Genomic DNA, 144,179 nt, shown 5'->3' with positions numbered 1-144,179 from the left:
TATTTTTTATTTTTTTATATGACTTCTTTCTGTGTCACAAGACAAACAGGAATGAGAGTTAACTTCACTGTATTACAGCATTTGTCACAGAGAAGTAATCCATCAGTAAAATTGTAGGTCCCTTCAAGGTAACATTTTTACTGGTCAGCTGAGTACAAATTTCTGTTAATAAAACTTTTTAAATGTTAAAAGGATACATTCCCCAGTGGTGCACAGGAGTCTTGATTTTGCAACCCTAAGGTCTTTTGTGAGCAATGTATAAAGTTTTCTTATACCTTTAATACTTTATCATATTCACCTGGATCTTCAAATAGTACCATAATGGCTATCTTGTCTTTACCACTTTCCAAAATTCACTCTCTATATTCTTAGGTTTGTTTTCTGTTTTACTGATTCAATTTTCTAGAATGTTAAATCAGCTTATTGCTATCTAAAACAGTTTTACTGTGTTTGTCTCCTTGTGCTATCTTCTTTCTGACCCTTTTTAATAGAGACATTCAAGGAGCTTTATTTCATTGATCACAAAAAAGCAGTTATTTTCTATAATTTTTTATTGGTAAACTATATCAGGAGAGGGCTTCCCTGGTAGCTCAGCTGGTAAAGAATCCACCTGCAAAGCAGGAGACCCTGGTTTGATTCCTGGTTCAGGAAAATGCCCTGGAGAAAGTAACTGGCTACCCACTTCAGTATTCTGGCCTGGAGAATTCCACGGACTATACAGTCCATGGGGTTGCAGAGTCAAGACATGACTGAGCAACTATCACTATCACCAGGAGAAGAATTTTCTGTTAAGTCCACAGGACTGCTGTTCCTCCACTGTAGCTTGTATTCATAAGCCTCAGGTTGATTTTTATGCTTATTCATCCTATAATGAATTATCAATCAAAGTCCACTGGAAAACCTTCCAATCCACCACCTCAAGTATTCTCAGCCTCTCTGGATACTCAAAAATCCCTGGTAGACAGAAAAGAACCCAAACAAAACTAAGCTTCTGGTATGATTCAAAAACTGTATCAATATTAGAAAAGATACAGGTAGACTTGTAATTAAAGCGAAAACAATAGAAAGTAACAAAAAATAAATTAAAAAATAATTTCAACAAGATAGAACTTTCTCAGGTTACCAGTCCATGAGTTATAATAGTTTTGGATTGGTGTGGCTCCCTGTCTTTTTGATAAGCCATCCTCATGATTTGCACTCTGCAGCGTATGATGACTAGTAGTTCCCTCCATCATATTATTCTAGCCAATGGGAAGCAGAGAAAGGGAAAACAGATCCCTTAGGGCTGGTTCTAGAGTTGCACCAATCTTTTCTACTTTACAATGCATCTTAGAATTCAATCACATGGCCACAGCTAACTACAAGGGAAGATGGGAAATACAGGCTAGCTGAGCAGCCATGGGACCAGTTAAAATTCAGGGATTCTTATTATTAAAGAAAGAACTGGGGCTTCCCTGGAGGTTCAGTGGTAAGGAATCCGCCTGCCAATGCAGGAAACAAGGGTTCGATCCCTGGTTCGGCAAGATCCCACATGTTGTGGAGCAATTAAGCCTGAGTGTCACAACTATTGAGCCTGTGCTCTAGAGCTCATGAGCTGCAATTACTGAGCTTGGAAGCTGCAACCACTGAAGCTTGCATGCCCTAGAGCTCGTGCTCCGCAACAAGAGAAGTCACTGCAATGAGAAGCCCACGCAACACAAGTAAAGTAGCCACCACTCACCACAACTAGAGAAAAGTCTGTGCAACAACGAAGGCCCAGCAGAGCCAAAAGTAAATAAACAAAATTACAAAGAAAAAAACAATATATCAATAATACAGTGATCTTAAAAAAAAAAAAAGAGTTTAGTAATAGCTACTGGAAAACAACCAGCAGTTTCTGCTACATGGAGCAATGGGATCAAGAGAAAGAAAGTATATCCCCCAGAAACAAGGTACTTTGCCTGACAGTCTAAAGTAAACAGTTCAGTTCAGTCGCTCAGTCGTGTCCGACTCTTTGTGACCCCATGAATCGCAGCACGCCAGGCCTCCCTGTCCATCACCAACTGCCAGAGTTCACTCAAACTCACATCCATTGAGTCGGTGATGCCATCCAGCCATCTCATCTTCTGTCGTCCCCTTTTCCTCCTGCCCCCAATCCCTCCCAGCATCAGTCTTTTCCAATGACTCAACTCTTCGCATGAGGTGGCCAAAGTACTGGAGTTTCAGCTTTAGCATCATTCCCTCCAAAGAACACCCAAGACTGATCTCCTTTAGAATGGACTGGTTGGATCTCCTTGCAGTACACAGGGACAAATTAAACATCTAACCTTTGTACCAGGCAAGCTATTAAAGCTACAACCAATGGTATTTTGTAGTACAACATTAAAATCATAATGGCTTAAGATAGCAATTTTAATAGAGGGGAAAAGTGCAACATACCAAAAGCAGCCAGGAAGCTAATACTGGAGAGATAGTCTGACTTTCTAGCCTGACCTAGACTCAGGATATTTTTGTTTTCTGTTTTCTATTGTAAATTAACAGAAGAATTTTTTAAAATGGGATATTGAGAGGAACTGCCCCAAATTTCAAATCTTTCTGCCATCTTTCTGGAAAAGGATTTAAGTTATTTTGGCATACCACCCACCTCTACTAGAGAATTCAGAATTAAGTGTCTTAGAATAGTATTTCCCAAGCTATTTGTTTTCATAAATTAGATTTCTCTAAAACCATTTAATTTAAAACAACAAGTTTTAAAAAGGGCTGGTAAGTCAAAAGCTTCAATAATCAACATATATTATTATTCAGGACTTCCCAGGTGGTGCAGTGGTAAAGAATCCATCTGCCAAGAAGGAGACATGGATTCAATCCCTGGGTTGGGAAGATCCCCTGCAAGAGGAAATGGCAACCCACTCCAGTATTCTTGCCTGAGAAATCTCATGGTCAGAGGAGCCTGGTGGGCTACAGCGCACAGAGTCTGTAGAGTCGGACATGACTGAAGCGACTTAGCACACACTGGGCTTTTACTAAGTTTCAGGCACTAAACACTTTACATATGACATCCAGAACCTTCCCTAATATTTGAGAGACCCAAGGCAAAACTATAAGCAGAGGTCAACAGTGTCGCAAAGAGTCAGATATGAAACTATTTAGGACTAAACAACAAACAATTATTATTATTTAAAATGGATAAGTCCAAAGCATTGAATTTTTTAATTAGGTCCCCTGGAAAACTGTTTAAGCCATCACATTGTATTTTTTAAATCTAATGCTGAAAATGAAATGCATCATTAGCTTCCACACCTTCCTCAGTCATCTAACCTTTCTCACATTTCAAAGAATCCAAATTTTTGTCTAGGGTTACTATATATTCTTATCAGAAATCTTGCATTGATGATAACTTTGAAGGGAACTTTGGTCAAGAGATACTTCATAAAAATACTATTAATAATGTAGTCAGTATCTAAAGCAATTTATGTTCCCACAATGTAAACCAGGTACCAACTCATGATGAATTATCCTCTAGAAACAAACCAAATCATGGTTAATTTCCCAGACCAGCCCATAAAAGCCTATTTTATCCATGTTTAGACCCTTGGAGAGGGGGTGAACCTGTACAAGTCAACAGTGATAATTACCATTTGGAAAATAGTTCCATCATTGAATATGTGAACAGACCTTGCTTCTCCTGAAATACAGGCAGATTTGCAGCAGCAGCATCTAAGCTAAGGAGCTATGGCTCTGATAGAAGATGCATCTTAACTTAGCCACAATAACATTTAGTCATTCACACACTAATCCTTTCAGGCCTCTATCCTATGGTGTATGTTTCTTCACCCCTCTACCTGGAATGACTCCCCTCCATAAACCCTAACATTCTTAATGATCATGTTTTCAATGTAAATTCAACAGTAATTTCCTCAGGAAGTCACCACTTCCTTTCTAGTGCTCTCCTCAAACTCAGAAGATTTATAATAGAACTTTTACCACTTTCTGTTGTTTTAATTCACCCCTTCCTTCCACACACTAGCCAAAGAGCAAGTCCAGAGCTTGCTTATTGCATCTCATCTTTCCAACACTCTCCCTGACCAGCAGTGCTTAACAGAAACACGTAGTACAACGACCAAAGGCTTTTCAAGTCCAACAGATCTAGATTTAAGTGACTGTGTCACTTACTAAACAGAGAATCTTGAGTTAATTACCCAAACACTCCAAGCATCAGTTTCCCTTTTTGTGAAACAAAAAAACTACCTACCTCAAAGAACAGCTAGCCGTGTTACCTAAGCAAAATTAGTTGTTCTCTAATGCTTCAGAGAAAGTAGCATCTATATTAAAAATTCTGAATTAGGTAAAAACACTGTGTCTGAGGGCTTCCAAGCCATGAAAAGCAAGAATTTGAAAATGAATACAAATACTCCTTACTTTAAAAATACAACTTGGCCATCTTAAACTAAATGTTTTCCTTTAGGAAACAGTGCTAATGCAAATTTAAAGATGATAATTTGATAATGTTTAAAATACTATAATTGCAGCATTAAATATGCTAGACAAATAACAATCTCTAAAACACATTCTGCAAATGACCTGCTAGGGAGAATGGCGTCTCAGACTTAGAATCACCCTTTTTTCCTACAAGGTTAAGAAAAAAGGAGTACTTACATTCCCAAAATATGTATCACTGAAATCTCATACTAAAATTCTACTGTGTATTTTATACATTACCTCATTTGATTCTTAACAATTCCTAGTAAACATGAGACTTACGGCACATGCCCTTGCAGGGGGGCTGTACTTATTTTACATATAAAGAAAGCTAAGCTTGGAAAAATTATACAACTTGACCTAAGTCACATAACTCATTAAGTAGTAGAGCCAAGTCTAGACTCCAGGGCCAAGGACTACTAGTTTTTCCAGGAGCTATGGACACATACAGATATCTGGTTTACAGGAATAATTTGAAGTCTAGGTCTAGAGACATGGGAAACATGAGGGCAAAGATGAAAAGCCTAAAGAAGTACAGAGATCTCAAAGAATGTGGCAAATTATAAAGTTTACAGGATAGATCTGTGTTTCTTAACATGTTACCAACGTAAGACCTGAACCAGAGTTTCTTAAAGTGGGGCCTGGAGTCTTTTTAAACACATTTCTCAGCTGACGCTTAATGCACATTCACATCTCAGATTCACTGGTATTAACAATATCCAGAATAACTTAAGAGGGGAAGGTCAAAGTGATTCATTTTTCTCTTTCAAAGTCATCTAAACTATTCTCCCAAGAAAAAGAAATGCAAACAGCAAAATGGCTGTCTGAGGAGGCCTTACAAATAGCTGTGAAAAGAAGAGAAGCGAAAAGCAAAGGAGAAAAGGAAAGATATACCCATTTGAATGCAGAGTTCCAAAGAACAGCAAGGAGAGATAAGAAAGCCTTCCTCTGCGATCAATGCAAAGAAATAGAGGAAAACAATAGAATAGGAAAGACTAGAGATCTCTCAAGAAAATCAGAGATACCAAAGGAACATTTCATGCAAAGATGGGCTCAATAAAGGACCAAAATTGTATGGACCTAACAGAAGCAGAAGATATTAAGAAGAGGTGGCAAGAATACACAGAGGAACTGTACAAAAAAGATCTCCATGACCCAGATAATCACGATGGTTTGATCACTCACCTAGAGCCAGACATCCTGGAATGTGAAGTCAAGGGGCCCTTAGGAAGCATCACTATGAACAAAGCTAGTGGAGGTGATGGAATTCCAGTTGAGCTATTTCAAATCCTGAAAGATGATGCTGTGAAAGTGCTGCACTCAGTATGCCAGCAAATTTGGAAAACTCAGCAGTGGCCACAGGACTGCAAAAGGTCAGTTTTCATTCCAATCCCAAAAAAAGGCAATGCTCAAACTACCGCACAACTGCACACATCTCACATGCTAGTAAAGTAATGCTCAAAATTCTCCAAGCCACGCTTCAGCAATACGTGAACCATGAACTTCCAGATGTTCAAGCTGGTTTTAGAAAAGGCAGAGGAACCAGAGATCAAATTGCCAACATCCGCTGGATCATGGAAAAAGCACAAGAGTTCCAGAAAAACATCTATTTCTGCTTTCTTGACTATGCCAAAGCCTTTGACTATGTGGATCACAACAAACTGTGGAAAATTCTGAAAGAGATGGGAATACCAGACCACCTGACCTGCCTCTTGAGAAATCTGTATGTAGGTCAGGAAGCAACAGTTAGAACTGGACATGGAACAACTGACTGGTTCCAAATAGGAGAAGGAGTACGTCAAGGCTGTATATTGTCACCCTGCTTATTTAACTTATATGCAGAGTACATCATGAGAAACGCTGGACTGGAAGAAGCACAAGCTGGGATCAAGATTTCTGGAAGAAATATCAATAACCTCAGATATGCACATGACATCACCTTTATGGCAGAAAGTGAAGAGGAACTAAAAAGGCTCTTGATGAAAGTGAAAGAGGAGAGTGAAAAAGTTGGCTTAAAGCTCAACATTCAGAAAACAAAGATCATGGCATCTGGTCCCATCACGTCATGGCAAATAGATGGGGAAACAGTGGACACAGTGGCTGACTTTATTTTTCTGGGCTCCAAAATCACTGCAGATGGTGATTGCAGCTATGAAATTAAAAGACGCTTACTCCTTGGAAGGAAAGGTATGACCAACCTAGACAGCATATTAAAAAGCAGAGACATTTTGTCAACAAAGGTTCATCTAGTCGAGGCTATGATTTTTCCAGCAGTCATGTATGGATGTGAGAGTTGGACTATAAAGAAAGCTGAGGGCCGAAGAATTGATGCTTTTGAACTGAGTTGTCGGAGAAGATTCTTGAGAGTCCCTTGGACAGGAAGGAGATCCAACCAGTCCATTCTAAAGGAAATCAGTCCGGTGTGTTCACTGGAAGGACTGATGTCGAAGCTGACACTCCAATACTTTGGCCATGCGAAGAGCTGACTCATTGGAAAAGACCCTGATGCTGAGAAAGATTGAGGGCAGGAGAAGGGGACGACAGAGGATGAGATGGTTGGATGGCATCACCGACTCAATGGACATGGGTTTGGGTGGACTCCAGGAGTTGGTAATGGACAGGGAGGCCTAGCGTGCTGCGGTTCATGGGGCCGCAAAGAGTCGGACACGACTGAGCGACTGAACTGAATCGAGACTATTCTCTGGTATTTTCCTTACATTACTTTTAAGAAAAACGAAGGAATTCTGTTTTAAGTGGTATTCAAAAAGTGGCTTTAAGTTGATAACACTATTTCTATACAACACTTCACTGTGAAATCCTAATTTATAAAAGTCTTGATAATTTACTAACTGAATACTTTACAGCCTGTAAGTACATATAAACAATGTACAAGGTCAAATTTATGAACAAATTGATAATCTAAATATGATTATACTGCCACCTAGTGCTCAACTTTTAAAGTGACATAATCACACAGGATTGTGGGTGGGGACCGACAAACAGTGCAGTTGGAGTCAACAGTTTCATGGTAGAAATGACAAAGCTTTGCTTTAAAAATTGGCCCTATTTGAGAGATCACTACCAATATCTTAAGGGTCACTGACAAAACAGCCAATGACAAATAATACTTCAAATATCTAAAATAATCTTATAATTCAAATGTCTACTGTTACATGTTGTTAAGTAGTTTTACAAACAGCTAAAAAGAAATTGGAAACAATCTAAATTATAAGAGAGACTAAATACTACACAACCATTTAAATACTGCGGAAAAATTAAACAAGACATCAAATTGTATTTTCCAAAAATAGCAGCAATAATATCTCCCATCCATATTCTTCCATAATATGACATTGTTACCCTCACCTTGGGGCTTCCATGGTGGCTCAGCTGGTGAAGAATCCGCCTGCAATGCGGGAATCCTAGGTTCGATCCCTGGGTTGGGAAGATCCCACGGAGAAGAGAATGGCTGGCTACCCACTCCAGTATTCTGACTTGGAGAATTCCATGGCTTGTATAGTCCACGGGCTCACGAAGAGTCAGACATGACTGAGTGACTTTCAGGTACTACCCTCACACTGGTGAAGGTGAAGTCAAGGTGAAGTCGCTCAGTCATGTCCGACTCTTTGCGACCGCGTGGACTGTAACCTACTAGGCTTCTCCGTCCATGGGATTCTCCAGGCAAGAATACTCGAGTGGATTGCCATTTCCTTCTCCAGGGGATTTTCCTGACCCAGGGATTGAACCCGGGCCTCCCGCATTGGAGGCAGACGCTTTAACCTCTGAGCCACCGGGGGAAGCCTCACACTGAGGTGGAGCTGTTTCTTCTCCTCTTCCAGTCTAGGTGGGTCCTAGGACTGCTGTGACTGACAGAATACAGAAATGACCTTGTTTCAAGGCACAGCCCTTAACTATTTAAGCCCAGCTTCCACTCTCCCTCAGAACATTTGCTCTTGGGATATCTTTCTTAGAAACCAACCACCATGTATGAGCTATTCTAATACAACTATGGAAAGGCTTTAGACGATGACACTTCAACATAGGGAGGTCAAAGAGCAGAAAGGTACCAAAATGCAGTTGAGAAGCCATTATGGAAGTGGACCCTCCAGGTCCAGTTAGGGCTAAAAGAGTAGCCTAAGTGAGTCCTTCCCAAATTAATGACGTATAAAATTTTGAGCAAAATTAAATGGCTGTTACAAGCCACTAAATTTTAAAGTGGTCCATCATGTAACTGAAACAGAAACTGGTTCCAGAAAGTATGATATTGCTTTAATAAAGTCCTAAAATATGTGGCACTGGTTTTAAGACTGAGTGATGGGCCTCAAGTAGCCTACAAAGGATGGCTTGAAAGACAGTGAGAAGTGTCATTAGAGACTATAAAAGAGGTATATCACACAAAACATATTTTTTGTAGTATGAATTATTTCACTTAAAAAAAATAGTAGTAATGGGTACTCTTACTTGATGATTCAGTAGAGAGGGGTACAATACGGCTCCAAAAATGACAGTTAAGCAGTATCTGGTCTTGAGTTTAACATTAAAGGGAATTAGTGACAATGGGATGCCCTAAGTTTCAAGAACACATTAATATTAAGTACAGAGTTGTCCAGAAACAATTCTAAAAGAGCTTGTTTCTAAAGTTGTCTGGTGACTATTTAAACAAAAAGCTATTCAAAGTGCTTGTTCAAGAAATGTTATAACCTAAAAACTTTCAGGCAGTGTAAAATTTCATGGCAAATATAATCAAACTATGTACACCAAAATTATTTATTAGAAGACATATGATGACACTATCTAAATATAAATCACTATGAACATCAGTATCTCAAATGATAAAGTTACAAATTTTATGCCCTGAGTGGACTACAGAATATTTGCCCAGCTTTATTTCTTCCCTATCTCCAGAGTATTAGAGATAAAGTTTGAACTGAGCTGACAAAAGAAGAGCATATGCCTTTAAATCAAAATGATGATGGAAATCTTATTATTAATATATGACAATGATATATGTTTCTGTATATATGTACATATGTGTATGTATTTTTAAAATTTAGACTCATGGAAAGTCATGATCAATTAAACTATTTTCAACATAATTTGACTGACAGTAACATCAGCAAAATGGAACTTTCTGTTTGCAGACTCTTTTGTGCTTGCCTCCCCTTGTCTGGTCATGATATAGATTCTTCACTTGCAGGGCATCATATTATACATTTAACCACAATACCTGTGAATGAGGCTACTGTGTATGTTAAAACAAAAGTTTGTTATATTTTATGTCAGAAAACCCAGCATCACAAACAGATATTTCTATATATAGAAAAGTTCAATCAGACTATTCTTGTAAATTTTCAGGCCTTAAAATCTAGCCTAAGGACTTCCCTGGTGGTCCAGTGGTTGAGAATCCACCTTGCAGTGCAGGGGACATGGTTTTGATCCCTGCTCGGGGAATAGAGATCCTACAGGTATGTCATGTGGCAACTAAGTGAAGTGAAGTGAAGAAGTGAAGTCGCTCAGTCATGTCTGACTCTTTGCAACCCCATGGACTGCAGCCTGCCAGGCTCCTCTGTCCATGGGATTTTCTAGGCAAGAATACTGGATTGGGTTGCCATTTCCTTCTCCAGGGGATCTTCCCAACCCAGGGATCGAACCTGGGTCTCCTGCACTGCAGGCAGACTCTTTACCATCTGAACCACCAGGAAAGCCACAACTAGAGTGTGCCACAACTAGAGAGTCTGTGCACCACAATGAAAGATCCTGTGTGATGCAACTAAGACCAGACGCAGCCAAATAAACTGAAGAAAAAAAAATTTTAGTTTACATCGTTAGAATGAAAAATACCATTTTTGATGCTGTTCAATAATAATATAAAGCAAAATTAAAAGGAAATTAACTATCTTTGGTTAGAGATAGGAAAAAAAAAAAAAAAAAGTAAAATTTAGGATTCCAAGCACTAAAAAGAATATAAGACTTGAGAATTATATCTTCCTTCTCTAGTAACTTAATTTTATCCAACTATCTTGCTAGTTACAGCAGAAGTGAAGCTGATGGAAAGACTGGAAATATAATACAGTATTTTTCCACTATTTATTTTTAAATGGTGACAGAAGTTAAGAGAATCAAGAAATTGAAATTCTAATTAATCTTCTGTCTCTGTCTCACTCTTACATATTATCAGTTCCATCTTACTACTTGGTAAGAATTCGAATGTTCTCATTTAACTTGGGCGTCAGCAAACATTTTCTGTAAAGGGCCATAGAAAACATTTTATAAAGGCTTTGGTCCGGAGGCCAAACTGAGGTTATTTTTTGTATATATATATATGTAATTAAACAAAAAGAGAAAAATCCACTAGTTTTTAATTTATTAATAACCAAATATAATTTGTTATAATACAATTTCTACTACTGGGAATAACAGAATTCTCTTTTGAAGGATAACATATCACTTAATCAGAGTTCAAAGTTAGTGTTCCCTACCATTAAAAAAAATTTTTTTTAATCAATTAAAAATGGTCATCTGTCAGTGTTATAATAATAAAATTTTATGTATCTTACTTTTAAAAATGTCTTCCCTCATGCAGACAAGTACAATCAAATACTGACATTAATCTACAAGCATTTCTAATAGAGCATTTTCACTGTTTAGAAGGCATTTATAGAATCTTATTACATTTTTCTGGTATTTGCCTTTTAACATGTCACTATATTGTAGATTAAAAAATCACTTCCAATTAAAGATTAGGTAGAATCTCCTTAATTACAGTTAAGCAGCTTTAAAATATGAAAATGTCCTTTGCACTTGTATCCTGGTCTGAAAAATACTGATTTAAGTTTGAGTTTGGAAAATATATCCACTGTAGATTTCAGTGGGAATTAAAATCTTAGTTTTTGTTTTAACTTTTGTTAACAATTAAAGTATATAAGATGTATTAAAGCAATTTGACATTACTTATGTTTTAAATAATGCTAATTGTCAAACTGGCTGTACTACAGTGTAACCAATCAATCACCGCTTTGCCTTTGCAGTTCTAGATTGGATTTATTAATAAACACTAGCAACTCTGCAGGAAAACCTACTTTCTGAAGCCATTTGTGTTCAATAGTAGTGGTTGACAGCAGTACTGGCTCAGAAAAACTTCAACCTTGCCCCAGAGCTTTAAAAAAAGTCACAAGAAAACTTTGCCATTATTAAGTTACCAAATGACTGTGTAGTTGGGCAAGTCAAGATACTCAGCTTCTATTTCTGACAAAAATTTATAGAACTGATGACAGTTAAGTCCATGAGAGTGAATGAAATTCACCACTGACATTATATATGGATCAAGATGAATTCAAACCTTTTCAACAACATAGCAAATGAATAATACAATGGATAACTATACACTTGAAAAATCTTCCATTTTCACAATCTTTCTAAGTTTGTCCAACTAAGTCTTCTGCACTACACATTATTTTTAACACATCCTAGCAAATTCCACTTCAGGTTGTACTGAATCAGTATTTTGGCAATTTAATTTAGAAGTAGTTTCTCCTGTAGTTGTTCCATGCAGCTGATTCACAGTCTATGAAACTCTGCACTGACTCTGTGAATAAACAAATCAGCAATATCAGTAACACCTGTCTAGTCATCAAGAGTCTAGAAAAAATACTTGAAATAAATTATCTTGTTTTTAATTTACTACTGATGTCACTCCCAACATCCTCAACTCTTCAAGCAATTGTTTCTGCTGAGAGGCTAGCGGTCTTAACTAAGTTTATATTCTCTGGACACATTTCTTTAGCTACTACAAACAGACACAAATAACTCATCATTGATAAATGATCTTTCCTGTTTGGCCCGTAAATGAGCCATTCAGAAACTTAACTGCAGCCTTATTTTTATTCTTTTACTTTTGTGAAGAAATTCGGCTGTGATGAGATATTCTACTTGCTATTTTCTAAATTTTATGACCACTGTTTTCCTGAGTTAGCAGTATTGTGATGAATGCTTAGCCTGAAAACGTCAATTGTCTTCTTCTGGTTTATCTATAGTATGGACCACATGATAAGGACAATGCTTCACCATTTCATCCAGTAACAAACAACTTATGCTCCACTATGCCTTAAAAACATGACATTCAGAGTTCATCTTTTTCTCTCTCATTTTGACTTGATGGGTATGCAATGGTAACAAAATAAATAAATAAAAAGTTGCAGTATGGAGGTATGCCTGGCACTCAAAATGCTGCAGATTTATAACTGGGATTTGTAGTGCACTGAGCAGCAGTATGATGTGATGAGAAGAACATATAAGGTTTTTTTTTTAATTTATTTATTTTAATGGGAGGCTAATTACTTTACAATATTGTAGTGGTTTTCGCCATACACATGTTCCTTTTACAACCACTAAATTCTGCTGTTGCAACATGAAAGCAGCCACAGACAATGTATAAACAAATGAGTGTGACTATATTCCAATAAAATTTTATTTATAAGTTTGACTTTGATAATATTTTCACGTCCCCAAATATTATTTTGATTTTTTAACCATTAAAAAAATGTATAAGTCATTCTCAGCACACAGGCCATATAAAAATAGGTGACAGGTCATAATGGAACTATGGCAGTGGAACTAGACTGCTGGACCACTTAATCCTCAGTTTCTCCCATCTCTAAATGAAGATATACCTCATAGGTGTCACTAAGGAAAAACTGAGTGAATATGTAAGTCATTCAGAACAGTGCCTAGCATATAAGCTTATTAACTGTTAATACTGCTTACTGAGTAGGATATAATTGCAAATGGGTTTCAATTCCTACTAACAACTCTGTATGATTTAAAACTCCCACTGGAGGTCTGAGGCAAGCAGCCTACTTGGAAGAATATTACACGTGCTCCAAACAAGACACTTCCACAGTGTAACACTACCCATGTTTCTGTTACACTGCCCACAATCCTACTAGCAGTTTCATTCTTGAGTATTTCAAACCTTGAAGTATTATACCTTTTCTCAGGTGCTGGAGACAACCCCCCAATAAGAAAAATTTCTGAACAGACTATCTCTATCCCAAAGTTATACTACAGATCTAGATTAGTGAGCAAGGCTCAGACGGTAAAGCGTCTGCCTACAACGCTGGAAACGCAGGTTCAATCCCTGGGTCGGGAAGATCTCCTGGAGAAGGAAATGGTAACCGACTCCAGTATTCCTGCCTGGAAAATCCCATGGACCAAGAAGCCTGGTAGGCTACAAGCCATGGGGTCGCAAAGAGTTGGACACGACTGAGCGACTTCACTTTCACTTTCAGGAATAAAGTGAAATTTTAAGAAGCAGTATTCTGGGCAATAACAATTTCACACTAGAAATTCATAAATAAATCAGTCTGTATGAGCAAATGAAATTTAAACAAATCTTTTTTTGATAACTAAAAGGCCTTGCATGAGACTCAATACCTCTAAAAGACATTCCTTTATTACCCCAAAATAATTCATGCTTATCTAATTTCATTGCTGTGAAACAAATCATGTTTAAATATAAGAAAATCACAAAAGATAGATTACATTTATTCATTATTTCCATATGCACAAGTGTGCATCAAATATTTAAGCCAAAAAACTCAGGAAACAAAGGACTAAAGGCCTTTCCTTCTGGATTAATTACCTCAATTTTAGATGTTCCATCCTACCCCACATTATGAAATATATGTGTTTCTACAGACAGTAAAATATGGTGTCTCTGATTTTACTCTCACTTATTTCCTTTCTTCTAAATCTATTTGCTTTACAAAAAATATGTATTACCTGTAAGAGGAAAAAGTAAAAACGTATTCATTAAAAGAATGTTTGGAAAATATACAAAAGCAAAGTACCCAAAATAGTGTTTTCAGTTAAAATCATAGTAACTGCTTACCTACAACCAGGCCACATTCAGGACAGATCATATCACCAGCTCTGTAGTCCTCCACTAGGATCGCATCTGGATGGTTTGGACATGTGACTCTTGGAAGAGCATCCAAACTACACACACACACAAAAAAAAATTTAAATATTCTTCTAACCAATATGCAACAAAGTACTAATCTTTCGGAGGGGGAAAGAGGTGGATTCCAAACACTTTCCCAATAAATTTACAGTACATTTACACTTATAATACATTTAAGCTCCAATTTCAAAGTAAACATCCTAGTTATGTTACTTTAAATCCTACTCAGTAATTAACAGATACTACTGGAACTGCCTTTTGTTAAGAATAGTTCCTGGTTTGCAGAATGGAAGGCTCTAAAAATGTAAACAGAAAACAAGCTTTTTTTTTTAAACATGTAGACTACTAAAATGTTTATAAATCTTGATTGGTATGGAAATGGCTACCTACCATCGTAACACGCAACATGTACATATAACCATCTGGTCTGCGACCCTTGACACTTACTTCTCTGGTGAGAGAATAAATTTCAAGTCTGTGTTTTTCTAGTCACTGGATACCTTAGTAATAAACTTGAATGTACACTGAACCTAAAAAGTATACAAACCAAGGTGGTAGATGTGGCTCTGCTGAACTTAGGATAATTTCATTTAGTCCAGAACTGAGTTTGTTAGCACTCAAGAAATGATTTCAAAAGCTACTTTTAAATCTATTTGTGATATTAATAATTTGCTCAATTATTTTATTTTGAAAATAAGGCAGTATGGGGAAGACACATCAGCCTTAACTGACCTGACAGAATCAGTTCTAAAAACTATCAAAGATATTTAACATAGATTTAATAATTATTTCTATGGCTGTGGTGTCTTACAATCACAAATGTCTGGTATCATTGAAAATAAGCCCTTCACTTAAAGTAATACAGAACAAGCTTCACAAACATATATATAAAAGACATCAACTATTCTTGGAAGTATATAAACAGGTATTTGCGGTTTTGGATAAAGTTTCTCAAACTAGCAAACACAGTTCAGAATGGTAACTTTCAACACAGGTGATATCCACTGAAAAACTGATAATATAATCCATATTCCCAAATGTACACATTCAGGTTAACTGGAACACATCTTGAATCTTCTCACTGGGAAAACAGGGAATAGAGGTTTAGTTTATATTCACGTTTATTAAACTCTTGAGAGTCCCTTGGGCTGCAAATCAAACCAGTCAATCCTAAAGGAAATAAATCCTGAATGATGCAGCAGCTAAAGCTAAGTAAAGCTCCAATACTCTGGCCAGCTGATGTAAACACATAACTCACTGGGAAAGACTCTGATGCTGGGAAAGACTGAAGGCAGGAGCAGAAGGGGGTGACAGAGGGTGAGATGCTTGGATGGCATCACTGACTCAATAGACCTAAGTCTGAGCAAACTGGGATATAGTGAAGCACAGAGAGGCCTGGTGTGCTGCATTCCATGGGGTTCCAAACAGTTACTGAACAACAACATGCTTATTCCATAAACTTCTACTAGGAAAATATTTTAATAAATTATAATAAATAAAACATTAAGAAATTAGTATAAACTATTTTTTAAAAACTGTGTCAAAATAAAGGACAGTGTTAGAAAAGTTAACAGTAATTACAAATGTGTACAATGGGCAGCCATGTGGCACACAGCATTCAAAGGACTGATATATTTTGTACTATTAAAAAGCAGAATATTGTGTGCATGTATATGTATATAAAAATGATACAGGAACAACTCAAAGATATGCTGAGTGAAAGAGTAACATAGGGATTTCAGAGAAAACTGAAGAAAGAACTACAGTTATATGCAATAACATGAGTAAATCTCCAAATACTGACCAAAAGACACCAGACACAGAGGAATACATACGCATTTATATATAAAGTTTAAGTCAAGCAAAAAAAAATCTATAATGTTAAGAATAAGGATGTAGTTTTCTTTGAGAAAGAGTACTGACTGAGGGCATAAAGGAGGTTTCCAGAGTGCTGCTGCTACTAGTGGTATTTGTTCGAGAGACTTGGGTGACAGCTACGTGTACATGCTCACTTTGTAACTGAACTGCACACTTAAAATCTGTGTGCTAAAAACTTCACAAAAAAAGGTAAAAAGCAAGATGGCATTCATTTTTTATATTAGACTACTTTTTGGAAGGAAGAGAGATTAGGATTATATGAATATGTTTGTTAAACCACAGAATCACTAGGAAAACACCAAGAAACTGGTTACAATGACTGCTTTGGAGAAGAATTAGATGGCTAGGAGTGAGGGAAAAAAGAAACTGCTTTTCACTTTTCTTCTTGCTTTTTATGATTTGCATGTGTTACCTATTCAAAATAAAATAAAATTGTGCTCAAGCAGTTAACTTTTAATTAAATAACCCATAAGGGTAATACAAAAGAGGAACCACAAGAGTAGGGTAGTGGGGGAAAAGAAAAGAAAGGGAAGAAAAGAAAAGAAAGGGAAAGAAACGAGAGGGAAGGAATGGAGTAAACCACCACCACTGACATTAAAACAACTTAGGCTGCCTAAGAAGCCACGTAATTCCAAACTTCATTTTATAGCTATCCTTTACTATGTGTCTAGTACTGTACATCTATTATTAATCTTCATTAGCAACCCTTCAAATTAAGCATTGCTGCTACTGCTGCTAAGTTGCTTCAGTCATGTCCAACTCTGTGCGACCCCATAGACGGCAGCCCATGAGGCTCCCCCATCCCTGGGATTCTCCAGGCAAGAACAATGGAGTGGGTTTCCATTTCCTTCTCCAAAGCATGAAACCGAAAAGTGAAAGTGAAGTTAACTCAGTTGTGTCCGACCCTCAGCAACCCCATGGACTGCAGCCTTCCAGGCTGCTCCTTCCATGAGATTTTCCAGGCGAGAGTACTGGAGTGGGGTGCCATCGCCTTCTCCACAAATTAAGCATTACCTCTATTTTAAAGAGTATGCTCAGAGAATGATTTTCCTGAAGTCACAGAACTAATGAGTGGTAGAGTTTAGATCTGAACTCACAACATTTGTGTTCTTCTCTGTGAAAACACCAAGCAGTTTCATAGTCCAGTAACTGTCCCTCTTCCTCAGGGGGAAAAAAGCTATCACAGAAATACTAACATCCACCTTTGTTCTCACGGGTAAAAAAAAAACTCAACGAGATGGACAACTGCAATAAGCCCAGGGAAAATTTATTTCAAAGAACTATCTCACATTTTTTCTTTTAATGAAGAGAATAAAGCACACAAAGGAAATATATTTTTTTTCCATAAAGAATCTATCAAGTGAATTTACTATATGTAACTACTACAATATGTTATAATAAAGCCCCAATATGACCATATTCACAGCAGATCTGCCGTAGGAGAATGTTATATATAGGTGTTCTTGGGAAGCTAGTTCTCCATTTACCTACAAGGAACCCTAACCTGACAGAGCCACACCCAAATAAATGATTGAGCATCTCATCACAGAATTACAATCAGTAAACAAGTATCACTGGCCATAAGAGTTGTTTCCAAATAGTTTAGCTAAGGCTGCCTCCTGCCCCATCTTTTTAAAATACAGTAACATAAAGTAGTAAGCCTTGGTACTCACCAGAAAGGGCCTGGACTACTCAAAGATTATCATTTTGTGATGATGGCTTTCATCAGGAACTCAATTCCAAAGACGAGAACAAGTTCAGAAAAATTATGCCAGAGTTACCTTGCCTTCCAGAAGCTACAGAACTTAATCTGATATGTTTAATACATTATGAGTTACCAAGTGTGACAACAGGAAACAGCTATCTGAGATTCTATACTCTGTTCTAATACTAACCTTGGAAAAGTCAACACGGGCATGACTCAGTTTACACTAAGGCAAAAATCCTAATATCTACCTCAGGGTCATGAGACATAATTAGGGTCTGCAAGCATTTTTCATGTCACAGGATTAAAGGCTGTCTCTAATGGTACTATATGCATTTGCAGTAGATATCAATCAGTACATCACATTTTTAAAATATATTAGTGACTTCTGTGCTGCGGCTGCTGTTAAGTCACTTCAATCGTGTCCGAAACTCTGCGACCCCATAGGTGGCAGCCCACCAGGCTCCCCCGTCCCTGGGCTTCTCCAGGAAAGAACACTGGAGTGGGTTGCCTTCTGACTGACTCCCCAGTATGTTAATTTTCTGCAGGCAAAATTTTCTTCAGGAGTATGCAGATGACATCTCTAAAGAAATCTCCTAAGGAGACTTATCAACTCTTCAGAAATGCCTTAGCTTCCACTTCAAAAGGCCTCGGGGATGGCCATCAGTTTCCATCAGGTTTACCAACGCTGACGTCCCTAACTTTTTGTCAGATGGATAAAGGCCAAAAACTAACCCTTTCCCGCTCTCTAGAAGAGGATTCACGGACCCTCGGCTGGCAGACCAACAGATAAAAAAACAAGCGTAGAAAATTTAAGAAAAAAGGACAGTTGGATCATACGCAAAAGACCCGAGGCCAGGGGCTGGGGACACCGGAGGCCCCCACACGATAGTGCCTGGGTGAGAAAACGACCAAGGACGCTGGAGGAGAAACGCCGGCGACTCGTTACCCCCTGCGACACCCCTGACAGCCCCGCGTCTGGAAGTGCCTTTGTCCCGGGCGGCCAGCCGGTCCGGCTGCCTCTCCCCGCACTTCCGAGGCGTTCTGCTCGACGAAGCAGCGGGAGCGGCCGCCCTGCTAGCCCCGGCACTCGCCACCCCCCCTTCAGCTGGCTGGGCTCTACATGACGTACTAACCGGCTGGTAGACGCCATCTTCCCGGCCACTGCGGCTCCAGCTACAAACAACGACACACGAAACCGCAAACAGGAAGAGACAGTGGCGACGAAACGCAGCGAGACGGGCTTTTATAGGCGAATCGCCCACGCAGTCGTAATAGGGCGTGGCTACGGGTCCGGAGAAGGGCCAAGAACAGTGAGCTCGGGTACGCCCCGTGCTTTGCGTTTTCTTACTTTCCTATTCACTTTCGGTCGTTTTCTATGTGGCTGGGCAGATATAGGAAATCATCTGGGAAAATTCCCAAGGGCACTCTGCAAACGTGCTGCACCAGAGATACCCTCAACTTGACTGGAGTTACAACACAAAATACTGGGCTTCGTGGAGGGGGCAAAGCCCGCATCAGTTCAGTTTAGTTCAGTCGTTCAGTCGTGTACGACTCTTTGCGACCCCATGAACCGCAGCACGCCAGGCCTCCCTGTCCATCACCAATTCCGGGAATCCACCCAAACCCATGTCCATCGAGTCGGTGATGCCATCCAACCATCTCATCCTCTGTCATCCCTTTCTCCTCCTGCCCTTAATCTTTCCAAGCATAACGGTCTTTTCTGAGTCAGCTCCTTGCATCAGGTGGCCAAAGTATTGGAGTGTCAGCTTCAACATCAGTCCCAGCAATGAACACCCAAGACTGATTTCCTTTAGGATGGACTGGTTGGATCTCCTTGCAGTCCAAGGGACTCTCAAGAGTCTTCTCCAACAACACAGTTCAAAGGCATCAATTCTTCGGCGCTCAGCCTTCTTTAGAGTCCAACTTTCACATCCATACATGACCACAGGAAAAACCATAGCCTTGACTAGACAGACCTTTGTTGACAAGGTAATGTCTCTGCTTTTTAATATGTTGTCTAGGTTGGTCATAACTTTCCTTCCAAGGAGCAAGTGTCTTTTAATTTCTTGGCTGCAATCACCATCTGCAGTGATTTTGGAGCCCAGAAAAATAGTCAACCATTGTGTCCACTGTTACCCATCTATTTGCCATGAAATGATGGGACAGATGCCATGATCTTAGTTTTCTGAATGTTGAGCTTTAGGCTAACTTTTTCACTCTCCCCTTTCACTTGCATCAAGAGGCTCTTTAGTTCTTCCTCACTTTCTGCCATAAGGGTGGTGTCATGTGCATATCTGAGGTTATTGATATTTCTCCTGGCAATCTTGATTCCAGCTTGTGCTTCCCCCAGCCCAGCATTTCTCATGATGTTCTCTGTATAGAAGGTAAATAAGCAGGGTGACGATATACAGCCTTGACGGGCTCCTTTTCCTGTTTGGAACCAGTCTATTGTTCCATGTCCAGTTCTAACTGTTGCTTCTTGACCTGCATACAGGTTTCTCAAGAGGCAGGTCAGGTAGTCTGGTATTCCCATCTCTCAGAATTTTCCACAGTTTGTGATCCACACAGTCAAAGGCTTTGGCATAGTCAATAAAGCAGAAACATGTTTTTCTGGAACTCTTGCTTTTTCGATGATCAAGTAGATGTGGGCAAAGCCCGCATGCCTGAAGGCTAAACACCCCTCCCCCGGCCTGGAGTCAGCTGCTCCAGTTTGACCACAATTCTTACTTGCCAAAGGGGCGATTCCACCAAGGTGTTCAGAAAAAAGAGAAATTCACTTAGGTCAGCCCCAACAAGTGTCAATTCAGGCTCTATCATCAGCTAGCAAGCTTCTTAGGTACGTCCTTTGCACTTTGGGGTAAGCAGCAATAGTATATCTGCCTTGCGTACCCTTTCAGAATTGGCAGGAGATGAAACAAAACCATGTGAGATCACTGTCCCAGTGAGGCAGGGAGATGTGGGTACTACCTTGACTGTTGTTTTCATGATCTTTGCAAATGTGGCATAGCTGAAATATAGAGAACTTAGCAAAACTGATTAAATACTGCAAAAGGTCTCTAGGTTTATTAATTAGCCAAACTAATATCAGAATAGTAATAAAAATAACAGCAACACTATCACTACTTTGGTGAAAACAAATCACCCTTGACCCTGGGGGAACTGGAAGAAAAAAAGGTGCTCCCGGCTTCTAGGGGGAGGAGAACTTAGAATATAGTGGCTGCTTTGTTCTTTGAGCATGGGACTTAAATGCCACTGAGCCCTCATTGTTTCCTTGAAAGGTGGGACAAACTCGTTTCCTTAGAAAGAACAAGAGGCCGAAGTTTAGGCACTGAAATCCAGATGGCGTTGGGAGAGCATTTTGTGTGTGTATGTGTGTGTGGGTCTTCTGTGCCCTAATACTGTAATTTAAAAACTTGATTGTGCTTTTGTGGAGATTTCTCCCTCAATATCTGGAAAAGTTTCAAAAGGCCAATTTATTTGAGCTGTGCCAAGTAAAACCCCGGAAAGAGATTGGGGGTGCTGCACCCTAATCCACAAGAAGTTTTCATAGTGGAGCACTTTGGCTTGGGAGAAGAAAAGAGAAAGGAGAAGGAAGGGAACTGGGCACCCCTTGAGAATCAAGATAAGGGCCTAATTGTTTATGGTAGGCATTCAGTAATGTTTGTGGAAGGAAGAAACCATCAAAGAAATTGAAACCTCAGAGGAAGGAAGCTGGGCAATTGGTAAATTACTCCTGCCCCATCTGGAGAATCTCTGTCATAATCTAGCTAAGATTTCTTTTATATTAAAACACAAACAGCTAAGGTAGGCCATTCCTCTTTTTGTTGTTACAACAGCATTGGCATTTTGTAAAGCATTTTCATCAACATTATTCCACTTGATCTTTGTACCTGATCCTAAATTGGACCCCACACAGAGAGTTGGGGTTTTGTCACCTAGGAATCAGCATTCACCAACACTGCTGGTTGGTTAACATCATCACTTTATTTAACAACATTTACTTGATTAATTAATTTAAAATGTTTATTCAAATCAATTATTTAAGCTAACTTTTTTTAAGCTAACATTTTTTAAAACAACTTTATTTTAAAAGTTTATATCACTACTGTGAAATCACAACTTAATAGGTTATATCTCTTCTTATTTACATACCTAATAAATTCTTTTAAGTTTGTGACCCGCTTAGATATATATTTTTTAATTTATTGAGGTATGATTCCACACCATAGAATTTACCTGTTAAGAAATCAGTGATTTTTAGTAATTTTATTGAGTTGTGCAACCATCCCCACAATCGAATTTTAGCACATTTCCATCAGACCAATAAGATCACTCATGACCATGTACAGTTAATGCCCACTCCATTTCTAAGACTAAGAATCACTCATCTAAGTTCTGTCTCTGTTGTTGCTGTTCAGTGGCTAAGTTGTGTCCAACTCTTTGCAAGCCCATGCATTGCAGCATGCCAGACTTCCCTGTCCTTCACTGTCTCCCTGAGTTTGCTCGAACTCATGTCCGTTGAGTCAATGATGCCATCCATCTCTTCTTCTGTCACCCCTTTTCCTCTTGCCCTCAGTCTTTCCTAGCATCAGCATCTCTTCCAATGAGTCGGGTCTTCGCATCAAGTGGCCAAAGTATTAGAGCTTCAGCTTCAGCAGCAGTCCTTTCAGTGAACATTCAAGACTCATTTCCTTTAGGATTGATTGGTTGGATCTCCTTGCAGTCTAAGGGACTCTCAAGAATCTTCTCCAAACACCACAGTTCAAAAGCATTAATTCTTTGGCGCTCAGCTTTCTTTATGGTCTGACACTATAGATTCGCCTTTTCTGTACTTTTCATGTAACTGGAATCATAGTAAATGTGGTCTTTTATGTCCAGCTTCTTCCTCTTGGTTTAATGTTATGGAGGTTCATTAGATATATCTTATGGCCTCACTTTTGGAAGCATTGATATGGAAGTATCTGTTATAAAAGTGTCTATATGATAATATTGCAGAAGGTGACAAATTCCTAACTTAAGCAAGATTTGACAAATATTTGACTGGAAATTATGGAATATTTGAAATATGTCATGTGACATATTCTGCTAGACTAGGAATAACTGAGGATTCACTGAAATGAATGACTGGCTCTGACTAGGATTCTTTTGGAAATGAGATAAAATGCCTGGAACATTAGACAAATCTTGCTTGCCTGGTGGCTGAGTGGCCATATGTATTACTTCTAGAAATGTGAGGAGTTCGTATTTTAATTTTTAAAATGTTTTATTATGTATGAAGATTTTCAAACACACTAAAAATTAGAGAAAATACTATAATCCTCATATACCTATCATCCTGATTAAACAGTTATCATGGTTATCATGAATTTGCCACATTTGTCTTGTGTATCCTTTTCTTCCATGTTTTCTCCTTTTGCTAGAGTATTTTAAAAAATAAATCCCATATATCATCTTGGTGCATACATTACTCTACATTTCTAAAAAACATGGACTTTTAAACCTTTTTATATAGCTACATGGCTGTTGTTGTTGTTCAGTCACTAAGTCATGTCCGACTCTCTGCGACCCCATGGTTTCATGGGGTTCTCATGGTAAGAATACTGGAATGATCTGCCATTGCCTCCTCCAATGGGCCGCATTTTGTCAGAACTCTCCATTATGACCCGTCCCTCTTGGGTGGCCCTGCATGGTGTGGCTCATAGCTACACTGAGTTATGCAAGCCCCTTTGCCACAACAAGGCTCTGATCCATGAAGGGGATAGAGCATAATAACACTTCAAAATACTTTTGCTCACTAAGTTTCCAGGTGGTAATGGTCCTGGGCCTGCTTCTTGCTGGTTTGGCTACACTGGGCAGAAAGGTAAAGCCCTGCTGAAGGTGGCAGGGGGCCACAGAGGGAAAGGGAAGGCCCCACTTGGAACTGCAAGACCTAGGTAAGTTCTTGAAAGTAACCCTGAGATTCTTCTGCATTGGGCCATCTGTCAGGTACCTCACATTCATCCTCTTATCTAGTTCTTAGTTACCTTGTCAGGCAAGAATTATTAGTCTCCTTTTAAAATCTTAGGTTGTATAGATACATTGCCCAGGGTTATACAAATAAGTTAGTGCTGATGATAGAATTAAAAGCCAGGAATGACTGACACCAAAATTGTCCTACTTCTTGGCAGCCCTACTATGTAACTGTTACTGCAGGACTATATTTTTAAGCCCAAATCACTGTGGCCCAGGAAATACAGGTTACATCTGTAGAAGCATTCATTATCCTTTTGATTCTTTAATAAAGGCATTAAGTTTTATTTAAATTCAGGTAGAAGTAGTAATAAACATTAATAATCATGATATTAATAGTATTAGTAAGCACTCATATAGCACTACCTATGTGCCAGGTACTATTTTAAGGCTTTGCATATATTAAATATTAACTTATTTAATCTTTCCAGCAGCTTTATAAGTTGGATACTATTATTGTCCCCACTTTATGCATGGATAAATTAAGGCACAGAATGGTTACGTAACTAATCTGAAGTCACACAGCTAGTGAATAGAAGAGCTCGGATTTGGAGCCTAGCAATTTGGCTTCAGAGTCCTATTAGAAACTCAATATACAGAAATTCAGCTTACAGACTTTAAGATCAGGAAATGAGTTTAACAAGCAGTGTACCTGTAGCTATTGTGTGGGCTTGATTTTGTGGGGGCAGCTGTACTCCAAAATATTCTAGCCAGCTGTCTGCCTAGGGACCCTTGTGTTGGTCAGTTCATTACTACCTAAACTGAAACGTGCTTGGCTCATGTGCATAGTCCCTGCCTGGCTCATATCCCATTGCTAAATGTACTTGCATATGTGATCCTGAATTTAACCTTTCCATTTGTTTGTTGGTTTATTTGAAAGCTTTGATTCTCCTGTACTGGCAGCTTGTTGTCCATTTGAGAATAAATCTATTTTTCCACTGAGAAAAGACAGCAGCTTCTTCAAGTGTTAGAAAGGAGAATATAGAATTAAAACATTAATAATCTATAAGTAGAAAATATTAATTGGCATTATCTCCCTACAGAATCAAGGAAGAAGAGTGCAGAAATTAACTCACTTTTTAATTCAGTGTTCAGTGGGCAGTAGTTTCTTTTAACCTTTGAAATTACTCTGCAAACAAAACAGAACAAAACAAAATAGCTCTAAAAGGTTCAAACTAGTAGCTTGTGACTTTTAATATCAATATTTTTTTCCAAAAAGATGTCATTTGACAATAAGTATATGACTTCAAAAGTTATGCTACACTATTTAATGTCATTTTATTATGTCTTGAAGTCAATATTTTTTCCAAAAATAACAACATTTTATAATTTTAAAAAATGGGGATATTGAATGGTATATGAGACTGTAATTTTCTAAAAATGTTTCTTAAGTCATTTATTTAATGTAAATAAGATTTGGCTTTAAAGTCCTACAGTGGTTTTTGTGTAATGAACTGTTGGGAGAAAATGAGAACATGAAATACATTCATGTGATCCATTACTTGATACTTTTTAAAGACAGAATTTTAACATTACTGTTTCCATGAAAATCACGTTAAAAACCTTATTGTATAAAATGCCTATTTTCAAACAATCTCATTATTTGTGTATTAAATTAAGTTTATTAATTATAAAGTATAACTACGTGATGATAATAAAAAGTTGTTCTCATTACTGTTTCTCCTAATGGCCACGCATTGCTCACAGTATTATAAATTGATACAACTCCTTTAGAAAGCAATTCAGTGATACTCCAAAATGATTTAGATGTAAAAGCCTCTTGAGCCAGGAATCTCACTTCTGAGATCTGGAGTAAGGAAATAATGTAAAATATGAGATACTATATTCATGAAGATGTCCATTGCAATATTATTCATAATTTTAGTGAGATAAATTATAAAAATTGGAAAATTGCAATTTTTGTTGTAACGTTATAAAACAGAAGCAACATTTACCTTTGAAACAGGAAAATAATATACAGACAGTCCCTAAAATCTCAGTGCAATTTAGGCAGCAAAACCAAGGCATGTGCCGAGACCTTTTTCTAAGCAACGCTTTACCAGGGTTGATTCTGTTACTACGGGTGCTTGAAAATAAATGGTGGTGAGCTCACTGAGTGGTGAAGTATCCTAATTTATTGTTTGGACCTTTGTGACTAATCTTTCACATAGAGAAGACATCCAATAACTGTGGTTTAAGTGAGCTATTGGTTGACTGAATGAAAGAATTGGTTTTAAAATATCTTTATTCTGACTATTCTTCACAATAATTAAACCAAATTAGTGAAGTTTTACAAAGAGTTTTCCCATTATGGCTAGCTTTTCCTTCCCGCCTCGCCCCCATCCCACCCCCAGTACTTTCTCCTGTCTATAGAATTGTATATTACCTGTTCATTCTCACTATTTTCTGATCTTTCCTACTACCTAAGATTTTGCTCTTTTGCATTAACGAGATGAAAGGACCTACCCCACACTTATGAAATAAAGCATTTTCACCCCATGTCTTGCCACTGAGTGAGTGAGTGAAAGTCGCTCAGTCATGTCTGACTCTCTGTGACCCTGTAGACTATACAGTCCATAGAATTCTCCAGGCCAGAATACTGGAGTGGGTAGCCTTTCCCTTCTCCAAGGAATGTTCCGATCCCAGGGATGGAACCCAGATCTCCCGCATTGCAGATGGATTCTTTACCAGCTGAGCTATCAGGGAAGCTAATCTTAGCCAAAACAGGTAGTCTCTATTCAGTTTCTCATATTCAGACATCAAAAGAGTCCATATTATCACTACTAGTATCATTATTACCTGAGTATTAACAGTATGCCCACTATTTTCCCTTTATTTTATTTATTTGTTTTTTTTTTTTTGGCTGCTCTGCACAGCCTGTGGGATTTTAGTCCCCCGATCAGGGGTCCAATCCACATCCCCTGCACTAGGAGTGAGGAGCCTTAACTACCGAACCACTAGGGAAGTCCCAACAAGGTCCCCACTCTTAATGAGTATTTTAAATGACAGTATGGTAAGTAATTTCCATATATAGCTTAATAGAAGTGGTGTTCGATACACTATCAGTTATTTAAAATACTTTTGTTGGGATGGGTTCTTTCAAGTTAAAAAAAAAATGAAAGTTAACATGGTTGTAGTTTTTTCTACTAAAAGCGCAAAACTGACAAAGGGTTAGCAATCTTTTACTGTTTTAATGACTTTACGGCATTTATATCCAGATGCAGTATAAAAAGCTGCATAGGAAGCCCCTGTCAATTAATTGAATTCATCTGTTCCCACCCAGTATTTCGACACAGGCTAATTTTGTAGAATTCTCATCAAAATGCTCACTCCGAATATGTCTTTGGACTATCATCTTTACTTTTTCAGTTAGGTTAAATTCTGACTGTAGTCTGACGCTATTGTCTACTCTGCTTTGTGGGTGAGGGATTGGTTATGTCTTTCTGAGTTCTTTTCTGTTATGTGGAAGTTAATGTTAAAAAAAAAATTCCCTTCAAACCCGAGGTCGGTAGTTTGATTTTACAATAGAGATCCTAAGAATTTCCCACTAAACTAAATGGTCGCAACTAACTAAACTTGCTTGAGTCTTTCGAATTTTCATAAAATTGTTCCAGAGTAAAATGATACAAGCTACATTTTGAGTTAATGAGAATTTAGTTACAACTTGCTTTCAGATAGCTACATACTCTGTGATAGATTTATTTCTTTTGCTCAAAAGTATTTGGATCTATTAATATGGCAATATACTTTTCCACTTGATTGATTATGAAATAGAGAGAGAGAGATATGTAACTTAAGATTATTTGTTGAGCACTGTAGACAGCTATTCCTATTTCCTGAACAAAACGCTGTGCATGGGGATGTGACATCACACTGGCAGTCATTCAGTTCCTCTGACTTCCCAAGCTGCTTTAACCTCAGCATCTGGGCCAAAAGATGTCACTCTTTACAGCTCAAGTCATACTGCCATGTTGAAATTGCATAAGCAATGGGCTGACAGTCTTGAAATTATGTATTTTTTCAGATATTTCATTTGAGGAAATGAAAACTAAATTCTGAGCATAAGAAAGATTTTATTACTATTTTGATATGGTCTGATAACTAATTTGCATAATTCCAATTCATGTAAAAAGCATACATATCCTGCCTGGGTATAATCATCTATTAATATATTTTTATTTTCTTTGCACAAACAGGTCATACTCAATAGTGTCTTCATTTTTTTCAAGTAATGGAGATGAACTGCATTCTTACTAGATATCATAACCTAACGATTTTGCCAATAATGGAGGAATTAGTTATTTCCAGTTTTGTGATATTATAGGTAATGCTGTCATGAACATCCTTGTTCATAATTGTGAGTGACAGTTTACATGTTCAAAATGTAAATACCTAACAATAGAATCAGGGTATCAAAGAACATGCTTTACAATATTTTGATAGATATTGTGGAATTGCCCTCCAGAGATGATGCACCATTTCAAGGGTCCATTTCCCCATGTTCAGAAGAAGATGAGATAGCATTATCAGCATCATTTCAGACTGAGAACCAAGCCCTGATTTATTTCAGTTCAGTTAAGTTGCTCAGTCATGTCCGACTCTTTGCAACCCAATGGACTGCAGCATGCCAGGCTTCCCTGTCCAACACCAACTCCCGGAGCTTACTCAAACTCATGTCCATCGAGTCCGTGATGCCATCCAACCATCTCATCCTCTGTCAACCGCTTCTCTTCCTGCCTTCAATCTTTCCTATCATCAAGGTCTTTTCAAATGAGTCAGTTCTTCACATCTGGTGGCCAAAGTACTAGAGGTTCAGCTTTAGCATCAGTCCTTCCAATGAGTATTCAGGACTGATTTCCTTTAGGATGGACTGGTTGGATCTACTTGCAGTCCAAGGGATTCTCAAGAATCTTCTCCAACACCACCGTTCAAAAGCATCAAGGCTTCAGTGCTCAGTTTTCTTCACAGTCCAACTCTCACATACATAAATGACCACTGGAAAAACCATAGCTTTGAGTAGACGGACCTTTGTTGGCAAAGTACTGTCTCTGCTTTTTAATATGCTGTCTAGATTGGTCATAACTTTTCTTCCAAGGAGCAAGCATCTTTTAATTTCATGGCTGCAGTCACCATCTGCAGTGATTTTGGAGCACTCCAAAATAAAGTCTGTTACTATTTCCACTGTTTCCCCATCTATTTGCCATGGAGTGATGGGGCTGGATGCCATGATCTTAATTTTCTGAATGTTGAGTTTTAAGCCAACTTTTCATTCTCCTGTTTCACTTTCATCAAGAGGCTCTTTAGTTCTCTGCTTTCTGCCATAAGGGTGGTGTCAACTGCATATCTGAGGTTATTGATAGTTCTCCCGGAAATCTTAATTCCAGTTTGTGCTTCAATCAACCTGGCATTTCTTATGATGTATTCTGCATATAAGTTAAATAAGCAGGGTAAAAATATACAGCCTTGATGTACTCCTTTTCCAATTTAAAACCAGTTGGTTGTTCTATGTCCAGTGTAACTGTTGCTTCTTGACCTGCATACAGATTTCTCAGGAGGCAGGTCAGGTGGTCTGGTCTTCCCATCTCTCTCAGAATTTTCCACAGTTTGATGTGATCCACACAGTGAAAGGTTTTGGCATAGTCAGTAAAGCAGAAATAAATGTTTTTCTGGAACTCTCTTGCTTTTAAGTGATCCATCAGATGTTGGCAATTTGATCTCTGGATCCTCTGCCTTTTCTAAATCCAGCTTGAACATCTGGAAGTTCATGATTAACATACTGTTGAAGCCTGGCTTGGAGAATTTTGAGCATTATTTTGCTAGCATTACACAGTGGAATTGTGCGGTGGTTTGAACATTCTCTGGCATTGCCTTTCTTTGGGATTGGAATGAAAACTGACCTTTTCCAGTCTTGTGACCATTGCTGAGTTTTCCAAATTTGCTGGCAAAATGAGTGCAGCACTTTCACAGCATCCTCTTTTAGGATTTGAAATAGCTCAACTGGAATTCCATCATCTCCACTAGCTTTGTTCCCAGTGATGCTTCCTAAGGCCCACTTGACTTCACATTCCAGGATGTCTGGCTCTAGGTGAGTGACCACACCATCGTGGTTATCTGGGTCATGATGATCTTTTTTGTATAGTTTTGTGTATTCTTGCCACCTCTTCTTAATATCTTCTGATTCTATTAGGTACATATCATTTCTGTCCTTTATTGTGCTTATCTTTGCATGAAGTGTTCCCTTGGTAGCTCTAATTTGCTCGAAGAGATCTCCAGTCCTTAGCATTCTATTGTTTTCCTCTATTTCTTTGCACTGATCACTAAAGAAGGCTTTCTTATCTCTCCTTGCTCCTCTTTGGAACTCTGCATTCAAATGGGTATATGTTTCCTTTTCTCCTTTGCTTTTAGCGTCTTTTCTCAGCTCTTTGTAAGGCCTCCTCAGACAACCATTTTCCCTTTTTGCGTTTCTTTTTTGTGGGGATGGTCTTGATCACTGTTCCTGTACAATGTCACAAACCTGGGTCTATAGTTCTTCAGGCACTCTGTCCATCAGATCTAATCCCTTGAATCTATTTCTGACTTCCACTGTATAATCACAAGGGACTTGATTTAGGTCAGACCTGCACGGTCTAGTGGTTTTTTGATTTAGGTCAGACCTGCACGGTCTAGTGGTTTTCCCTACATTCTTCAATTTAAATCTGAATTTGGCAATAAGGAGTTCATGATCTGAGCCACTGTCAGCTTCCAGTCTTGTTTTTGCTGACTAATTAGAGCCTCTCCATCTTTTGCTGCAAAGAACATAATCAATGTGATTTCAGTATTGACCATCTGGTGATGTCCATGTAGTCTTCTCTTGTGTTGTTGGAATAGGGTGTTTGCTATGACCAGTGAATTCTCTTGTCAAAACTCTGTTAGCCTTTGACCTACTTTGTTTTGTTCTGCAAGGCCAAATTTACCTGTTATTCCAAGTATCTCTTGACTCCCTACTTTTGCATTCCAGTCCCCTATAATGAAAAGGACATTCTTTTGGGGTGTTAGTTCTAGAAGGTCTTGTAGGTCTTCATAGAACTGTTCAACTTCAGCTTCTTCAGCATTACTGGTCGGGGCATAGACTTGGATTACTGTGATATTGAATGGTTTGCCTTGGAAACAAATAGATTATTCTGTTGTTTTTGAGATTGCATCCAAGTACTGCATTTCAAATTGTTTTGTTGACTATGATGGCTACTCCATTTCTTCTAAGGGATTCTTGCCTACAGTAGTAGATATAATGGTCATCTGAGTTAAATTCACCCATTCCAGTCCATTTTAGTTTACTGATTCCTAAAATGTTGATGTTCGCTCTTGCCATCTCCTGTTTGACTACTTCCAATTTGCCTTGATTCATAGACATTCCAGTTCCTGTGCATTATTGCTCTTTACAGCATCGGACTTTACTTCTATTACCAGTCGCATCTACAACTGGGTGTTGTTTTTGCTTTGGCTCCATCTCTTCATTCTTTCTGGAGTTATTTCTCCACTGATCTCCAGTAGCATATTGGGCACCTACCAACCTGGGTAGATTATCTTTCAGTGTCCTATCTTTTTGCCTTTTCATACTGTTCATGGGGTTCTCAAGGCAAGAATACTGAAGTGGGTTGCCATTTCTTTCTCTAGTGGACCACATTTTGTCAGAACCCTGCACCATGACATGTCCATCTTGGGTGACCCTACGCAGCATGTCTCATGAAGGCTGTGGTCAATGTGATCAGATTGGTTAGTTTTCTGTGATGGTGGTTTTCATTCTGTCTGCCTTCTGATAGAGAAGGCTGAGGCTTATGGAAACTTCCTGATGGGAGAGACTGACTGAGGGGGAAACTGGGTCTTGTTCTGATTTCTCACCTGACCTGCCTCTTGAGAAATCTGTATGCAGATCAGGAAGCAACAGTTAGAACTGGACATGGAACAACAGACTGGTTCCAAATAGGAAAAGGAGTACGTCAAGGCTGTATATTGTCATCCTGCTTATTTAACTTATATGCAGTGTACATCATGAGAAACATTGGGCTGGATGAAGTGCAAGCTGGAATCAAGATTGCCAGAGAAATATCAATAACCTCAGATATGCAGATGACACTGCCCTTATGGCAGAAAGTGAAGAGGAACTAAGGAGCTTCTTGATGAAACTGAAAAAAGAAAGTGAAAAAGTTGACTTAAAGCTCAACATCCAGAAAACTAAGATCATGGCATCTGGTCCCATCACTTCATGGCAAATAGATGAGGAAACAGTGGAAACAGTGGCTGACTTTATTTTTGGGGGGCTCCAAAATCACTGCAGATGGTGATTGCAGCCATGAAATTAAAAGACGCTTACTCCTTGGAAGGAAAGTTATGATCAACCTAGACAGCATATTAAAAAGCAGAGACATTACTTTGCCAACAAAGTCCATCTAGTCAAGGCTATGGTTTTTCCAGTAGTCATATATGGATGTGAGAGTTGGACTGTAAAGAAAGCTGAGAGCGGAAAAATTTATGCTTTTGAACTGTGGTGTTGGAGGAGATTCTTGAGAGTCCCTTGGACTGCAAGGAGATCCAACCAGTCCATCCTGAAGGAGGTCAGTGCTGGGTGTTCATTGGAGGGACTGATGTTGAAGCTGAAACTCCAATACTTTGACCACCTGATGTGAAGAGCTGACTCATTGAAAAGACCCTGATGCTGGGAAAGATTGAGGGCAGGAGGAGAATGGAACGACAGAGGATGAGATGGTTGGATGGCATCATCAACTCAATGGACAAGAGTTTGGTAAACTCCAGGATTTATGATGGACAAGGAGGCCTGGTATGCTGCAGTCCATGGAGTGGCAAAGAGTAGGACAGGACTGAGCAACTGAACTGAACTGAACTGAAATGATGGCCATGCTCAGTAAATCTTTAACTGGGCTGTGTTCCCTCCCTGTGTTTGACCTGAGGCCAAACTATGATGGAGTTAATGAAGATAATGGCGACCTCCTTCAAAAGGTCCCATACATACACCGCTTCACTCAGGCCCCCCAACTCTGCAGCAGACCATCACCAGCCCAGGCCTCCACCTGAGACTCCTGGACACTCATGGGCAAGCCTGAGTCAATCTCTTGTGGGGTCACTGCTCTTTTCTCCTGAGTCCTGGTGCACACAAGGTTTTGTTCGTGCTCTCCAAGAGTCTGTTTCCCCAGTCCTGTGTAAGTTCTGGTGGCCCTATGGTGGGGTTAATGGCCACCTCCTCCAAGAGGGCTTATGCCATACCCAAGTCTACTGCACCCAGAGCCCCTGCCCCTGCAGCAGGCCACTGCTGACCTGTACCTCTGCAGGAGACACTCACACACAGTTCTGTCTCAGTCTCTGTGGGGTCTCTGGGTCTCTGTGGCTCAAAACAAGGTTTGTTTGAGCCCTCCGAGAATCTCTGGTGGATATGGGGTTTTATTTCTAAGCCCTGATTAGAAATATTTATTTGCCAGGCCAAAGGAAGATAGATGTAATTCCAAACTTGCATACGTGTGTGTGTACACAAATTTGTGTGAAAGTGTACAGGTGTGTGCATGTACATGTGTGTGCATATGCAGGTGTACATATGTACTCACTGACATAAAGATGCTTGCAGAACACTACTCTATTCAATTTAATTGTCTTGGAGCCAGGAACCAAGTGTAACCTTGAGTCCTGTATTCTGAGACTGGGCTTCCAGAGGTCAGATAGAGAGTCCCACATAATTGATTAGCTGAGGCCTTCAGCACAGCTGATTCAGAAGCCTGGCTAATCATATCTGTAGTTTTAGGAACAATCTTTGGCACTTTAGAAAACTATTATTAAATAAAAGACAAGGGCCAAAGTAAGAACCAAGGTTAAAAACAAATCAATATTAAAAAAAAAAAAAGTTGTATTCTGAGAGCCAATTTCAATTGCAGATACTCATTTATTCAGTGCTACTTTTTGCTGGAGTCTGCTTTAGGTGCTGCGGATACAGCCTTGAACAAAAAATTAAAGATTCTTGGCCTCATGGAATGTAAATTAGGAGGGGATAAAAATGATAAATAGATTGAGAGAAACATTTTAAGTTCAAAAGTAGTAAATGCTAAGGAGAAAAATAAGGCAGGGAAAAGGGATGAGAAGAGCCATGATTTATGATCTTAAATGGGGATCAGATAAATTCTCCTGAGATGACATTTGAGTAAAGATTGGAAGAAGCCAAGTGGACACTGGGCAAAAAGTATGCAGGCAGAGGGAATCTTGGGTCCAGAGGACCCAAGTAGGAGTAGGCCCTGTGCTCAGGGATGAGCCAGGAGTGCACGGAAGGGAAGGTGGAGCGGTAGGAGGTGAGGTTAGAGAAGAGCAGGGTCTGGTCTTACAGGGCTCCAAGGCCGGAGTGAGGATCTTGGCTTTTATTCTGAGTGAGACCGCGTGGCGCTGAAGGGCTTCCATCAGCACAGTGTCATGTGCAGACTTTCCTTCAGGAATGTTCACTTCCCAGGATAGAGCAGGCAGACCGGGAGTTCAGCAGGGAGTTTCAAAGACAAAAAAAGACTTCAGAAAACGGAATGGTTTTCATGAGTTTAGTACTCTTCCATATGTATATATATTGGTCAGCAGAATGCTTCAAGAATAATTATAAAAGTAGTGTTATAAGTCATTGGGGGAAATTCCCTGGCAGTCAAGTGGTTAGGACTTGCTGCTTTCACTGCCAAGGGTATGGGTTCAATCCCTGGTCAGGAAACTAAGATCCCACATGTCACGCAGCACAGCCGAAAAAAGAAAAAACAGAAGTCGTCTCAGTAATTTACATAGAAAATGAGGTTATGTTGTTAGAAGTTATAGATCTAAGTTTTAAGCTAATATATGATGTTTATACTTCCAAAGGATAATGAGAGGGGTAGATTTTAAAAGGATAACCACTCTCATTGACAAAAGGACAAAATTATTAATCTTTTTTACTATGAGATTTTGCTACAAATGACAAGTTTTACATATTATAAGAAAAAGATGCTGTATTAAATATAAAAGAAAGTAGCAGCTGTAAAATATGATTAAGTTAATATTGATTAGAAAATCCAATTATTTCTACAATTTATGCTGATCTATTCCAAGATAGCTGTTTGTCAGCAGGTGGAAGTTCCTATTTAATTGGCATGATTGAGTAATTAGATGTATTCTCAGAGCAGCAATAAAATGAAATTCTCATGTCTCAGGGACGTGGTTGAGGTTTTTGTTTTGTTTTACCCAGGTTTATCCAAGTGAAACAAGACTTGTTTTATTTGGGAACAATTTTTGATTTAAAATATTTGTTAATTGTGTGGTTATGTAATTGCTTTTTATAATAATAATGATAGGGAAAATTGTATGAATTTGACAAATATTTGTGATGATATATCTTTCTCTCATACAAAATCCTTCAGGCCCTTACTATCTCCTTCCTGTAAGACCCTTCTGATTGTTCTCTCTCACTACCTCCAGGCCTTTTCATCAGGTCAATTTATATTCTAGAAGAAAAATTTCATCTGTGTATCATATATTCTATATCATGTAGTAATTTTCATTCATTCAGGTGGTAAAATTCATTCATCTCTAAATAACAAAAAAAAAATGCTATTCTGGTGGATAAAAAATAGGGGTTCATTTGTCTCATGCATTACAAATTCTGGGGATATAGTAACTCTGAATTGCTTTCAGGGTCTGTCTCTTCTGTTTCTGCTCTATAGTTCTTATTATGTAGGCCTTCACTATGATGCCATTTGCTGTCTGAATGCAAGATGGCTGTTGTACCTCCAGACCTTATTTCTAGAAAGTTAGGAAGAAGGTAGAAGGATGAAGAGGACAAGAAACTCAGGATAACTTTGCCTCTTTTTCCACAAAGAGACGCTCTTTCCAGGCATTTTTGACTAGTTCCAGGGAAGCTGAAGAATTGGATACTTTGGCTTTTAGCGTCAGTAGTAGACAGTCAAAGGATAAAGTAGATTATTATCGGCTTTTGGATAGGCAAACTTATCTTCCAGAAAGAATCCTTAAAAATTCATTATTGGTTACTGTGTGAAGTCCATATCTCTTACTATTAAACAATATAATGTCACAAAATGAGTTCTTACATAACTGGGAATTTGTTGACTTCTTAGGGCTTCCCAGGTGGCTCAGACGGTGAAGAATCCACCATCAATGCAGGAGACCTGGGTTTGACCCCTGGGTTGGGACAATCCAGGGAGGAGAGAATGGCTACCCACTCCAGTATTCTGGCCTGGAGAATTCCATGGCAAGAGGAGCCTGGAGGGCTACAGTCCCAGGGTCCCAAAGAGTCAGACATGACTGAGTGACTAACACAAGTACACAAATACAAGTACACAATAGATGGCCTATATTAACCATGCCTGAACGTTAGGAAATGACATGTTCTAAAAGGCAGAGAACAAAGGGCTCACTTAGAAACTGACATGAGTTCAGTAAGACAGGACATTTGAGTAGGAAAAGATGAGAAAGATGAGACTGGGGGAGGAAAAGGGAAATACAGGGCACTGTAAGCCCTGATGAGGAGAGTCTGAGTAACTGAGGAGAAATGAACTCCAGGGGTGATTCTCTTCCCTGACTAAGTAATGAATACATTCTTTCTTCAGTCAAGAAGAGTTTGCATCAGAGAATGATCTTCTAAAACCCCCAGACGCCAACAAAACAAAATATCGCAAAGCAACAGCAACAAAAGACTAATTATGTTAAGAGCAACGGGGAGTGACAAGTTTTAAGTCACTTAAGACATTTTCACATCCGTTTCCTCCCTTTTTCATTCTGTCCCTCCTTTCAATGGGACATTGAATGTAGTTCATGTAGAGTTGACCTTGGATTGGCCTAAGTTATTGAGCATGTCCATTCCCACGGCCTCAGCAAGTAGCTCAGGAATGAGTCAATCAGACACAATAAATCATTTGCTGAGTTTCCAAGAAAGTGTCCCCTTTTGCTGGATATTTTAGCGTCACCATGTGATACTCATAAACTGCTGCAGCCATGTATCTATCCAAGAGGTATCAGCTGGAGATAAAGCTGACACAGAGAAGACAGAACTACAAGATGAAGAGCTTGGTTACATAACACAGTCTGAGTCTTGGATCAATTCAGTTCAGTTCAGTTGCTCAGTTGTGTCCGACTCTTTGCAACCCTATGGAATGCAGCACGACAGGCCTCCCTGTCCATCAACAACACCCAGAGTTTACTCAAACTCACGTTCATGAGTCGGTAATGCCATCCAACCATCTCATCCTCTGTTGTCCCCTTCTCTTCCTGCCCTCAATCTTTCCCAGCATCAGCGTCTTTTCTAATGAGTCAGCTCTTCTCATCAGGTGGCAAAGGACTGGAGTTTCAACTTCAACATCAGTGCTTCCAATGAACACTATGAACTGATTTCCTTTAGGATGGACTGGTTGGGTCTTCTTCCTGTCCAAGGGACTCTCAAGAGTCTTCTCCAACACTACAGTTCAAAAACATCAATTCTTCGGTGTTCGGCTTTCTTTATATTCCAACTCTCACATCCATACATGACCACTGGAAAAATGATAGCCTCGACTAGACGGACCTTTGTTGGCAAAGTATTGTCTCTGCTTTTTAATATGCTGTCTAGATTGGTCACAACTTTCCTTCCAAGGAGTAAGCGTCTTTTAATTTCATGGCTGCAGTCACCATCTCCAGGATTTTGGAGCCCAGAAAAATAAAGTCAGTACTGTTTCCACTGTTCCCACATCTATTTGCCATGAAGTGATGGGACCAGATGCCATGATCTTAGTTTTCTGAATGTTGAGCTTTAAGCCAACTTTTTCATTCTCCTCTTTCACTTTCATCAAAAGGCTCTTTAGTTCTTCCCTTTCTGCCATAAGAGTGGTGTCATCTGCATATCTGAGGTTATTGATATTTCTCCCAGCAATCTTGATTCCAGCTTCTGTTTCTTCCAGTCCAGCATTTCTCATGATGTACTCTGCATAGAAGTTAAATAATCAGGGTGACAATATACAGCCTCGACGTACTCCTTTTCCGATTTGGAACCAGTCTGTTGTTCCTCCAGTTCTAACTGTTGCTTCCTGACCTGCACACAGGTTTCTCAAGAGGCAGGTCAGGTGGTATGGTATTCCCATCTCTTTCAAAATTTTCCAGTTTATTGCAATATACACAGTCAAAGGCTTTGGCAGAGTCAATAAAGCAGAAATAGATGTTTTTCTGGAACTGTCTTGCTTTTTCGATGATCTAGCAGATGTTGGCAATTTGAGTCCTGGTTCCTCTGCCTTTTCTATATCCAGCTTGAACATCTGGAAGTTCATGTTTCATGTATTGTTTAAGCCTGGCTTGGAGAATTTTGAGCATTACTTTGCTAGCATGTGAGATGAGTGCAATTGTGTGGTAGTTTGAAGATTCTCTGGCATTGCCTTTCTTTGGGATTGAAAGGAAAACTGAACTTTTGCAGTCCTGTGGCCACTGCTGAGTTTTCCAAATTTGCTGGCATATTGAGTGCATCACTTTCACAGCATCCTTTTTTAGGATTGGAAATAGCTCAACTGGAATTCCATGACCTCCACTAGGTTTGTTCATAGTGATGTTTCCTAAGGCCCACTTGACTCCACATTCCAGGATGTATGGCTCTAGGTGAGTGACCACGTCACCGTGGTTATCTGGATTGTGAAGACCTTTTTTGTACAGTTTTTCTGTGTATTCTTGCCAAGGTCATACCTTTCCTTAATATCATCTGATTCTGTTAGGTCTATACCATTTCTGTCCTTCACTGAGCCCATCTTTGCATGAAACATTCCCTTGGTAGCTCTAATTTTCTTGAAGAGATCTATAGTCTTTCCCATTCTATTGTTTTCCTCTATTTCTTCACAGTGATTAGTGAGGAAGGCTTTATCATCTCTCCTTGCTATTCTTTGGAATTCTGCATTCAAATAGGTATATCTTTCCTTTTCTCCTTTGTTTTTGCTTCTCTTCTTTTCACAGCTATTTGTAAGGCCTCCTCAGACAGTCATTTTGCTTCTTTGCGTTTTGTTTTCTTGGGGATTTCAAATACCTCAATTGGAATTCCATCACCTCCACTAGCTTTGTTCATAGTTATGCTTCCTAAGGCCCCCTTGACTTCACATTCCAGAATGTCTGGCTCTAGGCGAGTGATCACACCATCGTGATTATCTGGGTCATGGAGATCTTTTTTGTACAGTTCTTGCCACCTCTTCTTATATCTTGTGGTTCTGTTAGGTCCCTACCATTTTTGTCCTTTATTGAGCCCATCTTTGTATGAAATGTTCCTTTGGTATCTCTAATTATCTTCAAGAGATCTCCAGTCTTTCCCATTCTGTTGTTTTCCTCTGTTTTTGCATTGATTGCTGATGAAAGCTTTCTTATCTGTCCTTGCTATTCTTTGAACTCTATATTCAAATGGGTATGTCTTTCCTTTTCTCCTTTGCTTTTTGCTTCCCTTCTTTTCACAGCTATTTGTAAGGGCTCCTTAGACAGTCATTTTGCTTTTTAAAATTTCTTTTTCTTGGGGATGGTCTTGACTCCTGTCTCCTGTACAATGTCACAAACCTCCATCCATAATTCATCAGGCACTCTATCAGATCTAGTCCCTTAAATCTATTTCTCACTTCCACAGTATAATCATATGGGATTTGATTTACATTATACCTGAATGGTCTATTGGTTGTCTCCACTTTCTTCAATTTCAGTCTGAATTTGGCAATAAGGAGTTCATGATCTGAAAGTGCTGCACTCAATATGCCAGAAAATTTGGAAAACTCAGCAGTTTTCCATAGAACTGGAAAAGGTCTGTTTTCATTCCAATCCCAAAGAAAGACAATGCCAAAGAATGCTCAAACTACCGCACAATTGCACCCATCTCACACGCTAGCAAAGTAATGCTCAAAATTCTCCAAGCTAGGCTTCAGCAATATGTGAACGTGAACTTCCAGATGTTCAATCTGGTTTTAGACTAGGCAGAGGAACCAGAGATTAAATTGCCAACATCTGCTGGATCATCGAAAAAGGAAGAGTTCCAGAAAAACATCTATTTCTGCTTTATTGACTATGCCAAAGCCTTTGACTGTGTGGACTGCAATAAACTGTGGAAAATTCTTAAAGAGATGGGAATACCAGACCACCTGACCTGCCTCTTGAGAAATCTGTATGCAGGTCAGGAAGCAACAGTTAGAACTGGACATGGAACAACAGACTGGATCCAAATAGGAAAAGGAGTCCATCAAGGCTGCATATTGTCACCCTGCTTATTTAACTTATATGCAGAGTACATCATGAGAAATGCTGGGCTGGAGGAAGCACAAGCTGGGATCAAGATTTCTGGGAAAAATATCAATAACCTCAGAAATGCAGATGACACCACCCTTATGGCAGAAAGGGAAGAGGAACTAAAAAGCCTCTTAATGAAGGTGAAAGAGGAGCGTGCAAAAGTTGGCTTAAAGCTCAACATTCAGAAAACTAAGATCATGGCATCTGGTCCCATCACTTCATGGGAAATAGATGGGGAAATAATGGATACAGCGGCTGACTTTATTTTTCTGGGCTCCAAAATCCTGGAGATGGTGACTGCAGCCATGAAATTAAAAGACACTTGCTCCTTGGAAGGAAAGTTATGACCAACCTAGATAGCATATTAAAAAGCAGAGACATTACTTTGCCGACTAAGGTCCGTCTAGTCAAGCCTATGGTTTTTCCAGTGGTCATGTATGGATGTGAGATTTGGACCGTGAAGAAAGCTGAGCGCCAAAGAATTGATGCTTTTGAACTGTGGTGTTGGAGAAGACTCTTGAGAGTCCCATGGGCTGCAAGGAAGTCCACCCAGTCCATCGTAAAGAGATCAGTCCTGGGTACTCATTGGAAGGACTGATGTTAAAGCTGAAACTCCAATACTTTGGCCACCTCATGTGAAGAGTTGACTCACTGGAAAAGACCTTGATGCTGGGAGGGATTGGGGGCAGGAGGAGAAGGGGACGACTGAGGATGAGATGGTTGGATGGCATCACTGACTCGATGGACATGAGTTTGAGTGAACTCTGAGAGTTGGTGATGGACGGGGAGGCCTGGTGTGCTGCAATTCATGGGGGTCACAAATAGTCAGACACGACTGAGCAACTGAACTAAAGTGAATCGAACTAAACTATGGTAAAGGTAATGAAGACAATAGTGACCTCCCTCAAAAGATCCCATGCATGTACTGCTACGGTTCGTGCCCCCAACCCTGAAGCTGGCCACCACTCACCCACACCTTTGTCGGAGACACCCACACACCCACAGGCACATCTTCTGTGGGGTCACTGTTCCTTTCTCTTGGGTCCTGGTGTAAAAGGTTCTCTTGTGCCCTCCAAGAGTCTATTTCCCAGTCCTATGTAAGTTCTGGCAAGTCTATAGTGGGGTTAATGGTGACTTCCTCCACGGACTTATGCCATACCCACACCCAGAGCCCTTGTCCCTGAGGCAGACCACTGCTGACCCATACCTCCACAGGAGACACTCAAACACAGTCTCAGATCAAGATTTAACAAAACTAGACTACCCCTAAAATGCTCAGTTGAGACAGACAATTCTTTTTCATTTGATTTAAACCCATATGGGTTAGGCTATCTGTCACTTGCAACAGGAATATTCTTAACTGATATATGTAACATGATCACATTTACATTTTATAAAGCTTGTTTGGGCTACAGGGATACATTGTAAGCAAGAAGGCAGGGAGAACTGTTAAGAGTTGAATAGTAATCTGGTTGAGAAATGGTATGGGTGGTGGGGGCAGGGATAGGGGCAATTGGAGCAGAGAAAAGTGATGGATTTAAGGGATTCTTGCCTGGAGAATCCCATGGACGACGGAGCTTGGTGGGCTACAGTCCACGGGTAGCAAAGAGTCGGACATGACTGAGCGACTTCACTTTAATTTCGGGTACTAGTTAGAGGATTTGGATGTGGAGAGAAAAGTTAAAAATGACTTATGTCAATAGGCTTTCTGACTTGAGTTAGTGGATTGGGGGCATCATTCACTGAGGTTTGCCAAACAATACTAGATATTGCTTATCCAATCCAGATTGGATAAAGTTTGCCTATAAAATGTCTGTGTGAGATGACAAATGGGGTACTGAATATATGGGTCTGAAATTCAACAGAGAGGACTAGGCTGTTACAGATTTAAGAGTCACTAGTGTATTCAGAGTAAATGAACTTGTTTAGTGAGAAAGACGGAATATCAATATCTAAGAAAAGGTGAAGGAGATGAAGAAGGAACAGAGAAAAGGTAATTCATGAATTTGCAGCATCACAGGAGCCAAAAAAAACGGGTTTAGGAAGGCCAGAGTGGCAAATGCTGTTTTGTTCAAGTCTCTGCGACCTCATGGACTGTAGCCCACCAGGCTCCTCTGTCTATGGAATTTTCCAGGCAAGAGTACCATAATGGGTTGCCATTTCTACTCCAGGGGATCTTCTAGACCCAGGAATGGAACTCACATCTTTTGTATCTCCTGTATTGACAGGCGGATTCTTTACCACTACTGCAACGTGGGAAGTAAGAGGTAAAGTTGGATGGAACTGGGAAGGTTCCTTTAAATCTAAGAACATGGAGGTCATTAGCAAATTTTGAAAAATAATGGGTACAATCTAGATCATAGCAGGTTGAGCGTAAGTGAGGAGTGTGTGTTTGTGTGTGTTGTATGTGAGAGAGTAGAATCATCAAACGAGAAGAACTTTTTCTAGTTATTCCACTTTGCAGTCACATTTTTCAAAAGTCCAGAGCTAAGGCATCAGCCCCCTTTAGTTTCTAACACTGACCTATTTGGTGCTCTTATCCAGTCTCATGTCTTTGTGGTGGTTACCAATTTGGAGTAATTAGAAACCATGCTCTAATAAACATTATTTTACACATTAAAAAAAAAAAAGTATGGATGAGATGGTATCAAACCATTATCCTTCCTCTAGTCCTTGAGGTCCTATGCTACTACTCTGCCCTAATACCTACTACTCTGTCCCTTGGTTACTTGGTACTCATCAAACATAAGACACCTTCCTGTTGTAGACCCTTTGCACTGGCTATTCCTTGTTCCTAGAGTGTTCCTCCCTACCATCTTCACAAGGCTCTCTCCCTCTCCTCTTCTAAGTCTGTTCCTATGGCACCTCCATAAAACTCACCTGGCCACACTATTTAAAATTCCAATTTGCTTCCCTGATATTCTCATTCCCCTCTACCCTGCCTTACTTCTTTTCTTCACACAGATAACACGTATAAGTTTAACATACAATGAATTTCATTATGTTTATGACAAAGATAAAACATTAAAAGCAACAAGAAAAAAATGACAAATAAGATACAAGGGAACTTCTATCAGGTTATCAGCTGATTTCTCAAAAGAAACTCTACAAGCCAGAAAAGAATGGCATGATATGTTTAAGTGATGAAAGAGAAGAACCTATAACCAAGAATACTCTACCCAACAAGACTCTCATTCAGATTTGATGGAGAAATCAAAAGTTTTCCAGACAAGCAAAAGTTAAAAGAATTCAACACCACCTAACCAGCTTTACAACAAATTCTAAAGGAACTCTAGGCAGGAAACAAGACAAGGAAAAGACCTATAGAAAATAAACCTAAAACAATTAATAAAATGGTAATAGGATCAAACACATCAATAATTACCTTAAAAGTAAATGGATTAAATGCACCAAGCAAAAGACACTGATGAAAGCATGTGCCATATATGTACTTCCACTTACCACATCACTGTTTGATCCCCCAAACTGTATGTAATTATTTTATAGTTAGGCTAATCATGTTCCCATTATGGCTTGCAATTGTCATTATCTTTTACTGTTTGTCTGGCTATTGATTGTGAAAACTGATAAACATCTTTTATTATTGTAATTATGTAACTATTATTCACTTAATACCACTGTATCATGATTGGTCACAGAAAAATAATAGAGCTCTACATCACCAACACTGTCATTTAATAGAAAAACCTGTAATCACTTTTAAAAATCCAGATGCTTATCAGAATTATCTTGGGAATTTTTGAAAAATACAAATGCCCAGATATTGGTTTTTTTCTCCAAAGCTCCAGATATGCTTCTAGTGAGCAGTCATGTTTAAAAACAACTGGACCCTATGATAATCTTTTACTTTTATCTAGTTTGTTTCACTTTTCCATTTTATATTCAGTGTTCCCATTTCATTTAGTTTATGTTTCCCAATTCCTCCATCTCTCTTTTTTGTTGTTGCTCTTCCTCAAGCCTTTATCAAGGATAGTAGAAAAACTTTTGTATACATATATATATAATATGTATAATATATATATTAGATGAAAGTAAAGTGAAAGTGAAATCGCTCAGTCGTGTCCGACTCTGTGACCCCATGGACTGTAGCCCACCAGGTTCCTCCGTCCATGGGATTCTCCAGGCAAGAATACTGGAGTGGGTTGCCATTTCCTTCTCCAGGGGAATCTTCCCGACCCAAGGATCAAATCCAGGTCTCCCTCATTGCAGGCAGACGCTTTAACCTCTGAGCCACCAGGGAAGCCCAGTTAATTTTTGCCTAATAAAAAATTTATGGCATTAAATAAATAAATCTAAGTTGGATAAGGAAGGGAGTGAAGATATAAAGAGGCTGAGAGGAATTAAAAGGTTCCACGAACTACAGCAGTGATTGTCAAACTTTAGTGGTGTAAGAATCACGTGGAAAGGGGCAGATTCTGAATTATTCAGTAGGTCAGAGTGAAGACCAAAATTCATTTTCAACAAAGATCCTAGTTGATTCTGATGTAAGAGGGCCATGGACCAATTTCTGAGTAGTAGTGGATTTGAAATGATAGTTTAAAGTGCTATTTTGAAAGAAGCTGAGAGAAAGAGAGAGGGAAATAGTGGGGGAGTGGTGATATTTACTGCAGGAATAGGTGGTTACAGTGTGAGATGACTAATTTATTATCTCAAAGATGGAACAGCCTGGAATGATGAAAGGTTTAAAGTATGCCCAAGGGAGTGGGTGGCTGAAGTGGAGAGTGAAGTGGAAATAAATATCACCAGAGGGGAGTGCCAAAAGTCTAGGTAATAATCTATGTGGACCCTAAAGCTGCCCCAGATGATGGCAGTACTTGTAAGCGACAGGATAAACTATGAACAAAGTTCAAAACCACTAGTAAATGAGGGGAGGGAACTACAGGTGGGTAGAGACCAAGCAAAAATACGAAGTTGAAGGACCTGTAATTGGCCAAGAGTTTTTATGCAATGGCAGAAAAGTGAAACTGGCCAATAGTAGGTGAGCCCTTATTGTCTGGCAGGCTTTACACACATCAGTCCATTTCACTCTCACAAGGAACAACTCACAAACTTCATATAAAGTGAAAGTGAAAGTGAAGTCGCTCAGTTGTGTCTGACTCTTTGTGTCCCCGTGAACTGTAGCCTACCAGGCTCCTCCATCCACAGGATTTTCCAGGCAAGGGTACTGGAGTGGGTTGTCATTTCCTTCTCCAGGGGATCTTTCCGACCCAGAGATTGAACCCAGGTCTCCCATATTGTAGGCAGACACTTTACCATCTGAGCCACCAGAGAAGTCATATAAATAAAGTAGGTGCTATTTTTATTCCACTGTTATGAGGAAACAGAAGCTGTTTTAATACAGTTCAGCCAAAAAAAAAAAAAAAGATCCCCAGAATATTGTTAGGGGTGAGGTTACCAATGGAAATATTCCTTTAAATTTTATTTGTATTGAAAGATTTTTTTTTTTCCAATATCCAGCAAGTGGCAGCACCAAGTAATTGTATATTAGGTCATTTAATAGAAACAACACACTCTGCATGTATCAAGAGTTCTGTCTACTCCATGCCTTGATGATTTCTTCAGCAGCATCCAGTGTACTGTCTTTCTGTAAATCAATGAAATAGTCATCATTACAAATCAAAATAAATTCAAGATGAAGTAAAAATTTAAATACAGAAAGTACACCAAAGTCAGTCCATCTGTAAGAGTCATGTGGTGGTTTGGGAACTGAGTGATCCTCAACCCCTGATAACTTGAGCCAGGCGTTAGCTGGTCCTTGGCCTCTGCAGCTAAGACAAAGTCCAGGAACATGGCATGGGGGTGGGGGATACCTTGAGTGGTGTCACTGGAAGCTCTACCCCATTTTAAACCACTTAACCTCAGTAGGAACACAGAAACTGGGAAATGGTATCTACAGCATCATCCTTTGCCTTGGTGGCCAAATATACAAGTCACAAGCTCTTTAAGGAGCCTAGCAGCAAATCAAACAGGCCAAATATTTATAATGCTATTATCCCATTGCTGTCAGGCTAGAAAAGTGAATGAGCCTCACAAGAATTCAATGTTAGGGGAGCTATAGAAGTGTCAACAGCAATCATTACATTATACTGTTTTGTGATGCTGGCTGCCAGTTCAGAGCACTTTATTACTACTATCCTGATACCAAAAGAACTCGGCAAATTAACTAATATGGGGCCAAGGAACATTACCAAGAAAATGATCAACAATCTGTATATACAGCTCAGTCTGGAAACAGCTTAACCTAATCCCAGCCAAAACCATGTCTGTCAGTGTGGATGCCCTCACTGCCAAAGACTCAGACTTATAAATGACATTGATGCAGGAGAGCCTGACGGATGTACTGATGAGATCCATATTTACTGTTTAGTTCGTTTGGGTAGGAAGAGCGCAAAATCACAGACTTCTTTCAAAGAGCCTTGTAGACAACAAAAGGAAACCCCTCCCTTAGCTCCTAACAAAGAGGATACCAGGAGGAATGAGACTATAATAATAAATTTATATACAATTACAGAAAAAAGTCAAAGAATACAGAAGAGTTTACACTGAAAAATAATCATCTGTTTCTTCCCTTCTCGTGCCTTCCTACTACTCCCATCATCCTCTAAATCAACTTCCTATGGCAATTTTGATTTTAGTTCTAGTGATTACCATCAAAATCTAAATAATGTATGCTCCTAGATTTTTAATTTATCAGCTTCAGACAATGTTTACCATTCTCTGCTCTGAATGAGGAAAAACTGGTTCTTTTGCCACTACTCTGCTCCCTCCTATTGAAGTCTCACAGTTATAAGCTCCTAACACCACAGTTAGAAGGCCAACTGTAAAGATATAATTTATTTTTTGAATAGGTAATATGTACATATGGTATAAAATTAAACTGATGAACAAACTTCCTCTTGCTTTCTCTACTCTCTTCCTTTCTCTTCCATCTCTACAGAATGACTTACTCCAAAGCCATCAGGAGGGAAACAGATCATGTATGGGGGTGGGAGAGCCTCAGCAGCCTGGGGCAGGATGCTACAGCCAGAGTGAAGTAAGACCTTCCAACATGGGTGGCATGAGGTGGTGGTGATGGCAGTAGTGGCACTGACCAGGATCAGGGTGTCCGAATTGAGGGGGTAAGTAAGCAAGGTATCTGTATGGCAGGGTGCTTGCAGGCAGCATGGAGCCTGGAGGGGATGAGGCAGGCATCTGCCACTGCAGACGGGTATGGAGTGTCAGAGCCTGCAAGGGAAGACGAGCGCTTCTATGCAGTGGGTGACAGTGGTGGCTTTGTGTGTGGTGCTGGAAACTCAGAGGAGGGTATCTCTGCAGGAAGGTGATGGAAGCAGGTCAGCACATGGTGCTGAAGCTCAGGTGAGGTGAGGATGGTGACCATACAGGGAACAGGGGCAGCAGACTGGTAAAAATGTCAAAGCCTGAGTAGGGTGAAGGGTGTCTGTCAGGGTGGTGGGTGGAGGGGCAGTAGCACTAACAAGAGATGGCCACATGCAGAGGTACTGATGAAAGAAGTGGGTAAATGATGAGCAAAGTGTTTTTACTGTCAATACTGTCAAAGAAGGTTGTGACTCACATGTACTGGGAGAAAGCTAGAATAAACTTGGAGGTGGTTTGAATGTATTTAGATAGACATAGGAATAAGTAGAATAGATACAGACATAGAAATTATGGACATACACTTACATGTTCCCTATCTCTGTCTTCTGGGAGGGCCTGGGAATACTACTACCCCAATGAGCACTCATCATGCCCAGATCTTGGTTTCTTAATACCATTCTCCAGTAAAAAGGGATTTCAGGTTGAGCTGGACAATGACAAAGTGAACCTACTGCATCTTGAAATGCCAGCAAGTAAGAAAATGCTCAAAAAATGATGGGAGACGTGTCAAAGAAAACAGAGGCCAGCTTAACGGGGATCTTAATGGCCAAATTTTGGAAAATTTGAGCATCGAAATAAGTAATAATAGTAAATTTTAACCCACTGAATAAAATAAGAATCTATAAGTCCTTACATATATGAATGGTTAAATGAATAAATCATTTGATGTGATATGGAATATTTTCATGGTTTCAAAGTACTTCACCACAAAACATTCATTATTCATCAAGGAAGAAGTGAAACTTTACAGTAGAGAAGCCTGGCAGACACCACCTCAATAAAATGATTAAACTTAACATCACCAGTTGTAGATAAAACTAAAATCACGTGCTACCTGATAGGCTACAAAACAATGAACAAAATATCACTTCTTTGGTTTCTACCAAAAGTGCATAACCTGAATCTATCCATGAGTAAATGTCAAACAACTATTGAGGGACTTTCTTCAAAATAATTGGTCAACAATTTTCAAAAGTATCAACATTATGAAAATCAAGGAAATCTGAGGAAACTTCCCAGCTTGAAGAAGACATGACAACTTAATGCAATGCACGATTCTAGCTTGGACTGACTGACTCATGACTGGCTGATTGACACAACTGTGGCCTGGATTTATTTATTTATTTGCTTATAAAAAAGGACATTATTGGACAATCAGTGAAACCTGAATTAGATCTGAGGATTCAGTTCAGTTCAGTCACTCAGTCGTGTCCGACTCTTTGTGACCCCATGAAGTGCAGCATGCCAGGCCTCCCTGTCCATCACCATCTCCCGGAGTTCACTCAGACTCATGTCCATTGAGTCTGTGATGCCATCCAGCCATCTCATCCTCTGTCGTCCCCTTCTCCTCCTGCCCCCAATCCCTCCCAGCATCAGAGTCTTTTCCAATGAGTCAACTCTTCGCATGAGGTGGCCAAAGTACTGGAGCTTCAGCTTTAGCATCATTCCTTCCAAAGAAATCCCAGGGCTGATCTCCTTCAGAATGGACTGGTTGGATCTCCCTGCAGTCCAAGGGACCCTCAAGAGTCTTCTCCAACACCACAGTTCAAACGCATCAATTCTTCGGCACTCAGCCTTCTTCACAGTCCAACTCTCACATCCATACATGATCAAAGGAAAAACCATAGCCTTGACTAGGCGGACCTTAGTCGGCAAAGTAATGTCTCTGCTTTTGAATATACTATCTAGGTTGGTCATAACTTTTCTTCTAAGGAGTAAGCGTCTTTTAATTTCATGGCTGCAATCACCATCTGCAGTGATTTTGGAGCCCCCCAAAATAAATTCTGACACTGTTTCCACTGTTTCCCCATCTATTTCCCATGAAGTGATGGGACCAGATGCCATAATCTTCGTTTTCTGAATGTTGAGCTTTAAGCCAACTTTTTCACTCTCCTCTTTCACTTTCATCAAGAGGCTTTTACAGAATAATATAGCACTCTTAAGTTCATGAAGTTGATGATTATATTGTAGAAGAATGTTGTATAATGGAGAATATATAATAAGGTATTTGGCAGTAACAGAGGCATCAACAATTAAGTTAGGAACTTGCTCTACAATTGTTTGGAAAAACAGGTTTCAAAACTTATTTACCGAGACTATTTAAACATATATTTCTTTAGGTAATGCAGCCTCCCACCTCTCTCTCTCAGCCATTCAGTTTTCCTCCCCAGAAGCAACACTGGATTTTATTGTGTATCCTTCCAGAGAGAAAGTTGAGGCATTTAAAAGCTTCTTCTCCTTCCCTTCCTTCTTTTCCTTTTTATGTAAATGATATCATTTCTCACAAATTAGTCTGCTCCTTGCTTTTCACTTATCTTTAGCACTCCACAGAGCTGCTTCACTCATTTAGGTATGTGAATGTACCATAATTTATTTAATCAGTCTGCACTGGTGAGTATTGTGGTTGTCTATTATAACTCTTTGATATTACAAACAATGCTTCACTGAAAATCCTTGAATACAGATCTTCAATATGCAAGTAAATCCACAGGGAAAAATCATACAAGCAGAACTGGTGGGCCAAAGACATGTGCATCTACGTTTAGATAATTTTCAAACTAACCACTGTAGAGATTTTACAAATTACACTTATACTCTCAATCAATGCATGAGAGTATCTTAAGAAACTTTCCAGTTGTTTTGGTTATTTCCAATCTAACAAATAATATAAAATTTTATGGCAGTTTTATTTTTCATTTCTCTTATTATTGAGATATATCCTTTTATATATTTGACAGCTACTGAGGATTTTACTAATAACCACTGTAAAGTGCTGCCTTTGGTTTGTTTTGTCCTAAAATTCAACCTGGTTTCTTTCAGCTTCCACTTTCTCGGCATGTTTTGCCATCCTTTTATTTTTTGCTTTTCCAAGCAGTTGGGTTAGGTGTGTCAGCTTTCCCTAGGGCCTTGATGTTGCTCCACTGTCTTCCAATATTGAATGCTGATGCAAAGGAGGTGAGTCTACACTGATCTTCCTCCTCTCCTGTCTCCATGGAGGCCTCGATCACCTTGTGTAGGTACCAAAGGATCATTTATAAAGACCAATATATTACCCAAGGTACATCTCAGCATTTTTCTGTGACATTCTGTGACATTCCTGAGGCAAGCCATTTCCTTCCTTGTTTGAAATGGAAAGGATTCTCAAAGCTATAAAATTCTTTCCCAATTCTATTTGCTCTGCCCCCCTCACCCCTACCCCCAACTCCTCCAGGAACTCTAGGTGTATCATTTGTCTTCCACATTTATACTTTTTCTAACATTTAAAAACTCTTTGTTCCTGGGAATTCCCTGGCAGCCCAGTCCTTAGGACTCCATGCTTTCACTGCTGAGGGCCCAAGTTCAATTCCTGGTCAGGGAACTAAGATCCTACAAGCTGTACGGTATAGCCAAAAAAAAAAAAAAAAACCCCAAAAATAGAAAGAAATTCTTTTTTCCCTTTACTTCTTTTCACCCACTTTTCTCAATCCTCAGTGTGCTTACAGAAGAATTTAGTGTTCTCTATGCTGCTCAATGTCACTACAGTTACCAATAGCTATATTTTTTCCCCTTCAATTTCTTATCTGATCTCTGACAGCTACCATTTCATCTTCTTACATTATCTTACTCTAGCTTCCCTGAATTTTAAAAAGCTTCTGCTGTTAACTCTTGTTTTAAATGTTCTGAATTTGAAATATAACACTTTTTTCTTGCTCTATGGCAACAGTTTTTTGGTTTTTGTTTTTTGTTGTTGCTGAATATTCTCTGATACTTATTTTTCATTATATCTTTCTCCTTCTCCTTAATAGCATCTTTGCAGATTCATAGCTGGTTCCTTTTTATTGCTCATTTTTGGGTGAATTCTCTTTGTGAGCTCCCACAGCCAGCACAATTACGGTTCCTATTGTTCTGGGTAATGACTAAGCTACTTGCTGGCTCTATGATTTGTACATGTATTTGTAGATTTGTATAAAGGAGGAGACAGGAAAGAACTAGAAGGGAGTAGAAATTATCTTTGGCTCACAGTAAAGTTAAACATGATTGATGGAGTGAGTTCAGTGAAGGGGAATTCTTTTAGACTTTATTTCTTTTTAACTAATTTAACTGTTTCCCTCCAATTTAATGTATCCACCTTGCCTCAACACAGCTTTAGCAAAAATGAGAGGAAAGAGTAAATCTATAGCCCTTTCCACTTTGTTCGCATAGGTACTAGATGACATGACCGTGTGTTTCTACTCTGCCTTGTCCATGCTGCCAAATGGGTCTGGAGAAGTTTCCACTCCCAGTGCACTTACTGTTCCTACTGTTCTGGATAATGAGTAGGCTACCTATTGGCTCTGCCTATCAGGCTGTAGAAGCAGGAGCCTTTCTCCATGTCTTCCCTCTACCATTTCCTTCACTTTATTTGGCAACTCTTCCTCATTTCCTGGGGGATTTGGAATTTGTTTTCCATTTTCCTAGCTGTTCTTTTTAAAAAATAATTTCTAAGAAGAGAATGGGAGAAGGTCTTCTGACCATTTCTAAAACTGGAAGTCTTATGCTACTTTTTTATTCTATTAGTTCTGCTTATAACTTCAAATAATATATATTTATTTCTCTATAAATCCTCTATAAGATGCAAGTATTAATGGCCTTACCCTTTCTTCTACATTTCAGATAATTAAATGTTGACATTGTTAGACTGTTAAAATTTATATTCTATTCTAAATAAGTCTCCCATAGTTTGTCTATATAGTGTCTCTAAAAGTTGAAAACAGTATTTACATCATTCTGACCAGACTTATAGATGAGTGTGTTGGTATAGAGAGTGCCTTAACTTTGATAAGACTGTTTTTTAGTAGTGATAACATCTTAAAAATAGCAACAATACATTCAGATTATTTTTTTAGCACAGATCTGATGGTGCTGAATTCTCTTAGCTTTCATTTATCAGGGACGTATATTTTGTTTTCAGTGTAAAAGGATATCTTTCTGAATATAGAATTCTGGCTGACATATTTTTTATGTCAGCACTTTAAAGGTGCCACTTCATTGTAATCTGGTCTCTACTGTTTCTGATAAGAAATTAGTCAACATTCATATCTTTGCTCCCATGCATGTGAAGTGTAGTTTTTCTCTGGCTGCTTTCAAGATCTTATCATTATCTATAGCTTTCAGCAGTTTAATTACAATGTGTCAAGTTGTGAATTTATTTGTATCCTGTGTGGTTCACTGAATTTTTAGATCTCTAAACTGCTATTCACCAAATATAGGGAAATTTAGTCCTTTTGAAAAATATTTTTTCTGCCACATTCTCTTTTTTTAATACTCCAGTTACATGTATATTATTACTTGACATTAACTCTGAGGCTCTGTTTATTTTTTAAAAATAATTTTTCCCTCTTTTTTTCAGACTGGATGATTTCTATGGATCTGTATTAAGGTGGACACTTTTTTTCCCCTCACATCCTCAATCTTCTGTATGTTAAGACTATATATTTTTCATACCAAGTATTACATTTTAAAATTCTTTAAGTTCCATTTGGTTCTCTTTTTAATTGCTTTAATCTAGTTGCTCATTATGACCATATTTTCCTGAACACATTTATAATATCTGCTTTAAATTAAGTCCTTGTCTACTAATTCCTACATATGAGTAACCCCTAAGATCTGTTTCTATTGACTGTATAGAAGTCACATTTTTTTCTTTTTCATTAAAGGTTGTATTTTCTTGTGTCTTCAAATGTGTCTGGATATTTTAATGTTACAGGTAAGGAGTCTAATTATGTTGTAATCCAATAAACTCAGCTTCAAAAAGTACTGAGTTTTGTTTTGATTATTTTATGGTAGCAAGCCAAAACTTAAAAATTGTATATGAGGACATCATGCCTAGCAAGAGAAAAATAGCGGTGCTTTATAAACCAGAAGGAAGGACATTATAAATGTGTAGGACAGGGAACTTACTTTAATGAAGCAAAATCGCACAAATTTCTCAAACTGTGATTTGGTTTCTGCATTACAGAATGCTGAAACTGGGATAGCTGACAGTTTCTGAAAACAAAAAGAAAAATATGAAAACTACTTATACGTTAAATATTAATTTTTAGGGCACAAAAATTAAAAACAAGTAGATACTTACAAATATCTACAATAATTTCCAAAAGAAATGTATTTTTAAAATCCTCCAGAGAATTCTCTGGTGAACCAATGGTTAGGATTCTCTGCTTTCACTACCTAGGGCCTAGGTTCAATCCTTGGTCACAGAACTAAGATCCTGTAAACTGCACAGTGTGGCCAAAAAATAAAAATAAATAAATAAAATCTTCCAAATAACTGTGAGTAGAATATCAGGGAATAAAACTACAGTTCATATTTTTCAAAGCATGTCAACAGGCTTCCTTCATAAATTGACTATAATATACAGCACAATATTGCAAAAGCCAGTAAACATTACCTTATTTTTAATCATCCATTTCACGAATTTATAGTCATAAGGTTCATTGCTGTCCTTCATATCGAAGAGGTCTACATCTAAAACAATAATAAAAATTGGATGGGCCATGTATTATATCTGAGGCAAAGTGTATTTCATTTGTCTACTAGGATTCAAAATTTCCTCATGCTGGATTCATACTGCATGGTATGGTGGAAAGTAAGGAATTCCCAGAGAAGCTTTACAGATATGATGCTCTAAGGCACTACTTACATATACATCTGGTTGATCATGTTTGTGTATACACATTTTAGCACTGGAAGACAGTAGGAAGAGGCAGGACAAAGAGGAGTGTTACCTTTCTATTTAGAAATAATATATGCCTCTATGATCATTATTAAGGAAATAACCTCAATTTTCAAGGTGTTCATCTGTAAGAATTTTATTTCCAAATAGTAATTCATTATTAGATTGTGAGCTCCACAGGGATATTGCAATTTATCACTATCCCCATCTCCTAGGTCAGTATCTAGACTGTAAGTACTGAAAAGCATGTTTGTGGAATGAGTAAATTAATATAATTCACTTTATGAAGGGAAAATGTCTATATAGTTCTCCCAAGTGATGTATTTATTGTTTCCCTCTTCCAAATATTATGCTTAATTTCTTAAAAATTTGGTGAAAAACTAATACACATTCTTATATTTATCTCTTGTTCTAATCTTGCTTTAAGGTCTGGACAAGATATTTCTCTGGCATTGGGATTCAGCAACCTACATTTCATATTGTTTCAACTGTACTTAATTGTACTCAAGATCTTTTTGAATGTCCCAAAGCAACAAACACTGATGGTCACTGTAATCAATTATTTTATCCTTTATTGTGGCTACCCTGGTAGCTCAGTTCATAAAGACTGTGACTGCAATGCAGGAGATTCAGGTTTGATCCTTAGGTAGGGAAGATCCTCTGGAGAAAGGACTGACAACCCACTCCAGTATTCATTCTTGCCTGGAGAATTCCATGGACAGAGGAGCCTGGTGGGCTACAGTCCATGGGGTCACAAAGAGTCAGATACGACTAAGCAACTAACACACACATACTCTATTGCTCAAAATAAATCAAGGCAGTTATCTTCTTTCTTTTATTCACTAAATAATACTGGGTTTCTTCAAATTAATAGTGTAAAAACCTTGACACTAAAGAAAGTTTCACTTTTATTTTTTTAAATGATTTAATATGGCTTTCCTTATTGATTTTATTTCAATTTTCTCCTGTGATTTGAAAATGTAAAATTTCCATATAATAATGCTAATATTATACCATTTATTACCATCTGTTAAACATGTTACATGATTCTCTCATTCATTTGTCCTATCATTCTGTAAGATACAACAATTCTCATTTTACAGATGAAGTTAAATTATTACTTTAAGTCACATGTATGTATGTGGGTTTAATTCAGATTTGACTCTAAAAAAATGACAACTTAAAACAGAGTCTAATTGCAAATTATGTGAAAACTCCAAGTGACAATTACATGAGTAGCATACTCAAAGTTAACCTGGAGAGTAGTGATTACAACAGTAGAAGTAAAAACAGGAGGGTACTGACAAACTGTAATTAACACTGTCTAAGAGTCGGACACGACGAGCAATTTCACTTTCACTTTTCACTCTCCTGCACTGGAGAAGGAAATGGCAACACACCCATGTTCTTGCCTGGAGAACCCCAGGGATGGGGGAGCCTAGTGCGCTGCCGTCTATGGGGTCGCACAGGGTCAGACACGACTGAAGCGACTTAGCAGTAGCAGCAGCAGCATACTATTTATTCATTTATTCTTTTTTTAATTTATTGAGGTATAGATAGTGAGGGACAGGGAGGCCTGATGTGCTGTAGTCCATGGGGTAGCAAAGAGTTGGACACAACCTAGCGACTGAACACCAACAACAAATAGTTGATTTACAATGCTGTGCTAGTTTCTGCAGTATAGCAAAGTGAATCAGTTATACACATACATATATCCACTCTTCTTTAGACTCTTTTCCCACACAGGTCATTACAGTGTACTGAGAAGAGTTCCCTGTGCTACACAGTAGGTCCTCATTAGTTATCTATTTTATGGGACAGAGGAGCCTAGTGAGCTGCCATCTATGGGGTTGCACAGTCAGACACGACTGAAATGACTTAGCAGCAGCAGCAGCAGTGTGTATATGTCCAGTTCTTCCATTTATCCCCCTCACCCAGCTTTCCCCCTTGCTAACCATAAGTTTTACTCAGTATGGTAACCACTTATTTATTCTTGTAACACTTAGAAAAGAGAAATTTATTGGCATGGTACTGAAAGAAAAGGAAGGGAATAAATACAATTCTAAATATTTTATAGTTAGGAGAAAGTTGTAATCTATTTCTTTTCAATGCTTCAGTTAGAGATGTTCCAACAAACTAAAGAAAATATTTGTTTACTGGAGGTAGGAGTTTGAACCTATGAAAATAAAAATTGGTTGTTGTATTCCCACTATCTCCTCCCTAAGTTCATACCTTATCTTACTATCTTCCTATTTGTAATCTTGTCTTCTGATTAAATGTTTCCCTTTTTAGTTCTAGGGTGATGCTCACTGGTCAGGGAAGTTGCTAAGTATGCTGCTAAGTTGCTAAGTCACTTCAGTCGTGTCCGACTCTGTGCGACCCCAGAGACAGCAGCCCACCAGGCTCCCGCGTCCCTGGGTTTCTCCAGGCAAGAACACTGGAGTGGGCTGCCATTTCCTTCTCCAATACTAAGTACAGCAGAAAATATATAAGTTTACCGGTTAGTACATGCATCTCTGCATTCAGAGTCCACTTCTGCTACTTATTAATTGATTAACTTCAGTAAATTTCTTGACTTTTAATGATATCTTTCTCAGCTATCAATGGGGATATAACAGCACCAATCTTATGGGCTTTGGTGAGATTTTGATGTTTGTAAAGCAGACTACTATATCATAAATGCTCAAAAAAATTAACCAGTTAGTCACTGCTATGAGCTATAAAGAGAATTACTATATCCATGAATTTTATGGTTCATTTTTATCTTTAAGCTACCATCAAATGAGAGTTTTGTTTCTTGCTTCTGTCTTTTGAAAAAGGTGGGACCAACCTCCAGTATATGAAAGAATTTCTATATTCAAAATAATTAGATGGAAGAGAAAAATAAACTTGTCTTCATATGAAGAAGGGTCTTATAGACATTAACATTCTTCTCAGGTGAAGGACCATAAAGAACACACATCTTTTTCCCCATCATCATAAAAGTTGTTTTCTAGCCCCAATCCTTTCTTTTCCTATTACAACCATTCTAGTTCAAGATCTAGGACCTAAACCAACACTACATGCAGGCTGGGATCTACTGAGGATAAAATGGGAAACTATTTAAGAGCTTAATGCAAGCAAAAGTTGCATTACTGTCTTTTTGATGTTTAATGTCAAAATGTGATAAATTTCTTTTAGAATTTACTATCTGGAAAAGTTTGGTTCCAGGAAAGACTTACTCTTATGTAAAAAGCTGTTAAGTTTAATTTTATAAGAATCATGTAACTAATTCCATTTGTCTATTTGTCTTTGTTGCCATGAAGCTTGGAACCAAGTTAAGGCTAATTACAATACAGCTGACCCTTGAACAATACAGGTTTGAACTGCTTAAGTACACTTATACACAGATTTTTTTTCAATAGCAAACACCATGGTACATACAATCCATGGTTGGTTGTATCCACTTCTGTGGAACCTTAGACAAGGAGGGACTACATACACGGAAGAACCTCAGATATGGAGGGCCAACTATAAATTATACATGGATTTTCAACTGAACAGAGTTGCCATCTTGCAACCCCTGCATTTTTCTAGGGTCAACTACATATGAACCCAGGTGACTAAAATATTTGCTTCCCCTACTCCACGTTACATTAACATATGAATATTTCTACTTACATATTATTGCATAGAAGACTTTAACTATGAATTAGCTCAAAGTTTTGTTGGAAGCAGATAAAAGTAAAATAATTTTCTTCTAAATAGATGAAAACTATGCTATTTCTTTTTATCGTTTCATGAAATGAGCTGCACATTTAAGCCCAATACAGAAAAAGTGATTTCTAAACCTTAGAATATAGAACATCATAATGGTTTTTATATAAGAAGAGATCTTAGGAGCCTGACAAATATAACTCTCTGGCAACAGCAGAGCCAAGAACCCCTGGTCACTCTGCTTTTCTTACAACAAATGAGTAAATAATAATCACTGCTTTGTTATAAAGTTGAAAGTTTCTAGCTTCATAAAATTTAGTATATATAAAAGAATTTTTAAGCTCACTGGCATATCACTTCACTGTAATAAAACCTTAAAATATTTTAAACTATGCACAATTGCTGTAATTTCTGTCAAAATAAATTATGCTCTTAAATTCACTGTGATTAACACTACAGTTCTGGGGAAGAAGCATGTTATACATAAAATATTATTATGCTTCTAACTTTAGATTTGTAAGGCACGTCAGAATTCCATATCGTAGCTTCAAGTAATGTAAAGGTCATCGTTTTTTGGAGATAAAACTATTTGGAATCTAGCTGTATGACTTCAGGCAAGTTATTCTCTAAGTTTCCACATCTTAAAAAACAGAGATAACAATGCTTTTTTAAAAAAGAGTATTTGAAGTGTCAGCATGCAGTAGACCCTCAATAAATATTACTTTCCTCCTTGACTTCACTTCTGTATACTCTAAAGTGACAAGTATTCTGCAATAGCATCAATATTTTAGAAATATTTTTCTTGAGTAAAAAGGAAACTAAAAAATTTTACTGAAAGGAACACAAGGGACATATATTTTTTCATGTATCTGTTTCAAATTACATACCAGAACAAGGTAACAGCAAATTCTATGTTTATTAGAATACCTAGAACAAATAACTCCATAATAGTCATATTCAAGGTCAATGGCCTAATCATCAAGATGATTGCAGAAAAACATTGACACTGAGGAAATCCATTTTCCCATAAATGAAAGGCTGATATTGGCTTTGGTACCAATCTTTTCTTCATAAATTTGATATAATTCCGCACCTAGGTTTCTGTATATTTGAATAATAAAAACCTTTACAAACCTAGCAAAGACACGTCAGCAATGATGAAGTATCCCCCATCAGGAACTATGGGTTTTAGGCCAACACTTTCAAGTAAATGTACCATCCGATCTCTTTTTACTTCTAACTCTTTTGGCAAAGAATTGAAGTAACATTCTGGGTCATCCATGCGCTTGATGTCAATCCAGAAAGCTTGAGCCAAGGCTTCCTGTATATTAAGATTGAAAAATATGGAAAGGAAATATGGCAATGTTATGTACTGCCAAGTTTATTGGTATAATAAATAAAGGCTGTCTGAGTAATATTACTGACAAGAAAGTCATTCAGGGAATTACAGTTGAACCTATGTGAGATTCTACAGACTAATGGAAGAATAAGCTACATGGAAATGATGAAATCTAATGTGAAGAACTGAGGATGAACCACAAACATTCAAATTGAAATAGAGGTACAGTTCTCCCTTAGTATTCACAAAGGTGACTGGTTCCAGGGCCCCCACAAATACCAAAATCCAAGGATGTTCAAGTCTTTTATATGAAATGCATCCATGGGCTCTGCATCTGTGAATTCAACCAACCCTGAATCCACAATCTTTAGTTGAATCAACGGATGCAGAACCTGTGGATAGGGAGGTTATATAAAGATGTATTATAAAGATATATTATATAAAGATACCTTACTTGGAAATGAAAAAGACAACGGTGTTTTCTACTAAGGTTAGCTTTAGAGTGATTTGCTAGATCTAAGCCTGAAAGACAATCAGAGAAATGATAAACTAGCCAGCGCTTCCCCATTACCTTTCAGGACAAGACAGTATAAATGAAAGCTGATCGATCTACTGTGTCACTCTTCATAAGTATATGAATCCCTGTACTAATCATTCACATTTTTTCTCTACTGCTTTTATCAACATCTGACATATTATGTTGTTAAAACATTTACTTTTTATTATCTGTGCTTCCCCAACAGGCTATAAGCTCCAAAAGGGCAGGAATTCTTGATTGCTTTATCTCTGACACTCAGTATTTGTTTAATAAGTGAATAGATTTATTTTGAGAATGAAAAGAGTTGAATACAATAAAATCAATGTCCAACTAGCTTTTATCACGATATCACTCTATAGTCATTTGAAAAAAAAATTTTATTAGGATTTTTTTTCTTATTCAGTAGGTATTTTTGATAGGAAACAAAAAATTTTATTGTAGCCAACATATTTTCCAGTTTTGGCTTTTTAACTGCTTCCCAACAAATAGTTTTCAGTATTCTGATTATTCACAGAATGATAGTACAAAGATCCGTGTTTTATAGATATTAAAAAACTAGAAACAATATAAAAAAATATACATTAAAAAGTCTTGCAACCCACCCCAGACCCTATCTATACTAGTTTCATCTGTTCCCTTTACCCCACTTTAACTAGTTTCATATGGTCCTTCTGGAGATTCTTTAAGAAAGTATAAACAAATAGTTTTCTCCCTTTCTTATACAGAATATAACATAAATAATGATATATACTGCTCTGTATCTTGCTTTTATTTTTACAATATATCCTGGATATCTTTCCATATCAGTAAATATAGAGTTTTCCCATTCTTTTTTGTTTTTCCTTTGCCTTTCCTTTCTTTCCACTTTTAAACAGCCATTGTGATAGAGTAATGGCCCCTAAAGAGGTCCACATCTTAATGCCTGGAACCTGTAAATATGTTATCTGGCATGGTAAAATTAACATTGCAAATGTGATTTAAGTTAAAGACCTTGGAGATGGAGAGATTATCTTGGATTATCTGTGGGCCTAATGTAATCATAAGGATTCTTCTAAGAGAAAGAAGGTGGCAAGAGCGTCAGTGTTACGAGGGCTATGTGTTGATAGAGGCAGAGGTGGCAGTAAAGTGACCACAGGAATGTGAGTACCCCCAGAAGCTGGAAAAGACAAGGAGCAGATTCTGCCTTGGAGCCTCCAGGGGAAATGTAGCAGGGTCGACACTTGCTTTTAGCCCTGAAAGACCCTTATGGACTTTTGACCTCCAGAATGTAAGATAAAAAACTTGTGTTGTTTTCAGCCACTAAGTGTATGCAAGTGTTAGTTGCTCAATCATGTCCAACTCTTTGTGACCCAATGGACTATAGCCTCTGTGCATGGAATTCTCCAGTCAAGAATACTGAGTGGGCTGCCATTTCCTACTCCAGGGAATTTTCCTGACCCAGGGATCGAACCCAGGTCTCCCACACTACGGGTAGATTCTTTACCATCTGAGCCATCAGGGTGGTAATTTGGTACAGAGAACTAGGAAACTAACACAGTCATATAACATTAAAATGTTTAGATAGACCACAGTTTATTTAATCCATTATCTGTAGATGAACTATTCCCTATCTTCTGCAATGAATGACCACGTACATATAGAGCTTCTTAAATCTGCAGAGAACAATTATAAGGTAAGTGCTCAAAGGATACACTGCTGCTTCACAGAGCACACATACCTGAAATTTTGCTTGGGGCTGTCATATCCTCCAGAGAGTTTGCAGCATTCTGCAGTCCCCACCAGCAATGTATGAGTGATTAAAGTTAAAATTTTATGTTTTAAAACAAAAACCATTCTTGATAGCAATAAATATGTGTTTGCTTCTAAATTTCCAAATTATACTGGAAAGACATGAAGGAACTGAGCCTACTGAAGTACACAACATAAAAATAACACCTCTGCCCAAAGACCATGCAGCAGCCCTAAATTACTGTAACACCTACCTGTAAAGGGGTTGCACAAGTATAAACGGTGTTTTGCTGAACTGTCTGTAAATGTTTTATCAAATGTTTAGGACCAATGGACCAGCCAAGCTGCAAAAGGAAAAGATTTTAAAATGAATCTAATTGCATGTACCAGATCTGATAGAGTAGCTACGCTTAATGCATTTATTAAATCTATACATTTCTAAAATGTTCACACTATGAAAGCTGTGTAGTCTTAGTAGTTAGAAATATTTCAACCTTGATCTTTTTGTGGAATAGTTTCCAACTGAAGTCACTAAATTCTGCCTTCAGAAGGCAAACAGTGCTTGCAATCATTATTATCTACCCCTCTCTTTGAATTTTCTATTTTGGATATTCTGAAAGCCTAATAACTGGTAACAAAGCTTGTTTAAATCAGATATAGATAAAAGTAACTTTCAATGAGGGCCTTAAGGGACTCTTCCACAATTTCGTTCTCTAGGCTCATTTTTGATACTCGCTACTTCTTAGCCAAGTTCAGGAGAAGTGAAACTGGAAGACAATCAAGTTTCAATTGGATCAACTGTGATTGTATTACATAGTACAGTGGTTAAGTGCATAGATTCTAAACCTAGATTTCCTGCCCTGGCTGGAATTCGAATTTATTAGCAATGAAACCTTAGGCAAGTTACTTAGATTCTCTGTACTTTCTAGTTTTATTGTCTGTAAAATTATGCCCACCTCATAACGTGGTTATGAGAATGAAAGGAATTAGTATGTGTAAATCTCTAGAACCTGGCACATAGTAAGCGTCAAAATATTCAGTTCAGTTCAGTTCAGTCGCACAGTCGTGTCCTACTCTTTGCGACCCCATGAACCACAGCACACCAGGCCTCCCTGTCCATTACCAACACCCGGAGTTTACTCAAACTCATGTCCATTGAGTTGGTGATGCCATCCAACCATCTCATCCTCTGTCGTTCACTTTTCCTCCTGCCCTCAATCTTTCCCAGCATCAGGGTCTTTTCGAATGAGTCAGCTCTTTGCATCAGGTGGCCAAAGTATTGGAGTTTCAGCTTCAGCATAAGTCTTTCCAATGAACATCCAGCACTGATCTGCTTTAGGATGGACTGGTTGGATCTCCTTGCAGTCCAAGGGACTCTCAAGAGTCTTCTCCAACACCACAGTTCAAAAGCATCAATTCTTTGGTGCTCAGCTTTCTTTATAGTCCAACTCTCACATCCATACATGTCTACTGGAAAAACCATAGCCTTGACTAGATGGACCTTTGTTGGCAAAGTGATGTCTCTGCTTTTTAATATGCTGTCTAGGTTGGTCATAATTTTCCTTCCAAGGAGTAAGCGTCTTTTAATTTCATGGCTGCAATCACCATCTGCAGTGATTTTGGAGCCCAGAAAATAAATTCTGTCACTGTTTCCACTGTTTCCCCATCTATTTCCCATGAAGTGATGGGACCGGATGCCATGATCTTAGTTTTCTGAATGTTGATCTTTAAGCCAACTTTTTCATTCTCCTTTTTCACTTTCAAGAAGCTCTTCAGTTCTTCATTTTCTGCCATAAGGGTGATATCATCTGCATATCTGAGGTTATTGATATTTCTCCCAGAAATCTTGATTCCAGCTTGTGCTTCTTCCAGCCCAGCGTTTCTCATGATGTACTCTGCATATAAGTTAAATAAGCAGGATGACAATATACAGCCTTGACGGGCTCCTTTTCCTATTTGGAACCAGTCTGTTGTTCCATGTCCAGTTCTAACTGTTGCTTCCTGACCTGCATATAGGTTTCTCAAGAGGCAGGTCAGGTGGTCTGGTATTCCTATCTCTTTCAGAATTTTCCACAGTTTGTTGTGATCCACACAGTCAAAGGCTTTGGCATAGTCAATAAAGCAGAAATAGATGTTTTTCTGGAACTCTCTTGCTTTTTCCATGATCCAGCAGATGTTGGCAATTTGATCTCTGTTTCCTCTGCCTTTTCTAAAATCAGCTTGAACATCTGGAAATTCAGGGTTCACGTATTGCTGAAGTCTGGCTTGGAGAATTTTGAGCATTACTTTACTAGTGTATGAGATGAGTGCAATTGTACAGTAGTTTGAGCATTCTTTGACATTGCCTTTCTTTGGGATTAGAATGAAAACTGACCTTTACCATTCTTGTGGCCACTGCTAAGTTTTCCAAATTTGCTGGCATATTGAGTGCAGCACTTTCACAGCATCATCTTTCAGGATTTGAAATAGCTCAACTGGAATTCCTGTCTCTTGAGAAAACTGACCTGCCTCTTGTGAAACCTGTATGCAGGTCAGGAAGCAACAGTTAGAACTGGACATGGAACAACAGACTGGTTCCAAAAAGAAAAAGGAGTACATCAAGGCTGTATATTGTCATCCTGCTTATTTAACTTATATGCAGAGTACATCATGAGAAATGCTGGGCTGGAAGAAGCATGAGCTGGAATCAAGATTTCCGGGAGAAATATCAATAACCTCAGATATGCAGATGAAACCACCCTTATGGCAGAAAGTGAAGAAGAACTAAAGAGCCTCTTGATGAAAGTGAAAGAGGAGAATAAAAAAGATGGCTTAAAGCTCAACATTCAGAAAACTAAGATCATGGCATCTGGTCCCACCATTTCATGGCAAATAGATGGGGAAAGAGTGGAAACAGTGGCTGACTTTATTTTGGGGGCTCCAAAATCACTGCAGATGTTGATTGTAGCCATGAAATTAAAAGACACTTACTCCTTGGAAGGAAAGTTACGACCAACCTAGACAACATATTTAAAAGCAGACACATTACTTTGTCAACAAGGGTCCGTCTAGTCAAGGCTATGGTTTTTCCAGTGGTCATGTCTGTATATGAGAGTTGGACTATAAAGAAAGCTGAGCACAGAAGAACTGATGTTTTTGAACTGTGGTGTTGGAGAAGACTTTTGAGAGTCCCTTGGACTACAAGGAGATCCAGCCAGTCCATCCTAAAGCAGATCAGTGCTGGGTGTTCACTAGAAGGACTGATGTTGAAGCTGAAACTGCAATACTTTGGCCACCTGATGAGAGGAGGTGACTCATTTTAAAAGACCCTGATGCTGGGAAAGATTGAGGGCAGGAGGAGAAGGGGACGACAGAGGATGAGATAGTTGGATGGCATCACTGACTCAATGCACATGGGTTTGGGTGGACTCTGGGAGTTGGTAATGGACAGCGAGGCCTGGCGTGCTGCGGTTCATGGGGTCACAAGGAGTCGGACACAACTGAGGTACTGAGCTGAACTGGGATTCCATCACTTCCACTAGCTTTGTTTGTAGTGATGCTTCCTAAGGCCCACTTGACTTCACACTCCAGGATGTCTGGCTCTAGATGAGTGATCACACCATGGTGATTAACTGGGTCATGAAGATCTTTTTTGTTCAGTTCTTCCCATTAGCTATTATTTTTTCTTCTTTTAATTAATATACAGTAATCCAAACATTGCAAAAGAGTATCATCAGTTGGTTACTTATAAATAAGAAAATTACCCTATTTTTCTTCCTTTCAAAAGAATGATTACGTCTCAGAAAGGATAAAAACATGAAAACTGAATAAGAAAGCAGATCAGTAAGTATAAAAACCTGTGTAAACTGAGTATTTATGCATTTACAACATGCAAAAAACTCTACAAGAAATAAGGTACGTTCTTGTTTTCAAACAATTAAATTCCTCATCTTACCTTCCAGCCAGTTACACTGAAAGTCTTTCCAGCACTTCCTATGGTTATTGTTCTCTCCCACATACCTGGAAAAGTGGCTGAATAGCAATAAAGGGGGGGAAAAGGTTAGTTGCTTTATGATCAGTCTACACTCAGTATAATCTAAAAACAAAAATGCCTTATAATATAGGCAGTATAGTTATTTCAGTAGATTTTTAAGAGATAATTTAGCTTTAACCAAAACTCAGCTGAAAATGTTACCAAGCTTGAAAACATTTAAGTGGCAAAATCATCTCCCAGGGCAGGAATGGTGAGAAGCCTCCATCGGCAGCGCTCCGGGCCGGTTCAGTGCAGTAGTCAAGGGAGCAACAGCAGCTGGCCCTCAGTGTTAGTGGCAGCTGGCGGCCAGCACGATCGTTCTGTGGCACAGTTTTGGTTGTGGTTCTGGTAGTGTTTAGCTCACCTCTACTCTGTCCATTTTCTGAGTCTATTTCTACAGGATTCCTAGGACAGTGGTTCTTAAAATATATTTCCCACCTAGCAATATCAGTATCACTGGGGAAGTCATAAAAAAAGGCAAATTCTTGGATCCTCAGCAACTATGGGGAAGGCCCCGCAGTTTGCACGCATGTGCAAGAGTGAGGGTGTGTATTTTAGAAATAGCACACTGAGATGTAAATCCGTGATGTATCTTGAAGTCATCTTCTCATAGCAAGTAAAGTGTCTACTAAGATATCAGGTAGCTAAAGAAAGTTCCAAAATGTAAACATATGCAACTTCAGCCTATCATGAAATATCCATCAATATTTATAAAGGTAGGAAGGCCATATAAATTGGAAGAGTTACCACTGTATTCCCTGTGAAACCCAAAAAGAAATCCCAAAAGGACAAATTAAAAAAAACATTTAGAGGGTCCATTCGAAGACAGAATATTCTAAGATATATCCTCTCAAGTTTTGAGACATTTCTATTCTTCCAAAATATTCCAAAGGACATGGATGTCTTACTTTCCTATTTGACCACAGAAATATCTAAACTATGTATAAGGCAGAGTATCACTCCCTTTAAAGTAATAATATATATCCCAAATCAGGAATATCTATTATTAAGAACAACACTTAGAAATAAATTCTTTGAAAATAATAAGTACCCAAACTAATACAAACGTAGCATGTTTTAACAATAAGTTAAACATGAAGTAAATAAAAACTATGTACATATCAAATGTAGGTTACATTCACAAAATATCAAAACTAATTAAAGTATTTAAAAGCTAAGTATTTTCTTGATGGCTATTTTGGCCATATAAAAGAGAATCTTTTTTTTTTTCTTTCAAGGAGTAAGATGATCAGCTAAATAATTTATGAGGAATTCTATATTAATTTTCCAAATATCAAGGAATTAGTATATAAATACCAATGTATTAGTATAATCTCTTCCAGAACAGAGGTTTCTTTTGTTGAATGTAATGTCATTTTACTGAAAACTGGAGACACCATTTGAGTCAAGAATGTGACCCAGTATGAACAAATTCTACAATTCCAATTAAAAGAGTCCTAAGTAATTTAAAACCTGTAGAATGAAATGGCAACCCACTTCGGTATTCTTGCCTGGAAAATCCCAGGGACAGAAGAGCCTGGCGGGCTACAGTCTACGGGGTTGCAAGAGTCAGACATGACTTAGTGACTAAACACACAGACACACAAGTAATTTAAGAACATCTAGATAATCACGTCCTCTCCGTCTCAGAGATCTGGGGAGCTACAGAAGTTAAACAGAGTAGATGACCACAACACTGCATGTGCATATAGCAACAAAGAAAAAAAAAATCTTTACAGATCTGATGATTTAGAAAAGCCATATCTAGTTCCAGTACTGGTAAGTTTAGCCTGCAGTTATAGATGAAAGGCTGGTCTTTGCACTTCTCACGTATGAACCATCCTCCTTAAATCAACCACAGCAGCTATAACAGTTATTCACAGGAGACTTAGGCTTCAGTAGAAGTCAGATAAAGATTAGAGACATGATGGAGAGTGCAAGCTACACCTAGGAAAACTGTCTCTGTGACATGAAGGTGATGCTAATTTCATGATATGTGGCCAGAATCTCATTGTATTAAAGAGCTACTATTGCACTCTGCAAATTGATGGAATAGCCATTTCATATCTTTCATGTAACAAAGGCCATCATATTTAATAGAATACGTTTTCAAATGTTTGCACTCTCTAAATAATGAAATAGAATGAATAATGGAATGAATAATAATGATAATGAAACAGAAATGAATAATTCATTTTTTTCTTGTTTTAACATCCTGAGTTGTTACAACTAAAAAATCTGAGCTAAAAATATATGTCTTGATATCTTTAGCAAATAATATCATTTACACTTTTACCATGAAGTATTTATAACATAAGGTTTAAACAGTAAGTTTCAAGATCACGTAAAGCAATATTTTGAAAAGAATATTGCTAAACTGAGTTAAATAAAATGTAAAAGCTTTGAGTTATTGCACAGACATGAACATCTGTAAAATGTACAAAATGTTAAGCATAAAATTATATTTATTCATTAGATAGATGCCTCTTTCTCTTTCTACTTAATCTTAAAAAAATTATCAGAAAATGTAATTGTCCATGTTGGTTTGATTTTCAACTGGGGAGTAGTTAATGACCTGAGACAGAGATCATCAACAAGATGTGGAAAGGTGAACTCTGATGCAACTTTGACAAATAACAAAGTGGGCTGTGCTAAGACACCATACCTTACAAATTTCTGGCCCTCTTCTTTGTTTATACATTCTCCCTTAGAAGATACATTGTCTTCCATGTGTTCTACTATCAACAAAATTTTGATGACTGTCAAAAATGAATCCCTTCACAATTTAATCCTGACAATCAGGCCTATAATTCTACTTATCTGTAGACATCTCCTCCTCTATGTCTCAAAGATACTGAAACTTAGCATGAGAAGCAGGAATTTCCTTTGCTCAGCTCTTCCCACAGGCCTGTCTCCTTCCATTTCCATCCCTGGTTAAGGCCTCATCACTGCTGAGTGGTCCAGGCTAGAGATCTCAGAATCATACTTGCTTGCCTTCCCACCTTCAAATGCTATATTCTGTGCCCTACAGTTTATACTTCTAAACAACCCCAGCATATGATCTCCACTGCCAGGGGAGCTGACTTAAAATCCTCACCTGCAGCTGGTAAGCTGCACCTTACCTTTATAAAACAAATCCAATACAGAACCAATTACCTTGCCTCATCACACCTCGTCATTGCCTGTTGCAGCTGTTCTCAAAGTACGCTCACTGGTACCCTGATGATCAAGTTAATTATTGAGTTTTTTTAATAGAGCTTGAAAAAATCAACTTTAAGTTTTCCACAAAATTTTTCTTTACCACTTCAAACTGCTACTTGTTATCTCAGTGGTAAAGAACCAGCCTGCCAAGGCAGGAGACATGGATTTGATCCTGGGTTGGGAAGATCCCCTGGAGAAGGAAATGGCAACCCACTCCAGTATTCTTGCCTGGAAAATCCCATGGACAGAAGATTCTGGCGGGCTACAGCCCATGGGGTCACAAAAAGAGAGTTGGACATGACTTAATAACTAAAACAATAACTGGTTATCTGATGGTGAATGCTACCAATAGTGAAACAAATGAACATCAGGAAATGAACAATAATGGCAAAAATCAGAAAAACTCAGATGCATTTATTTCAATAACACTTTGTTACAAGCAAATACACACAGATTTGTGGTTTTTATATTGACTTCTAATTATTGAATTTCTGTTAAGAAAATTACCTCTAGCTTCATGATGAAATACAGTATATACTGTCACTAACTCATCATGTGAACATTGAGACTTCACGATACTCTATCATTAATATATAATAAAAGTTTAAGAACCACTGGCCCCCCCAATGAAATTTAAATTCTTTATACTCATATATAAAGTCCTTCAGAATCACCCTACTTTTCCATTCTCATCTGTGCCAGTTACAACACACTCTTATAAGCCAGTTAAGTATATCTTGATCTTTCATGCCGTCTCACCTTAGTACACAAGTTTATGTGAGAAGAATTTTCTTTCTACTTCTCTGACTTATTCCATCTTTTGCCCACTTTGTTGATCTCCTCTGTGTCTCCACAGCAGTTTGTAATTTACCATGGATAATTATGATGTGTGCAACAGCTATTTATGTATAAGTACACTAACTTTAAAATTTATTGGTTCCTGCCAGTGATATTAGTTATTCTTCCCTCACCCTTTCATACTTCCTATTCAATTTATTCAACAATTATTTTCTGATTGTCTACCATGCACAAGACCCTATTCTGGGAACTGAGGATTCAGAAGAGATCAAAACATTTAAAAATTCCTACCTCCTTGCAGGTTAGAAGTAAAAATATATAGATCCTAATATTTGTTATACAGGAAAACAAAGGACAGAAGGGTTTTTGTGGTGGTCCAGTAGTTAAAAATCCGCCTTGCAATGCAGGGGACATGGGTTTGATCCCAGGTCCGGGAAGATCCCACATGCCTCAGAGCAACTAAGCCTGTGTGCCACAACTACTGAGTCTGCACCCTACAGCCTTGTTCTGCAACAAAAGAAGCCACTGCAATGAGAAGCCGGAACACTGCAATGAAGAGTAGCCCTGACTCACTGTAACTAGAGAAGCCTGAGTGCAGCAACAAAGACCCATCACAGCCAAAAAAATAAAACAAAAGAACAGAAAAAGGACAAAGAAAATGCAGAGAGGTTTAAAACTTAAATGTTGTGGTCATAAAATATGAGAACTGAATAAAGACCCCCAGGGAGGTGACACTGAGTTGTTTGGATATCTGAGGGAAAAGTGTTTCCAAGTATAGGAAGGGAAAGTACAAAGACCCAAAGACTGAAGCACAGTTATAACCCTATAGTTGATATAAGTTTGGATCACCCCAGAAGACACCATGGTATCTGTGAGATGGCTGGGGTGTGTGTGTGTGTACGCTCAGTCACTTCAGTCATGTCCAACTCTTTGTGACCCTATAGACTATAGCTCACCAGGTTCCTCTGTCCACAAGATTCTCCAGGCAAGAATACTGGAGTGGGCTGCCATGCCCTCCTCCAGGGGATCTTCCTGACCCAGGGATTGAACCCACGTCTCCTGCATTGCAGGCGGATTCTTTACCACTGAGACACTGGGGAAGCCTGAGATGGAGAAGTAATGGTGAAATCCATTGCAGCAATACCTTACTGTCACAGCAATTTCTTTCCTGTTCATCTGGCATTTCAGCATTTCCCTTAGTAGAGATAGACCAGTTCAGGAATAAGAAAGTTCCCTATGTCTTATATACAAAGTAATAGTTAGATTATGGGGGGGGGGGGGGAAGCTAAGAATAAAAGCAAAAGTACTACTTCTCTGGTTTCCTAGTTGTATACTGTGATCTAAAATCTTGTCTCCTAAGTTTGTACTGCTTGTCCTTCAACCTGTTCATAAATCCACTCAAACATCATTCATTCAAGTCCCGTTTTCAAATGCTCACAGACATCTATCCATTACAAAGACTATTCTAAAGCTGTTCTGGGATCCTTTCCAATCAGATATTCCACATGTGTCCAAACACGATTAGATCTGTGACTCTACGTAATAATTGGTACCTATTTTAAAATGCTTGTTTCCAGTATATACAAGCCATTCATAAACCTCATCACTGATGCAGAGTGTGTCATATTTGATGCAAAGGTCGGCAATTACTTGGAGTTCCTCTTTGGTATACACCTACACACATGAAAGAAAACAAAAGAGCAGAGCCAATTATTCAACGTGTGAGAGAATGGCGGATCAGAAGATACATAAAGAGGCCAAAGACTCACCTTGCCAAGGGGGTTATGCGGAGTATTTAGTATTATAGCTTTGGTTTTGGAATTAAATTTGCTTGCCAGTTCTTGAGGATCTAAGGTCCAGTCAGAACTAGAGCATTTTTTCCCATCAACAGGTTTCTAAGCATGAAGAATGAAGATGTGATTTAATTCAGTTAATTCATGTTTGCTGTATTATAAATAAATAACCTGATAAGGAAAAAAAAAGTAGAGAAAGGCATGGCAAAGGTAACTTAATAGATAACTAACAAAGAAAAGAAACAAAAATAACTAAGATTTACTTCTGCCTTAAGAGCCCAACAGGACTTGAGTCCCATGCTCATACCTGTTAAATGGAGACATGAACTCTGTCAACATTAACAGCTGTAAAAGTGCCTAAATTCCTTCAGAGGAGCCAGCTATATGGTTATGGTTAACATGTCTGATTACGGTTAACAGCTACGGTTAACATGTCTGATTCTATAAGACTAATAGAAGATTCTGTGATTCACCTTAGTGTGTTACTTGTTTTAATAAGACGTTTTAAAAAGACAATGAAACTATACTGTATTCCTAAAGATAAAAGTAGAGTAAAAAAAAAAAAAAAAACACTTCATTCAGAATTGAGTATTTATTGAACACTCAGCACACACCCTGGGATTCCCAGGGGGTTTAATGGTAAACAATCAACCTGCCAAGCAGCAAACCCGAGTTCAATCCCGGAGTCAGGAAAATCCCCTGGAGGAGGAAATGGCAACCCACTCCACTATTCTTGCCTGAAAAATCCCATGGAGAGAGGAACCTGGAGGGCTACGATCTGTGGGGTCACAGAGTCAGCCACGACTTAATGATTACCTGCACTGTTAGTCACTGGGGACTAGAGCTAAATAGTGGGCCAGAAGGGGTCTCTGACCTGGTTGGTGCTCAGTCAGTAGGGGAGAAACATAACCACAAAAAATAGTATTACATACAAGGTAGAAGCTGTTAGATACATGGCAAACATATGATGAAGTAATAAAAATCCCCCCTTAAATAGCTGTTACCTTCAGTCATAGTAGAGATATACAGTAAATCTTGAAATGTAATCAAAGTAGAAACTTTATTGGCAACAAAGTAATTGGCATTTTCAAAACTTTTTAAAAAACGTAAATCATAGGGGCAGACTTACACATCTCAGGGGAACAAAAACAGGTGTTGCTCCAGCCATTCTCACCATGGGCTCATAGCAGTCATAGAAAGGCACTATCACTATGACCTGGAATCAAACCAAATAACGAATCTATCAATAATTAATCCATTTAACAAATGCTGTGTACGTACTATGTGTGAAGCACCATACAACATGCTAAGATGCAGCAGTGAAGAAAGCAGGCTCTGTGTTCACACACCTGAGTGAAAAGACCTTGGGAACAAACTCGTCAGGAGCCTTAATTGGACCCCTTGATTTCCTAGGGAGCTCTGTGGATAGGCTTGCAGTGGGACCCTTCAAATTGTATGCAAAATTTTCTACATGCATAGGTTTATTTTTCTGGGAAAAGGGTCCATAGTTCTCATTACATTCTCAAAGGGATGATCTAGCCAAAAACAGTTAGTTTAAATTTCAAATTAGAAAATAAACAATCAGCAGCACAGCAAGACCAGAAGGAAAGAGAGCACTGCAGGGATGCTCTCTGTTATGGCGTAGTAATTTCTAAGTATTATCCTGAGAGAAGAACAGGGAAGCCTGGCATGCAGCAGTACATGGGGTCACAAAGAGCTGTCATGATTGCGCGACTGAACAACAACAAAGACGTTTCTTTTTCAAAAACATCCCCAAACAGAGAATGCAAGAAGACAGGATGCTACCGTTAATGTCTGATACCCACAATTTCCCTCCAGGTGACTTATATCTGGATTCTTTTTTCCTAGCTCCTTTTCTCCTACAAGGTCCTGTAGGCTATTACAGGCTCTCTCAATCTACTCATGGCCTGTATCTCAGGTCAGTGGGCCAGACTAACCTGTCCATTTGGTATCTTGTCTGCAATATGCCAGTCTGGACCTAGTATCCCTGACTTTTTGCTTTTCTATAATTCATTTAAACACATGATATATAACCATTGTCAACACTGAGTTTTTCTTTTTTACATGTAGCAATACTTCACAAACATTTAATATTATTTAGTTTTAATGGCTACTTGAGAGTCTACTGAATTCTAGGAAAATTTTGTTATAGTTTGTATAAATAACAATACAATGTGAATTAGTGACTACACAGTTTCTCCATTTTAGTGCTTGTTACTACTAGACTAAAAACATCTTTTACGGTACTGTTTATCAAACTGTTTATGAAAAATCTGGCAACAATGTATAATTTTACAAGTTTATATTTAAATTGAAGAAAGTAGAGAAAACTACTAGACCACTCAGGTTCCAACCTAAATCAAATCCCTTACAGTGGAAGTGAGAAAGAGATTTAAGGGACTAGATCTGATAGACAGAATGCCTGATAAACTATGGATGGAGGATTGTAACATTGTACAGGAGACAGAGATCAAGACTACCCCCAAGAAAAAGAAATGCAAAAAAGCAAAATGGCTGTCTGAGGAGGTCTTACAAATAGCTGTGAAAAGAAAAGATGTGAAAAGCAAAGGAGAAAAAGAAAGATACACCCATTTGAATGCAGAGTTCCAAAGAATAGCAAGGAGAGACAAGAAAGCCTTCCTCAGTGATTAATGCAAAGAAATAGAGGAAAACAATAGAATGGGAAAGACCAGAGATCGCTTCAAGAAAATCAGAGATACCAAGGGAACATTTCATGCAAAGATGGGCACAATAAAGGACAGAAATGTTATGGACCTAAGAAAAGCAGAAGATACTAAGAAGAGGTGGCAAGAATAGACAGAAGAACTGTACAAAAAAGATCTTCAAAACCCAGATAATCACAATGGTGTGATCACTCTCCTAGAGCCAGACATTCTGGAATGTGAAGTCAAGTGGGCCTTAGGAAGCATCACTACGAACAAAGCTAGTGGAGGTGATGGAATTCAAGTTGAGCTATTTCAAATCCTAAAAGAGGATTCTGTGAAAGCGCTGCACTCAATATGTCAGCAAATTTGGAAAACTCAGCAGTGGCCACAGGACTGGAAAAGGTCAGTTTTCATTCCAATCCCAAAGGAAGGCAATGCCAAAGAATGCTCAAAGTGAAAGTGAAGTTGCTCAGTCATGTCCAACTCTTTGCGACCCCATGGACTGTAGCCTACCAGGCTCTGTCCATGGGATTTTCCAGGCAATAGTACTGGAGTGGATTGCCATTTCCTTCGCCAGGGGATCTTCCCAACCCAGGGATTGAACCCAGGTCTCCCGCATTGTAGACAGATGCTTTACCATCTGAGCCACCAGGGAATGCTCAAACTACCACACAGTTGCACTCATCTCACATGCTAGTAAAGTAATGCTCAAAATTCTCCAAGCCAAGCTTCACAATACATGAACCATGAAATACCAGGAGTTCAAGCTGGTTTTAGAAAAGGCAGAGGAATCAGAGATCAAATTAACAACACCCACTGGATCATCAAAAGAGCAAGAGTTCCAGAAAAACATCTACTTTTGCTTTATTGACTATGCCAAAGCTTTTGACTGTGTGGATCATAAAAAACTGGAAAATTCTGAAAGAGATGGTAATACTGGACCACCTGACCTGCCTCCTGAGAAATCTGTATTCAGGTTTAAAAAGCAAGAGTTAGAACTGGACATGGAATGACAAACTGGTTCCAAATAGGAAAAGGAGTACGTCAAGGCTGTATATTGTCACCTTGCTTATTTAACTTCTATGCAGAGTACATCATGAGAAATGTTGGGCTGGATAAAGCACAAGCTGGAATCAAGACTGCTGGGAGAAATATCAATAACTTCAGATATGCAGATGCTATCACCCTTATGGCAGGAAGGGAAGAAGAACTAAAAAGCCTCTTGATGGAAAGAGGAGCGTGAAAGTTGGCTTAAAGCTCAGCATTCAGAAAACTAAGATCATGGCATCCAGTCCCTTCACTTCATAGCAAACAGATGTGGTAACAGTGACAGAGTTTATTTTTCTGGGCTCCAAAATCACTGCAGATGGGGACTGTAGCCATGAAATTAAAAGATGTTTACTCCTTGGAAGGAAAGTTATGACCAACCTAGATAGCATATTCAAAAGCAGAGACATTACTTTGCCAACAAAGTCTAGTCAAGGCTATGGTTTTTCCAGTAGTCATGTATGGATGTGAGAGTTGGACTATAAAGAAAGCTGAGCGCCAAAGAATTGATGCTTTTGAACTGTGGTGTTGAAGAAAACTCTTGAGAGTCCCTTGGACTACAAGGAGATACAACCAATTCATTCTAAAGGAAATCAGTCTTGAATATTCATTGGAAGGACTTATGCTGAAACTGAAACTCAAATACTTCGGCCACCTGACGCGAAGAGGTGACTCATTTGAAAAGACCATGATGCTGGGAAAGATTGAAGGTGGGAGAAGGGAATGACAGAGGATGAGATGGTTGGATGGCATCACAGACTCACTGGACATGAGTTTGAGTGTACTCCGGGAATTGGTAATGGACAGGGAGGCCTGGCGTGCTGCCATCCATGGGGTTGCAAAGACTGGGACACAACTGAGTGACTGAACTGAACACTAAATTGCCTTTAAGTTTGTGTTGGTTAAATTCATGGCACCTAATTATCATCCTAAATTTCTACTTTTTACTATTTATATTTCCTGTTCAAGGCTTGTCTCACTGGAGTTATAGGAGGCCCTTACATTCTAAAATCCCTTTGTTTGTACTAGTCATCTAATTCACACTGAATATCTTCTACACAACGTGCTATGTTAGGTTTTGGGTATTGCAGAGGACAAGATATGAGCCAGGAATGGATGTTTTCCTCAAGTTCATTAGACTGTGAAATTCTTAGGGAGTAAGATGACCCGTCTTTGCAGCCCTGATGAGACACAGTGCCTGGTATGAAGTGAGAGCTCCAAGAAGGAAAGGAAACGGGGGAGGCAGCGAGGTGAAACTGAGAATATACCTGACGCTCTTCCTTGAAATTTCCTTATTTTTACAATGGAAGTGATTCCCCTCTCTCTTTGAAGAATATTTACCAAGCACTCAAGTGCTGGCTCTACAACAATAAACTAATTTTCCTGGAACTTAAATTCTACAGAGAGAGACATAATAAATAAGAAAGAAGGAAGTAAATTAGATAATTTCAGATAGTAATAAACATTATAAGGAAAATAATAGGTTTATATGACGCAAAGTAATGTTTGTGGTTTCAAAATATTAGATAAGTTGATCAGTGAAAAAGAATAGAGAAAAGACAGCAAAGGGCTGAGCCTTGGGACACACCAACAGAGTGCAGAGAAAGAGGAAGCAGCAAAGGAGTAACACAATCAAAGCCTGAGCTGAAACTTTCAGCTATTTTATAGGAATAAAGGAAATTACATACATGAAAGTATGACTATACTTCCTTACCATGATTCCTTAAGTAACTTATTGTTTGGCAGAGAAGAGGGAATAGAGATATAAAAGAAAAGGTAACAAAGTCACAGAGGTATCTTTCATAAAGGAGGTACAGATAAAGTGCTGGGAGGGTGGTGGTGGTTCAGGATTTTCCTGGTGGCTCACTGATTAAGAATCTGCCTGCCAGTGCAAGGGGACACAGGTTTGATCCCTGGTCCCGGAAGATCCCATGTGCCCTGGAGCAATGAAGCTCCTACGCCACAACTACTGAAGCCCCTGCTCTGCAATAAGAGAAGCCATCGCCATGAGAAACCCACACACCACAATGAAGACTAGCCCCTGCTCACCACAGCTAAAGAAAGCCTGCAGTGAGCAACGAAGACCCAGTGCAGCCACACACACACACACACACACAAGTGCTGGGGGAGTTCAAAGAAGGGAATTAACAATACAGATCACGGCGAATATTCATTCCTCTGACTTGGCTTACCCAACGCCTCTCTGGAGCTTTCTGGACCTATATTAGTAGAGTTCATCACTTCTTCCCCTTGTCACCACAGTAACTTACTCATTCCCCACCACTGCCTATCACACTGCATCCTTCTGTATCTGTTTAAAAGTACATCTCCTTCACTAAACACGGAATGTCTTCCACATAGAAAGTCTTTTTTTTTTTTTTTCCAGATTTTATTTTACTTTACAATACTGTATTGGTTTTGCCATACATCAACATGAATCCACCACTGGTGTACATGTGTTCCCAATCCTGAACCCCCATCCCACCTCCCTCCCCATACCATCTCTCTGGGTCATCCCAGTGCACCAGCCCCAAGCATCCTGTATCCTGCATCAAATCTAGACTGGCGATTCATTTCTTATACGATGTTATACATGTTTCAATGCCATTCTCCCAAATCATCCCACCCTTGCCCTCTCCCACAGAGTCCAAAAGACTGTTCTATACGTCTGTGTCTCTTTTGCTGTCTCGCATACAGGGTTATTGTTACCATCTTTCTAAATTCCATATATATGTGTTAGTATACTGCATTGGTGTTTTTTCTTTCTGGCTTACTTGCTTACTTCATCTGTATAATTGGCTCCAGTTTCATCCACCTCATTAGAACTGATTCAAATGTATTCTTTTTAATGGCTGAGTAATACTCCATTGTGTATATGTACCACAGCTTTCTTATCCATTCATCTGCTTATGGACATCTAGGTTGCTTCCATGTCCTGGCTATTATAAACAGTGCTGAGATGAAAACTGGGGTATACGTGTCTCTCAATTCTGGCTTCCTCGGTGTGTATGCCCAGCAGTGGGATTGCTGGGTCATAAGACAGTTCTATTTGCAGTTTTTTAAGGAATCTCTACACTGTTCTCCATAGTGGCTGTACTAGTTTGCATTCCCACCAACAGTGTAAGAGGGTTCCCTTTTCTTCACACCCTCTCCAGCATTTATTGCTTGTAGACTTTGGATTGCAGCCATTCTGACTGGGGTGAAATGGTACCTCATTGTGGTTTTGATTTGCATTTCTCTGATAATGAGTGATGTTGAATATCTTTTCATGTGTTTGTTGGCCATCTGTATGTCTTCTTTGGAGAAATGTCTATTTAGTTCTTTGGCCCATTTTTTGATTGAGTCGTTTATTTTTCTGGAATTGAGCTGTAGGAGTTGCTTGTATATTTTTGAGATTAGTTCTTTGTCAGTTGCTTCATTTGCTATTATTTTTTCCCATTCTGAAGCCTGTCTTTTCACCTTGCTTATAGTTTCCTTTGTTGTGCAGAAGCTTTTAATTTTAATTAGATCCCATTTGTTTATTTTTGCTCTTATTTCCAGTATTCTGGGAGGTGGGTCATAGAGGATCCCGCTGTGATATATGTCGGAGAGTGTTTTGCCTATGTTCTCCTTTAGGAGTTTTATAGTTTCTGGTCTTACGTTTAGATCTTTAATCCATTTTGAGTTTATTTTTGTGTATGGTGTTAGAAAGTGTCCTAGTTTCATTCTTTTACAAGTGGTTGACCAGTTTTCCCAGCATCACTTGTTAAAGAGATTGTCTTTAATCCATTGTATATTCTTGTCTCCTTTGTCAAAGATAAGGTGTCCATCAGTGTGTGGATTTATCTCTGGGCTTTCTACTTTGTTCCATTGATCTGTATTTCTGTCTTTGTGCCAGTACCATACTGTCTTGATGACTGTGGCTTTGTAGTAGAGCCTGAAGTCAGGCAGATTGATTCCTCCAGTTCCATTCTTCTTTCTCAAGATTGCTTTGGCTATTCGAGGTTTTTTGTATTTCCATACAAATTGTGAAATTATTTGTTCTAGTTCTGTGAAAAATACCGCTGGTAGCTTGATAGGGATTGCATTGAATCTGTAGATTGCTTTGGGTAGTATACTCATTTTCACTATATTGATTCTTCCAATCCATGAACATGGTATATTTCTCCATCTATTAGTGTCTTATTTGATTTCTTTCACCAGTGTTTTATAGTTTTCTATATACAGGTCTTTAGTTTCTTTAGGTAGATATATTCCTAAGTATTTTGTTCTTTTCGTTGCAATGGTGAATGGAATTGTTTCCTTAACTTCTTTTTCTACTTTCTCATCATTGGTGTATAGGAATGCAAGGGATTTCTGTGTGTTGATTTTATATCCTGCAACTTTACTATACTCATTGATTAGCTCTAGTAATTTTCTGGTGGAGTCTTTAGGGTTTTCTATGTAGAGGATCATGTCATCTGCAAACAGTGAGAGTTTTACTTCTTCTTTTCCAATTTGGATTCCTTTTATTTCTTTTTCTGCTCTGATAGCTGTGGCCCAAACTTCCAGAACTATGTTGAATAGTAGTGGTGAAAGTGGGCACCCTTGTCTTGTTCCTGACATTAGGGGAAATGCTTTCAGTTTTTCACCATTGAGGATAATGTTTGCTGTGGGTTTGTCATATATAGCTTTTATTCTCACCCACATTGTCTAGCATATCCTCAATAAATTTTGAATAAATGGAAGAGGTAAGTAAATATGAAAGCAAGGTTCCTGGAATGATAATGGGGAAGCAGAAGCAGAGCTACTGAGGTCAGTCCTGAAGTAGGTTTTATATCACTTCACTAAATTAAAAAGTCACTCAGTTGTCTTGTTATATATCCCTCACATGGTGCTGCTAACAATACAGGGCACAAAAAGACAGTGACCAAATACTTGTTGACTGAGTTTTAAAAGTTATTTTAGCAGCGAAAACTAAGATTCATCTTCCCATACTACTGCTAGCTTCTTTTACCTGCCCTTATGTAAATAGGTTGTAAACAGAAGAACAAACAACATGCAACAGAAGTGAATGAATTTCACAGACAAAATGATAAATGAAAGAAGTCAGACTCAAGAGTATATACTGTATGATTCTATTACATCAGGTTAGAGAGCTAGTAAAATGAATCTCTGGTGACAGAACACAGAAGACTGTTACCTCTGGAAGAATATAGACTAGGAAGGGGCAAAAGAGAGCCTTCCAGGTTGCTGGAAATGTACTGTATCTTTCTCTGGTTTGTGGTTACAGGGAGACAAACATACACACACACATGTAAACATTTACTAAGTTGTACTTAACAGTTTTTTGTGAATTTGACTGAATATGTACTATATTTGTAAAATACTTAAAAGAGCATAAAAAAAGTGAAAATAAAAGCAAGACAAATGATAGTGATTAATAAAGGCAGCACGATAATGTTAATATACTTACTTCATCCCCCTCATCAATCAGTCCTTGAATGGCATTAAAAAGAGATCCATATGCTCCTACTGTCACGAGGATTTCTTCATTTGGATTGATTTGATTTTGATAAAACTTTTCATATAGGCAGGACAGAGCTTTCACAAGTGATGGATGACCCTGTTGAGTGAAAAGGAAGAACAAAACCTTGAATTTAATTATGAGACCTACTTCTTTGGGGTAGTTTGGCTCTGAAATGTTAAAAATTTTTAACATTTAGGTTTTACAATTCTCTAATTATTTTTATGGCAACAAATTAAAAAAAATTGTTCCCCTTATTTTCAGAGGGTTCCTGAATGAATAGTCATGATGATTTGCTAATGATTAAAAACTTCCCTATTAAATGATTGATTTTTGAATGCAAAATTTCAAGGTATCAGCTTTGTTATCTGATATATTGATATCTGTTTTTTTCTGTCCAGCATCTGCATTCTCTTTTTGCTTTCAGTAACCACCTTGATTTTCAGTCATTTGCAGAAAATATTAGTAAGTGTCCAAGTGCAGGTCTTGTGAGTTTGTCAGGAAAGTACCCGGCTCTGGAGTAATAAACTGGGTCAGGATACAGGAGAAGAGGGAGATTGCTTAGATATATCCTAGGTTGGTGAGGTAAAAGAGTATGGCTCCCTCTAAGTTGTCCATCCCAGTTCATATGAAGAGAAGGAGGAATTTTTTGTTAAGGATGTATTTACTTGTCATCTTTTTATTTCTTTTGGAACAGTGGCATGTATGTCCCAGAGCCTCACCTGGTTAAAATCAATAAAAGTGAAACCAGAGCACATTTTTCATATTTTGAAATTAGGAAGTATTATAGTATGAGAAGCTGGTTGTAATTAGTAATAGAAGGTCAAAAAATATACCCAAATTGTTGAAAGAGCAGCAAGAGACAGCTGTCACCCCTCCCAGAAATCTAAAATTCGCTTTGAATTCATTTTAATATCAGGTTTAACAAACTCTAGCAAAGGGTGATATGAAAGCAATTATAAACACTATACATCTGTCCTTACAGTAATAAGGATTTGTGTTTAAATTTTTTAATTACAAAGTGACTCATGATTCATATAATAAGTAAAACTAGACAAAGATACATACAGAAAAATTATCTTCAAAATCTCTTACTTCCTATCCCTTGAGGTGACCAACGTCCACAGCCTGCTGACACTGCAACCCCATCCCCACTGCTACACCAATATAAACACACACACATGTATATACACTCATATATATTCACAAAAGCTGGAAAATATATGAATAATGGGTATAGGTATGTTCCAATAAAACCTTACTTACAAAGTCAGGGATTGGTTGGACTTGGCCCATGGACCATAGCTTGCCACTCTTTGGCATGGATCAATTTAGGGAGAACTGACACCTTAACATACTTAGTCTTCCAATCTATGAACATCATATATCATTCCATTTATTTAGATATCATTTAATATCTCTCAGCAAAGTGACATAGTTTTCAGTGAACAAACGTTGTATATACAACTTTTAAAAAATCAGTTCTAAATTTCAGTGTGTTTGGATACTATTGTAAATGGCATTTTAAATAATTTTACTTTTTAACTTCACTTTTAGTACAACAGAAATACAACTGATTTTTGTACATTGGCCTTGTGTCCCGAAGCTTTGCTCAATTCACTTAGTTAAGTTGTGGTACTTTCATTTTGGTAGAACCTGGGAACTCTCTGGCTATAGCAGGCATTGTAGCAAGAAGGATGAAGTTGGGCTGAGGCAGAGAGAAAGTAACTAGTTGGAAATAGATGATATTAATGAAGAGACCAGGGATGAGGCTGCATAAGTATGAAAGGAGAGAAAACATGTCTCAAGTGAATAGTCTCCTTCCTTTGTTGCCATGGGAACCCCATCCTGGAATAGTAGTAAAGGAGGGGCCAAGACAGGACTGTGGAGAAGCTGGAATTAGGGGACAGCAAATCCTCGGATATAAGGGCAAGGGTGGGGGGTTCCTTTGCCCATCAGGTTCGGATAGTTGGTTCCAGAGAGCCAATTACAGAGAAGTGACAGAAGTACATTCACACACAATATGATACAAAATACATGCTCACACCACACACCGTGCTCATATACTTACAAAGCCCCGTGTGTACTGATTCAAATTATCAATTGCTGCAATCTTGGATAATTCTTCCTTTACATATACAGGAGGGGATATATCTGGAAGGCCTTGGCCAAGATTCACAACAGAACGGTCTGCAGCCAGTTTGGTAAATTCAATCCTAAGATAAAAAAGACTAGTATTAGTAAGAACTATGAGTACAAAGTTAGCTTTTTATACCTCATAGTCTTATAAAACTAAAAAATAGAGTTAGTTTAGTCTTACAGATCAAAATAAAATTGAGTTCAAAAAAATTGCCCTGGAGAGGGAAGTAGCAACCCACTCCAGTATCCTTGCCTGGAAAATCTCATGGACAGAGGAGCCTGGTGGGCTGCAGTCCATGGGGTAGCAAAGAGTTGGGCATGACTGAGTGACTAACACTTCCAAGCCACCAGGAAAGCCGGTAAGACAATTTTACCATCTACAAAATGACTTTGGATAGAAAAATGATGGTTGAACTGATAAACTTAATGTTTCTTACAAATCTCAGTTCCATAATGCCCATATTTTAATCAAAAAAAAATTTTTTTCTCAACCATCTGCTGCTAGGTTCTCTCATTAGAGACTAGAGCTAACAAGAAAAGTTCATGGATTAAGAAGGTAAGTTTCACAAGGTTATCACCCAATTTGTCCCTTTCTCTGTCCATTTCCAGTGCCTAGCACAGGGACTGGCACATTGGCTAAAAGAATAAATAAGTGTATGAATCATTACTTCCATTTCCAATGAATGGATACAAAAAAACTTTACCCAATTATTACTGTTCACTGTAAGGTACTCACCACACATTGCTATCAAGGCCTTCAATTCGTTTTGCATTTTTGAATTTCAAAGACATTTTCTGAAATATATAAAATTGAAGGGGTTTTAAAATATTTTTTCATCAAACAATAATGCCAGAAAATCATGGGCAACTATTTCTTTTCCCTACTAGCACCATAGAAAAAGCAGTACCATAAAGAAAATGTTAGATGCCATTAAAAAATCCCCAAGAGGAATTCATCTCCCACCTACTGTTCTAAAAAAATCAATTTAAAGGCCTGGAATGTACTGAAGAGAACAATGATGGTACTAAAAATAAGTCAGTTAAAACAATATCTTGAGTCATGCTCTGAAGATCATTTTAGGTAGGGGGATCAACACTTTCCCAAGTAAGTTCTTTATATGGCATACAGGAAGCACCAAAACAGATGGTTTCAAGACTACTCAATAAGGGGTTCTAAATAATAGTAATAATAGGTAACATTATTGAGTGTGTACCAGGCACTGTTCTAAGGGTCTTAAATAATTAACTCCGTTAATATTTACAACAACCCCACGTTATGGTTCTATCACTAGCAATAATTTACACATGAGGAAAGTGAGGTACAGAGAGGATAAGATCATGTAACTTTACATCTGCCCAAGTTCACGAAAGCAAGTAGCATTTAAACCTAAACAGATTCAACTCAAGATCTGAACCCAGATAGTATGACTTCAGAACACATACTCAGCACTGTTTCCACACACTGACTTTTGAAGAAGAAGACATTCTAAAAGAGACTACTAGAATGCTGCCTTAAAAAAAAAGTATATCAGACATTTAGGTCAGGTCTATTCACATTAAGCAAGCTTGACATATTAAAAGCTAAAATTACAGCAAAGCATTCAATTTTTTAGTTCTTTAAGATTCTAAAAGGAAGTTTACATTATCTCTCAGAAGCATGGAGCATCTTTGATTTCATTGTTAATAAGCTGCTGAAATAGAAAAAAAAATGATTGGCAGCATTTTTGCAAAGATTTTCTTAATAGAATAGTAAAGTAATTTGAATTCAATCTAGAAGGAAGATAGTGATAACGGTTATTAGATAGACCATTGTTCTCATTCTATTCCAATAATGGAACCAAGAAATATACCTTTTTGTTTTTCTCATATTTTTTTTTTAATCTTTGAAACTCCACTGGAGTAAATCACATGCAGATTCTCCAGAGGTTAATGTGCCTTCCAGAATGGCATTATGATTAAGTGCCCACCTGAAGAGGATGCTATTTTAGAGACTACAATTATAAAACTAAAAACGCCCAGAAAGATAAACAGAAAGACTAACTTTGCTGTGCTGCGTGGCAGGTGGGATCTTAGTTCCCCAGCCAGGGTTTGAATCTGTGCCCTGCATTGGGAAGGCAGAGTCTTAACCACTGGACTGCCAGGAAAGTCCCAGAAAAAGATATCTCAACAATTGTCTTTTTCCATCTCTAAGAAAAAAATTTTTTTTTAGTATTTATTTATTTATTTAGCCTGCGCCAGGTCTTCCATCTTCTTTGCAATACTGGGGATGTTTAGTTCCAGCACATGAACTCTTAGTTGTGGTATATGGGGTCTAGTTCCCTAACCAGGGATCAAACCCAAGCCCGGTGCATTGGAAGTGTCTTAGCCACTGGACCACCAAGGAGATCCCTCCAAGAAATTTTTAAATCTTAATGATTTATTCAGCATGTGCCTATAAAATAGAGATTCATACATAAAAGTAAGTGAGTCTATAGTAGATAATTTAGACTAAAAAGTCCAATTTTACCTAAATTATTTAAAGTCAAAATGCATTTCAGATTTAATTTTCTTTAAAATTTGTGTCTAGAACATTCTGATCTATCAAATATTCTATAGTCTTCCCTCATAAGGTTCATATGTGACCCTTCCTCCATACAACTGATCTTTCTATACAAATGTTTCTCCGTCCTTTTTTTTCTTCTAGTCACCATTTTCCCACCATGGAGACTTTTTAGATATTTTTTCTAAACATGCCTCCCCATTTCTCTCATTAAATGTAAAGGAATAAGATTTTGTCAGACAGAGTTGAGCTTTGGATGATCAGAAAACATTGCAATAACCAAGATTGCTTTCACCTGCCAAGCAGCAGTTTATCCCCCTTGGGGGCAATAATGCCCCTGTTAAGAATGCATGCTCTACATTTAATCTAATCCCTGGTCTCCACAATCTTGTCCCTTCACTCCACTAATTCCTACTCCACCTGCCACCTTCAGTTCTCAAGTTAGACTCCATTTCCTCCAGAGACCTTCTCTGATTCCCCAAGTGAAGGTCAGATGCTCCTCCTCTGTGCTCCCATGACATGGAGTATCCAGCATTTACTACAAAACATTGTCTTTTTTATCTGTTTTCATTTCTGTTTTTGCTCCCTTAGACTGTTAAGTCCTCATCAGGACTACTTATCGCTTGTTTGCACTGATGTGTGTATTAATTGGATTTTTCTATAGAGACAGAACCAATAGGATGTACATATATACAGTAATTTATTTTAAAGAACTGGCTCTCAAGACTGTGGGAGCCAGCAAGTTCAAGCCCTGTAGAGCTCCAGCCAAGGAAAAGCTGGTGTTGCAGCTGAAGTCCAAAGACAGCTAGAGAGAGAATTCTCCCTTCTTTGGGGATCCTCAGTCTTTTTCTCTACATCTTTTAACTGATTGAATCAAGGCTATGCACATCACAGACAGTGTTAATAATTCATTTTACTTAAACTGTAGTGATTGAAATGTTACTCTCAACTGAAAAATACTTTCATAGAGACATCCAGCCTGGTGTTTGACCAAATATCTGGGTAGTGTGGCCTAGTCAAGTTAACAGATAAAATTAATCATCACAGTATCCAACACATAGTATTATGCCAAGCACATTTGTTATTCAGTTGCTCAGCTGTGTCTGACTCTTTGCGACCCCATGGACTGCAGCACACAAGGCTACCCTGTCCTTCATTATCTCCCAGAGTTTGCTCAAATTCATGTCTATTGGATGTCGGTGATGCCATCCAACCATCTCATCCTCTGCAGCCCACTTCTGCTGAGTCAGCTCTTCATATCAGGTGGCCAAAGTACTGGAGCTTCAGCTTCAGCATCAGTCCTTCCAATGAACATTCAGGGTTGATTTCCTTTAGGATTGACTGGTTTGTTCTCCTTGCTGTCCAAGGGACTCTCAAGAGTCTTTTCCAGCACCACAATTTAAAAGCATCAATTTCTGAGCATTCAGCCTTCTTCATGGTCCAACTCTCACATCCATACATGGCTACTGGAAAAACCATAGCTTTGACTAGCCAGAGCAAGCTTTTATAAATATCTCATGAACAGATGAGAAAACCCCACACATTAGGAGTGAGTGGTATCAGTTTCCTTAAGTTAACACTTCAGTAACACAAGACCCCAAAGTCTCCATTGCTTAAAATAATAAAAGGTTTATTTCTTTTTCCTGCTACACATCCGCTGGAGGTCATGTGCTACTCTGTTCCATGTCACTGTGACTCTGAGACGTAAGACAAAACAGATTCTTTCTGCAGTACTGTCAGATTCACAGCAAACAGAAAAAAATCTTAAAATTTTCTCCTTAAGTGTACACACATCACTTCTCTCACATTTTATTGGCTAAAGCAATTTCATAGCTTAAAGTGAAAGTGTTAGGTACTCAGTGATCTCCAACAATTTGTGAGTCCATGGACTGTAGCCCCCCAGGCTTCTCTGTCCATGGAGTTTTCCTGGCAAGAATACTGGGTGGGTAGCCATTTCCTTCTCCAGGGGATCTTCCAGACCTAATGATCAAACCCAGGTCTCCTGCACTGCAGGCAGATTCATTCTAGGCCTGACTATATGGCCAAAAAAAAAAAAATCCAGATAAACAATGAAACAGGAGGTTATGATGGGTCGACTATGCCACTTGTCTCCCTCCCTTACTTGTTATGTTGAGAACACCTCAGAAATTGATCTTATTTAGAAATAGGCTCACTGCAGATGTGGGCTTCCCTGGTGGCTCAGACAGAAAAGAATCCACGTGCAATGTGGGAGACCTAGGTTCAATCCCTGGGTTGGGAAGATCCCACGGAGGAGGGTAAGGCAACCCACTCCAGTATCCTTGCCTAGAGAATTCCATGGACAGAACAGCCTGGTGGGCTATGATCCATGGGGTGACAGAGGGACAGGACTGAGCAACTAACACTTTCATTTTTTCACTGCAGCTATAATTAAATGAGTTCAGTTCAGTCGCTCAGTCGTGTCCGACTCTTTGCGACCCCATTGACTGCAGTACGCCAGGCCTCCATGTCCCTCATCAACTCAAGTTTACTCAAACTCATGTCCATTGGGTCAGTGACGCCATCCAACCATCTCATCCTCAGTCGGCCCCTTCTCCTCCTGCTGTCAATCTTTCCCAGCATCGGGGTCTTTTCTAATGAGTTAGTCAGTTCTTCGCATCAGGTGGCTAAAGTATTGGAGTTCCAGCTTCAGCATCAGTCCTTCCAATGATTATTCAGGACTGATTTCCTTTAGGATGGACTGGTTGGATCTCCTTGCTGTCCAAGGACTCTCAACAGTCTTCTCCAACACTACTGTTCAAAAGCATCAGTTCTTTGGCACTCAGCTTTCTTTATAGTCCAACTCTCACATCCATACATGACTACTGGAAAAACCATATCTTTGACTAGACGGACCTTAGTTGGAAAAGTAATGTCTCTGCTTTTTAAGATGCTGTCTAGGTTGGTCATAGCTTTTCTTCCAAGAAGCAAGTGTCTTTTAATTTCATGGATGCACGCCATCTGCAGTGATTTTGGAGCCCAGAAAAATAAAGTCTGTCACTGTTTCCCCATCTATTTGCCATGAAGTGATGGGACTGGATGTCATGATCTTAGTTTTCAGAAGGCTGAGCTTTGAGCCAACTTTTTCATTCTCCTCTTTCTCTTTCATCAACAGGCTCTTTAGTTCTTCTTTGCTTTCGGGCATAAGGATGGTATCATCTGCATATCTAAGGTTACTGATATTTCTCCAGGCAATCTTGATTCCAGCTTGTGCATCATCTAGCCCAGCATTTCTCATGATGTACTTTGCATATAAGTTAAATAAGCAGGGTGACGATATGCAGCTTTGATGTACTCCTTTCCTGATTTGGAACCAGTCTGTTGTTCTATGTCCAGTTCTAACTGTTGCTTTCTGACCTGCATACAGATTTCTCAGGAGGCATGTCAGGTGGTCTGGTATTCCCATTTCTTGAAGAATTTTCCACAGTTTGTTGTGATCTACACAGTCAAAGGCCTTGCCATAGTCAATAAAGCAGAGTAGATGTTTTTCTGGAATTCTCTTGCTTTTTCTATGATCCAATGGATGTTGGAAATTTGATCTGTGGTTCCTCTGTCTTTTCTAAATCCAGCTTGAACACCTGGAAGTTCTTGGTTCACGTACTGTTAAAGCCTGGTTTGGAGAATTTTGAGCATTACTTTCTTAGCACGTAAGATGAGTGCAACTGTGCGGTAGGTAGTTTGAGCATTCTTTGGCATTGTCTTTCTTTGGGATTGGAATGAAAACTGACCTTTTCCAGGCCTGTTGCCACTGATGAGTTTTCCAAATTTGCTGACATATTGAGTGCAGCACTTTCACAGCAACATCTTTCAGGATTTGAAATAGCTCAACTGGAATTCTATCACCTCCACTAGCTTTGTTCATAGTGATGCTTCCTAAGGCCCACCTGACCACATTCCAGGATGTCTGGCTCTAGGTGAGTGATCACACCATCATGATTATCTGGGTCGTGAAGATCTTTTTTGTACAATTCTTCTGTCTATTCTTGCCACCTCTTCTTAATATCATCTGATTCTGTTAGCTCCATACCATTTCTGTCCTTTATTGTGTCCATCTTTGTATGATATGTTCCCTTGGTTTCTCTGATTTTCTTGAAGAGATTTCTAGTCTTTCCCATTCTATTGTTTCCTCTATTTCTTTGCATTGATCACTGATGAAGGCTTTCTTATCTCTCCTTGCTATTCTTTGGAACTCTGCATTCAAATAGGTATATCTTTCCTTTTCTCCTTTTCTTTTTGCTTTTCTTCTTTTCACAGCTATTTCTAAGATCTCCTCGGACAACCATTTTGCCTTTTTGCATTTCTTTTCTTGGGGATGGTCTTGATCACTGCACCTGTACAAAGTCATGAACTTCCGTCCATAGTTCTTCAGGCACTTTGTCTATCAGATCTAATCCCTTGAATCTACTTCTCACTTCCACTGTATAATTGCAAGGGATTTGATTTAGGTCATACCTGAATGGTCTAATGGATTCTCCTACTTTCTTCAATTTAAGTCTGAATTTGTTAATAAGAAGTTCATGATCTGACCATAGTCAGCTCCCAGTCTTGTTTTTGCTGACTGTACAGAGCTTCTCCATCTTTGGCTGCAAAGAATATAATCGATTTGATTTCGGTGTTGACCATCTGGTGATGTCCATGTGTAGAGTCTGCTCTTGTGTTGTTGGAAGAAAGTGTTTGCTGTGACCAGTATGTTCTCTTGGCAAAACTCTATTAGCCTTTGTCCTGCTTCATTCTGTACTGCAAGGTCAAATTTGCCTGCTACTCCAGGTATCTCTTGACTTCCTACTTTTGCATTCCAGTCCCCTATAATGAAAAGGACATCTTTTTTGGGTGTTAGTTCTAGAAGGTCTTGTAGGTCTTCATAGAACCATTCAACTTCAGCTTCTTCAGCGTTACTGGTTGGGGCATAGACTTTGATTACCGTGATATTGAATGGTTTGCCTTGAAAACAAACAGAGATCATTCCGTCATTTTTGAGATTGCATCCAAGCACTGCATTTCAGACTCTCTTGTTGACAATGATGGCTATTTCACTTCTTCTAAGGGATTCTTGCCCACAGTGGTAGATATAATGGTCCTCTGAGTTTAATTCACCATTCCAGCCCATTTTAGTTCACTGATTCCTAAAATGTTGATGTTCACTCTTGCCATCTCCTGTTTGACCACTTCCAATTTGCCTTGATTCATGGACCTAACATTCCAGGTTCCTATGCATTATTGGTCTTTATAGCATTGGACTTTACTGCCATCAACAGTCACATCCACAACTGGGTGTTGTTTTTGCTTTGACTCCGTCTCTTCATTCTTTCTCGAGTTATTTCTCCACTGATCGCCAGTAGCATGTTGGGCACCTACCAAGCTAGAGAGTTTATCTTTCAGTGTCCTATCTTTTTGCCTTTTCATACTGTTCATGGGGTTCTCAAGGCAAGAATACTTAAGTGGTTTTCCATTCCTTTCTCTAGTGGACCACATTTTGTCAGAACTGTCCACCATGACCCATCTGTCTTGGGGGGCCCTACATGGCATGGCTCATAGTTTCACTGAGTTAGCCGTGGCTGTGGTCCATGTGATTAGATTGGGATTGTGGTTTTCATTCTGTCTGCCCTGTGATGGAGAAGGTAAGAGACCTACAGAAGCTTCCTGATGGGAGAGACTGCCTGAGAGGGAAACTGGCTCTTTTTTTGATGGGCTGGGCCATGCTCAGCAAATCTTTAATCCAGTTTTCTGTTGATGGGTGGAGCTGTGTTCCCTCCCTGTTATTTGACCTGAGGCCAAACTACGGTGGGGGTAATGAAGATAATGGCGGCCTTCCAAAGGTCCCATACATGCACTGCTACACTCAGTGCCCCCAACCCTGCAGCAGGCCACCACCGACCCACGCCTCCAGCCGAGATTCTTGGACACTCACAGGCAAGTCTGGGTCAGTTTCTTGTGGGATCACTGCTTCTTTCTCCTGGGTCCTGGTGCACACAAATTTCTGTTTGTTCCCTCCAAGAGTCTGTTGCCCCAGCCCTGTGTAAGTTCTGGCAGCTCTATGGTGGGGTTTAATGGCCACCTCCTCCAAGAGGGTTTATGCCAAACCCAGGTCTACTGCACCAAGAGCCCCTGCCCCTGCAGCAGGCCACTGCTGACCCAAACCTCCTCAGGAGACACTCAAATACCATTCTGTCTCAGTCTCTGTGGGGTCTCTGTGTCCTGGTGTGCACAAGGTATATTTGAGCCTGCTGAGCATCTCTGGGGGGTATTAGGGTGGGCCCTAATCCAACACCAATGGCATCCAAATGAAAAGGGTAAACGTGGAGACAGAGTAGCACACAGGAAGAATGGCACCTGAAGGTGAAGGTAGAGGTCAGGGTGGTGCTTCTGTGAGTCAAGAAACACCAAAGACTGTCAGCAAATCACCAGAAGCTGGGAGACAAGCACGGGACAGATTCTTCCTCAGAGCCCTCAGAAGAAACCAACCTTGCCAACACCTTTATCCTGGACTTCTAGTGTCCTTAACCATTTGGTAATACATTTTTGTTGTTTAAGCTACTTAGTTTGTGCTAATTTGTTAAGGTAGCCTGAGGAAACAATTATAGTAGGGAAAATGTAAAAGATACCCAACAATGCCCAGAGATGTCAAGATTCAGCAGTGGGGGCAATGTTCACTGTCTGAGAGTTATTGTCCAGATTAGGTCCAATATTAGGAAAATAATATAAACCTGAAATACTATCAGGGATTAAACAGGATCCCCCGTTGTACAATGGAACATCTATAGGGCCTGTATCATTTCTGGACAGCTAACTTCATGAAGTGACTTCTGTTCCCAGGGAGATGAATGCCTGGTATACATATACTGAAATGTTATGTAATAAATGCAAAACTGCTGGTAAAAGCAGTATCTTTTGCTGTCAATGTAAAGCTGAAAAATTGCAGTTCTACAGAATCACCACTAGGTGCCACTCTTGGCAGAGATGAGAAAAAGCTCACTGTTCGTCTGTAAAATGTTTACTGTACCTGTCAGAACAGCTCTCACCAGGAACCCTGGTGCACTACTGGTGGGATTGTAAATTAGCACAGTCACCATGGAAAACTTTAGGAGGTTCTTTTAAAAATGAAAAATAGGACTACCATACCATATTCACATATGTGTGCATGGTTAGTCCCCAAAGTGTGTCTGACTCTTTGGGACCCCATGGACTAGCCTGCCAGGCTCCTCTCTCCATGGGATTTCCCAGGCAAGAATACTGGAGTGAGCTGCCACTTCCTCCTCCAGGAGATTTTCCCAACAGAGGGATCAAACCTGCATCTCTTATCACTGAGCCACTTGGGAAGCCCCAAATATGAAGCTGCAAGTCAAAGTAGTGGGTAGTAGTAGTAGTAGTTGTTACTGTCAAGCAATTTCACCTATGAGTATTTACCTGAAATAAACAAAAGCACTAATTTGAAAAGATATATGTACTCCAATGTTTACTGCATCATTACTTACCAATGGCCAAGATAAGTGTCCACTGATAGATAAACCTCATATATGCAGATGACACCACCCTTATGGCAGAAAGTGAAGAAGAACTAAAGAGCCTCTTGATGAAAGTGAAAGAGGAGAGTGAAAAAGTTGGCTTAAAGCTCAACATTCAGAAAAGTAAGGTCATGGCATCTGGTCCCATCACTTCATGGGAAATAGATGGGTAAAAAAGTGGAAACAGTGTCAGACTTTATTTTTGGGGGCTCCAAAATCACTGCAGATGGTGACTGAAGCCATGAAATTAAAAGACGCTTGCTCCTTGGAAGAAAAGTTATGACCAATCTAGACAGCATATTAAAAAGCAGAGACATTACTTCGCCAACAAAGGTCCATCTAATCAAGGCTATGGTTTTTCCAGTAGTCATGTATGGATGTGAGTTGGACTATAAAGAAAGCTGAGTGCCAGAGAACTGATGCTGTTGAACTATGGTGTTGGAGAAGACTCTTGAGAGTCCCTGGGACAGCAATGAGATGCAACCAGTCCATCCTAAAGGAAATCAATCCTAAATTCATTGGAAGGACTGATGCTGAAGCTGAAACTCCAATACTTTGGCCACCTGATGCAAAGAACTGACTCATCTGAAAAGACCCTGATGCTGGGAAAGACTGAAGTCAGGAGGGGAAGGGGATGACAGAGGATGAGATGGTTGGATGGCATCATGGACTCAATGGACATGAGTTTGAGTAAACTCCGGGAGTTGGTGATAGACAGGGAGGCCTCGCGTGCTGCAGTCCATGGTGTTGCAAAGAGTCAGGCATGACTGAACTGAACTGAACTGAACTAACTGATAGATAAATGGAAAACTAAGATGTGGTATGTGTGAATACACACATACACACACACACACACACACACACAAACAGTAGAATATACTCAGCAATAAAAAAATAAATAAAATCGTGTCATTTTTAACAACATGAGTGGATCTAGAGGGCATTATACTAAATGAGGGTTTTCCCTGGTGGTTCAGATGGTAAAAAATATGCCTACAAGACAGGAGATCTCGGTTCGATCCCTGGGTCAGGAAGATCTCTTGGAGAAGGGAATGGCAATCCCTTCCAGTATTCTAGCCTGGAAAATTCCACAGACAGAGTCCATGGGATCAGACAGAGAAAGACAAATACCTCACCTATATGTGGAATCTAAAAAAAAAAAAAAAAAAAAAAAAGAACAAAATAAAAAGTTCCACAGATACAAAGAACTCCCAGAAGGGAGAAGAGATAGGCGAAGGGGATGAATAGGAACAAACCTGCAGTAATCCAGTAAATAAATCATCAGGATGTCATGTACAACATAAGGAATATGGTCAATAACACTGTAATAATGTTGTATGGGGACAGATGGGTACTATACGTTGTTGTTGTGACCATTTCGCAATGTATACATGTAAAATCATAATTTAATATACTTGAAACTAACACAATAGTGTATGTCAAATACAGCTCAACTTAAAAAAAAAGTCTATTGCAATGGTACTGGAATAGGAAAGTTTGGAAAGAAGAAAAAAAACTTAACCCATTATCGTAAGACTCAAAGATGCTCAGGTCAACTGTATATTATTTGAGGGCCCTGACTGTAAGATCTGATGCATTTAGATGGGATAGGACTAATGTAGAAAAAAAAAAAAGGTGAGCTCAAAGTGTGAAATCAAGGTGGCTGATAACTATGACTCACAGGGTAGTCAAGTGTAAAACAGAAAGAATGCAAGAAAAAGCCAGAAACAGAAATAACAGAGTTAACGGATGGAGAGGTGAAGACAATAACCAGGCATGAGAAGCAGATGGATTCAAGTATTTTAAGGCTAGGCTGGACCAGAAAGGAAGCACCCATGTAATGCATACCGCTTAGTGTGATGCCAGGTTGCTGGGGTAGCCTAAACATCTATTATCTTTAAGATCTATGGGTTAGTTAGTTACGTACAGATGTGAGAGTTGGACCATAAGAAGGCTGAACACCTAAAAACTGATGGCTTTCAAACCATGATGCTGAAGAAGCCTCTTGAGAGTCCCTTGGACTCCAAGGAGATCGAACCAGTCAATTCTAAAGGAAATCAACCCTGAATACTCACTGGAAGGACTGATGCTGAAGCTGAAGCTCCAGTACTTGATTTGAAGAGCTGACTAATTGGAAAAACCCTGATGTGGGAAAGATTGAGGGCAAAAGGAGAAGAGGGAGACCGAGGGTGAGATGATTGGATGGCATCACCAACTCAATGGATGAGTTTGAGCAAACCGCAGGAGATAATGAAGGACAGGTAAGCCTGGCATGCTGCAATCCATGGGGTCACAGGAGTTAGACACAACTTAGCAACTAAACAACAACAACTACGTCATGTGGTGATGACACAGTATCATTTGCCTTCATTTCTTAGCACTTATACAACTTCCTCAGTGTCCTTTGTTTAAATACAGATCTGTTTTTAAAAGAAACTTTGTGTCTTTCCCTTTGGAAAGGTTAATTTATTGACACAGTACCAGTTTGACAGTCCACTAGACATTTGGTTGTTCCCCAATCTGATTTAAAAAAATAAAACAAAACCCAACAACAACAATAAATAAAATACTATGTTATGCTCTTTCCTAGCTTAGAAAATGAGAAGCAAACAAATACAGAGATGCCCCAAAACTATACAAATCAGATCTCTTAGTTGCAGAGACAGAAACTCAATCTGAACACTTTATGGGAAAAGCGAAATTTCTTAGAAGGTTCATGTCACCATGAGAAGGTAATTGGTGCAGCCAGACTCAAGGGTAACATTGAAACCAGAAACTTAACCTTCATCAGGGTTCCGCTTTACCACTTTTCCACACAATTTCAGCCCACTTTTCTCCACATGAAACAATACACATTTAGACTTCCCAATTTCATCACTGTAGACCGACTGAGAGCTTTCTCTGGTGCCAGTCTCAAAAATTCTAGGGAAAAGCACTGAGTGGCTTACCTTTGGCTAATGAATCATGGTATTTTTCCCTGCCTCCCTCCCATTTAAAAAGTACTATAATAAAATGCCTGTCAATACAATGATGATAAGATGAGAGAGAGAGCAGTGTGGAGGAAGATCATGACAGAAATGGGGATGCAGTCAAATGATAATGCCGTTTTTTTTTTTACATTCTTACAGCACAGACTGGAGAATGCCACTGCTGCTGCTACTGCTGCTGCTGCTAAGTCACTTCAGTCGTGTCCAACTCTGTGTGACCCCATAGACGGCAGCCCACCAAGCTCCCCCATCCCTGGGATTCTCCAGGCAAGAACACTGGAGTGGGTTGCCATTTCCTTCTCCAATGCAGGAAAGTGAAAAGTGAAAGGGAAGTCGCTCAGTCGTGTCCGACTCTTCGCGACCTCATGGACCACAGCTACCAGGCTCCTCTGTCCATGGGATTTTCCAGGCAAGAGTACTGAAGTGGGGTGCCATCGCCTTCTCCAAGAGGGGGGATGCCACTAGTTTGTTATAAAATCTCCAGAGACTCTCCTCAGTCCATGGAATGTACCTCACATTCCAACCTGGAATTCAAGACCCTATATGCAGAGTACATCATGAGAAATGCTGGGCTGGAGGAAGCACAAGGTGGAATCAAGATTGCCGGGAGAAATATCAATAACCTCAGATATGCAGATGACAACACCCTTATGACAGAAAGTGAAGAGGAACTAAAAAGCCTCTTGATGAAAGTGAAAGTGGAGAGTGAAAAAGTGGGCTTAAAGCTCAACATTCAGAAAATGAAGATCATGGCATCTGGTCCCATCACGTCATGGGAAATAGATGGGGAAACAGTGGAAACAGTGTCAGACTTTATTTTGGGGGGGGGGGCTCCAAAATCACTGCAGAATTTGCAGCCATGAAATTAAAAGATGCTTACTCCTTGGAAGAAAAGTGATAACCAACCTAGATAGCATATTCAAAAGCAGAGACATTACTTTGCCAACTAAGGTCCATCTAGTCAAGGCTACGGTTTTTCCTTTGGTCACGTATGGATGTGCGAGTTGGACTGCAAAGAAGGCAGAGTGCCAAAGAATTGATGCTTTTGAACTGTGGTGTTGGAGAAGACTCTTGAGAGTCCCTTGGACTGCAAGGAGATCCAACCAGTCCATTCTGAAGGAGATCAGCTCTGGGATTTCTTTGGAAGGACTGATGCTAAAGCTGAAACTCCAGTACTTTGGCCACCTCATGTGAAGAGGTGACTCATTGGAAAAGACTCTGATGATGGGAGGGGTTGGGGGCAGGAGGAGAAGGGGACAACAGAGGATGAGATGGCTGGATGGCATCACTGACTCGATGGATGTGAGTTTGAGTGAACTCCAGGAGTTGGTGATGGACAGGGAGGCCTGGCGTGCTGTAATTCATGGGGTCGCAAAGAGTCGGACATGACTGAGCGACTGAACTGAACTGAACTGAATCCCTTCCAGCCTTCTCTCCCCCTGCCCTGCTGTTTCATACAGTGATGCAAGAGCACAGGACCTGGTGTCACTATCTAATTATCTTCAGTGTGTTTCTTTTCACTTGCTTTCAATCAAGTTCTTTCCTCTTTTGGAGATGATCTACTCCATAATCCCCACTATGCTTGGCTCAAAAACGACCTTCCCAAAGACATCTGCATCCTAATCCTTGAAGTCTGTGAATGGTACCTTATAAGGTGATACATATCCTTATATCCTTGCAGATGTGATTCAATTAAGTATCTTGAGATGGGGAGACAATTTTGGATTATCCAGGTGGGCCCTAAATTTAATCACAGGTGTCCTTATAAGAGGAGGCAGAGGTAGATTATACACACACAGAGAAGGCCATGTAAAGATGAACAGAGACTTATCTGGAGATGCCGGCCATGAAGATTAGGGTGATGTGGCCATAAGACAAGGAGTTACAGCAGGTATCAGAAGCTGGAAGAGGCTAGGAATGGACTCTCTCTAGGGGGTTGGGGGACTGTAGTCCTGGTGGTAGCTTAATCTTGGCTCAGTGGATCCTGATCTTGGATTATGGAGCCTAGAACTGTGAGAGTAACTGTCACTGTAATACAATCAAGTTTGTGGTAACTGTTATACCTGACAAGACATACTTAAGATTGAACATCTAAGCAATGTGCTCAGATTCTAAGTAACCTTTCCTTCCTCTATTCTCCCTCTGACCTCTCTCCTCCTCGTCACAATTTCTATGGCACATGTGTAATGTCTGTTCTCAGGTTTTCTTTTAGAACCTGAACTGTGTCTCATGTGTTATCTTTCAGGTTGCCTAGAAAAAAAGTACACGTATATCTGTATATGTATCTATATATTTATATTCAAATCTTAGATTCTCAGTAAAATATATTTATTGAGTTATCAATAATTTTGCTTGGGCATATACAGTACAATGATTGAAGACACTGACAGTGTGACTAAAGAAAATTACCAAACCCTCCAAGGCTGCATATTCTTACCAGTAAATTGGAGAAAACAAAACAGTGCTAACAATATACAGTTGTTACAAGGATTAAATGAGATATCATGTAAAGCATATGGTGATCACTTAAAATGTTTATTATTATTACTTGACTTAAAAAATATATAAAATCTATTATGATATTATAGGAGATCAGATATGCCAACCCAACCCATGCTACTTTGACAGAAGGATCATTGTGAAATAAAGGAAATCGTGAAGACGCACACACAACAAAGTGTTTCCCTGCTGGCTCAGCAGTAAAGAATTCGACTGCAATTCAGGAGATGCGGGTTTGATTCTTGGGTAGGAGAGATCCCCTGGAGGAGGAAATGGCAACCCACTCCAGTATTCTTGCCTGGGAAATCCCATGAAGAGAGGAGCTTCGAGGGTTACAGTCCAAAGGGCCACAAAGAGTCTGAAGGGACTGAGCATGCACACAGAAGAACACATTTGCCCTCCCCCTTCCACCTGGGTGAACAGGACAATTCTTAATCACCAGAGATAATTGTAGACTCATCAGCTGAGACAGCACCAGACTCTACAAGACAAACCTCGTTAATACAACCCCTGTTTTCATTCCTACACTCTTTTTCCTTTGTCAAGTCCCTTCTCTACAAATCTACTGTTCTTTGTTAAGACGTTATTTATAAGCTCAATTTCTAATGACTCCTCTGAGGTACTAATCTCACTTGAGTTCTCCTGTGTGTATACACAACATGCATGATAAACAGTTTTTGTTTTACTCTTGTTTTAATCTTTCTTTTCAGTCTAATTCTTAGGGCCTCAGTCAGAAAACCTAGGATAGAGGAAAAAGTTGATTTTTCCCCTCCCCTATAATATCTTTCAGTAGGCTCAAATACCTCTTAAATAGTTGCCAGGTAAGTCATAAAATTAAAGTGTTTGCAACATGTTATTTTACAGAAGACTTTTATTTAGAGTACATAAATACACATTAAGAATGCACAATTCAATAAGAAAGCAAACAATCCAGTTGAGAAAGGGCAAAAATTCTGACAGTCACTTCACAAAAGGCATATGAAAGGCCAAAAGGCACATATAAAGATGCTCAACGTCATCAGTCATCAGGGAAATGCAAATTAAAACCATGATGAGCTTCCACTAGATACCCAACAAAATGGCTAAAATTATAGATACTGTATGTTGACAAGGATGTGAGGCAGCCAGAACTCTTGTACAACCCTGGAAGAAATGTGAAATGATACAACCACTTTGGAAAACTGCTTAACACTTACTTTAAAAAGGAATATAAATCTACCGCACAACCCAGTGATTCTACTGTTAGGTATTTAAACAAGAGAAATGAGAACCTATGTCCACACAATCACATGTACTCAATGTTCACAATAACTTTACTCAAAATAGCTAAAACCTGGAAATAATACAAAAGTCCATCAACAGGTGAATGAATGGTTAAACAAACAATACATCCATACAATAGGATTCTTTCTGCAATAAAAAAGAATGAGCTCAAAAAACAACAACATGGGTCACTTTAAAATCATCATGCATGTAAAAGAACCCATACACAAATGAGTATATAATACATGATCCACTTAGATAAAATAACAATTTTAAAAAAGCAAAATAATCTATGGTGACAAAGAGCAAATTAGCAGTGACAAATGAACTGTGAAGGAACATGAAGCATCTTTCAGGGGTGATGGAAATATTCTATATGCTGATGTGGCAGTGGTTTTATGGTATATACATTTAAAAATAATTATTGAGTTGTATACTCTATGGTTTACTGTGCCATTATAAAGCTGATTTTAGAAAGTTGACAGGGTAGTTTCTTAGAAAACTAAAGATACTCTTACCATACAATCTAGCAACCACTCTCCTTGGTATTTACCTAAAGGAGTTGAAAAATTAAGTCCATATAAAATCTTAAACATTGATGTTTATAGCATCTTTATTCATAATTTCTAAAACTTGGAAGCAACCAGGGTAGATGAATGGATCAGTTGTGGTACACCCAAATAATGGAATACTCTTCCATGCAAAAAAGAAATGAGCCATCATGCAAAGAAAAAGACAATGAGGAAAATGCATATTGCTAAGTGAAAGGAGCCAATTTGAAAAAGCCACATGTGTTATGATCACAAATGTATACATTTTGGAAAAGGCAAAATCAGACAGCAAAAGGATTAGTGGTTCAGAGAACTTAAGAGGGAAGGAGGGACAAACAGGTAGAAGACAGAGGATTTTTAGGGCAATGAAACTGTTCTGTGTCATACTGTAAAAATGGGATCATGTAATTACACATTTGCCAAAACACACAGAACGCACAACGCCAAGAGTGAACCCTAATGTAAATTACGGACTTTGGGTGAACATAATGTATCAAGGTAGTTTCAATGTTTGTAGCTAATACACCACTCAGGTGAGGGATGTTGACAGTAGTAGCGGAGGCTATGCATGTTTCGGGCCAGGGGATACACCAGAACTCTGTGCTGCTCAATTTTGATCTGAAGCTCTAAAGGCTTCCCTGGTGGCTCAGCTAGTAAAGAATCCACCTGCAATGTGGGAGACCTGGGTTCGATCCCTGGGTTGGGAAGATCCCCTGGAAAAGGTAACGGCTACCCACTCCAATATGCTGGCCGGGAGAATTCCATGGACTATATAGTCCATGGGGTTGCAAAGAGTCAGAAATGACTGAGCAACTTTCACTCACTTCACTATAATGCTCTAAAACATACAGGTTATTAAAATTTTTAAAAATTAAAAAAAAAAAAGCTGCCAGGATATTGTTAAACCATGTCCTCTTTTTCCCTTTGGACAAAATGCTGCCCAAGTAAGCAGACACTAACAGAATTATCTCACAGATATTAAATATTTTCTAAGATATGGCTCTCAATTTAAAGAAGCAGACAAATTACATTATTTTGCCACTAGATGGCATAGGAAAATAACAGAATGTTTCTATAATGGAAAAACTGAGTTTTTCCTCCTTTTCCTTTCCTTTGGCATATATCTATACAAAATATTGATATTCTCTTGTATAACTTCAATGTCATCATCACACTAACAGTAATTCCTTAATATCATCTAATACCCAATCCACCATCATATTTCTCTAATGTCTTTAAAAATATCTCTTTACATTTCTGTTGATTGGATCAAGTCCCTAAACAAGGTCCATACATCATTCTGGTGGTTGTGCTTTTTAATGTTCATATCAGAGCTGCTGCTGCTAAGTCACTTCAGTCTTGTCCAACTCTGTGCGACCCCGTATACGGCAGCCCACTAGGCTCTGCCGTCCCTGGGCAAGAACACTGGGGTGGGTTGCCATTTCCTTCTCCAATGCATGAAAATGAAAACTGAAAGTGAATTCGCTCAGTCGTGTCCGACTCATAGCGACCCCATGGACTGCAGCCCACCAGGCTCCTCCATCCATGGGATTTTTCAGGCAAGAGTACTGGAGTGGGGTGCCATTGCCTTCTCCGCATCTCAGAGCAGTCCCTCTGAAATACTACCCACCCCCACTTTTTCCCCATGCTACTGACTTGTTGAAGAAACTAAGTTAGGAATCAAACCTGTGGATACAACCCACATCTTGGGTTTGTTTGCTTTTCCAATTCGTCATATAATCTGGTCCTCAATCCACTGTATTTCCTACAATTGAAGTCATGGGGCCTGCACTTAGTCACTAGTTACATCGTTTCTTGAGCAGATGGAGCCAGACGTTTAGAATGCATGCCAGAGCTAGAAAGGGGTAAATGTGGTATTTTGACCTTGGGCAAGATACTAAACCTATTTAAGCCTCCATATGTAAAACGGATTATAGCAAATCATAACGTGAAGAATTTTGTAAATATAAAGTGAAATAATAAGGGGACTGGATCAAGATGACATGAAGCTCAACTCCCCTAACAAATACATCAAAAATACATCCACACGTGGGACATTCTCATGGAAGACTAACTGGAAACTGACAAAACAACACCTATACAACCAAAGCTGTAAGAAAGATTCCCATCTCATGGGGCAGGATGGAAAAAAAGCTTAGGGTTGGGAGCTCTGCGACAGTGAGGGATCTGAACAATCTGAGAGAACTTTTACCCAGCGGAGCAAGCATGTTGAATCACAGACTGGGTGTCCCAGTCTCAAGATCTTACATGGAGGAGACAAGCCCCTGGCTACAGGGAGAATTGTTGAAACAGACAGAAGAGCTGGAGAAGCCTAGACTCTACCCATGAAGAGTATATGGTGGCGACCTGCCAATAAGCAGGGCAGAGAGACTTCTGCACTGGTGGCTGCTGTCTCCCGACATTTGCTAAACCAAGCAGGAAGAAGACCTCAGCCCCATCCACTCCACATCAGAGCCTAGCACTGGATATGGGATAGATAGGTCCCGGGAGAAGACTTTACTTAGGGACACAGATGGCGTAGGGGCTGGGGCATGGTCCAACTGGAACGGTGGCCCTTGTTAGCACTTACTCTTGCAGCACCTGGGAATCTATGTAACCAGCATGATGGGGTCCCTTTCCTAGCCACGTGAGTACACCAGCCCTGCCCACCATACCAGAACTCAGCACTGGATGTGGGGCAGACAGGTCCCAGGAGAAGACTGCCACAGAGGCAGCCCAGGTCTCTGGTGGCAGCATTGTCACTTCATTTCCTACAGCCACAATGCATTGACCCCAGGCCCAGTCAAGTGAGTGCCTGGCTTGTCCACTCCATGCCACAGCCTTGCACGAGATCAGTGATGATCACAAGGGGGAATGGACACTGCAGCCACAGATACCTATGCAGGAGGCCCACCAGACTTCTCTGAGTACACAGAAGGCCTCACTTTCTCCAGCAACCCCCTCCTTTAGGGCAGGGCACATACAAGGGAGTGGAGTCTGACTGAGCCCAAACCTCAGGGCTTCTACTCCAACAACTAGGGAGCAGACCCTGCCCCTGACAGGGTGGCAAAGCTGCAGAGCAACAGGAAGTCCTGTGTCACACACTGCACAGGCTTTAGATCCAACATCAACCACAATCCCTAACAAGGAGATAGAGGCCAGCACATCTGGAGGAGAGACCTGATATCCATATCAAAACCAGCCCCTGCACCAAAGACAGTCTACACAGGGTTGCTCCAACATGAAAACACCCCTACAGGACCACAACAGATAACCGTTTCAGTTCACAGAGACAGAGAAAGTTCAGTAAAATGAAAAGGTAGAGAAAATTCTCCCAGTTAAAAGAGGAAGAGAATTCCTTGAAAGAATAAATAATGAAACAGATAATTTTACGTGTGTTCTCAATTAGTCACGTCTGACTCTTTGCAATCCCATGGACTGTAGCTCATCAGTGGCTCTGTCCACAGAATTTTCAGTTGCCAGTTCCTATCCTGGAGATCTTTGCTGTCAATCAAACCTGTGTCTCTTGTATCTCTGGCATTGACAGGCAGAGTCTTTATCACTGGGCCACCTGGGAAGCCTGATAGTCGGTCTACCAGACACCGAATTCAAAGAGTTAGTAATAAGAATGCTAACTGAATTAAGAAAGAGAATTGGTCTAAACACAGATTATTTCAACAAAGAACAATAGAACCTATAAAGAAGACCCAATCAAAAATAGGTAATTGAATTTCTGAGATAAAAAGCACTCTGGAAGCAATGAATAGCTGTCTTACAGCTATTTTACATAGAAGAAATGATCTGGAAGATAGAATAAGTCACCCAATCAAACAACAAACAGAAAAATAAAAAATAAAAAAAAGAAAGCAACATACAAGATTAATAAAATATAAAGTGTGCCAACCTTTGTATAACAGGAGTTCTAGAAGGTGAAGAAAGACAGAAGGGGATTAAAATGTATTATAAGGAAGTATGGCAGAAAAATTTCCAACCCTAAAGAAGGAAACATATCCAGGTACAGGAAGCACAGAGAGTCCCCACCAAGTTGAACCTAGACAGACACACAGTAAGACAGATAATTAAAATGGCAAAAGTGAAAGAGAATCAAAAGGCAGCAAGGGAAAAACAAAGAATCATGTACAAGGGAACACCTATAAGATTATCAACAGGTAGTTCAGTTCAGTTGCTCAGTTGTGTCTGACTCTTTGCAACCCGTGGACTGTTGCACGCCAGGCTTCCCTGTCCATCACCAATTACCAGAGCTTGCTCAAACTCATGTCCATCAACAGGCAGAGAACCCAAATAAAACACAAAATCAAAGACAGGAAATCTCAATACCACAGAGATTAAAAAAAAAAATCAAAAGAGATTACTATGAATGGTTATATGCCAACAAATTGGACAACTTAGAAAAAATGGACAAATTTCTAGACCCATATGGCTTGCCAAGACTGAGTCAAAAAGAATTTAACCAGACCAGTCACTAGAAGTGAAACAGAATCTGTAATAAACAAAATTCCCTTTGATCCCTGGTGGCTCAGTGGTAGAGAATCCACCTGTCAATGCAGGATACAAGGATTCTATCTCTGTTCTGGGAAGATCCCACATGCTGCAGAACAACTAAGTCCATGTGCCACAACTACTGAGCCTGTGCTCCAGAGCTCAGGAACCACAACTACTGAAGTCTGGGTGCTCTAGAGTCTACGCTCTGAAACAAGAGAAGCCACCACAATGAGAAGCCGTTGAATCACAACTAGAAAGTAGCCCCTGCTCACTGCAACGAGAGCAAAACTGCATGTAGCCATAAAGACCCAGCACAGCCAAAAATAAATTACATTAAAAAGGAAAAAGAGCTCCCCTCAAACAAGTCTAGGAACTGATGGCTTCAGGGGGAAATTCTACCAATCAAATAAAGAACTTACTCTTTTCAAAGTATTCAAAAAAAAAAAAAAAAAAAAAAAGGAAGGAAGAGGGAAAACTCCCAAGTTTACTCTACAATGCCACCATTACTCTGATACCAAAACCAGACAGTCTCTAACAAAAAGAAAATTATTACAGGCCAGTATCCTTGATGAATACAGAGGCAAAAATCCTCAACAAAATACTAGCAAACAGAATCCAATAATACATAAAAAGGATCACACACCATGATCAAGTTGGATTTATTCCAGTGTTACATGGATAATTCAACATATACAAATTAATGTGATACATCATTTCAACAAAAGGAAATACAGAAACTACATGTATTCTCAATAGCTGCAGAAAACCATTTGACAAAACACAACATGCATTCATGATAAACACTCTTCTTAAAGTGGGTATAAGGGGACATATCTCAACATAATACAGGTCATTTATGACAAACCAATGTAATATTCAACACTGAAAAGCTGAAAGCATTCCTGCTAAATTCAGGAACAAGACAAGGATGCCCACTCTCACTGCTTTTATTTAACATAGTATTTAAAGTCATAGACACAGCAGTCAGACAAGAAAAATAAAAAATTGGAAGGGAAGAGGTCAATTTGTCAATAGTTGTAGATGACATGATACTCTGTAACAGAGAGCCCTAAAGTCTCCACACAAAACCTAGCAGAACTAATAAAAGAATTCAGCAAAGTTGCAGCATACAAGATTAATACACAGAAATCTGTTGCTCTTTTAGTCACTAATAATGAAATATCAGAAAGCAAAAATAAAAAACTCCCATTAAAAATCACATAAAACCCATAAAGACCTAATAAGAAACTTACCAAGGAGGTGGAGACTTGAAATTGAAGATGATTTAATTAAATGAAAAGATATCTTGAGCTCTTGGAATAGAACAATTAATATTCTTAAAGTGGCCATAGTACCCAAAGCAATCTCCAGAATTTCTAACAAAATACACATGACATTTTTCATAGAACTAGAACAAATAATCTCAAATTTACATGAGACCACAAAAGCTCCAGAATTGACAACACAAGCTAGAGAGAAAAGCTGAAGGTATAACCCTGCTAACTTCAGACTGTACTAGAAAGCTACAGTAAGCAAAACAGTGTGGTGTTGATACAAAAACAGATACACAGGTTAAAGGAAGAAACTAGAGAGTCCAGAAATAACCCACTCAGCTTTGGTCAGCTAATCTACATAAAGGAGACCAGATCATACATGGAGAAAAGACAATCTCTTCAATAAGTGGTGCTGGGAAAACTGGACAGCCACATGTAAAATAATGAGATTAAAATATTCTCTCATACCATATACAAAACAAATGCAAAATGGCTTAAAGACCTAAATGTAAGACATGATACCATACAATACTCAGAAGAGAACATACGTAAAACAGTCTTTGACGTAAGTCAGAGCAATATTTTCTTAATCTCTCAAAGCAAAAGAAATAAAGGAAACAATTAACAAATGGGACCTAATCAAAATTAAAGTTTTTGCACAGCAACGGAAACCATTAATGAAATGAAAAGACAGCCTACAGAATGGGAAAAAATACTTGCAAATGATGCAACCAACAAGCAGTCAACACCTAAAATATACAACTAGCTCACAGAACTCGAAAAAAAACAAAAACCCAATCAAAAAATGAGCAAAAGACCTGAATAGATATTTTTCCAAAAAAGACATATAGAGAGATGGCTACTAGGCACATAAAAAGATGCTCAACATCACTAGCTAACAGAAACATGTAAAACAAAGCACAATGAGCTATCAACTCATAGTGATCAGAAGGGCTATTATCAAAAAAGTCAATGCAGGATACAGGATGTTTGGGGCTGGTGCACTGGGATGACCCAGAGAGATGGTATGGGGAGGGAGGTGGGAGGGGGGTTAAGGATTGTGAGCTCGTGTGCACCCGTGGCAGATTCATGCTGATATATGGCAGGACCAATACAGTATTGTAAAGTAAAATAAAGTGAAATAAAAACAAGAAAAGAAAAAAATAAAATAAATTGCTGTTTGCTATTCTTAAAAAATAGTCTATAAATAATAAATGTGTAGAAAAAGGAATCTTTGTACCCTGCTGGTAGAAATATAAATAGGTACAGCCAGTATGGAAAACAGTGTGGAGGTTCCTTAAAAATTAAAAATAAAATTACCATATGATCCAGCAATTCCACTCCTGGGTATATATCTGGGTGTATGTGGGGGGGGGGGGAGGGGCGGGCGGGAAACACCTCTAATTCAAAAGGATGTATGCTCCTCAATGTTCATAGTATCACTATTTATAAAAGCCAAGACATGAATGGCAACCAAGCACCATCAACAGATGACTGGCTTAAGAAGATGTGGTATAAATACAGAGGAATATAACTCTCTATAAAAAAGAATGAAATACCAACATTTGCAGCAATGTGGATGGACCTAAAGAATATTATGCTTAGTAAAGTAAATCAGACAGAGAAAACAAATACTATATGATAGCACTTATATGTGGAATCTAAAAACTAATTAATCTAAAAACAAACTTGTGGTTACCAAAGCAGGTGGGGAGAAATGAGGAGTGTGTGATTAAGAGAGAAACCACTATACAGAAAATAGTTAAGCAATAAGGATTTGCTGTATAGCACAGGGAATTATACCCAATTATCTCATAATAATCTATAATGGAATAAAACCTGTTTAAAAAAAAAAACTGAATCACTATGCTGTATACCTGAAACTAACACAATACTGTAAATCAACTATACTTCAATTGAAAAAAATAAATAAATAAATTGAGATAATGAATAAAATGCCCTGCACTATGCCTGACAAGGCTATGGTTTTTTCAGTAGTCATGTATAGATGTGAGAGTTGGACTATAAAGAAAGCTGAGTGGTGAAGAACTGATGCTTTTGAACTGTGGTGGTGGGGAAGACTCTTGAGAGTCCCTTGGACTGCAAGGAGATCCAACCAGTCCATCCTAAAGGAGATCAATCCTGGGTGTTCATTGGAAGGACTGATGTTGAAGCTGAAACTCCAATACTTTGGACACCTGATGCGAAGAGCTGACTCACTGGAAAAAGACCCTGATGCTGGGAAAGATTGAAGGTGGGAGGAGAAGGCGACAACAGAGGATAAGATGGTTGGATGGCATCACCGACTCGAGTTTGGGTAAACTCCCGGAGTTGGTGATGGACAGGGAAGCCTGGCGTGCTGCAGTCCACAAAGTCGCAAAGAGTCAGACACGACTGAGCGACTAAACTGAACTGATGCCTGACATATAGACAGGCAAGCAGCTATCCAGTGAAAGTCAGTTCTGGCTAATGACAAGAGATCATTTCAGCTTATATAACATAAATACTCATTTTAATAAAATAATTACAAAATAGCCATGAAAAATTGTCTTTTTCAAATACTGCAGAATATGTGCAATTTTATTTCTATAAGTGATTAAGCAATACCTACAGCAGAAGTAGAGAGTCCAAGGATTTTCGAAGCCCAAACTGTCTTCAGGAATTTAGGTCTACAGCTAAGGGTGCAGAGTCTCCCCCAGGCCAAAAACATGCTACGGAATAAAAGACAAAAATTTAAAGGGAGTAAATGTATACTTATACCACTAACAAACACAGCTACCCAACAGACCACAACCTGGTATAAAATAGAAATTAACTTTTTCTATAGCTGAGTTTTCTTTCTATGATATCATCTCTCATCATGAGAAATGTTCTAATTATTCCAATAAAACACTTCCTTATACAAATTTATATATGTGTCATTTTAAACTAGATCTGTAAGGATATGATGAATTTTAAAAATAAACTCCTACTTTAGTCTAGAGCATTAAACTACAGGAAGTAAAAGTTCCATTTCTAGCAGCCATTAAAATCTAGAATGTTTCAATCTAAGAACTACTGCAACTCAGAATTATCTGGAGAAGTCACTAGTAAAAGTACAATTCGTAACAGTAAATTAATGTTGTTAAAAGCAGGTTATTTAGAAAGCTGTTTGAAAAGGACTATAGTAGATCCTTGAGAAATAAAAAGATTATATGAATGAATCTTCCCTTATTTATTCAGATGGTACTTCCCTCAACAATTCTATAATTAGCAAGCCCCATTAAGAAATTCCAGCTACCTAGCAGGTATGCATTCTGAATTACTTCTCTACCTGATTCTGAATTATTTCTCTACCTATAAGGAAATTATTATCACCATGGATCAATAGAAGGTGATCAAAGCAAAATGGACTTCTCTTATCATACTGCCACTTACAAGTGAAAGAATTCAGGGCAGTAGAAACTTCCCATAAGTTTTACTCCAACAATATTCTATCAGTGGAGGGTATTTCCTTTATATCTAATAATCAAGCTTTTTTTTTTTTTTTTAAAAAAAGACATACTTAATGGATTCAAACCAACTACTGAAACTAATTATGAATCTCCTTAATTTACCAAACTTTGAAGGCTACAGAAAGCTTTAGATGTGAAAATTAACATATTTGATGTTTCTAAAAAGGTAATATAGAAAATCCTGACCTTGTCAACAAAATCTCAGCTTAAATGACAGCCTCTTAGCCATTCTACACCACATGAGCCTAGGTTAACTCTGCAAAGCACTTTGTTTGGCTGACAACTCACTCATTTGGTAATTTAATGTAAGTGCCCTGAGTAGGGGCCTGGTGTGTTTCGTTCACTTCTCTGGTACACAGGAGGCATATTATAAATAAATGTGTCAAATGAATAAATACATAAAATCACCTTATAAATTAATGATTTAAGTGAACTAGTTATAATGAGTCCTTTTATAAAATAGTGATTCCTTTGTAAATAACGACTTCTTATGTTTCTTTCAAGTCAAAAAAGAAAGAAAAGTGAAGTCGCTCAGTCGTGTCCAACTCTTTAGGATTCCATGGACTGTAGCCTACCAGACTCCTCCATCCATGGGATTTTCCAGGCAAGAGTACTGGAGTGGGTTGCAATTTCCTTCTCAGGGGAACTTTGCTGACCCAGGGGTCAAACCCGGGTCTCCCACATTGCAGGCAGACGCTTTACCCTCTGAGCCACCAGGGAAGTCTCTTTCAAGTCAAAGTTTTCTTAAATCAAGAAATGCCTATTCTAGGGGTAGGGGTGGGGGTGGGGGTGGTGGGGAGAGAGACATTCTTAGAGTTAAAGCTGAGAGAATTCTGTATAAACATACCTAGTTAAAATAATTCTTATCTTCCTTTAAATTGCTCCATATTTTTTGGTTACTTTTCCACAATGGTCTCTCTTTGTTCAACCTGCCTTAAAAGCATTTGGTTTTGCCACTTCTTTGGGTCTTCATTTGCTCACAAAAGTGTCTGTGTCACATAGAACTTAAACTAAATGTGTGCTTTTCTCCTGTTAATCTGTCTTATGTCAATTTAATTCTCGGCCTCAGTCAAAAGCCATTAAGAGAATAAGCAATATTTCTCTCCCATAGTAAAAAATGATTGTTTTAATTTTTCCAACACTCCTCTAACAGATAACCCTCTTTAGTCTAAGCAGATGACCATGTTTTCTATCAGAGAGAAAACAGAAGCCATCAGATGGGAATTTTTTCAACTTGCCCACCTCTAAAAAAACTAAACTGAAAAAATTCTTTTTCTTCCTATGATAATAAAGTGATCCTGCTACAAAAGAACAGTCTCTCCTCCCATGACTTGGATGCTATTTCTCTCCCTTGCTCCATTGATTATTACCATTCTCTTCTATATATTCGTCTTTCCTAGTTAAAAAGATATAATTTTATTGACTGTCCCTTTTCCCGAATCTATACTTCTTAGCCCAGGGCAATCTAATGTTTGTACTGATTACTCCACAGAGGCAGCTCTGGCCCAAGTTAATTTTGACCTTCATATTGTTAAATTCAGTGGACATTGTGACATTCTTACTTTTCTTGAGTTCTCTGCAGCTTTATATCTGCTGGTTAAGCCCTATCTCCTCCCAGAAACACCATGTTCCCTTGGCTTTTGACACACTACAATCTCTCATTTTCCTCCCTCAAGGACGAAATTCCTCAGTGCCCAGATACAGGCCTGATTTTCTTCTCATTCATTACTCTCACTAGGTAATTTCATTATAGAAGGAATCATGGGAGCATCAGTGAAAAATTGGCTCCAAAGAAATCTAAGCAGGCTAACAGAGACATATTCAGAATCTCTAAGACTTACTTCTTTTGTACTTTTTGAGCAGCACTTTAAAGCAATTAACTTTCCCTATGCATATTCACTAATAAAAACACCTGAGGTATCACTGAAAAGTTGGAAAAAATAAAAAGGTTATTTTTAAAAATAAAAAATTAAAAGCCATATGGCTTTTAAACATTTCACTGTTTTTTTCTCACTTATACATAAAAACGATGCTCTGTGAAGAAAATCAGGAAATTGTGAATCAGTGTCATCTAGTAAACATGAGTACGGCGTATTATACATAAGATAAATTCCACTGTAATGTAGGCATGATCAATAGAAATTTTAATTATTTATTATCTTTGGTGTAGACTGTTTAAAATGAAGATACTGAAGGTATGTGTGGTGCATCTGCAAGTGACCTGAAGTTGAGAAGGCTGATGAATTGTTACAGAATCCAGAGCCAAAAGGAGAGTAAAGCAATCCAAATGAATGGTAAAAAGTTTGAAGCTCGGGGCTTAAAATACAAACGATGAATTTGTAACCACTTTACATACTGGTGAGGAGAGACAGGAAGAGATGCAGTGAACTTCGCAAGTCCAGAATGTTCAGGTTAACTGCAAGCTCAAGGAAGATTAATGTATGCCTGCCAAAAGAGCTAGTGCTAATTAATGTACAAAACAGATTAAGAGTCTGATCAAAAGTTTATTTCCACTTCTTGCTCTGCCTGTTAGTCCACTTCTATAATGTTTCTAAGGCTTACTGATACAACAGAGGGAAAGTAGGAGGTGAGTGAATAAGGTACTGGCCGGGAAAGTACAGTGGGAATAATAAACCTCAAAGCCTGAACCAAGAATGGAAAAATCAGCCATACAGAGCAGGTATAAGACAGGAGACATGAGCCTGAAATTGTTGAAAAGCTGTTTTGTCAAAACGGAATTCTAGTAATTATAAACTTCTGCAGAGGGCAGTAATATGGTGCTTGGTTTAAGTTGGCAGGAGTTCGGTTGTGGGCCCACGTGAGTTAGTAACGGTGGGTGTGTAGCCGGGTGTGGAAGGAGCCTGCTGCCCGGCTCAGGTAGAGGTGGAGGAGACGCGCGCCGGCAAGACCGTACTCGGCAGGGGGCTCCAAAAGCACCAGATTGGACCGCTTTTATCTTATCTAAAAACCATGGGTTCCACTAGAGTCATATGTGGTAAGTTAGCAGCCTGTGTTTCCTTTTTTATTGAGAATCTCGGTTACGGATCAACTGGAGTCGGTATCAGCTTCCTAAACCGTTTACAAAACATCCAAATTGCAAAATCAAGCGCAAAAAGGGCAAACAAGGACGGAGTCCCGGGGTCCCACTCTAGAAGGCCAGCACTTCGGTGCCATTCCCTCTCCGTAGCCAACTCTGAAACTCCAGCGCTGGCCCTTTGCTACCGGGCCCGCAGTCCACCGAAGCCCGGAGTCAAGGGCCCAACTCCGAGCTCCCGCCCCAGCTCGGGAAGGCGAGTCCGAATCCTGAAGGAAATCCAACCCCTGCTCTACCTCCAACCTCACCAGTCGCGCGGCCCCGCAGCGCACCCTAACCGGTATCCCGCCTCATCTCGCTCCCCGTGGCTCTGAGCCAAAACGGCAACCATCACCCCCTGAGTACCCTTCTAGCGCCACACTGACCTTTCTCGCGCGAACACCTCGCTTCCCGGAGCTCAAGTCCCGCGAGGACTCAAGAGCCTGATGGGGCGGGATTCGGGCTTAGGGGCGGAGCCTGAACAGAGATTGACTGGAGTCGCGGACTGGATGCAATTGAGTAGGGGCGGGGGTGAAGAAGTGGACGGTGAAAGGTCAGAGGAGAGTAAGCCGGCAAGATGGAGCTTCGCTGCGATGTGATCAGGATTGTCTGTGGGGCTTGGATTCGGACGCGATTTGCTATGCGGACAGCCGGGATTGGGGACGGGACCAGGCAGGTGGAGACACGGAGCCAGATCTGAGCTGCTGAATAGAGGCGGGTCTGGTTAAGGGTTGGGATGGGGCGGGGGAGTGGGGGGGGTTGTCTAAGGCCGGGATTGGGTATGTAATTTAGGTCCACAGCTCTAATTGGATGTATGTGACCCGGTTTGGGGCGGATTCTAGGGAAGGGTTGATTTGGAAGAAAGGGCGAGAGGTGGGGCCACAGGACTTATTTGAGGGGAGGGCTGTAGTTAGAATGGTATTGAGTGAGTGAAGTGAGTGAAGTCACTCAGTCGTTTCCGACTCTTTGTGACCCCATGGACGGTAGCCTACCAGGCTCCTCTTTCCATAGGATTTTCCGGGCAAGAGTACTGGAGTGGGTTGCCATTTCCTTCTCCAGAAGATCTTCCCAACCCAGGGATGGAACCCAGGTCTCCCACATTGTAGGCAGATGCTTTACCATCTGAGCCACCAGGGAAGAGCCCAGAATGGTATTAGAAGGTGCCAGAGAAGGCAAGGCTAAGGAGTGTGCAAAAGGGTTTGTACGTGTATTTATCACCTGTGGTGGTGGTGGTGGTGGTGGGTGGGTGGCTGGGGGGTGGTTTGAACAAAAAAGCACAAAGGAACTTTACCTTCCTGAACAGTAAAATGAGTTCGATTAGAGAATTGAAAATGTAATGTGATATGAAACAGAAGGAAAGTGACACTTTTAACGGTGAAGGAGAAAAATCCGCTAAGAGAAAAAGGAACACCATGAATTACTCATCTATTGAGGTGGTGTTTAGTGAAAGGAGAGGTTCTGGTAAGAATTGAGTTTCATAACTAGATTTTTCTTCCTTTCCTAATTTAAGAAAACGAGTGGATAGAAGGAGTGAGAAGGGCTGCTGCTGCTACTAAGTCGCTTTAGTCTTGTCCGACTCTGTGCGACCCCATAGATGGCAGCCCACCAGGCTCCCCTGTCCCTGGGATTCTCCAGGCAAGAACGCTTGAGTGGGTTGCCATTTCCTTCTCCAATGTATGAAAGTGAAAAGTGAAAGTGAAGTCGCTCAGTCGTGTCTGACTCTTGGTGACCCCCCTGGACTGCAGCCTATCAGGCTCCTCGGTCCGTGGGATTCTCCAGGCAAGAGTACTGGAGTGGCTTGCCATTGCCTTCTCCAGTGGGAAGGGCAGTAGCTTGTTATTCAACTACAGAGGAGAGAACAAAGATAATCTTTGGTTGAGGGAATCTACTCTGCAACTAGGTACCAGGAGATTCTGAAGTTGATTAGGTGGGTGGAGAAATTACTGTGTACAGTAGGGAATCTACCCCAAACTGTGAGCTACTGTGAGGCACATTGGTTTGTCAGTACTCCCCACCAAGAGGCCACAAGGAACACACCTGTAGTTAAAAGGTTGGGTTTATTACTCCTTGCAAAGAGGGAGAGCTTACATCTTGGAGAACTGTGGGTTGTTTCAATAACAAACTGGTAGATGAAACCTAGAGGATTTGGCCTTATATTGAGTGATCTGGGGGGAGGGTCCAAGGAAATGGAGAGTTATGCTGTTTGGGGTGCTGTCAAGAAGTGGGGGTAATCATTAGATTGTGTATCATAATATACCTCATGTAGAAGAAGGGAGGAAAATTGCAAAGCTAATTTTGTAATTGATAAAAAGCGGTGTTTTTTCTAGTCAGGAGAGGAGGAGGAGGTTTTGCTGTTTTGGTGGTTGGCAGTGACCTTGTTTCATCTGAGTTTAGGCGCAATTATTGCTTGAGCTTGTCTGTTGTGTCACTGTGTCATAATTGGAGAGTGACTGACTGATGTTAGTATTCTGTCAGATTGCTATATTTTACCGGGAAACACCTGGGCTAGTTCCTAACAACACTGAAACCTTAAGGGTAAGTTTCAGTTCAGTCCCTCATACCAGGTACTGATTTTTTGTTTTTCTCAGATTTAACACATACATGAATTGACAGTGTAGATGCCGAGCCTTCTGGGGGTAATGGGGCACAGAAAGTGTCTCAGACCTTAAAGAGGAAAAAACAGACAGTAATCAAATAAAAATACATACATTGACTTCAGATGGTGATAAGTGCTCTGAAAGAATGAGGGTTGGAGACTGCAGATAGTTTAAATATGATAGTCAGGAAGTCTTCTTTCTTGAGAAGGTAACATTTGAACCAGACTGAATGATAAAGAGGCAGCCTTGCCAAAAATAATTCTGGAAAGGAAAATAACAGTTGAAAAGGCTCTGATATATGAGTAAACTTGGCAAGTGAGGAACAGGAGAGAGGCCAGTGTGTCTAAAACACAGTAGTCCAGGGGAAAGTGCTTCCAGATTAGGATGGAGAGGAAGACAGGGACCAGATCATGCAGATGAAGACCACAGAAATTTTTGACTTTATATTGATGTAGCCATTGGAAAACCTTAAACAGAGGGATAAAGTAATCTTAGTCACATTTAAAATAAACACTCCAGTTCCTTCGGAGAAGAGACTTGTCATTGGGCCCAGAGCAGAAGCAGAAAGATCTGTGGAGGTTGTTAGAGGGAGAGATGATATTTTCTGGGCTCAGGTGGTGGCAAAGGAGGGAAGAGCGCTAAGGGTCACAATGTTTGTTCTGCTGACATCTACTTACTCCTCTGTGTCAGCTCTACCCTCCACAGTCACCTGTGGCCCTAACGGTCCAGGAGCGAGCGACGAGAATGAAGACAGAACACGAAATCTGGTGCAATGGATCAGGGGACATGCAGCCTCTATGGGACTGAGGTGCAGAGTCCACTCTGAGTCCAGCTTTTATTCCTAATTGCAGACTGCAAGACTGTTTTAAAATCTTATCTTTCCCAAGACACTGCACTGACATAGTCCAGATCTCTTTTGTTTTTACCCCAGGCCGTTGCCTTTTGGGCTTGTCTCAGGAACGATCAGCAAGTGGGTAGGCAGCGTTCATGCCTGACACTGACCCCGTGTTCCAAGGTCTATGCTTTCATGATCCCAGTCATACTCCCTTCTGGGTCTGGCCTTGGGATTTGTAACAAGGAGATTATTCTTAAGAAAAACATGAAAGATAATCATTAACATAATATCTTAATATATGCTGTTTTCCCAGGTGCTATTTCAGTGGAATTTCCCAAGGCTGTCAAAGTACATTTAGGAATTCCCACTACAGTCACCTCTGCCTAGTTTCTCCTGACTTGGATCTTCTCTGTTTACACTCTTCAGAGAATAAACTGCCAATCTCTTGCTGAAGTGAAGGAGAACCAGTTATTGGGGGTGCATGAACTTACTGTGGGGGTCTGGGGATCTAGTTCTTTGTTAGAAAGGTCTTTAAATAACCCTCCTGTGTTTAGTCCTGAATCTTTGGAGAGTTCTGTGAGGGTAGGTGTAGTTGCTTTCTTGACTTTCTTTGTGACTGCTTTGGGATTCAGGTTTTTTAATCTGCTCGAAATGTCTACCTGCCTATTCGCTGTCTAGCATCTTTAGTCTTGCTGTCGTGTCACTGTATTCCCCTTGTTTTGGCTCTTACAGGGTTATGGCTTAACAGAACTGCCTCATTGTTATTTCAGTGAGGTTTAAGTAGAGAGACCTCTAGTCTTTCCCATTCTATTGTTTTCCTCTATTTCTTTGCACTGATCACTTAAGGAAGGTTTTCTTATCTCTCCTTGCTATTCGTTGGAACTCTGCATTGAGATAGATATATCTTTCCTTTTCTCCTTTGCCTTTCACTTCTCTTTTCTCAACTCTTTGTAAGGCCTCCTCAGACAACCATTTTGCCTTTTTGCATTTCTTCTTCTTGGGGATGGTTTTGATCACTGCCTCCTGTACAATGTTACGAATCTCTGTCCATAGTTCTTCAGGCAGTCCATCATATCAAATCTCTTGAAAATTTTGTCACTTCCACTGTATAGTCATAAGGGATTTGATTTAGGTCATACCTGAATGGTCTAGTGGTTTTCCCTACTTTCCTCAGTTTAAGTCTGAATTTGGAAATAAGGAGTTCATGATCTGAGCCACAGTCAGCTCCAAGTCTTGTTTTTACTGACTAAATAGAGCTTCTCCATCATTGGCTGCAAAGAATATAATCAATCTGATTTCGGTATTGACCATCTGGTGATGTCCATGTGTAGAATCGTCTCTTGTGTTGTTGGAAGAGGGTGTTTGCTATGACCAGTGCATTCTCTTGGCAAAATTCTGTTAGCCTTTGCCTGCTTCCTTTTGTACTCCAAGGCCAAACTTGCCTGTTACTCCAGCTATCTCTTGACTTCCTACTTTTGCATCCCAGTCTTCTATGATGAAAAGGAGATATTTTGTGTGTGTGTGTGTGTGTGTGTGTGTGTGTGTGTGAGTTCTAGAAGGTCTTACACGTCTTCATGGAACAGTTCAACTTCAGCTTCTTCAGCATTACTGGTTGGGGCACAGACTTGGATTACTGTGATGTTGAATGGTTTGCCTTGGAAAAGAAAAGAGATCATTCTGTTGTTTTTGAGATTGCATCCAAATACTGCATTTTGGACTCTTGTTGACTATGAGGGCTACTCCATTTCTTCTACGGGATTCCTGCCCACAGTAGTAGATATAATGGTCATCTGAGTTAAATTCACCCATTCCAGTCCATTCTAGTTCACTGATTCCTGAAATGTCTATGTTTACTCTTGCCATCTCCTGTTTGACCACTTCCAATTTACAGTGATTCATGGACCTAACATTCCATGTTCCTATGCAATATTGTTTTTTATAGCATCAGACTTTACTGCCGTCACCAGTCACATCCAGAACTGGGCATTGTTTTTGCTTTGACTCAGACTCTTCATTCTTTCTAGGACTATTTCTTCATTCTTCTCCAGTAGCATATTGGGCTTTGAGGATTTCATCTTTCAGTATCTTATCTTTTTGCCTTTTCATACTGTTCATAAGATTATCAAGGCAAGAGTGCTGAAGTGGTTTGCCATTCCCTTTTCCAGTGAACCATATTTTGTCAGAACTCTCCACCATGACCTGTCCACTTTGGGTGGCCTTACATGGCATGGCTCATACTTTCACTGAGTTAGACAAGGCTGTGATCCAAGTGATCAGTTTGGTTTGTTTTCTGTAATTGTAGTTTCCATTCTTTCTGCCCTCTGATGGATAAGGATATGAGGCTTGTGGAAACTTGCAAAGATGGGTACGATAAAGGACAAAAATGCTATGGACCTAACAGATATTATCTTAATATATAATATATCTGTTATATGTAATAGATATCTTAATATCTATCTTAAGATATTAAGATAGAAGATATTAAGAAGAGATAGCAAAAATACACAGAAGAACTATGCAAAAAAAATCTTCATGACCAGATAACCACAATGGTGTGATCACTCACCTGGAGCCAAATAGTCTGGAATGTGAAGTCAAGTGGGCCTTAGAAAGCATCACTATGAACAAAGCTAGTGGAGGTGATGGAATTCCATTTGAGCAATTTCAAATCCTAAAAGACAATGCTGTGAAAGTGTTACAATCAATACGCCAGCAAATTTGGAAAACTCAGCAGTGGCCAAGGGCTGGAAAAGGTCAGTTTTCATTCCAGTCCCAAAGAATGTTCAAACTACCATACAATTGCACTCATCTCACACTCTAGTAAAGTAATGTTCAAAATTCTCCAAGCCAGGCTTTAACAGTACATGAACCATGAACTTCCATATGTTCAAGCTGGCTTTAGAAAAGGCAGAGGAACCAGAGATCAAATTGCCAACATCCGTTGGATCATAGAAAAAGCAAGTGAACCCCAGAAAAACATCTGCTTCATTGATTATGCCAAAACCTTTGACTGTGTGGATCACAACAAACTGTGAAAATTCTCAAAGAGATAGGAATACCAGACATCCTGACCTGCCTCCTGAGAAATCTGTATGCAGGTCAAGAAGCAACAGTTAGAACTGCACACAGAGTAAGGGACTGTTTCCAAACTGGGAAAGGAGTATGTCAAGGTTGTATGTCATCACCTTGCTTATTTAACTTATATGCAGAGTACATCATGTGAAGTGCTGGGCTGGATGAAGCACAAGCTGGAATGAAAACTGCTGGGAAAAATATCAATAACCTCGGATATGCAGATGACACCATCCTTATGGCAGAGAGTGAAGAGGAACTAAAGAGCCTCTTGATGAAAGTGAAAGAGGAGAGTGAAAAAGCTGGTTTAGAACTCAGCCTTCAAAAAACAGAGACCATGGGATCCAATCCCAACACTTCATGACAAATAGATGGGGAAACAATGGAAACTGAGAGACTTTTATTTTTCTTGGTCTCCAAAATCACTGCAGATGGTGACTGAAACTATGAAATTAAAAGACTCTTGCTCCTTAAAGGAAAGGCTATGACAAACCTAGACAGCAGATTAAAGAGCAGAGACGATACTTTACAGACAAAGTTCCATCTAGTCAAAGCCATAGTTTTTCTAGTAGTCATGTATGGATATGAGAGTTGGACCATAAAGAAGGCTGAGCACTGAAGAATTGGTGCTTTTGAACTGTGGTGTTAGAGAAGACTCTTGAGAGTCCCTTGGACTGTGAGGAGATCCAACCAGTCCATCCGAAAGGAAATCAGTCCTGAATATTCATTGGAAGGACTGATCCTGAAGCTTAACTCCAATACTTTGGCCACCTGATGTGAAGAACTGATTCACTGGAAAATACCCTGATGCTGGGAAAGATTGAAGGCAGGAAGAGAAGGGGACGACATTGGATGAGATGGATGGATGACATCACCAACTTGATGGACATGAGTTTGAGTATGTTCTAGGAGATGGTGAAGGACACGGAAGACTGGCATCCTGCAGTCCATGGGGTCACAAAGAGTCAGACAGGACTGAGTGACTGAACTGACTAAGTAGAGAGAGGGAGCATAAGTATGTTTGATTTGTTGTTACTGGTTTTTATGCAGGTTCAATAAGTGATTGAAAGACCAAATGCTGGGCATTCAAATATTTGTAATATGTTAGTTCAGTTGAGTTCAGTCTCTCAGTCATGTCTGACTCTCTGTGACCCCATGAATCGCAGCATGCCAGGCCTCCCTGTCCATCCCCAACTCCCAGAGTTCACTCAGACTCACATCCATCGAGTCAGTGATGCCATCCAGCCATCTCATCCTCTGTCGTTCCCTTCTTCTCCTGCCCCCAATCCCTCCCAGCATCAGAGTCTTTTCCGGTGAGTCAACTCTTCCCATGAGGTGGCCAAAGTACTGGAGTTTCAGCTTTAGCATCATTCATTCCAAAGAAATCCCACGGCTGATCTCCTTCAGAATGGACTGGTTGGATCTCCTTGCAGTCCAAGGGACTCTCAAGAGTCTTCTCCAACACCACAGTTCAAAAGCATCAATTCTTCAGCGCTCAGCCTTCTTCACAGTGCAACTCTCACATCCTTACATGACTACTGGAAAAACCATAGCCTTGACTGGACGGACCTTAATGGGCAAAGTAATGTCTCTGTTTTTCAACATGCTGTCTTAATTCCAAGAAATAAGCGTCTTTTAATTTCATGGCTGCAGTCACCATCTGCAGTGATTTTGGAGCCCCCCAAAATAAAGTCTGACACGGTTTCCACTGTTTCCCCATCTATTTCCCATGAAGTGATGGGACCGGATGCCATGATCTTTGTTTTCTGAATGTTGAGCTTTAAGCCAACTTTTTCACTTTCCTCTTTCACTTTCATCAAGAGGCTTTTTAGTTCCTCTTTACTTTCTCCCGTAAGGGTGGTGTCATCTGCATATCTGAGGTTATTGATATTTCTCCTGGCAATCTTGATTCCAGCTTGTGTTTCTTCCAGTCCAGTGTTTCTCATGATGTACTCTGCATATAAGTTAAATAAGCAGGATGACAATATACAGCCTTGACGGACTCCTTTTCCTATTTGGAACCAGTCTGTTGTTCCATGTCCAGTTCTAACTGTTGCTTCCTGACATGCATACAGATTTCTCAAGAGGCAGGTCAGGTGGTCTGGTATTCCCATCTCTTTCAGAATTTTCCACAGTTTATTGTGATCCACACAGTCAAAGGCTTTGGCATAGGCAAGAAAGCAGAAATAGATGTGTTTCTGGAACTCTCTTGCTTTTTCCATGATCCAGCGGATGTTGGCAATTTGATCTCTGGTTCCTCTGCCTTTCTAAAACCAGCTTGAACATCTGGGAGTTCACGGTTCACGTATTGCTGAAGCCTGGCTTGGAGAATTTTGAGCATTACTTTACTAGCATGTGAGATGAGTGCAATTGTGTGGTTCTTTGAGCATTCTTTTGCATTGCCTTTCTTTGGGATTGAAATGAAAACTGACCTTTTCCAGTCCTGTGGCCACTGCTGAGTTTTCCAAATTTGCTGGCATATTGAGTGCAGCACTTTCACAGCATCATCTTTCAGGATTTTAAACAGCTCAACTGGAATTCCGTCACCTCAACTAGCTTTGTTTGTAGTAATGATTTCTAAGGCCCACTTGACTTCACATTCCAGGATGTCTGGCTCTAGATAAGTGATCACACCATCGTGATTATCCGGGTTGTGAAGATCTCTTTTGTACAGTTCTTCTGTCTATTCTTGCCACCTCTTCTTAATATCTTCTGCTTCTGTTAGGTCCATACCATTTCTGTCCTTTATTGAGCCCATCTTAACATGAAATGTTCCCTTGGTATCTCTAATTTTCTTGAAGAGATCTCTAGTCTTTCCCATTCTGTTGTTTTCCTCTATTTCTTTGCATTGATCGCTGAAGAAGGCTTTCTTATCTCTTGCTATTTTTTGGAACTCTGTATTCAGATGGTTATATCTTTCCTTTTCTCCTTGGCTTTTCACTTCTCTTCTTTTCACAGCTATTTGTAAGGTCTCCCCAGACAGCCATTTTGCTTTTTTGCATTTCTTTTCCATGGGGATGGTCTTGATCCCTGTCTCCTGTACAATGTCATGAACCTCATTCTATAGTTCATCAAGCACTCTATCTATCAGATCTAGGCCCTTAAATCTATTTCTCACTTCCACTGTATAATATTTGATTTAGGTCATACCTGAATGGTCTAGCAGTTTTCCCTGCTTTCTTCAATTTCAGTCTGAATTTGGTAATAAGGAGTTCGTGATCTGAGCCACAGTCAGCTCCTGGTCTTGTTTTTGTTGACTGTATAGAGCTTCTCCATCTTTGGCTGCAGAGAATATAATCAATCTGATTTCGGTGTTAACCATCTGGTGATGTCCATGTGTAGAGTCTGCTCTTGTGTTGTTGGAAGAGGGTGTTTGCTATGACCAGTGTATTTTCTTGGCAAAACTCTATTAGTCTTTGCCCTTCTTCATTCCGCACTCCAAGGCCAAATTTGCCTGTTACTCCAGGTGTTTCTTGACTTCCTACTTTTGCATTCCAGTCCCCTGTAATGAAAAGGACATCTTTTTTGGGTGTTAGTTCTAAAAGGTCTTGTAGGTCTTCATAGAACTGTTCAACTTCAGCTTCTTCAGTGTTACTGGTTGGGGCATAGACTTGAATTACCATGATATTGAATGGTTTGCCTTGGAAACAAACAGAGATCATTCTGTCGTTTTTGAGATTGCATCCAAGTACTGCATTTTGGACTCTTTTGTTGACCATTGTGGCTACTCCATTTCTTCTGAGGGATTCCTGCCCGCAGTAGTAGATATAATGGTCATCTGAGTTAAATTCACCCATTCCAATCCATTTTAGTTCACTGATTCCTAGAATGTCGACGTTCACTCTTGCCATCTCTTGTTTGAGCACTTCCAATTTGCCTTCATTCATGGACGTGACATTCCAGGTTCCTATGCAATATTGCTCTTTACAACATTGGACCTTGCTTCTATCACCAGTCACATCCACATCTGGGTATTGTTTTTGGTTTGGGCTCCATCCCTTCATTCTTTCTGGAGTTATTTCTCCACTGACCTTCAGTAGCATATTGGGCACCTACTGACCTAGGGAGTACCTCTTTCAGTATCCTATCGTTTTGCCTTTTCATACTGTTCATGGGGTTCTCAAGGCAAGAATACTGAAGTGGTTTGCCATTCCCTTCTCCAGTGGACCACATTCTGTCAGACCTCTCCACCATGACCCACCCATCTTGGGTTGCCCTGCAGGCATGGCTTAGTTTCATTTAATTAGACAAGGCTGTGGTCCTAGTGTGATTAGATTGACTAGTTTTCTGTGAGTATGGTTTCAGTGTGTCTGCCCTCTGATGCCCTCTTGCAACACCTACCATCTTACTTGGGTTTCTCTTACCTTGGGCATGGGGTATCTCTTCATGGCTGCTCCAGCAAAGCGCAGCCACTGCTACTTACCTTGGATGAGGGGTATCTCCTCACCGCTGTCCTTCCTGATCTTCAACGTGGGATGGCTCCTCTAGGCCCTCCTGTCCCCGCGCAGCCACAGCTCCTTCCACGAGGGGTTGCTCCTCCCGGCCGCCGCCCCTGGCCTCGGACGCGGGGTAGCTCCTCTCGGCCGTTCCTGCGACATCACAGCCTGGCACTCTTGGCTGCTGCCCCTGACCTTGGACGTGGGGTAACTTCTCTTGGCCGCTGCCCTTTGGGCATGGGTGATACGTTAAGCCATGTATTATTCTTTATAGTCATGTTGGCATTTGAAAGAGCAGTGTAAGTGACTCCTTTGAACTAATAGCTAATGAGTGTACTTATATCTTATGCTCATTTGTTTTCTGAATAAAAAGGCAGTATCTCCCAAGGGCTTCCCTTGTGGCTCAGCTGGTAAAGAATCCACCTACAATGCTGGAGACCTGGGTTCTATCCCTATTTTGGGAAGATTCTCTGGAGAAGGGAAAGGCTACCCATTCCAGTATTCTTGTCTGGAGAATTCCATGAACTGTATAATCCATGGGGTTGCAAAGAGTCAGATACGACTGAGTGACATTCACTTCATGTTATTTCATCTCCTTTATGGAGATAAAGCCTTTTCCATTACCTCATAGAGAAGACTAAAAATATTCTGAAATACAGCAGAGAGAAGGCAATATAGCCTACTTGGCAAGCCAAACTGTGTGGATCAGATCTCAACTGTGCAGTTTTGTAGCTGTATAACCTTGGGCGAGTTACTTCATATCTCTGTGTTTCAGTTTCCTTATCTGTAGGTTGTAGATTATAGAACCTTACTTATAGTGCTATTTTGAGGATTAAAAAAAAAAAAAAAAAAGCTTAGAACTGTTCTCGTTTCTTCCTAAGTTCTGTACAGTTGTTCCTTAAGATAAAGGGAAAAAGAGTCTTTAGGATGGGCTGCTAGTTATGCCCAAATATTTAGTGTTCTTTTCTTCTATAGCAGTACGACTCCCAAATTTCAGCAAAGTATTTGGATGCTTGCTTAAAGACTGCATTTCCAGTCTCTGTTGTAGCTGATGGGCCATAAGATATAAGTGGAAGCTGTCTCTGCTGTTTCTAGGAAATGTCTTGAGGAATCCTACCTCCCTATTGATTCCTAGGTTAGTGGTTTCTCTGACAGTTTGAGTGCAGACATGTTGGCTATTTGAACTCCCAGGTGGAATCTTCAAGGTGAAGAGGGTAGAACAATGGGTGGGAGAGAAGGAGCCTGAGCTTTAATATCATGAAGCCACCATTCTAGCTCTGGGCCTCCTATATTGATGTAAGAGAGAAATCAACCTCAATTTTGTTGAACTCTTTCATCCATTCTAGCTCTGGGCCTCCTATATTGACATAAGAGAGAAATCAACCTCAATTTTGTTGAACTCTTTCATATAGTTTTCCTGATATGCAGTCATAGTACTGCTGTGATGGTTTATTGACCCCTCTTGTTTGCTGACCAAAGGCACTTCACTTTACATGGACCTTCCAGATGACCATAGAGTGGCAGAGGGAAGAACAAAGTGAAAGATATTAGCAATGCCTTATTATCTGGAAATGCTTCTCAAGTGGCGTTTGTCCCTTGTATGTACTAACGGGCAGGCAGGCAGAACTAACCTCTTCCTTTACTCATAATCCTAGAGCACTGCTAAGAAGGACCTGATCCAGGAGAAAATGACAACTGAGTCTAAGTTTGCAAGTGTCTAGAACCTTTTCCATCTTACATTCCTGCTATAAAGAGTTATGTTTTTGAAAATTGCTGAGAGTAAATCTTAAGCATTTTCAACACACACACACAGACAAGAATTAACTATGTTAACTATGTGAGAGAGATGTATGTGTTAATTATCTTAGTCTCCTTAATCATTCTACAGTGTATATGTATATGGAATCACCATGTTGTCTGCTTTAAATGTATACAACTATGCCAAAAAAGAGTTCCATTTATAGTTTTCAGTCTCATGCAGCTATTTTAAATGGATTACTTTGTGTGTGCATATATATTATTACAGTAAATTAGTGTTTTTTGGCCAGATTATGATAGCTGTACAAACATTAGCTTAAACATTTCAAAAATTATAGTAGAAAGATTGGCCAGCGTAACTATGTATCTATTTTTTATATTTGTTTGTCTACCTGTGTACCTTCTCAAATACACATTTGGCAGAATTTATAGCAATTTGGACTGATGCTGAAGCTGAAACTCCAATACTTTGCCCACCTTATGGGAACAGTTGACTTATTGGAAAAGACCCTGATGTCAGGAGGGATTGAGGGCAGGAGGAGAAGGGGACGACAGAGGATGAGATGGCTGGATGGCATCACCGACTCGATGGACATGAGTTTGAGTGAACTCTGGGAGTTGGTGATGGACAGGGAGGCCTGGCATGCTGCGATTCAAGGGGTCGCAAAGAGTCGGACACGACTGAGTGACTGAACTGAACTGAAATGAATAGCAATTCAACTATTAACATTGGTTACTGAGGATGAGAAAGTCTTCACAGTTGTGGACAATTTTTAAAAAGCAAAAATGAATTGTGACTTTACAGATCAGCTGGGTAATAAAAATTCATTCAGGGTTTCTGTGGTGGTCCAGTGGTTAAGAATCCGCCTACCAATGCAGAGGACACAGGTTTGATCCCTGGGTGGGGAAGATTGCACGTGCCTCAGGGCATCTAAGCCTGTGTGACACAGCTGCTGAGCCTAAATGCGAAACTACTGAGCCTAAATGCACCTGGAGCCTGTGCTCTGCAACAACGGAAGCCACTGCAAGGAGAAGACTGCACACCACAGCTGGAGAAAGCCTGTGCACAGCAGTGAAGGCCCAGCACAGGCAGAAAGAAATGTTTTTTAAAAAATTCATTCACAACGTGGAGACCATGTGTAAGGTGTAACAGTAAAAATTGTGCTGGTAGAGACATTGTGCCCTTCAAGACATGGGTTAGGTGTGTGGCTTCCGGCTAATGGTATTAGAAAATGCTGCTACCGGGTATCACTGTGTTAGACCCTGGTAGAAATTGCTCTTCTTAGTATGGTGTTTTTCTTCCTTTCTCAATCTGACTTTGCCTCTGGAATTCCTGGATCACATTGGAGCTTTTCAGCCTTCAGAGGCCCCTCTCTTAAGGGCTCTTAGCAGGTTCTCAGCTCCTGGAGTGTTTCTCTGGCTACTGCCCTTTTCTCCTCAATTTGTCCTGGTGTGCAGTGTCCTTTTGGCAATGCTGCTGGTCCAAAGTCAGTACTTCATGCTTTATGCCAGTTAGTTCCCCAGAGCAATGGCAGGACATAAAGTGACACCTAGTTCTCTAGGTCTCTAAAGAAGGGATAAGAAATCTTTTGTGGAGAGGAAGAAGGAGAAGATTCACTCCTAAATGGTACAAGGATACAAATGGCTATCAAATTCTGGAAACATTCAATATGATGCTAAATAATCAACTGGTAAAGTTTCAGGGAGAAACATCAGGAATGCAGTTGGGATGATAAATGCTGTGTATAAAATATTCGTTCATGTGTTTAAAAATTCTTATTGTATGAGAGGGTTTACTATGTATTTGACAGCCTTCTAGATCCTGCTGATTCCATAATAAACAAAATAGAGAAAGTTTCTGCCCACCTGGAGCTTATATTTTACTGAGGAAGTTAGGCAATAAATACGTACAAACAAAGTTAAGAGGTTTCAGGAGTGAAAAAATATGATGAAGAAAATTTAAAATACTGGCCACTAGATGGGGCTCATTGCTTTTTTCATTTCTTTCACCAATTGCCTCAACAAAATAAGAGAAGCTGAGTACATGACACACTGTGTTATGTTTTGGGGCCCTGTGATAGACCCTTTGTTTCCTAAGTTTGTTTCTCTTCCTATTTCTCCCTCCCAATTTTGATTTTTTCCTATTAGTTGATTGATAAGGGAAAACCTAGTTAAGACATATTATGGTATCATCTGAGATATCTTGGTGTAGGTGGTTAGATCAACTCATTCCAAATTATAGAAACACCCTCCCTTCAATTTCTTGGGTATTTAATTTCCTGTATTTATTTATTTATTTAATACCTGTATTCACCATTAGACTGTTAGCTCCTTAAGAGAGAAACTTCAGCTGTGTTTTGCCATCCTTGACAGTGTACCTGGTAGGTCCTCAACAAATATTTTGAATGGATGAATCCGTTTAGTCTGAGCAATTCCTGTTTTCCACATAGTCTCATCTAACTTTTCTTGTTGTTGTTCAGTCACTCAGTTGTTTCGGACTCTTTGTGACCATATGGACTGCAGCATGCTAGGCTTCCCTGTCCTTCACCATCTCCTGGAACTTGCTCAAACTCATGTCCATTGAGTAGGTGATGCCACTGAACCATCTTATACTCTGTAATCCCCTTCTCCTCCTGCCTTCAATCTTTCCCAGTATCAGGGTCTTTTCCAGTGAGTCAGTTCTTCACATCAGGTGGACAAAGTATTGGAGTTTCAGCTTCAGCATCATTTCTTCCAATGAATAGTCGAGATTGATTTCCTTTAGGGTTGACTGGTTTGACATCCTTGAAGTCCCAGGGACTCTCAAGAGTCTTCTCCAACACCACAGTTCAAAAGCATTAATTCTTCGTTGCTCAGCCTTTAGAGTCCACCTCTCACATCCATACATGACTACTGGAAAAACCATAGCTTTGACTATACGGACTTTTCTCGGCAAAGTAATGTCTCTGCTTTTTAATACGTTGTCTAGGTTTGTTATAGCTTTTCTTCCAAGGAGCAAGCATCTTTTAATTTCATAGCTGCAGTCACCATGTTCAGTGATTTTGGAGCCCAAGAAAATAAAGTTAGGCCATAAATCTAACTTGCTAGAGGGATTGTTTTGGAGTTAGGTTGGAAAAACTCTCCATAATAAAAACTGGGCGAGTTTGCCTATCTTGTGTTCTGTGACTGGCTCTCTGTCAAGGATCTCCCTGTGGGATGGGAAGAGTGAGATATGTGTGTTTGTATACAGCAGGCAAATGATTTGGCATTTTGAGTTCTAACCCAAATTTTTTCCTCTTTTAATTTGGATAAAATCCCAACACAACAATGGACATATTTTTAGTTCTTCTTGGAACTTAGCCAGTGTTAGGCACATGGTTTTGTCAGGGCTGACTCTAGAAAAGGGTCTTAAACCTTCTACTCTGCAGTGAGTAGAAGGGTCATTGTAAAAACTCCTAGGGAGATGGATTCTATCCTGTAATCGCTTGGTATTAAATTGGTTTTCAATTGAGAGAACATGTACAGGTTTTGTTAGACTCATACCTTAAGTATTTCATTTTTTGGTAACTATTATAAATGGCATTAATTTTTCAGTTTTGGTCTCCTGTGTTCATAGCTTGTATATAGAAATACAGTTGAAGATAGATTTTTGTGTGTTGATCTTGTATGTTACAACCTTGTTGAACGCACTTATTAGTTCTAAGAGGTCAGTTTCCTGAGACTATATGGATGATCTTGGGTGAGAATAAGGACATTTTATTTTATTCTTTCTGATCTAAATGCCTTCTCTTGCCATATCATGCTAAGACTTTCAGAGTAACATTGAACCAGAGTGGTGAGAGCAGACACTGACACCCTTGCTTTATCCATTAGTAGGGGCCAAGCACTCAGTTTTTTCATCATTAAACTGATGTTAGCAATAGGTTTTTTATAGATGCCGTCGATCATCTTGAAGAAGTTGATTGTTACTCCTAGGTTGCTGGGAGTTTTATCATGATACGTGTTTTGTCAAGGTTTTTCTGTGTCTATTTATATAATTAAGTGGTTTTCTTTCTTCATTCTGTTATATGGTGAGTTACATTAATTTATTTTTGAACCACTCTTGCATTCACATTATAAACCCCACTTGATTGAGTTTCCTTATGTTTATATATTGCTGGATTTGACTTGCTAATATTCTGTTGAGGATTTTTACATATATTTTAATGAGGTTAATGGTCAGTAATTGTTTTTGTTTTTTTGAGCTGTTTTTGTCTAATCATGGTACCAGAATAATGCTGCTTTGTAAAATGAATTGGGAAATCTTTCCTCTTCCATTTTAAATTGGTGTCATTTTTTTCTTTAAATTCTTGATAAAATTCACTATTCTTAAGGGACTATCTGGACCTATAGAATTGTTTCCCAGAAGTTTTTAAATGGTTTTATTGAGGTATAATGGGCCTACAGAGAGCTGCATTCATTTAATGTGTAAATCTTGATGAGTTTGTGCATATGCAAATACCGATGACACCATCACTACAATCAAGACAGTTGATATTTCCAGCACCTCTCATAAACTCCTCCCCATCTCTTCTTCTGAGATCAGGAATCCAACACCACTCACTGTAAGCTTGAGACACCATAAGACTCTTAAGAGTCCCTTGGACAGCAAGAAGATCCAACCAGTCCATCCTAAAGGAAATCAGTTGAATATTCCTTGGAAGGACTGATGTTGAAGCTGAAACTCCAATACTTTGGCCACCTGATGTGAAGAGCTGAGTCATTGGAAAAGACCCTGATGCTGAGAGAGATTGAGGGCAGGAGGAGAGGGGACGACAGAGGATGAGATGGTTGGATGGCATCACCTACTCAGTGGACATGAGTTTGAGCAAGCCTCGGGAGTTGGTGATGGACAGGGAAGCCTGGCATGCTGCAGTCCATGGGGTTGCAAAGAGTTGGACTCGACTGACTGATTGATCTGAACTGAACTGAACTGAACCTCTTCTTCAGAGATCATGAATCCGACACTGTTCACTGAAAGCTATCGGCTTCAACTTTATATGCACTCCTATTTCACAGAGCATTGTTTTCCAGCCAACGCCTATAAGCTGGCTTCCCTTTTCCCTGGAGCAGAGCTCTGATGGACTGTTATGTTAGACAACACCCACTTCTGTCCTCTCCCTCCTTCCTGTGGGAGAAACTGCAGGGTTGTACACCTTCTCCCAATTCCACAGAGCTGTGCAGCCCACCATAACCTCCTGCTTCTTTTCCCTTATTGTAATGAAATGCTGAATCTTTGGGTGCAAATTTCACTTCTTTCCCTCCTACCTGATGGAGAAGATTCTGGATCATGTGTCTTTTCCTTACCTACAGAGCCACTGCAGCTGTTGAGAGCCGCTGATTCCCTTTTTTCTATGACAGCATTTATGGGAATGGCAGGAGGTTGGGTCAAGCTCTACTTCTTTTCCTCTGTCTTGAAAGACAAGTCTCAGAATTGTGTACCTTCTCTCAGTCCTGCAGAGCCATGCAGGCTGCTGAGAGCTCCTGCCCCCATTTCTTTGTTCTTAGCTTCCCCCAGGAGTTGAAACCAACTTGGTTACCCCAGAACTCTGAGGGAGGTGAGACAAGAATAGGTTTCCTGAACAGCACTGGCAAAGTCTAGGAAAATTGGCTGCATGCTTCATTTGTTCTTTACCCCCAAGGGGAAAATTGTGGGCTGAGTGGATTTTTCTAGGTGCTGAGCTGTTCTGGCTTAGGGGAGAGGCTGATGTTGTTAAAGAAAAACTGCTCCTCTTACCCATTTCAGAGAGATTTCTCAGTTGGTGCTCATCTGCGTGCTAAGTCACTTCAGTTGTGTCCAACTCTTTGCAACCCCATGGACCGTAGACCACCAGTTTCCTCTGTCATGGGATTGCAAAGAGTCAGACACGATTGAACCGCCTTAGCATGCAGATGAGCACAAACTGAGAAGTCTCTCCGAAATAGGGAACGGGAGCAGTTTTCCTTTAATAACATCAGCCTCCCCCCTAAGCCAGAACAGCTCAGCACCTAGAAAAATCCACTCAGCCTGTCAACTGGAGTGGGTTGCCATGCCCTTCCCCAGGGGATCTTCCCAACCCAGGGATCAATTGCTACAAACTCACATCTACAATCTAATTCACATGTTCCTTACAAATGCAAGAAACATAAGGCAGGTACATAGAATTTTGACTAGTATTTCTATTACATAAAGCAAGGGTCTATGACTCCTGCATTGGCAGGTGGATTCTTTACCATTAGCACAACCTGGGAATCTCCTGTGCTCATCTGAGCTGTTGCAAATTCTTAACTGGATTCTGGAGCATATTATTCTTGATTGGTCGTCTCAGAAAGGTATTTTGGCCCTAATAGCATTTTTTAAATGTTCCCAGCAAGGGCTGGGATCTCCTATTTCACTATGTTACTGATATCACATCAGAATTCTTAAATTTTTACTATAAAAATAAACTTCTTTAGAAGCTATAGGATTATTCAGGTCAACTACTTCAACTTAGGTGGGTTTTGGTAGTTGGTGCTTTTTGAGAAATTAGTCTGTTTCACTAAGTTGTTCCTTCTTGGAAGAGAAGCTATGACCAACCTAGACAGCATATTAAAAAGCAGAGATATTACTTTACCAACAAAGGTCCATCTAGTCAAAGCTATGGTTTTTCTAGTAGTCATGTATGGATGTGAGAGTTGGACTCTAAAGAAAGCTGAACACTGAACAACTGATGCTTTTGAACTGTGGTGTTGGAGAAGACTCTTGAGAGTCCCTTGGACTGCAAGGAGATCCAACCTGTCAATCCTAAAGAAATCAGTCCTGAATAGTCATTGGAAAGACTGATGTTGGAGCTGAAACTCCAATACGTTGGCCACCAGATGCAAAGAACTGACTCATTGGAAAAGACCTTGATGCTTGGAAAGATTGAAGGCGGGAGGAGAAGGGGACAACAGAGGATGAGATGGCTGGATGGCATCACCGACACGATGGACATGAGTTTGAGTAGGCTCTGGGAGCTGGTGACGGACAGGGAGGCCAGGTGTGCTGCAGTCCATGGGGTTGCAGAGCCAGACATGACAGCAACCGAAATGAACTGAACTGAACTAAGTTGTTGAAATCATGCGTTCATTGTGGTAATGTTTTTTGATTTATCTCTTCATGTATCAAATATTCAAAATATTTCTTAAATCTTTATATTTGTGTGTTTCAGTAAATACATTTTCATTGGCCTAATAGATTATTGACCGTGGACAAAGTAGGGCAGGGACTTCTGCTGTTAACATTTTGCCAGTATCACTTTATGGTGTGTTCCCTTCCTCTAGATCAGTGGGACTTATATTTCCTATATACACTCATAGAAGGAAAAGTAATAATGTGTCACTTAGAGAAAATATACTTCTCTAGGCTAAAAAGAATTTTGACACAGAAGCCCCATAAGGGTCAGCAAATATGGGCTCTAACATGGTATCCTTGGCAGATTGAAAGTGTATCACCTTGAATTGTGCTTTTGTCATTATACTTCTCAATGACCCATGTCCGATCTACTATATCACAAAGTCAGGGGAAGGGTAGGGGCCTGAGAATCCTTATATTTAATACACTTATTTTAATGCCTAGCTAGATTAAGGACCACTGGTGAAAGTAACATGCCTCCTTGGGAAGACAGCTGGATTTTGTTCCTGAAGATCTTATAGAAAAAGTGTTAAACCAGAGGTTAGATGATTTGGAACCTGTTAAAGAAACTCTTGCTACCATTTTAGAGAAGAAGTTACCTAATTTAGTTTAGCTTTAATTTTCTGATTTTTAAATGATTAGTAAAGAAAGCACTATTTGATCTTGAAGGAACAGTTATTCTTTTCTATCATGAAGTCTCTTCAACTGATAAAAATGTATTTAATTTACTCCTTTGTTGCAGCACAGCTTGGAAAGTACAAAGAATTATCTACATAAATACTGCTTCTAATATGCTTTGAGTCTCATATGGTTTCCTATAAAGGTGCAATTTGAGTAAGGAAGTACTGCTTATCAGCACTTGCCCAATTATGGAAGGAGGCATTCTTAATCCTGATGGGAGCAAAGGGGATTCAGTAGAGTAAAAGTCCCAAAACAAGCAGGTTTATTAATGTAGATTCAGTGGCATTAGCTGTGTCCCTGCTTTTCTCTTATCATGTAATATTTTGAAGCACTGCATGATCTTTTCACAATGCTCACATCTACAATCTAATTCACATGTTCCTTACAAATGCAAGAAACATAAGGCAGGTACATAGAAATTTGACTAGTATTTCTATTACATAAAGCAAGGGTCTGAAAACTATGGCTCATGGGTAGCAGCTGTTTTTGAAAACAGTATTTTCTTGAAACATAGCCATGCCATCCATTTATGTATCATCGGTGGCTGCTTTATGGCAGAGTTGAGCAGTTGAGTCAGAGACCATATGGCTCACAAAGTCATGAATAGTTACTATCCCATCTTTTACAATAAAGTTAGCCAATATATGGCTATATAAAGTAAAACATTATTTTCTTGGTGAAATAATTTTAAAAATCAGAAATGTAAAATTCAGTGAAGTATAATTTATTTCCAGTTTGAAAATAATTCTTCATTGCTTTAAGAAACTTCAACCACGTACTTAGGAGTTTTGACAATTGTGATAAAGTCCTAAGTAACACTGAGAGTATTATTTTACTGGCCAAAAGAAGTAAAAAACAACTCATATTCTCTTGGGGAAAAATAAGCAGGATTTCAAGTATGACTGTTAAGAATTGGGAAAAGATTGCCTAAGGTTTAAGGTTATAAACAATCTAATAATTAATTTAGCTCAGTTTTCTAACACATTGCCTGTCATCATTTTAAGTTCATCTTCGCAAGTTATAAATTGCTACAAACACACAATATATAGTTGTCATCCTGTTACTTTCTTTAGCATCACCTAAGTTCTAAAGAGTCCCATTAAATTGTAATCTGAGTGAACTGAGCAAGAAGGAAAAGTTTCCTTCTGTAGCCCATTTATTTATGATCCAAGTTATAATCATACAAAAGGCTTCTTCCATCTTCCTGTGAAAACTGTAGAGATTCTAGATCACTGTGTAAGGTGATTTACTTTAGCTTGAAATTCACCACTAAGCATTGCCCACTGCCAGGCCCAGGAATCACATCACTGCTGACAGTCTGTGCAGTCTGGAAACAATGGGACACCATATACTATCTTCACTAAGAACCTAGAATGGTTGTCCCTGATATTGGAACCTCTTGTGTATTTGGTCAAAGTCATGACCAACTATGTCCCAAGACTGTGACCTAAGACTTTGCTCAGTATCCACTTGTCTAACTAGTGGTCATCTGGAAGAAGCAGCTCCTGATGGTATTCGTTTATGATGTCTCCTGTGCTGGCACAGAGGTGAAATGCATCTTGTTACACAGCTCACAATATTGTGAGGATGATACATGTGATTTCAATTATAGTGCTGCATGTCTTTGCAAATTTTAGTGTAATAAAAATGCAAAACCTAAATATTATCACATATGGTGACACTTTCCTTAGTTTTAAACTTCTTGAATAATGCCTTTGATGAGAGTTACCAGGAAAGCTCTATTCTTTAATTCTTTAGCTTAGGACACATGGGTGGCTTGGCTTATTCATAATCTTCTGGAGATTCTGTATTTCATTTTGAAGTCGTCTTTGCTCCTCTTGGAATCCTTCCTGTAGTAGTCGGGACTGTTCCTAAAAAATACAAATGGGGACTGAATAACGTGTATCATTAAGGAAATCTCTAACTTCTGTCTAGTTTCCACATTTCATAGATTTAAAAAAATATTTAATGTCTTCTTGAAATTTTCTCCATCATTAATATTCATTATTATTTCTTTTGAGCCTTCTAGCTCTGTGATTACTTTTCCTGAGTCTTCTTGAGTTAAGAAATATTTTTGACTCATATCTCCTGATCTGTTGGTGAATCTCAATTATCCTTCTAATTTTTTCTCCCATTAATTGTATCAAGCTTTGCGGGCAATCGTAATGAAATGTTTGACTTCAGCTCTATGCATTTTGATTTTTAAATCACACACATACACATATAATAGAGAAATAAAAGAAGAATTTTCAAAATCTGATGCAGTCTGAATCTTAGATCAGGAAATTTGATCTAAGCTTCCACAACTTGGTGGCGGTGGGAGCACAATATAGGTGAGGGAGTATCAGGGTACCAGACTTGACCATACTGAATTTCTCCATATAATATTCCCAACTTAACACACACTAGAAGCAGGGAACAGAAAAAAGTAGCAGTAACAGATGGATACAGTGGTTTAAGACTTAAGGAATCCTTTTACTTATGAAGGTTTTCTTAGAGCTAAAATTCATCCCAGGTGTGACAGGAAAAAAATCATAGATTCCTCTAAGTAGTGAAGACAGTTCAGGTATCTTTCCAAGCATTGTGACCTAATAAAATTATTTAGTCTTATCTGAACCTCTGTTTAATTTCCAAAGTAATAGGCACATAACAGTTCTTGCTTCGTATAGTACTAAGTAAGAGATACGGATAAGACCATTAAAAAAAATAATGCTTGGCAGATAATAGCCATTACTGATTGACAGATATAGTGAGAAAAGACTGGGTATGACATAGCTGCAATAACATCTTTTAACAACGAGATATTATAGGGGCCAGTTCAGGCAGGCAAAAAAGATTGAAAAGTACAAGGGAGCAAGCAAGGTCTTTCTTCTGGGTTTCATGTTCTCACTGCTGTGCCACGTATGTGAACAGGGAGTGTGGCGGGAGAACAGAATAATAGGAACCACACAGTGTTGCAATTAAATACCTGCAGTTTGAGAGCAAGAGTTCTCTCTTGCTCTTCCAGTAACTGGGCCCTATCCCTCTCCATCTTCTCAGTCAGTTGTTTCACATGTTCCTGATGGCTCTTTTCTTTCTGCTCCATCATCTGCTGGTTCTTTATTTGCATTTCCTCCAGCATTTTTGCTGCAGCCTGTGCAGATTCAGCTTTCATGCGTTCCACTGTCAGGAGGAAGAGGAGAAAGAAAAATGTATGTGGAGACCAAGTTGCTTCTTACTTCCACCTAAAGTTACCTATCACTGTTGCTACTGACTTCATATGCCCTACTCAGAAATGACTTTAGCAAGTAAGAGACATCTTTTATCCTGTTGCGACAGTTTGTGGCTCCTAGGTTTACCCAGTGGAGTTAGTTAGAACTTTTAAGAGCTTTCAGGACTGTCTAGTCTCTTGACTGGCTCCTCACCTTCAATCAACTTTTCCTTCTCTGAGAGCGTCTGGTCTGTCTGTAGAATTGCATCAGTCACAGACTCCTTGGACTTCAAGTATTCCTGAAGAATCCCATCAGCCTGGGGCCCGGAAAAAATGGGGTTAGTAGTAGGAAATGGCTGTAAGCACTTATTCCTGTTTGCCCACCACTTTTCCCTCTAGGACCTGCTCCTCTTGGCCCTGGTGTGCCTGGTGGTCAGATTCCCTATCACTGGGCTGAGCACATGCTCCAGACTGGCCAAGCAAGGTGCCCTCCCAAGCAGAATCCTTTATAAGAGGTTGATATATATGTAAATAGTAATCCTCTGTTCTTTTGACTGAGAGCTCTGATTTTGGAGCTGTTGGTGCTATGGGCCCATATGGTGTGAGCCTGTTGGAGAATGAAGGCATCATGGAGAAAGTGGATCTGAATAAAGTGGGTAGAGGGAGAATGGGAGGGAGGGAAGTATGGGGTTGAGGGGAGCCACAGTCAGAGAGATAAATGATGACATTATTTGAAATTTTGGATACATCTGGTAATCCAGTTTATAACTCAATTGTTAATTGAGTGCAGACTCTTGGATGAGCACATAGGTTATACCTGGTGTAACAGGCTCCTTGCAGTGTTTATTGAATGAGAGTGTATCAACCTTGCTTACCTGTATGCCCTTCCTAGGCTCCTGAAGATACTTCTTCTTCAGCTCTTGCATCTTCTCAATGAAGAGATGATAGCCCCCTGATTTTGAATAAATCCCCTGTTTTACATCTTCTTCTAGAGGACTGAAAATATCTTTCAGTAAAGCAGAGCAACGATCTGATGATGCTTTACTATTCTGATTACAAAAGTCTTCTCGCCTTTTGTCTAGCTGGGCCTTTAATGCAAAACAATAGGAAGTGTTAATAAACAGAGGAGTGAAAAGATGTTAGCTTGATGTTGAAATTTCTGGAAAAGCTTCTCAAAAAAATAAAAATTAAAAAGGTCTCTGACCCCTAGACAGACTTACAGGCACTCAACAGGACCATATCCTTCCTCCAGATTCTGACTTTCTACTAAAGCCCTTTCACCATGGGGTAACCTTCAGAGCAGTGATTACTAGCTATATGGTACACCTTTGGAGATAAACTCTGGCTTTTCACATTGGATCAGTGATTGCATATGAAATTAATGTGGCTCAATGTAAGTCTGCTTGTGATAACTAAAACTAACATTTTCTTAATTGCCAAAATATCCAGTGAGTCTGATAACAATGAGCATGTAATTTGATTAGAAGCTCTGCTACTTATATATGCATGTAATGAAACTATAGGGAAGAATATTTGTTTATTCATGAAAGAAAAAAGTTTCAGTGCATAAGATATATCATAAAAAAGTGGTTCTTCTTATGATAACACAGATTGGTTTTCACCACTTAAATATCTAGTGAGAATTACTTTTCTCAAAATAAACACCCATCTCATTTTCTTCTATTATTTTTACTTTCTAAGAACCTAAGCTATATAAACTTGAGAAAAAAATTACCGCTAATTGTTTTTGAAATAATTGGTCTATATCTTTGAAGGAACTCCTCATGAAGACTTCAATGGTCTCTTTCTCAGTGGCCCTGTGCAGGTCCAGCAGCTCCTGGAGGGTTTCTGTGGGCAGCTGCAGCTTCTGGCCCATCTGCTGGTCATAGTGGGCAATGGCTTTTTGTACTGCGGCTGAGTTCTCAATCTCAGCCAAGGCCAGGACTGCGTTCTCCATGCAGGGCAGATCTCCACTGTTGATGGCATTGACATAGGTCTGCACCAGGGTCCCTAGACCTACAATAGAGAACAAATGATGGTGTTTATTTTACGCAGAGTGAGGAAACTTTCTCTTCTGTGTAATTCTAATGTCTATTACCAACCACTTGTCTTACAGCCTTAATGCCTCAGCAGCATCTGAAAACCTGCTAAAAATGCAGACTCCCAGCCTCTGTCCCAGTCTGGCTGACTTAGACCCTCCTCTTTGGCAAGACCCTCAAGTGGCATGAATGTATCAAAGGTTGAGAACCTCCGTTCTGGATAGCAAAGTCCTGCATTCATTCAGTGCATTCATTTTCGCAGCAGGCATTGTTACGCCAGAAACCGTATCTCTCTCATTTATGTCTGTATCATCAGCCCTGGTAAGTCCATGGGAAACATTTGATTAATATTTGTGGAGCAAATCAAAATGAGCCCTCCATTTTGCTTATTCTAGCAGAGCGTTATAGGAGACCTTTCTGTGATATTGGAAGTATTCTGTGCGTGCTCTCCAGGGTGGGAGCCACTAGCCTCATGTAGGTGTGAGCCCTTGAGACATAGCTGTGTGATCAGCATGTTAAATTTCTATATTTTTTATTAGCTACATTTAAATTTAAATAGGCATACCTGTCTAGGGACAGCCATGTTGGACAGGGCAGGTCCAGTTTACTAGGACAATTGTCAGCTCTTAAAGCTTTTATTCTTTGCCTTTTGTGTCTTTTCTCAACTATGAAATCTGACTAATCAAACCCATCAGAAGTCTTGGTGCCATCTAGAATTTATCACGGTAATAGCAGTAGATGTGCACTTTTCAAAGTTGAAGCTACGTGGATGTTATCACACCATCCTCTTAACAGTGAGAGTGAAGACTGGGAAGAGGACTCACGAGGGCCATCCACCTTGATGCCTCCTGAGAGAGTTTTAGTTTTGGAATTGCTAAAGATGTAGGAACAGAAGACCGCAGCTTGTTGCACAAATTCGGAGTCCAGCTCATCGTCACACAGTTCCTCAAGCTGGCCCAGTTTCTTCCTATGAGTGGGCCGATCAAAGATGAAGCATTTCTTCTTTGGGAAGAACTTTCGGATACAGAGTCGAGGCAAATTAAAAGTTTTATCTTTTGGGCTGGTACCTGGAGGAAGAAAAGAGGAATTTACCTAATGTAGGGTCTTGCAAACACTTCCTGTAAAGGGTTAAACAATACATATTTTAGACTTTGGAAGCCAGATGTTCTCTTTTCTGAGTACTCAAGTTTTCTATTGTAGCCTAAAAGCAGTCATAGAGAAACTATAAATGAATGGGTATGACATTATTCCAATAAAATCTTATTTACAAAACCAACTGGCAGGCTAGATTGGACAATATTTGCCTGTAGCAATCCTTTACTGGCCCTGAACTGTGCATGGTTCATGCTTGAATTTCTTTTCTTCAAATAAATGACCATTCTACTCCTACTCTTTGGCTAATTACAGCACCACAAGCCCTAAGCATGGAGATATCCATCTAATCACAGCACAGGGAAAGGTGAAAGAAAAAGAAATGTATTCTTAGAACAGGGAGAAAAATAATCTAAAGCCAAATCTATTCATTCAGCATTACTTCTTAGTAACTTCTTAGTAACAAGCATTACTTCTTAATAATCACCCTTTGAGAAGAAATAGAAACTATAAGTAGAAGACAACTGTTGACAGAAAACTAAGGAACAATAGTTTTTAGTGTTTGTCATCTGTTTACCAATCTAAGTCCCCTTTACCTTTCCTAAGCTTGAGTGAATTCTCCAGGTACTCGTCTGCTGTGATGGACTCTCCATCTGCTTTCAAGTCTAGGGAGAAATCCCTCAGTGTCCATACAAAGTCTGGAAAGAAGCTCACAAAGTCAGCTGAATCCTCAACCCCATCCACATCAGGTGAGGATTTTGCCCTGATTCTACCTGTCAGCTCTGTCACATAGCTGAGTAGCAAAATAAGGAAAACTGGCATGAATGAAGAGTACCTCCCTCATCCTATATTAGTGCCACATACAAAACCTTTGTTTCTCCTCTGTTCTTAACCCAAGTGGCCAAAGTATCAGTTCTTCAGTAGGTTATAGGATTTTCCCCTTGCCATTGAATTCTTTTTTATATTTCGTGTTTGTTTCACCAGGATTCATAGGTAGTCAGCTGTTTTTTAAAGTTTGGTCTCCCCTCTGACTTTGATGTGGTTTGGATCCCAAAAGGATACTGCAGTTGGTCCATGGCCTGCTGGTTGATAGTTCCCATACTATTGTACACGAAAGTGCTGCTCAAGAGTATTGCTAGGGCAAAGATCCAGGAGTCATTCTGGTTGTCACCCTGGAAATCAGAACATATTTTACCAGAATTGTGTTTCATTCTTATGGCACTTTCCTGATCAGCAGTAGTAAAAGGATGCTCATGTAACGAGTGTTGTTGTTGTTGTTGTTTGAGACAAATGACCTGTAAGAAGAAACTAAATCCCAGCAAAAATGACTGTTAATAGGATTTGAAATTTGAATAGTTTTGTAATTAGTGTTTTTGGTTTACCCTGATTCTCACTGGACTCTTATGATCATTGGCAAAACAGTCATTGCAGGTGGACATTCTAAGGGCTTAAATATAATTCAAATTTAATTTTTTCTCTTTATTTTTAGAGAACAATTATCTTAATATGGGGGCAATAATAGTTGTATTTATCTCATTAAAGAATTGTTGTTCACCTAACACTTTCCACTTCTTGTCTTCTAAATAGTCCAAACAATATCAGAGGCAAGTGTAGATCTATTACATCTGTTTTATAGATCAGAATAACTTGCTAAGGTCTTTGAGGTACTGATAGACTTTAAATCCATGAGTATGGCATTTCAGAAGCTAAATCCTTAACTAAAGTTCTTTGCAGGATAAGATTAGGTTGAATTTAGTTTTTCACTGCATTGGATTTTTTATTCATTACATTGAATTTATTTGTTCTATCATTATGCATCTGGGTTATATGGCTCAGGTTATAGCCTTTTATTAATTAGAACACTGTCTACAGACCACTATGCTCTTCTTCTAGGATTCTGCCTTATGAATATTTTTCTGACCCCTGGTTGCTAAACTTGGTTTCATGGCATGTAAACAGAAATGACAAAACATGGTTAAGTAAAGGTCTTACTTAAAGGAAAATTAAATAGTGTAGAGAATACACAGACATGAGGGGCTCAGTCCAAATTGGAATCCTCATTCCTTACCTTCTCCACATCCCCCAGGCCCTCAGTATCAAGCAGAACTTAAGTGTGGTTTGGCTTCTCGGGATGAGGTACACACCACATCCAGATGCCCTTCGTGTGAGACTGCACTGTGGAGCCCAGAGAGAAGCCTGCAAGGGGGTATGGGGAAAAGAGAGGGTAGAGTTTTAATATTAGGTGGTTCTGGAAGTTGAGATGACAGTTAACAAGTCCTAAAACATCTCTTAAATCAAGTTTAGGAGAACTGAAACCACAACAAGTATTAATCTTACTTACAATCAGAGAAACAGGGCAATTAGAATATTGAATACATGAAAAGATTAAATACCTTTCACGATAAAAGCAATCAACAAGCTAGAAAGAAAAGGAAATGATCTCAACATAGTAAATAATAATAATGATTGTATTAAAAAAAACATACAGCCAACATTATACTGAACGGTGAAAGACAGAAATCATTTCTTCCACAAAAATTAACCAAAATGAACCAAAGACCTGAGAGAAAATGAAAGTGAAAGTGAAGTCTCTCAGTAGTGTCCACTCTTTGGAACCCCATGAACTGTAGCCCACCAGGCTCCTGCGTCCATGGGATTTTCCAGGCAAGAGTACTGGAGTGGGGTGCCATTTCCTTCTGCAGGGGATCTTCCCGACCCAGGGACTGGACCCAGGTCTCCCACATTCCCAACCCAGGGATTGAACCCAGGTCTCCAGCAGTGCAGGCAGACTCTTTACCCTCTGAGCCACCAGGGAAGCCCTTAAAGACCTACACGTTAGAGCTAAAACACACAGAAGAACTTCACGATTTTGGATTTGGCAATGATTTCTTGGATATGATACCCAAAACATAAATAGCAAAATAAAAATACGTAAGTTGGACTTGATCAAAATTAAAACTTTTGTGTATCAAAGGACACTTTTTATAGATTTAGGTTTGTAACTCAGAATGGGAGAAAATATTTGCTAGTTATGAATCTGATAAGGGATTGATATCCAGAATATATAAAGAAGTCCTCCAATGCAACACAAATAAGCAAACTAAAGATCATCCCAAATAAAAGAATGAGCAGAGGAGTTGAATATATGTTTCTCCAAAGAAATTATTCAAGTGATCAATAAACATATGAAAACATGCTCAACATTCCTAGTCATTAGAGATGTACAAATCAAAACCACAGTGTCTTGTAACAACCAGTATTGGAAAGTAATCGGAAACATGTATAGATAGAACTGAGTCACTTTACTATATACCTGACATTAATACAATATTGTAAATCAGCTGTACTTAAAAAAAAAAAAGCACTAGTGTAGATCTTAGTGAATCCTGAAAGTTGACTAATATTTATAAGAAAGTTGGAAATTTTAACACTGAATGAATTTGACAATATTAAATAATTTTTATTTTTAAAAAAACCACAATGAAATACTATTTTATGCCCTTTAAGATGGCCACTATGAAAAATCCAGAAAATAAGTGTTGATGAGAACATGGAGAAATTCAAACCATTGTGTGTTTCTGGTGGGAATGTAAAATGGTATAGTTTTACATTTCCACCAGAATGTAAGCACCAGAATGTGACTTCCTTTGTAGCTCAGCTGGTAGAGAATCTGCCTGCAATGCTGGAGACCTGGGTTTGATTCTTGGGTTGGGAAGATTTGCTGGAGAAGGGAACAGCTACCCACTCCAATATTCTTGCCTGGAGAATTCCATGGACAGAGGAGCCTGGCAGGCTACAGTCCATGGGGTCCAAAAAAAGAGTTGGACATGGCTAAATGACTTCCACTTTCACTTTTCTTTGGAAAGCAGTATGGCCATTTCTTTAAAAAAATGAGCACAGTATTGTCATATGACCCAGCAGTTCCACATCTTGGTGTATAAAGGAAGTGAAAGTGAGGACATGAACAGATGTTTGTGTACCAATGTTCTTAGTAACATTATTCATAGTAGCCAAAACAAGGAAACAGTCCAAATGTCCATCACCTAGATGATTGGATAAACAAATTAGTATCACATACAATTATTCAGCCTTTAAAAGGAAGAGAATTTGATCCATGCTACAACATTGTTGGACCTTGAAGACATTATCCTCAGTGAAATAAGCCAATCATTAAAGGACACTCATGTCTAATTCCTCTTGTATGAGACCAGTCAAATTTATATACAATATAGAAGGGTGGTTGTCAAGGTGGTTGGGGCATTATTGTTTATTGGGGTACAGAGTTCCTGTTGGAGGAAGTTTATGGAGATGCATGTTGGTGATATTTATACAACAGAGTGAATTAACTTAATACCATAGAATTTTTAAAAACAGTTACATTGATAAATTTTGTGGTAAGTTTTATGTTATCTATATCTTACAACAGTTGAAGAAAAGAATAGCCAATACAAATTTAAACATTTTTTTAAATCTTAGAGATCAGTGGAAAATGTTCTTACTACATGAATATCTTTATAAGAGTCTTGTAGTTTATTGTTATATACATTACCTATTTTTTATCACCACATTAGTCTTTCTAGGAAAGGAACAATTTATGCTTTTGAAAAAGAAACTAAGGCAAAGTGCAAAGAGTGGTGAGCTGATTCTTTCAGGTCATAGTGATGACAAGAACATAGCTGTGGACTGAAAGTTAGCTTTCAATATTCCTCCCAGGTCTCTCACTTGCTCTCCTCACATCACTGTGCTGCACGCTGGGGGTGTGGGTGGACAGAGGGACTTGGCTAGGCTCTG

General features: G+C 39.3%; 3 protein-coding genes across 7 annotated transcripts in view; all 3 read right to left on the bottom strand.

Annotated features, from left to right (window-relative positions):
* Window positions 1-19,285, bottom strand: part of GTF2B (general transcription factor IIB) — a 32,658-nt gene extending 13,373 nt beyond the window's left edge. Inside the window, exons 1-2 of the mRNA XM_040232385.1 lie at window positions 19,139-19,285; window positions 14,348-14,454 (exon numbers count right to left, since the gene is read on the bottom strand). Of these exons, the coding sequence (XP_040088319.1) occupies window positions 14,348-14,454; window positions 19,139-19,155 (124 nt within the window). The 5' untranslated portion in view covers window positions 19,156-19,285. The remainder of the gene's footprint in view (window positions 1-14,347; window positions 14,455-19,138) is intronic.
* Window positions 19,286-45,579: 26,294 nt separating this feature from the next.
* On the bottom strand, window positions 45,580-113,236 carry KYAT3 (kynurenine aminotransferase 3). 4 transcript variants are annotated; one of them, XM_040232382.1, is made up of 14 exons: window positions 112,925-113,236; window positions 108,583-108,682; window positions 83,572-83,630; window positions 82,768-82,912; window positions 80,646-80,795; window positions 72,607-72,693; window positions 71,454-71,579; window positions 71,238-71,358; window positions 65,608-65,684; window positions 61,928-62,017; window positions 59,203-59,389; window positions 54,088-54,164; window positions 53,598-53,684; window positions 45,580-45,885 (listed from the first exon to the last, which is right to left on the bottom strand). In XM_040232382.1, exons 2-14 carry the CDS (start codon window positions 108,679-108,681, stop codon window positions 45,823-45,825), a joined length of 1,368 nt encoding a protein of 455 aa, XP_040088316.1. In that variant the 5' UTR covers window position 108,682; window positions 112,925-113,236; the 3' UTR covers window positions 45,580-45,822. The 4 variants fall into 4 exon arrangements, 3 of the variants coding, with proteins under 3 accessions (XP_040088316.1, XP_040088318.1, XP_040088317.1); XR_005719509.1 differs by lacking the exon at window positions 54,088-54,164; XM_040232384.1 differs by lacking the exon at window positions 108,583-108,682.
* A 20,539-nt stretch (window positions 113,237-133,775) lies between these two features.
* Window positions 133,776-144,179, bottom strand: part of LOC120856896 (guanylate-binding protein 1-like) — a 12,859-nt gene continuing 2,455 nt past the window's right edge. Inside the window, exons 3-11 of one of the 2 annotated variants that reach the window (XM_040232381.1) lie at window positions 141,457-141,584; window positions 140,451-140,560; window positions 139,985-140,181; window positions 139,121-139,363; window positions 137,993-138,273; window positions 137,133-137,345; window positions 136,472-136,574; window positions 136,036-136,229; window positions 133,776-134,938 (exon numbers count right to left, since the gene is read on the bottom strand). In XM_040232381.1, coding sequence (XP_040088315.1) covers window positions 134,822-134,938; window positions 136,036-136,229; window positions 136,472-136,574; window positions 137,133-137,345; window positions 137,993-138,273; window positions 139,121-139,363; window positions 139,985-140,181; window positions 140,451-140,488 — 1,386 coding nt within the window. In that variant the 5' untranslated portion in view covers window positions 140,489-140,560; window positions 141,457-141,584 and the 3' untranslated portion in view covers window positions 133,776-134,821. Of the gene's footprint in view, window positions 134,939-136,035; window positions 136,230-136,471; window positions 136,575-137,132; window positions 137,346-137,992; window positions 138,274-139,120; window positions 139,364-139,984; window positions 140,182-140,450; window positions 140,797-141,456; window positions 141,585-144,179 lie in introns of those variants that run through there. The other variant, XM_040232380.1, reaches the window with a different exon arrangement.

Source organism: Oryx dammah, unplaced genomic scaffold, assembly GCF_014754425.2.
Source record: "Oryx dammah isolate SB20612 unplaced genomic scaffold, SCBI_Odam_1.1 HiC_scaffold_28, whole genome shotgun sequence".
Classification (NCBI taxonomy): domain Eukaryota; kingdom Metazoa; phylum Chordata; class Mammalia; order Artiodactyla; family Bovidae; genus Oryx; species Oryx dammah.
Note: the sequence above shows the minus strand (reverse complement) of the source record. Positions and strands in the feature narration are given on the sequence as shown.

Excerpts from the sequence above, each read along its gene's own strand:
- KYAT3 (XM_040232382.1), bottom strand. The coding sequence starts at position 108,681 with ATGTTTTTGGCCTGGGGGAGACTCTGCACCCTTAGCTGTAGACCTAAA. Across the intron at positions 53,685-54,087 it reads AATGGATGATTAAAAATAAG|AAACTGTCAGCTATCCCAGT; the intron begins GTAATGTTTACT and ends TTTTGTTTTCAG. Across the intron at positions 45,886-53,597 it reads TGCGATTTTGCTTCATTAAA|AAAGACAGTACACTGGATGC; the intron begins GTAAGTTCCCTG and ends ATTGATTTACAG.